The sequence below is a fragment of the Oncorhynchus gorbuscha genome, linkage group LG24 (assembly GCF_021184085.1).
Source record: "Oncorhynchus gorbuscha isolate QuinsamMale2020 ecotype Even-year linkage group LG24, OgorEven_v1.0, whole genome shotgun sequence".
Lineage (NCBI taxonomy): Eukaryota > Metazoa > Chordata > Actinopteri > Salmoniformes > Salmonidae > Oncorhynchus > Oncorhynchus gorbuscha.
The window spans coordinates 35,601,985-35,735,720 of record NC_060196.1 but is presented as its reverse complement, the minus strand read 5'-3'; the positions used below and the strand labels follow the sequence as shown (position 1 = coordinate 35,735,720).

The 133,736-nt window shown below is 43.2% G+C and overlaps 5 protein-coding genes and 2 pseudogenes across 6 annotated transcripts; all 7 read right to left on the bottom strand.

Moving 5' to 3' along the window:
* Positions 1-4,390: 4,390 nt before the first annotated feature.
* Positions 4,391-27,147, bottom strand: LOC124013206 (annotated as a pseudogene).
* Positions 27,148-30,266: 3,119 nt separating this feature from the next.
* On the bottom strand, positions 30,267-43,897 carry LOC124013004 (annotated as a pseudogene).
* A 4,564-nt stretch (positions 43,898-48,461) lies between these two features.
* LOC124013005 (thioredoxin-like protein 4A) lies at positions 48,462-50,085 on the bottom strand. The gene is made up of 4 exons (XM_046327109.1): positions 49,802-50,085; positions 49,318-49,499; positions 49,103-49,206; positions 48,462-48,866 (listed from the first exon to the last, which is right to left on the bottom strand). The coding sequence occupies exons 2-4, from the start codon at positions 49,468-49,470 to the stop codon at positions 48,695-48,697; spliced, it is 429 nt and encodes a 142-aa protein (XP_046183065.1). The 5' UTR covers positions 49,471-49,499; positions 49,802-50,085; the 3' UTR covers positions 48,462-48,694.
* A 5,846-nt stretch (positions 50,086-55,931) lies between these two features.
* Positions 55,932-62,908, bottom strand: LOC124012834 (activity-dependent neuroprotector homeobox protein 2-like). 2 transcript variants are annotated; one of them, XM_046326827.1, is made up of 4 exons: positions 62,532-62,908; positions 60,799-60,920; positions 60,398-60,496; positions 55,932-60,044 (listed from the first exon to the last, which is right to left on the bottom strand). In XM_046326827.1, exons 2-4 carry the CDS (start codon positions 60,904-60,906, stop codon positions 57,381-57,383), a joined length of 2,871 nt encoding a protein of 956 aa, XP_046182783.1. In that variant the 5' UTR covers positions 60,907-60,920; positions 62,532-62,908; the 3' UTR covers positions 55,932-57,380. The 2 variants fall into 2 exon arrangements, with proteins under 2 accessions (XP_046182783.1, XP_046182784.1); XM_046326828.1 differs by lacking the exon at positions 62,532-62,908 and adding an exon at positions 62,093-62,468.
* Positions 62,909-67,405: 4,497 nt separating this feature from the next.
* LOC124012821 (nuclear transport factor 2-like) lies at positions 67,406-72,122 on the bottom strand. Its single transcript, XM_046326807.1, has 5 exons — positions 72,028-72,122; positions 71,493-71,607; positions 70,653-70,724; positions 70,452-70,550; positions 67,406-67,644 (listed from the first exon to the last, which is right to left on the bottom strand). Exons 2-5 carry the CDS (start codon positions 71,589-71,591, stop codon positions 67,528-67,530), a joined length of 387 nt encoding a protein of 128 aa, XP_046182763.1. The 5' UTR covers positions 71,592-71,607; positions 72,028-72,122; the 3' UTR covers positions 67,406-67,527.
* Positions 72,123-72,507: 385 nt separating this feature from the next.
* Positions 72,508-76,692, bottom strand: LOC124012822 (biogenesis of lysosome-related organelles complex 1 subunit 4-like). Its single transcript, XM_046326808.1, has 5 exons — positions 76,344-76,692; positions 76,112-76,183; positions 75,171-75,272; positions 74,881-75,015; positions 72,508-73,549 (listed from the first exon to the last, which is right to left on the bottom strand). Exons 1-5 carry the CDS (start codon positions 76,641-76,643, stop codon positions 73,460-73,462), a joined length of 699 nt encoding a protein of 232 aa, XP_046182764.1. The 5' UTR covers positions 76,644-76,692; the 3' UTR covers positions 72,508-73,459.
* A 196-nt stretch (positions 76,693-76,888) lies between these two features.
* Positions 76,889-123,048, bottom strand: LOC124013017 (partitioning defective 6 homolog gamma-like). Its single transcript, XM_046327122.1, has 3 exons — positions 122,711-123,048; positions 117,918-118,140; positions 76,889-79,870 (listed from the first exon to the last, which is right to left on the bottom strand). Exons 1-3 carry the CDS (start codon positions 122,783-122,785, stop codon positions 78,828-78,830), a joined length of 1,341 nt encoding a protein of 446 aa, XP_046183078.1. The 5' UTR covers positions 122,786-123,048; the 3' UTR covers positions 76,889-78,827.
* Between the last annotated feature and the right edge of the window lie 10,688 nt (positions 123,049-133,736).

Genomic DNA, 133,736 nt, shown 5'->3' with positions numbered 1-133,736 from the left:
TACAGATGTAGGATCTTAATTTGAGCCAGTTTGCTACAGCAGGAAAATTATAATCCTGTAGCAACAGGAATGGATTTATGTGGATTACAATTAATGGAAATGTTTGTAAGGGTTTATACAATTTCTTAAGAGAAAATCAAATCCTAGATTAAAATAATAATAATAATCAGATCAAGTGTTAACAGACGATAGCAGACACCCGCATAGCAGATGCTTTGGTGGTGGAAATGCATTGGAGCTGTCAAATCGGTGAGCAGCTGTCCTGGCAATCATTGTGACACGAATCGACGAGTTGCGCGTTCCGTGGTGCCGTTCTGCTCTGCTATTTGCAGCTCGCCTGGTAGCTTGCACGATTCTCGCCATTCTCCTTCGACCTCTCATCAATGAGCTGTTTATGCCCAAAGGACTGCAGCAAACTGGATGTTTTGTTTGTCGCACCATTCTCGGTAAACCCTAAACACTCTCGTGCGTGGGAAAGCCCAGGAGACCAACATTTTTTGAGATACTAGAACCAGTGCGCCTGGCACCGTCGATCATAGTCGCTTAAGTCAATCATTTTGCCCATTCTGTTAAATCTAACAGTTACTGAATGCCTGTCTGCCTACCTTATATAGCAAGCCATGGCCATGTGACTCACTGACTGTAGGAGCAAACCATTGTCGTGAACGGGGTGGTGTACTTAATTCAATTGGCACCCGAGTGCGTTTATCCTGTCTTGAATGAAAAGGTCATTTTGCAATCTATGACAAGAGACAGGCATTACAAACACTACACTTGTCCATTCAGTAGCGGGACAAGACTCCCAACTTGGATGACCATTCAAAAAATGTTTCCCAATCTGAAATATCTAAATGGAAATTAAACTTCAGGAGCTTTTTTAAGTCTCAAATACACTACAAGTTTAAAATGTCCTGCAACAAGGTGATCAAATTAAGATCCAACATCTGTAAGTCATCACAGGTCTGTGGAGAGCTTCACAATTGCGGTAATAATCTGTGCAGAATCTCAAATGGCATTGATCACTTGCACCATGTACTTTTAATGTAATCTCAACTGCAATCCAGTTAATTTGGTTCTGCTATTAGATGAAGCACAGTGAGATCACATTAGTATGCTGTATAAATAAACAAAATATCACATTGTATTCCCATTTGAACTTTGGTTGTGCTTTTAGATGGTTGAAAGTGCAGTGATAACACATAGGAAATTCAACAAACTTCTGGCTGTCTTTTTGAGCGGGTGATTTATAGGTTCTAATTTCGTTGATCTGTTTCAACAAAATATTACCCAATTATCCATGTTGAACTGACCCAGTGGGTTCTGTACACTAATTGAAATCCTCCTCCTCCCCTCAAAAAAAGTTTATATAATTTGTATGTTTACTAGAATTTACAATGCTGCGTTTATAACCAAGTGGGAAGGTGGTAATTACCAGTTGTTTAGTTGTAAATACGAGTTGGGTGCATTTACATTTGAATACCATCAAACATGGAGGTCATTAGAAGGCTTGTGATTGTCTTGCTCTTTTTTGCCCTTAAAGTATATCCAGAGAAGATCTTCCTTTTGATTTAGAAAGTGAACAAGACAATTTTCTATCAACAATAAGTATTTTGTTCTTATCATAAACAACAACTGCTGAAGTTGCCGCCATGCTTGCCCTCTTTTTTTTGTAGACAAATGACGTCAGCGGTGCGTTCAAGCGGATTTTTCCTAATCGTATGCTGATATTTATGAATTTACAAGACGTGATCGCATCATTAGTCCATTCGCCCTGTGATCAGATTGGACTAATGCTACGATCACATCTGTTAATTTAGTAAATACCAGGATACGACTGGGAAAAATGTCCCACTTGCACCGTTGACGTCATGCCTACAAAAGAGAGAGAGAAAAAGGACAAGCATGGCGGCATCTTCAGCAGCTCTTTTGTTCCTCCCAGTTTTCCAAAAGGGGACACCTTATCCTATACAGTGCACTACTTATGATCAGGGCCCATAGGACTTTGCTCAAAGGTAGTATACTACTACTGTATGTAGGTAATAGGGTGCCATTTGGAACTGACACCCAGTATAATTTCCCCTGGACTAGTTCTGCTGCGGCTGGCCTGCACATTCCTGTTTGTTTAGAATACGCTCTATGGAAATCATTTTGACTAATGTTGGTATGGTGTGGTCAACACAGTGCTTGTTGTGAAGACACAGTGAAGGTGCATTACCATGTACGTTGTTGATAGCCGTGGAGGCCACATGCCTGGAGCCCAAACATGGGCCGTGGTTGGTGAGCCAGTAGTTCCTCTGACAGAAGATACTAACCAGGTCTCCATTGTTGATGGAATAGTATTATCAGGACAGTGCTAATAGACCTGCGTCGGAAATTGTACCCTATTCCCTGTATTGCACACTCTAGTACAAATGAGTGTACCATTTAGGGAATAGGGTGTCATTTCAGATACACCCTTCATGCAAACGTCACCAGCATAATACATTTACACAAATAACAGTAGGATACACGTTTTTACATTGGTCTTTAATGACAGCACCACAGAGCTTTCATGAATATTGGCTTTTTAACATTATTACCCCATATGGGCTAACGACAACAAGTAACAGTATAAGACGGACCATAGTAAGGTTGATTTACAGTGTATTCGGAAAGTACCGGAAAGTACCCCTTGCCATTTTTCCCCATTTTGTTACATTCCAGCCTTATTCTAAAATGAATTAAATAAATGTTTTTCCCTCATCAATCTACACACAATACTCCATAATGACAAAGCGATAACAGGCTTTAAATGTCTTTTTGCAAATAAACAGAAATAGCTTTTTTACATAAGTATTCAGAACATTTGCTATGAAAACTCAAAATTGAGCTCAGTTGCATCCGGTTTTCATTGATCAATCTTTTATTATTATAATATATATTTTTTTTATTTGTACCCCCTTTTCTCCCCCATTTTGTGGTATCCAATTAGTAGTTACAGTCTTGTCTCATCGCTGCAACTCCAATACGGGAGGCAAAGGTCGAGAGCCGTGTGTCCTCCAAAACACAACCCAACAAAGCCTCACTCTGCCTCTTCACAATGCCCACTTAACCCGGAAGCCAGCTGGACCAATGTGTTGGAGGAAACACCGTGCACCTGGTGACTGTGTCAACATGCACTGCGCCCGGCACGCCACAGGAGTCGCTAGTCCGCGAAGGGACAAGGACATCCCTGCCGGCCAAACCCTCCCCTATCCCGGATGACGTTGGGCCAATTGTACGCCACCCCATGGGTCTCCCGGTCGTGGCCGGCTGTGACAGAGCCTGGAATCGAACCCAGAAACTCTAGTGACACAGTTAGCACTGTGATGCCTTTGATCAAAGACCTGAGTGGCGCAGTGGTCGATCTTGAGATGTTTCTTCAACTTGATTGGACATGGTTTGGAAAGGTACACCTGTCTATATAAGGTCCCATAGTTGACAGTGGATGTCAGAGAAAAACCAAGCCATGATTTCGAAGGAATGGTCTGTATAGCTCTGAGACAGGATTTATGTCAAGGCACAGATTTGGGGAAGGGTACCAAAAAATGTTTGGAACCACCAAGTTTCTTCCTAGAGCTGGCCGCCCGGTCAAACTGAGGAATCAGGGGAGAAGGGCCTTGGTCAGGGAGGTGACCAAGAACCTGATGGTCACTGACAGAGCTCCAGAGTTCCTCTGTGGATATGGGAGAACCTTCCAGAAGGACAACCATCTCTGCATCATTCCACCAATTAGGCCTTTATGGTAGAGTGGCCAGACTGAAGCCACTCCTCAGTAAAAAGGCACATGATAGCCCGCTTGGAGTTTACCAAAAGGTACCGAAAGGACTTTCAGACCATGAGAAACCACATGCTCTGGTCTTTTGAAACCAAGATTGAACTATTTGGCCTGAATGCCAAGTGTCAGATTTGGAGGAAACCTGGCACCATCCCTACAGTGACGCATGTTGGTGGCAGCATCATGCTGTGGGGATGTTTTTTAGCGACACTGACTGGGAGACTAGTCAGGATTGAAGGAAGGATAAACGAAGCAAAGTACAGAGAGATCCTTGATGAAGAGCGCTCAGGACCTCAGACTGGGGAGAAGGTTCACCTTCCAACAGGACAACGACCCTAAGCACACAGCCAAAACAATGCAGGAGTGGCTTCGAGGCAAGTCTCAATGCCCTTGAGTGGCCCAGCCAAAGCCCAGACTTGAACCCTGATCGAACATCTCTGGAGAGACCTGAAAATAGCTGTACTGCTACACACCATCTGACTTGACAGAGCTTGAGAGGATTTGCAAAGAGTGGGAGAAACTCCCCAAATACAGGTGTGCCAAGCTTGTAGCGTCATACCCAAGAAGACCAATCGCTGCCAAAGGTGCTTCAACAAAGTACTGACTAAAGGGTCTGAATACTTGTGTAAATGTGCAAAAATGTCTAAAAACCTGTTTTTGCTTTGTCATTATGGGGTATTGTGAGAGGGGTTGAGGCCATTTTTGCCTTGTTGATAAGACACAGCCAGAGGTCACTAAGTGCACAACTTCTTCATACAATTACAACAACTATCACCATTTGACATGCACCGCAGCATGCACCCATCATCACCATGAAAAAGGGCTTGACAAAAGGGCAAGTGTACAAGGTTTGTGATTATATTGGCATTTCAGGACTATAAAAAGATCGATAACAAAACAAATATGAATCACCAGTGATTAAAAGAAAGTTTACCAGCTAGAGTTTACCATCCAGGCTGTGCACATTCGGCCGCGATTGGGAGTCCCAGAGGGCGTCATCCAGGTTTGGCTGGGGTAAATAGGAATTTGTTCTTAACTGACTTGCCTAGTTAAATAAAAGGTTAAATAAAAATAAATATAATATCCAGCGTGAAACTCAATCTGCGTCTGAAATGGCACCCTATTCCCTTTACACTGCACTACTTGGTCCAAAAGTAGAGCAATAAACAAGGAATAGGACGTCATTTTGGACACAACCACCAACTACGTTTTAGCCAGCAGTCCAGAGGTGAGTATAACAGCTGTAGTGCTGGTATAGTCTTGGTTACACCCAGAGAGATTCTACTTACCTTATGGTCAAACATACCAAGTGGTCTGGACACACTTACTGCTTGGCTAGAACAAAACCCTGCACCCACACCAGCCCTCGGCAGGGTAAGATTTGTGGCCACCCTTGACTGATTCCTGATTCAGCCACTGTTCCCACCCAAAGCAGATATCGAAAACACTTAACAGCTGAATAAATAAATAAATAAATGAATTAAAAAGATCACATTTAAACAAATGAAAGGTTTCTAGAGGTGCTTGAGGCTGAGAGGAGCAGGGAGTGGAGGAGACTAAAGATGAAGTGTCCACAGACCAGCAAACAGTCCTCAGAAGCCTTGTTTATACCTGGTGCTAACACACATCCACACACACCTGTCTGGTAAGACCAGGACAAAGGACTCATGTTAGAACCAGGTATAAATGGTGCTCGAGGCAGAAGGTTTATACTTAATGTCCTTCCTGATGCTTTGTTGTTTCCATAACAGAAAGGGCCTCCAGTTCCCTGGCCTAGCAACGTGGTTGCTAGTCATTGAAATTAAAACAGTAGCATAACAAACGTAATATAGATTTGTTTCACACAATTTCCTCAAGTTGAGACTTCCCTCCCTCCCTCCACTGACTCCCTTACTGTCAGTAATACCAGCAACATAGCGGTCCACTGAACCACTGAGTCTTCAACCTTTTCCTAGGAGTCATCTGAAGGAAACATGTTGGGCTCCCAGGAACCTGGCTCCTGGCCCTGACAGCCTTCGCGGTTTTACCAAAGATGAAGTTTTAATTGCTTTTAGCTGAATTCATCTTGTGAATTTTCCTACAAGCAGCAGGTCATCTTCCAACCAGACCAGATCAGAAGAGGCCCGAGTCAGACAGACCAGACCAGTGGAGAACTGACCAGCATCAATCCACTGAGACCGAAGAAATAGCTATCTAAATGAAATGTAGATTCTAAATGTCGATTTTAAATTCCCCAAAAAGTATAATTCCATTGTACATTCATTGAGGTTTCTGTTAGTTATTTTGATGATGGGTTGTACATTGTTATCACTGGCTGGGTAACCAGCCCTTTGGGAGTCTGAAGGTTTTTCATGCAGGTCCATGGACATGAAAGCTGGTCCACATGTCCTTGAGCGTTCATCCATACACACACTGTGCATGATTGCAATGTAGATTTTGTATGTATGCTTAGGTATATTCGCATACAGGGATACATTCTTAGGGATATATTTGTATAACCATCTGCACCACATACACATAACTGGACATTCCATCTGTTTTGAAAAAAAAAACGTAGTAAGTGTCATTCAGCAGGAATTCTTCAGGCAAAGTTACACTGAAACTGTGTGCTACATGACCGACTGATGACGATGTGTGTGTTAGGGGTGTCAGAGTGCCTTGGTGCTGGTTTGTGTGTGACGCACTGTGTGAGACGGGTTTCTGCGGGTAGCGGCTGTCGTAGTACACCTGGAAGAGAATGGTAATGTCCACTCACACCTGCAGCAGACCACAGGTCCAGAACTGGACAGGAGCCTCGGTCAGCAGGAAGTAACTTGTCTTAAAGGTGTCCCCACTCGTCCACATCATCACCACCTTTATACTGCAGGGAGCGAGGGAGGCGAGAGAACAGAGGGGGTGATAAACAGAATTTCAATGTTGGCAGAGCCAGCGACAGTGGCAGTGTACAAAACATGTCTTGCTTAAAACATACTAAAACTACATACTGTGTACTAATCATACTACATACTATTTATTACAAATGCATGCAGTAAGCAACAAATTAACATGCTCATCTATACTGAGAAGGCGTCACCGAATGCACAATTGCGTTGTTTCCCGCCATTCATTCGTTCGTTTTGCTACAGCCTGTCCTCTTATCTGGTTTAGAGGTCAACCGATTCATCGGAATGGCAGATTAATTAGGGCCGATTTCAAGTTTTCATAACAATCGGAAATCGGTATTTTTTGGACAGCGATTAAAAATTTTTTTTTTACACCTTTAATTAATTAAGCAAGTTATAAAAAAAAAATTACGTTTAAAAGGTAAGTTGCTAGGCAAGTCAGTTAAGAACACATTCTTATTTTCAATGACGGCCTAGGAACGGTGGGTTAACTGCCTTGTTCAGGGGCAGAACGACAGATTTATATCTTGTCAGAACGGGATTCGTTTTTGCCATCTTCCGGTTACTAGTCCAACGCTCTAACCACCTGCCTTAAATTGCACTCCACGAGGAGCCTGCATGGCAGGCTGACTACCTGTTACGCGAGGGCAGCAAGAAGCCAAGGTAAGTTGCTAGCTAGCATTAAACTTATCTTATAAAAACAATCAATCTTAACATAATCACTAGTTAAACTAGTAATATCATCAACCGTGTGTGGTTATCTAGCGTGTCCTGCGTTGCATCTAATTGATGCGGTGCCTGTTAATTTATCATCGAATCACGGCCTACTTCGCCAAACGGGTGATGATTTAGCACTGTCGTTGCACCAAAGCTAACCATAAACATCAATACCTTTCTTTAAAATCAATACACAATTATATATTTTTTAAACCTGCATATTTAGTTAATATTGCCTGCTAACATGAATTTCTTATAATTAGGGAAATTATGTCACTTCTCTTGCGTTCCGTGCAAGCAGTCATGGTATATGCAGCAGTTTTGGCCGCCTGGCTCGTTGCGAACTGTGTGAAGTCCATTTATTTGCCAGAATTGTACATAATTATGACATAACATTGAAGGTTGTACAATGTAACAGTAATATTTAGACTTAGGGATCCCAACCCGTTAGATAAAATACGGAACGGTTCCATATTTCACTGAAAGAATAAACGTTTTGTTTTGTAAATTATAGTTTCCAGATTCGACCATATCAATGACCAAAGGCTCGTATTTCTGTGTGTTATTATGTTATAATTAAGTCTATGATTTGATATTTGACAGAGCAGTCTGATTGAGCGGTGGTAGGCAGCAGCATGCTCATAAGCATTCATTCAAACAGCACTTTAGTGCGTTTGCCAGCAGCTCATCGCAATGCTTCAAGCATTGAGCTGTTTATGACTTCAAGCCTATCAACTCCCAAGATTAGGCTGGTGTAAACTATGTGAAATGGCTAGCTAGTTAGCGGGGTGAGCGCTAATAGCGTTTCAATAGGTGACGTCACTCGCTCTGAGACTTGGAGTAGTTGTTCTCCTTGCTCTGCAAGGGCCGCAGCTTTTGTGGAGCGATGGGTAACAATGCTTCGAGGGTGACTGTTGTTGATGTGTTCCTGGTTCGAGCCCAGGTAGGGGCGAGGAGAGGGACGGAAGCTATACTGTTACACTGGCAATACTGAAGTGCCTATAAGAACATTCAATAGTCAAAGGTATATGAAATACAAATGGTAGAGAGAGAAATAGTCCTATAATTCCTATAATAACTACAACTTAAAAATTCTTACCTGGGAATATTGAAGACTCATGTTAAAAGGAACCACCAGCTTTCATATGTTCTCATGTTCTGAGCAAGGAACTTAAACGTTAGCTTTTTACATGGCACATATTGCACTTTTACTTTCTTCTCCAACACTTTGTTTTTGCATTATTTAAAACAAATTCAACGTTTCATTATTTATTTGAGGCTAAATTGATTTTATATTAAGGTAAAGGAAGTGTTCATTCAGTATTGTTGTAATTGTCATTATTACAAATTTTAAAAACTAAAATAATAATATTTTTTTTTTTTTTATCAACAAAAACAAAATTGTCCGATTAATTGGTATCGCCTTTTTATGGTCCTTCAATAATTGGTATCGGTGTTGAAAAATCATAATCGGTCGACCTCTAATCTAGTTATCAACTGATTATCAGCTGTTGTCAAACACACGTGGGTCTGAAAACATGTTTTTTCTTCCTTAGTGTGCAGTGATTTCTACTAGATGAAAAGTCAAAACGAGTATGACATCCTGGAATTTAAAGCATACTACATTCTCAAAATGTCACACTATAAAACGTTCTATTTTCGCATACCAAAAAAGCTTACTATTTAGAATGCAACTAGAGGCATTCGGACACTGCCTTAATCCTGACAGAAAGAGACATCATGGGAATCATGGGAAAAGATTAACACAATAACAGACCAAACCGTTTCAGATGGGGATACTGACCCACTATTTCCAAAACAAACTTTTAAAAAGGAAAGATTACTGGAATTCCTTCAAGTTCATTTGCCACCTCAACGCTTCTGGACTTTAGTTTGTGACGAGTGTTTCTTTAGGGCATCATCAACCCTGTTCCTGGAGAGCTACCTTCCTGTAGGTTCTCTCTCCAACCCTGTTCCTGGAGAGCTACCTTCCTGTAGGTTCTCTCTCCAACCCTGTTCCTGGAGAGCTACCTTCCTGTAGGTTTTCACTCCAACCCCAGCTGTAACTAACTGATTCAGTTTATCAACCAGCTAAATATTAGAATCACGTACGCTAGGTTGGGGTTGGAGCGAAAACCTACAGGAAGGTAGCTCTCCAGGAACAGTGATGGAGAGCCCTACTTTAGGGTGAGATGTGGTCACTCCTCTCGGTGTCACTGAGCGGATAGGGAAGTAAAACACTAACAGTTACAGTAGAAGGGTGGTACAGCAGGAGGCCTCTCTGTGCATGTTGTCTACTGTGCAAACACAGCTTTGACAACCCCCTTCTTAGATGAAGAAAGCAGCATTGCTTATTATAATGTGTAAACATAAAGTTTCATGGCAAGCTGGGTTCCCAGGAACTCTGCTCTACTCAGTTTGTTTTTAAAACGAGAAAAGCCTTGACAGAGTGTTGGTGATTATGGATGAAGCATTATAGACTGACAGTAGCCCCAGCTACTCCTCTTCCACCCACCCTCTCTCCTCTTTGTTTGTCACCCCAGGCTTCGTACTGAAGACAAGGACGGAAGGTAAACGCTGACAAGGTTAGGACTGAGGCACAAACACAGTTAGCTAACAGCACTCAGCCTTCAGAAGTGTTTACAATAACTGCCTACCGCAACAACAGTCTTTTCTGAAAGCAGAGGCATCCTTCATCTGCTCTTCTTAATACAACCCGCCTTGTGTCGTGACATTTTGGAGTAGGGCCCTCTGCTCTGAGTGCCAGAGTCAAACCTGACACGTCAGGACTTTCGCTAATCTGAATAGAAACCCATTCATTAAAAGGTGAGGGAGATGGAGAGGCTGAGGGGGGGCCTAATCTAATTGGTGTCAAGGGAAAACTTGGGTAGGGTGTTGTATGGTTGCGGTGTACGTTTAAAATTAAAAATAATTATTCAGACAAAACATTTCTAGGCGTTACAGGGAATGGGTTTCTGCCCTAAGCAAATACACTGATGCCATATTCAATCATGGTATGCAGTACTAGGCCTAATAAATGAATCCATAATAAATCCAATATACATCCTATGAATATTATACTGTATCTGTGAGGTTATAATGATTGGGTCATAACCATACATGAATGTCTAGTATTGAATAGGCCTGGGCGGTATACCGTGTAGGGTAATCTTACCGCTACAGTATACAATGACATTCTAGACAATTCTCTGCTTTCTGTGGCAAGAGTTTGGGGAAGGCTTTCCTGTTTCAGCATGACAATGCCCCCGTGCACAAAGCATCCATACAGAAATTGTTTGTCGAGATCGGAGTGTAAGAACTTGACTGGCCTGCACGGAGGCCTGACCTCAACTCCATCGAACACGTTTGGGATGAATTGGAACTCAGACTGCGAGCCAGGCCTAATTGTTCAACATCACTGCCCGACCTCACTAATCCTCGTGGCTGAATGGAAGCAAGTCCCCACAGCAATGTTCCAACATCTAGTGGAAAGCCTTCCCAGAATAGTCTAATCTGTTTTTCCCCCTTTTGTATCCCAAAGTGTAATGGATTTATACTATAGTTTAGTTGGGAGCTGTAATGCAAAATTTTATGCCAGACGATGACGATGATGAAGAACACGAAGACCGGAGCCGTGTGAGTGACCTACTGTTGTACAGCATGCACCAGGTGACCTAGTTACAGTATGGAATTCACAACTACACATTTACCAGTTAGATATCTTATAACTATCAATTTAATTGTCTAAAAATGTGCTTTTGTTTTCTAATTTACAAGCTAGTTAGCTATCTAGCTAAGTGGTTAGCTTCTTCCAAAATCCAGCATTCGGTTGGTAACAGCAGAAGATCCCCTCCTGTTTTGTGCGTGCAGCAAACCGCGAGTAGCATTTTTGAGTTACTTACATAGTTTAGGTCAGAAACTGTATAAAATGTTTGCAATGTGCTCGTTAGCATTTAGTTAGCATTCTCTATGGGATTTTACATGTACTTGTTAGCATTCCAGGAAACGTCCAGTATTATACGGAGCCATGAGTGCATGGAGCTCTATTCCATCTTATATAGCGCAAGTGAACAGCAAACGTTTTTTTTTTTACAAATAAAAAAACACATTGTGGCACAACATCTCTCCCCCATGTGCCCTACTTGTTGTGTGTATGTACTGACATGTATGTGTAACTGATAGATGCACACACACATTTAAAAACATTATCATGTAGTGAATGTAAATTGGAGTCTTTGTGTCAGACCCCAGTAAGGCTAGCTGTCTCCATTGGCGTCAGCTAATAGGGATCCTTTAAATCAAAATCATTGTTAACCTTCGGATTTAAGATGGGTTTGAAAACAGCTCCCCTTGTGTTCAGTGCTAGTATTACCGAATATCCCTGTATGGCACAAGGTCGGTATGAAGGTATGACAATCTGGATACCGCCTAAGCCTAGTATTGACTACAATGCCAATACTTCTAATATGGTATCACTCTCATAATGTAATTAGTCTGACACTTTATCAATGTTATTGGCAAGGTAACATGTTCAATGATCCATACAAATGAAATTCATGTTTTTTATTGTATTTCTTTTTTCCCTTTATTTAACCAGGCAAGACAGTTAAGAACAAATTCTTATTTTCAATGACGGCCTAGGAACAGTGGGTTAACTGCCTGTTCAGAACGACAGATTTGCACCTTGTCAGCTCAGGGATTTGAACTTGCAACCTTCCGGTTAATAGTCCAACGCTCTAACCACTACGCCACCCTGCCGCCCCATTGATGAAGATTTGATGCATCGAGGCCACAATGGTGGCTTCAAAGTAAGAAGACAATTCTCTAGCAGAAGCTACTTAGCAGATATTCAGAAGGGTTTGGAGGTAATTATCATCAGGCTCATTAAAGGGTAACAGGTTCACCCCTCAACCCAAACACAGCCCCCATCGCAGTCTGTCTAATAGCTCGCACCCACAGGATGAGGGGAGAAGGAGGAGTGGGACCTGTCAAATCTTCTACATTATTCATGTCTCCATCTTCACCTCCCACCACCTAGCTCCCATTTAGCCCTTTCAGTTGTAACAAACTTTTTAATAACCTTACCCTGCATCTACTCATACTCCCCCTCCCCCTTGCATCTTTCTCTCCCTCCATCCTCCCCCTCCAAGGTACGAAACATGTTAGTCCTGGGGAAGAGGAGCAACATTTCTTTATTTTCTCTCAGAGTGCTGACATACAGTTTGGGCCAGCCCAGTGTGTAATGATGTGAAAGCTGGTTTGAGGGTTTTATCAGTCCTCCTGCTGCTGACTGTCTACGTCCCAAAGGGCACCCTATGTAGTGCACTACTTTTGACCAAAGCCCATCTATATAGGGAATGGGCCATTTGGGACACGCACTCAGAGAGAATGCCGGGAGGTCGGGGACGGAGTCAGAACATACCTGGGAGATGATTCTAGAAGTCCCCAGCCACTTACAGAAGACTGACTAGGAGGTTAAATAAAAAGTATATATATCGGATGTGGTGGAGGATGAAAGATGCTCTGCATTTCATCAGGTAATCAGCAGCTCCAAAGCCGGGGGGGGGGGGGGGTATGTTTCTGCTTAGACAAGTTGTCGCAGACTAGTCTGACAAGGTAGTGATGTAGTGTTGTTGAATGCAGACAGAGACTTGTATACTGAATTGATTTATTGGTCAAACAGTCAGACGGCAGGCTAAATAAGGAAGTCTCCCAGAGTGCTATCTGTCCTTGTGAAACAGCATATACAGAGAGGACTTATAAGGGCAGTCAGTCAGTAGGTGGTCTGCAGAACCTGTCCCTCCATGTTTCATTACCTGAATCTCAGGCCAGGGGCCCAGACACCAGCACCCCAGTCTCCCAGACACCAGCACCCCAGTCTCCCTGCCTCGCTCCCCCCACACCCCGCACCCCCCCCCACCCACCCACCCCAGTCTCCCCTGCCTCGCCACCCCCCACCCCAGTCTCCCCCGCCTCGCCACCCCCACCCCAGTCTCCCTCGCCTCGCCACCCCCACCCCAGTCTCCCCCGCCTCGCCACCCCCCGCCTCGCCACCCCCACCCCAGTCTCCCCCGCCTCGCCACCCCCCACCCCAGTCTTCCCGGTCTCGCCACCCCCCACCCCAGTCTCCCCCACCCCAGTCTCCCCTGCCTCGCCCCCCCCACACCCGCATCCCCCCCACCCACCCCAGTCTCCCTGCCTCGCCTCGCACCCCCACCCCCACCCCAGTCTCCCACGCCTCGCTCCCCCCACCCCAGTCTCCCCCGCCTCGCCACCCCCCCACCCCAGTCTCCCCGCCTCGCCACCCCCCACCCCAGTCTCCCTCGCCTCGCCATCCCCAACCCCAGTCTCCCCCGCCTCGCCACCCCCGCCACCCCACACCCCAGTCTCCCCCGCCTCGCCACCCCCACCCCAGTCTCCCCCGCCTCGCCACCCCCCACCCCAGTCTCCCTCGCCTCGCCACCCCCAACCCCAGTCTCCCCCGCCTCGCCACCCCCCGCCACCCCCCACCCCAGTCTCCCCCGCCTCGCCACCCCCCACCCCAGTCTCCCCCGCCTTGCCACCCCCCACCCCAGTCTCCCCTGCCTCGCTCCCCCCACACCCGCATCCCCCCCACCCACCCCAGTCTCCCCTGCCTCGCCTCGCACCCCCACCCCCCACCCCAGTCTCCCACGCCTCGCTCCCCCCACCCCAGTCTCCCACGCCTCGCCACCCCCCACCTCGCCACCCCCACCCCAGTCTCCCCCGCCTCGCCACCCCCCACCCCAGTCTCCCCCGCCTCGCCACCCCCACCCCAGTCTCCCTCGCCTTGCTTTCCCCACCCCAGTCTGGACCAGTCTCTGAACATAACATCAAAACACACTCTGTTCTACTCATAGACATTAACGTCATTGGTTCGACTTCTCCTGTCGTTTTGTGTTCATTGCTGCCCTGCTACACACAGACGCATGCACACCCACACACCGCTGGAGACTGGTGTTATGCCAAAGTGCCATCATTTCTACACACAGAGAGGCTGAGAGGGGCAGCCACACACACACACACACTACATACAGCAGTCTCCAAAACCACTGGTCAAACCAACCTCACGCTAAATCACCACACCAGGAAATATTCACAACATAATTCCTCTCATCTAAAGTGGCCACAGGGGATACATGCAGCAGGATTATTATTATGTGTTTTGTAATTTACTATGGAACAGAGTTTCATCTTCAAACATTTCACACAGCCCTGTAGTTAAGCCTCAAATTCAAATTCATTCATTGTCTTTGACCATGGAGCTTGTTTTGACCTTGGAGCTTAGTTTGACAATGGAGCTTTAGAACAAACATTTTCTCCTCAAGGTCATTCAGCTAATCAGAACTCTCATTCATCCCCTTAAAACAAATACAGGATCGAGTGCAGAGGTAAAGTAACCTAGCAACAGCCTACCATAAACCCCAGTCCAAAAACTGCCTGAACAGGTACAAAACAGTGGGAGAGAGAGGGGGCGGACGAAGTACAGACACCTAACAGAGCAGAGCAGGCAGAGAGAGAGAGAGAGCAGGACAGAACAGGCAGAGCCACTGCTGAGCAGATAACGCCACACTGAGATCTGCTCTTCACGGAGTCTGTTTGTACTGGGGACAGGACACGGGGCCAGGCACAGACACAGAGCCAGGCACAGAGCCAGGCACAGACACAGAGCCAGGCACAGACAAAGAGCCAGGCACAGACAAAGAGCCAGGCACAGACAAAGAGCCAGGCACAGGTGTGTGCACACAGCAGACATGGGGTTGACTTGGCAGCCTTGAAGTAAATACATGATTTGAAGCTGTACTGTAGCAATAGAAATGGAGGACTATATTCACATCAACTTTCAACTTAATTTCCCATCAAACCATGACAAGACAGATCAGCATTCACTTCCTGTAGACCAGCCTCCCCTATAATCTCTTCCCCCAGCCAACATCCACCATTATAGCAGCCATGTTGGGTCACCTATGGTCCCCAGTCGCCTTCCTCTTTGTGTTGTAGTTATGATCTGTTTGGTAACTGTCTGCTAGAGGGGTCTTGCGCCTAGCTCTGACTGGTAGTGATGGAAAAGCAGAAGCATGCCTATAGCATCATTTGTCACAAATGGCACCCTTTTCCCTAATGGGCCATGGTCAAAAGTAGTGCACTATATAGTGTCATGACTTTGGCCTGTGGGTAAGGTTTATGACCACCCCATAAATACCATTCTCCCCTCTCCCTCTCTTGACTCTACTGAAGGACTCTTGAATAGCCTTTGTTAAACAGAGAGCCTGGAAACATCAAACAAGTGAGGGGAAAGGAACCATATTTCGGTAATAGAAACGGTTGAAAATATGCGTTGGTACTTAATGAATATGATGTCAGTACGGTTGTCATCTGAGACATTATGACTGATGACAGGACGACATAACTAGAATGTGTAGACTTTCACAGATATAGGGAGGTAATTTAGAATGCATAAGATACTGTATTTACCATAGCATGGCTTCTTCCTTTGTTCCTCAGTCTTCCCGCTCTTTCACTCACACCCAACCCCCTTTCCTTTGTGTAACCAGAAATTGTCGGCTCCGTCCAAACGATTAATATTGACTGCTATTGGTGTAAAATATTACTAGGTCTTTCAGAGTTTATTCGGAAAATAACAGCTCTTGTGGTGCCCCGTCTTTCTAGTTAATTACATTTACATGATTAGCTCAATCAGGTAAAATTAATTAAAGAGAAAGGATTTTATAGAATTGCATGTCATAGCACTTAATACGTCATAGCCAAAGACACGAGAATAGGGAATAGGGTGCAATTTGGGATGCAGTTCTGTTGTCATTAATCATCTCTGGACCTGACTGGCATGGCATGTTCTGAGGTTTGGCTTAACCAATTGATTATTTTATTTAAAAAAAGGTATATTTGTTATTATGTGTCATTGATAATCAATATGGTAATGAGCTACTCAATCTTTCTATTTTTAGCGATATATTATTTCGCGCATATTAGTCTGATGCGTGGTCATTCAGAGACTATTTCAATTGTGTGTGTACATGTCTGTGTGTGTGTGTGTTGGTCATGGCTAGTCACTACAGCATGACTCACAATAAGAACACGGAGAACAGAGCCACAAAACTAAATGATGACAGCAACGGCACTAAAGCTTGCATTATTGAACATCTCCATAATCATTATGATGATGATGATGATAACAGCATTAGAATGGAGCATTAACAATGAAGGTTCATGTTTTAAATGGATTTAATTGTCTCAGTGTGAATCCGGCCTAAGGATTTAATCGCTGGGGCAATGAAGGCAGTAAAAAGCCAATTAATTCAACAACTTAAGACAAAATCTAAGGAGGCTTCCTGTTCAAAACAAAGTCATCCGTTTAAATCATATAAACCAAACAATATCTTCACTTCTAGTAGAAAATCCTTTCACTGAATGAACTAAATTCAGTCCCAGGCGGGTCTGTGAATTACATACCCAAGTGTTTAAGTGTTCCATAAATGAGAGAGAATTTATACACAGGTCTGCAGATTAAAATTAAAAGACCAGTTTGAAGTAACAGATCTCATATTATAAACTGGGTGGTTCGAGCCCTGAATGCGGTATACCACGGGTATGACAAAACATTTATTTTTACTGCTCTAATTACGTTGGTAACCAGTTTATTTAAGCAATAAGGCACCTCGGGGGTTTGTGATAAATGGTCAATGTACCACGGCTAAGGGCTGAGCCTAGGCACTCCGCGTTGCACTTAAGAACAGCCCTTAGCCGTGGTATATTGGCCATATACCACACATCCTCGGGCCTTATTGCTTAAATTAACCACTGAAGCTCAGCAGCTGGGATATGAAGAGTAAGGAAGCAAGAGATGGGATGAAAGAGAGTGAATATCAAGTGAGAGAAAGGGAAGACAACTGAATGGCGGCTGTAGTGTGCGTTTCGTCCTCACCTCATCCCCTCAGTACTCTTGTTCTGGTAGTTACAGTAGAGCTGCGGCGTCCCCAGCATGGCCTCAGCGAAGACAGCCAGGAAGCCCAGGGTCTCTACGAACACAGAGGAGTCCAGCAGCAGGTACGTGATGTTCACGCTGCTGGCGGCCTACACCACCACACACTGCATGTAGTCCACGAAACGACTCCACGACCAGAAGTGGCTCCATTCAAAGTCTGAGGCAGACAGACACATGCAAAGATCGTGTCTTTACTTGTCTCCTACAAACAGTGATAAAACTAACAGTTCTTAACCTTTTCAGCTCGATTTATCTCCATAATAATACACTGGCTTTTGAGAAGATCATAATAAAAGCATCGCGTGTGACGCGAGACAAGGACACATAGCTGCATGGAAAATGCATTTGGAAAACCCTGAATGATTTACTGTAAAATGTTTCTGCCTCACCAAATGTTCCCTTAAGTTAGTTTTTGCTTTGTTCCCTTTTCATCAGGGGAATAAACGACAAAAAATAAACAACAAAGTTGAGTTTAAGTCATGAATTCAACATGAAGATTATAACAAACTGCAGGACTGCAATACAATCTATAGTGACGTCTCAGCTCGGAGACTGGCACTGCCACAACACATTGTTCTGCCTCAACCTTTAACCTATACAGGTACCCAAAAACAAATCGTAAACACAATCAGCGAACGGATAAGAAGGTTAGCGAGGAGGTTGCATCCTTGTTTGGAGTGCTGAGGATAATGTTATGTCAAAATGTCAAATGTTTATTGTCTTCATTGATGCCTTCCCTGCTGTCAACACTGAGCTGCACGTAACGTATTTGAATACTTCTCGGAGCCTGACCCTGCTCTAAACAACGTTAAGGTGTCGCTGAACGGAGGGGGGAGAAGAGGTGGCGAGAGAGGGGGGGGGGTCCACTGTGCAGTATCTTCAATAGGATTTTTACAACCCTCTACCTCCATGATGAAATTAGAGATTCTACTGATCTAAAAGACAAGCTCCTTGATATTCCGACTTCAACACACCTAAACTAAATAAAAGTGAGCAATTTGAACAAACTCATGCAGTTTGCACCTTTCTGATTCAGAGGGGTTGGATTAAATGCGGGAGACATTTCAGAATGTATGCACACATCACTGTAAGTCGCTTTGGATAAAAGCGTCTGCTAAATGGCATATATTATTATTATTATTAGGTGAACGCGTTCAGTTGTACAAGTGACTAGATATCCCCCTTTCATCTAAAATGACATGGTGGATTTGGTTTCCTACCCTTTTCCATAATCACATTGCCTTCTGATACACACGAAGAGGTACGACACCTTACATTACCCGTCCTGCTGACTTACTGAGACTGATTGCATTCTAGAGTGGAACAACTAATAGGTTTGACATGTCAATTTAATGTATTTTATTGAAATACTGATGTTAAACTGGTCTGAGATTTACATGGGATTTCTGACTAATACGCATTGCAGACAGGTGTATATGTGAGAGTCAGGGTGTGCATGATCGATCATCATGTCTATGGTCTGCAACTCAAAAAGCACCCAATCAGGGTCCTGCTAGCAGTCTGAGCTGTATACAGGATCTAAAGGAAATGTACGCCCAGAGATGAGTGTATTGGGGATAACAACATAAAGGAGTACTAAAACCCATCCTCCGCAGACACACCACAGAATAGAAATGTTACTTCCTGGTTCCCAACGTGAAAGAAATTAGAGGGAAATTGCTTTTTGTAGTGATAGAAGAGAATTGTTTCAGGTGTTAACAGCAGTACCTTAGCGTGCGACACCCAACTGTGCCACTCACCTACCCTGGGGTGCTCTCACTCCCCTCCTCCTCTCCTCTTTCATTCCTCTGTTTACTCTGACACGGTGCCACTGTGTGTGTGTGTGTGTGTGTGTGTGTGTGTGTGTGTGTGTGTGTGTGTGTGTGTGTGTGTGTGTGTGTGTGTGTGTGTGTGTGTGTGTGTGTGTGTCCACCACGGGGACAATGTGGGGGAGAGTGCTGGCTTCATGTCAAAACGTACCCGCTGTTGCCCGTGCACAACACGCACACACGCTTTCTGCTCACTGAGCAATGGTAAATGTGTAAGCAGGCAGGCATGTGCCAGAGCTAGATATTGTTTTGCAGTAGTTTATCTCCCCAGGACATTAGTTAGAGGGTGTCGTTTAGCCTGCCAGGTCTACACTTCCCATAATCACATGTTGTCAATCATGTAATTCATAGTCCATAATCATGCAGAGAAAACAGCTACCTAAAAAATGGTCTAGAAAAAAAAAAGAACCTGCTTTTTGGGGCTAAGTCAAAGCAAGGTGTGTGAGGAGAGTAGGATGTGAATCGGAAGGGTACCAATGAATCACACCTTACAGGAGAGAGTGATGACTAATAAGCAACAAAAGATTATATAAGTAGACTATTCTCAATGCACCTGTTCGCTGCCCCTGTCCTCCCTGACTGTCCCTGTCCTCCCTGACTGTTCCTGTCCTCCCTGACTGTCCTCCCCGACTGTCCCTGTCCTCCCTGACTGTTACTGTCCTCCCTGACTGTCCCTGTCCTCCCCGACTGTCCCTGTCCTCCCCGACTGTCCCGGTCCTCCCCGACTGTCCCGGTCCTCCCCGACTGTCCCGGTCCTCCCCGACTGTCCCGGTCCTCCCCGACTGTCCCGGTCCTCCCCGACTGTCCCGGTCCTCCCCGACTGTCCCTGTCCTCCCTGACTGTCCCTGTCCTCCCTGACTGTCCCTGACCTCCCTGACTGTCCCTGACCTCCCTGACTGTCCCTGTCCTCCCCGACTGTCTCTTTACCAGTACACAGGCCTAATAACCAACTCCCCTCACATCTCTGGTAGTGCCAAATACTCCTCAACGCTCCTATTCGCTGGTCCAACTGTCAACAAACATCCTAAAAAGGGAACAGAATAGAAGACAAACAATAGCATGTGATTTGAATTAGAATTTTGATGCAGAGTGAAACTAAATGTATCCCTGGATCTGTAGAACACTACCACAAAGCTGAGAAAGATGATCCAAACTAGACCGCCGTTTGAGCAGCTCAATACATTTGACTTCCACCTGGGGTAGGTAATCCGTAGGTTTACTCATACACCTAAACGTCGTACTCTCTTAACCTGAACGACCTCTTTAAAGTCAACCTTCCCGTCGGCCTGACAGCCGTCTCATAAACCAGATTAAGATCCTATCATAACCAGTCACTAACTTCATAATACCAGAACTACCTTGAGGATCTTTAACAAACAGATATGCTGAGATCCAGGGTACAGTCTCCATGCTTGCACGCACAATACACAAACACACATTACCAATTGACAGGGGCGGAGGCAGAGACATAATGGTCTTGTGAAGTCGTTACCCTAAATTCACAGCCAATTTAACCCAGAACATGTTCCAAAGAAACAGTCCACTGACGCAGGGAGGGAGGAAAGAGTTTGCTCTCGGTTTGAACTCACAAGGAGGAAGCTTAATGCACATCTCCAGAGTGATTGGGACATAATTGTTTTTGATTGGACAACCTGCCGCGATAATGGAGCCTGGAGAGAGAGCCTCAGAGGGGAGCCAGCTCTGTTCGTACTGTGATGTACAAACAGTTCAATACAAGCACAAAACACACACAACAACGTTTGGAATATACAGAAATATTCTGGTTCCACGGGTCCGTATTACACTTCAGTGGTAATGTGTCAGAATACTGATTCGTTAGTCTCAGTTTGACACTCACATTTACAGCTTCAGTGAAAGCAGGTGAAATGTTATTGAAATACTCAATTGTAGCCAAACTCAAAGCCCGAAACTCCAACAAAGATAAGGAGACGTCAGAACTATCTGTTACTCCCAAACTACATTGAGACAATCGCCTTTTAGGAAGTTCGCCAGAGAGTTGTTGGCTGAGGAATTCCTCTTTCCTCTCTCATCAATAGTGAATTACAACATGCCTCTCCTTCATATCTCTTCCTGGATTAATCAATAGATGAACAGACCCATACGTGTATAGCAGACAGACGAGCAAAGGTTCTGTCAATGATAATCAAGGTTGGCAGAGAGAGGTGATGGATTGCCAGAGAGACTGCGAGAGGCCGGCCAGGAAGACTGCTGAGAGGCCGCACAGGCCAAGGAGGTAGAGGCAGGGGCAAAGAGAGAGGCAGAACCAGAGAAGAGGAAGGAGGTCTGGGAGACAGAGATCCCGGAAAGCAGAGAGGCTGAGCTCCAGATCCAGCCCAAAGCCAGGCAGAGGCCAAGGAGAACACAGCCTGGCTCTGGTTCCAGCTCCACTGCCAAGAAATGTGCCAACTGAACTCTGGTTCCACTGCCAAGTGCCAACTGTTTCATGTACAGTCCAGAACCATGATCGTACATGTGGCACACAAAACGGCAGCTTTTAAAATGTGTTTATTTATTTAACTAGGAAAGTCAGTTAAGAACTAGTTCTTATTTACAATGGAAGGCCAAGCCCTCCCCTAACCTGGATAACGCTGGGCCAATTGTGGGCCACCATATGGGACTCCCGATCACGGCCGGTTGTGATACAGCTCGGGATCGAACCAGGGTCTGAAGTGACGCCTCTAGGACTGTGATGCAGTGCCTTAGACCGCTGCACACTCGGGAGCCCCTTTTGACGAGGTAAGTTGAAGTCAGAATTAAGCTTTTTCTCCTGTGATGAGAAGAAAGCCAGCTTACCATACCACTGGAGTTGTGCTGTAGAACAACATCATGCTGGGTGAAAAACAATTTGATAAGTTGTAAGAAGTTGGCAACAACTCCACCAGTTAACTCCTAGTTCCCAATCACAAACACACAACTCCAAACACAGAGGCTGAATAAAGGGTGAAAATGTATTTTTGATTTCTGAAACAAATATCTCAGACAGTCTGCACCTTTCTCTGCAACTATCATTGGATTCTACAATGCATAATCAATCAAAGAGAGAAGACAAGTGAACCTAATAAAGCGTGATGGATAGCCGTTCTGAGAAGGCAAATTACATCACAGTCAGTGAGGACTATGGCCAATATACAACACAGAGCATTTACTGCATCTTCACAGGCACTGTGGGCATTTGTTATTTCCCAGCACCACCTACTGTTCACATAGAGGATAGCAACTGCTCTCCAAGTACAAAGCAGCAGTGTCAACTTGAACTTAACACGACATTGAGATCCATTGTTAGTAAATCCATATTTATGATGGGCATCACACGCTACTCACACAAACAAAGTTCTCAGCACAATGAAACGGGTACAATTGAGCGACTGAAAGGTTGCGAGACTCCGTTCTCTCAACATTATAGCAGCTGGTCCTCAGCCCCTCTCAGCTGCTATAATGTAACAAGAGGGAGTTGAAACAAAGGGCAAAGATAGAGGTAGAATAACAAAGAGAGAGCTAGGAAGACCACAGTCTCTAACGGTCCCATCTGAGTTGTCTGTGCCTCTTCAGCAAGCTGGTGTGAATCCAAGTCATCATTGTTGTTTTACCAGACAGGACCACAGAGGAGAGGCCATGGGTAGTGCACATTAGCTTTCACATGCAGCATTTAATACAATTCTTGTCGTCACGCTATCGAAAACAACAAAAAACACTGAGCATAGTTAATTTCAAACCAAGAAACAGTCAAATCATGACTTTTCTAGCCACAAAATAGCCGAGCAGTTAAGTCTCACGGTCAATAACATTAAGTAAACAGCAACAATCAGTCTCAATACATATGGTTAGTCAATATATAGGAGTCTAGAATGCATGCATTTTAATGTTCTGAGTAAGAATCTGAGTCATCACAATCAGACATCGCAACGAACTGAAGCTAAATTCAATTTCCATGAACAATCACTGCAATACATATGCATGCTATAGTAAACTAATATCAGAAGCATAAAAAGTGTTTCACACACCAACACACTTCAAGCTATTGACTATAGCTAACATGCATTGTGAACTTCCATGTGAACACTATAACAACTATATTGGTTCTTCATGAATCACAAATATGATGAGGAAGGATCACATGCGATGCAGGAGGATGCATGCCATGTTAGTGCAGGAGGATGCATGCCAGGTTAGTGCAGGAGGATGCATGCCAGGTTAGTGCAGGAGGATGCATGCCAGGTTAGTGCAGGAGGATGCATGCCAGGTTAGTGCAGGAGGATGCATGCCAGGTTAGTGCAGGAGGATGCATGCCAGGTTAGTGCAGGAGGATGCATGCCAGGTTAGTGCAGGAGGATGCATGCCAGGTTAATGCAGGAGGATGCATGCCAGGTTAATGCAGGAGGATGCATGCCAGGTTAATGCAGGAGGATGCATGCCAGGTTAATGCAGGAGGATGCTGATGAGTTAGTGGCAGTTAGTACTCTAAATGGAGCAATAACAGAGGGAGTGCCACATAAGTCCATGTAGTAAGGACAGAAAGAGCGAGTTTAAGGGAGGAAGGAAGATGAATGACTGGATGGCAGAGAGAGACAGATGGCACCTACCCAGAAAGAACTTCTCAGGGACTGTTACAAAATAAGAGGAAAGGGCGAAAAGAGAGCTTGGTTTCCCTAAAGAGAGGTAGGTTTCCCTAAATAGAGCTTGGTTTCACCTTGTGCTACAGACCAGAACTGACCCACAGTGTCAAGTGAGGAGAGGTTTATTCTTGACCATACGGTTAGTGATTTCAAAACGACGACCCCCATAACTAATTCCCTGTAGGAATTAACAGAGTTGAAATCTCAATGTTTGTTTTAAGTCAGAGTTGAAACCTCAACGTTTGGGGTCGGACAAAGTAGAAACCTCAAATGTTGACCAGAGTTGAAACTTCAACATTTGTTTTACGTCTGACAGAGTTGAAACCTCCACGTTCGTTTAAAAGTTTGACTGATCTCAAACCAACTGACCCACCTCCCATGATCCTGCCAATTTGATTGGTTACCAAACTCTGGATTGAGGCCCCATGAGTGCAGCACCGAGAGTTTAATGTTCTAATATTGCTTTGGCAGAGGAACACAGGTGTAGATCAGTCAGTCAGTGTATATAGCCAACAGGCTGAGGAAGGGCATTATGAGCCAGATACAGCAGCCACCTCTAGTTCCGCAACAGATCAAATCTAATTCTATTGATAATCCACATCCTGTTATTATGGCAATATTTAATATGAAGAATGTTCATGTTTAGCATTTTATATTTTCCCTTTCTGTAATACACATGAATCTATCAGTCTTCTGTTTGTGCAAAGGTGCGGGTGAATTTTATTTTTCACCAGATTAGTCTCATTGAGATTAACAATATATTTTACAAGCGAGACCTGGCCGAAAATAGCAGCACACAAAGTTGCAGACACATTTACAACATAAAACACACAGCAATACCATTTTAAAAAACAAAACATCCATTTACACATTGAACAGCAAGATGGTTTGGGAAAGTGTGGTGCAGCTCGGGGTCAAAGCATTGACAGCCCCCTGCATCATCAGTGTGAATATTCTGAATTGTTTTCATATCTCTGTTGATAGTATTTGACACCAGACTGGAGGTGCAAGGCCCGAGAACACACTGATTATTACTGTATTTTGTGACAATGATTCTGCAGCAGCTAACAAATCAATGCCTTTTTGTTTTTCTACAAGCCTCTCGGGCTGGTGTTTACAGAACATGTGGTGTTGTCTGATTAGGACATTAAGGGCCTGTCTCCAAGAGGCCAGTTACATACTTCTCTGCTCCTGTGTGGGATATTGTTCTCCATTTTGTAATAAACTGGATAGATTTATTTTAATTGAGTTTATCTGTGACTCCTCTTCTCTTTCGTTCACCTGGAAATTCCTATTACAAAGACGAACTAGAGGTGTACAGTACAAGGCCGCGTTCAGTAGGCAAATGGTTTCAAACATTGCAGATAGAAAATGTCATGAAGAGCCAACATGTGACATAATATGATTTACTGCTAAAACCACTTAAATCTAACCGCACACACTCACAGAGATAAACCCCCCAGCTTATGCTACATGTCAAAGGCATGTTTGATCTACAGGTTGGTGATAAAACCAAGCATTATCAGTAGCTCACGCCACGATGCGAACAGAGGCTATGAACTGATTATAAAGCCACAAAGAGGAGCTAGGAACCGGGAGGTTAAAGACACGTGTGAAGAGGTGAGTAAGGACAGGCCAGGGAGGAGGATACTGACCTGTGAATGAACGTTTCTGGAGTTCAGTGTTTCTGGAGTCTGGAGTTCGGTGGCCACACGGACGTTGGTACACAGGTCGAGCCTGCTCAACATGGTGGCGATCACGACCATGCTCTGCCACAGGAGTGGTGTCTCAAAGTAGCGCCCAAACCTGGACAGAGAAGACCGGGAGGGAGGGACTAGTCAGGCTCAAGGGCAGTAATAAAGTTCCCGCGCTGGAGACAATAGGGATTTGTTGAAACCAAGCCAGAACTGTGCTATCCAAACTCATATGACTATTCAGTGAGAGGCCGTGTCATTTTCAAACACTGTAAATTCTGAAGGGCCAAATAGTTGACGTCTGTCTGTTCTTTAAAATGCACTCCGTCTACAGCCTTCACATGCATCAATGCACATTTGGAATAATATGCAACAAGTGTACCACACCTGTGGCAAAACTTACCTGAACAGTATACGTAGGATGTTGGCCACCAGTAGGACGAGGCAGACATAGGTGGAGAATCCCTCTGCGTTCTGTGTCTGTCTGATGTCCCTGTACTGGGGGATGTAAAGGCACCACTCCACCAAACACCATAGCCCCCGCAGCAGTCCATGCCACCAGTTGGTTCAGGACATACATGAGCTGCTCAAACATCTCATCGTCCATGTTCTCTCTCTGTTCTCTAGTCTACCAGAGCACAGCAAAACACGGGAAGTGCCAAAGGGCTGTGCAAAGTTCTAGTGAACTGCACTTGCCTTTCGATAAAGCGGTGAAGCCTAGTCAGAGAATGTGGATAGAGTGGTGCCTTTGGATGCTTATTTACAGTCAACTACCGGATCAATAACTATTGAAGGGGACATAATGATGCCTTCCTGACATTGAAAAAAAAAGTCCCTTCTTTCAACTTGGATGTAATGCAGGAAGAACTGTGTCCATCAATTATGTTCTATTGAACAGTTTAGCGTAAAATCCAGAGGGTCTACTTTAGCAGAAATCCAGAGGGTCTACTTTAGCAGAAATCCAGAGGGTCTACTTTAGCAGAAATCCAGAGGGTCTACTTTAGCAGAAATCCAGAGGGTCTACTTTAGCAGAAATCCAGAGGGTCTACTTTAGCAGAAATCCAGAGGGTCTACTTTAGCAGAAATCCAGAGGGTCTACTTTAGCAGAAATCCAGAGTTGAAATGACGAATTGATCGTGTATCAATAAACATTCACGTGGCGCTACTGATACTAATGTAAATATATGAGAGGTTAGAATAGCACAATCTAACAAGTTGAATGTTACAATTGAGCACATCGTTGGCCAGAAAACTCAAACTTGCAGCAGGTCGGTCGACCAATCAAATGAATGCAATATTATTTAAAAGCAGCTTCGATTTACTGGCTTGATCGCGATTTGTATAGAAAACTAAAAGTCGACGCTCGACATTTCCTTTACAGTTGTCCCTAGGCTAGTCGAAGCGACTCAAATCCCCAGTGCGCTAGATGGGTTTGCAGTTTTAACTGGACGGCAGCAGGAATCCATGCAGCACATAACTATTATTTACAAAATCCCTTTTATCTGGAAAATATAATTCCAGCTAAAATCGAGAGAGCATGAACTGACCCGAAAGTACTAAAACACCTGCGTCCACCGCCTCTCTCCCCGCCCTAAAAACCAAAAGATTAAAAAACAAATTATACGAAAGATCGAGCAGCGCTACCGTGGACGTTAAAATCGTCACTCCCTATTTTGCCAAGATCTGTGTCTGGTTTCATGGTCCGAGACAGAATTAATTTGGAAGGGGACATCTACCACTTCTTAGTATATGTATAGCCTATTGTACTTGTCCTATTTTGAGGTGTTGGACATAGGCCTATATTTGTGTATTTGTACTTTTCTTACATCATTATCATGTTTAGAATAAGGGATGATTGCAGTGTGCCCAGATTAAGAAACTTTGCTGAGTTTACATAATGGTGGATGACTGTCATCTGTCAGAGAATAACATTCTAAATGGATGGTCTCTTATATATAAAAAAACTGTCATGGGGTCCCAAAGGATCTGAAATATCCATTGCGATCAGATCAACACAGAGAGGTGCATCTAAGGGTTTTAACTTGGTGTCCTGAGAGAAATGCCTGAAGGTCATCAATCATCACAAAGCTGGAACATGTTGGTAAAAGTCAGAAAAGTCAGCAACAGAAAGGAATTGGTGTTTAAAACGAGACTGAAACAAAAAAGTTGAGCCTACCGTTCTGTAGTCCATTCCTCTTAAATGTTGTTTCAGTTTGACTACCAACCATTCTGTGCTGTATAACCACGCCTAGTAGGCCACAATGCATTAGCTATACTGAACAGAAATACAAATACAACAATTTCAACGGTTTTACTGAGTTACAGTTCATAGGAAATCAGTCAATTGAAATAAATAAATTAGGCCAGGTGCAGTCATGGTGAAGTAGCAGGTGAAGATGTGGAGGTCCTGGACTGGCGTGATTACATGTGGTCTCTGGCAACAGCTCTGGTGGACATTTCTGCGGTCAGCATGTCAATTCCAAGCTCCCTTAGACATCTGTGGCATTGTGTTGTGTCACAAAACGGCACATTTTAGAGTGGCCTTTCATTGTCCCCAGCACAAGGTGCACCTGTGTAATGATCATGCTGTTTCATCCGCTTCTTGATATGCCACACCTGTCAGGTGGATGGATTATCTTGGCAAAGGAGAAATGCTCAATAACAGGGATGTAAACACATTTGTGCACAACATTTGAGAGAAATACGATTTTTGTGCGTATGAAACATTTCTATATTTTATTTCTCTGTATATATCAATGATGTTGCTCTTGCTGCGGGCGATTCCCTGATCCACCTCTACGCAGACGACACCATTCTATATACTTTCGGCTGTGCTATCTAACCTCCAAACGAGCTTCAATGCCATACAACACTCCTTCCGTGGCCTCCAACTGCTCTTAAACGCTAGTAAAACCAAATGCATGCTTTTCAACCGATCGCTGCCTGCACCCGCATGCCCGACTAGCATCACCACCCTGGATGGTTCCGACCTTGAATATGTGGACATCTATAAATACCTAGGTGTCTGGCTAGACTGCAAACTCTCCTTCCAGACTCATATCAAACATCTCCAATCGAAAATCAAATCAAGAGTCGGCTTTCTATTCCGCAACAAAGCCTCCTTCACTCACGCCGCCAAGCTTATCCTAGTAAAACTGACTATCCTACCGATCCTCGACTTCGGCGATGTCATCTACAAAATTGCTTCCAACACTCTACTCAGCAAACTGGATGCAGTTTATCACAGTGCCATCCGTTTTGTCACTAAAGCACCTTATTCCACCCACCACTGCGACTTGTATGCTCTAGTCGGCTGGCCCTCGCTACATATTCGTCGCCAGACCCACTGGCTCCAGGTCATCTACAAGTCCATGCTAGGTAAAACTCCGCCTTATCTCAGTTCACTGGTCACGATGGCAACACCCACCCGTAGCACGCGCTCCAGCAGGTGTATCTCACTGATCATCCCTAAAGCCAACACCTCATTTGGCCGCCTTTCGTTCCAGTACTCTGCTGCCTGTGACTGGAATGAATTGCAAAAATCGCTGAAGTTGGAGACTTTCATCTCCCTCACCAACTTCAAACATCAGCTATCTGAGCAGCTAACCGATCGCTGCAGCTGTACATAGTGTATTGGTAAATAGCCCACCCATTTTCACCTACCTCATCCCCACACTGTTTTTATTTATTTACTTTTCTGCTCTTTTGCACACCAATATCTCCACCTGTACGTGACCATCTGATCATTTATCACTCCAGTGTTAATCTGCTAAATTGTAATTATTCGCCTACCTCCTCATGCCTTTTGCACACATTGTATATTGTATATAGACTCCCCTTTTTTTCTACTGTGTTATTGACTTTGTTTACTCCATGTGTAACTCTGTGTTGTCTGTTCACACTGCTATGCTTTATCTTGGCCAGGTCGCAGTTGCAAATGAGAACTTGTTCTCAACTAGCCTACCTGGTTAAATAAAGGTGAAATAAAAAAATATTTTTTTTTTAAAAAAATTCAGCTCATGAAACATGGGACCAACACTTTACATGTTGCTGCATTTGCGTAACAGGCAGGCTCCTCGTGAGGCAGGTGGTTAGAGCGTTGGACTAGTTAACTGTAAGGTTGCAAGATTGGATCTCCCGAGCTGACAAGGTACAAATCTGTCGTTTTGCCTCGTTCCTAGGCCGTCATTGAAAATAAGAATAGTTGAATAAATATTAAATAAAGGTGTAAAAAAAATATATATATACCGATTTCCGATTGTTATGAAATCGGCCCTAATTAATTAGCCATTCCGATTAATCGGTCGACCTCTAATAGATTGTATACACACTCTTTAGTAAAGGTCTCCCAAAGTAATGTTTAACTCCCGCCTGTGCGTTTCAGTTGAAACCTTGTTGCCAAGAATGACACGCAGGGACAGGGACGCACAACTTCATAGACAAATCCCATCGACTTTGAAACCACGGCTGAATCAGGATGTCCGATTCCAACTCAAAAGCTGCAAATGAATTGACAGCAATGGTAAGTTTCTTATCTGTATAGCGTTTTGGTGGTAACATTTGTATCTAAGAAATTATTGTTTGTGTGGTCTCTCCCAAAGATGGAAGCGACGATGCAGAACCTTCACAATAAATTTCAAATAATCTCCGACCAGATTGTTTCTAAAAAAATATCCTTTTAATCATACCCTACTACTAGCAACTGTTGTATAGAATGACTCTCTGCTATTGAAGAACAGCATCTCAAAGCTGCTGTTGAGTTTATAGTGCATACAAATAATAGGATATTCAAGCAATAGACCTAATCTCTAAATTGCAGCTGTTTTTTAAATCAGAGATTTAAAAAAGGGTTTATGAAAATCCAGTGGTTTTTCAGAGAATAAAATATGCATTTATTTTCTGTAAAAAAAAAAATCCTGTTTCATGTACAACCTAACTATGCACAGTGTATTATAATAATAATGTAATTACATATATTGCGAGACTGCCCTTAACCAACCCATTGGATGAAGTGGGGATTCAAATTGATGACCTGGAGAAGAACGTTGCTGACCTGATGACCCAGGCTGGTTTGGAGGAGCAGCAGACTTAAGTGACCAAGCCCTCGGGTTAACACATATCAGATCAGCGAACTTCACCCGATTTCTGGGACAGAAGATATGCCATGACGAAGGGCTACACAGAGTCTAGTTATTACTGATCTATTGTTGTGTTACATCAGCCTATGGCATTTGCTATATAATTTAATGGGATATCACTTAGCTGGATTTTACCATGTAAACTATTGTTACATGGACACAATACATATTTTTTTCTATAATGCAATACATGTGTATTCACATTTTTTAAACAATATGATGGGGTTGGATCATTCCAAATCTTCCTGTCATCACGGCACTACCCATAACATTTCAGGAGAAACAGGTCACATAAGATTAAACATAAGGGCCAATTTTCCAGGCCCAGATTAAGTCTAGTCCTGAGATTCTTCATTGAAAGTGACAACTATCAATATGAACATGGCATTTATTACATAAAGAAGAAACCAAATGATGTCTTTTATACCAGCTGTTGAAAAAAAAGGTGACTTCATTATAACAAAGAAAGAGAGCAGGGCCCCTAGATTAGAGCCTGTCTGTAATCCAGTTGTCCAGAATATCTCATATTGAAGGACACAGATTTGCTGCCATCGGGCTCCACACAAAGTACTGGAAAGCGAAGAACCAATCAGTATCTGTATTTTGTGGAGTAATCTTTAGGAGATACGACCAGCCTTCGTCCCTTTCCCGCCCCTCGGTAAACGGTCTCAACAATGTCAATCATCTCCTGCTTGTCCTCCATGGTCCAGTTGATCTTGTTGTTGTTACCCGTCCCCAGATCTATCATGATGTGCTTGTTCCTGGAAGAGTGCAGTGAAGGAATATTTCAGTTTCACAGAGTCATGCAGGACAACAACATTTACATTTACATTTAAGTCATTTAGCAGACGTGGTGCGCTCAGTTAATTGAAGCAGCTTGGGTCTGTTGTACTAAAGGAGAATTGTTCTATTTCTGAAGTAAATCTCTATTTCTGATGTAAATGGAATGTTATGGAAAGGTCCAGATACTTTTTTTTGTGATTTATACTGCACAATGAGCAATGACGAAGTGAATCGCGGCTGGGGTACGTTTCTCAAAAACAAGCCAAATCACAAAAAAAGTGTCTGGAGCCTTCTACAACATGCCATTTACAAAAATAAATTAATATTTGTCAATGTGTAGTTCAGACATGTATAATCTATGAACAAACAACAGTTTTACCACAATTAGCCATGAAATTCCTAGTTTGAAAGCAACTGTTTACTGGAAGATTACCATTTCCCCAAAATTTTCCCACATGTGGGCCAGCCAACTAGCAACTCCAGTGAGCTTCAGCTCCTCATCTTTCGAGTGACACCTAGCAAGATGCACACACAGCAGAGCGAGAGAAAGCAATGACGTGGTGGACATACGCGACTTAGTATGCAATGTTTGGGAATCACTTTTGGCTCGAGGGCTACTTTCAGAACTACTGGCTAAAAAGTATACACAAATACCAGAGAATCTCTAAGACTGAGCATCCCTTTGCTGTCCTCAGCTAGCCTACATAGCACGAGGGCCTGTGTTCTCTAAACCCATTTGCGGAGCCTAGTGAATGTTTGCATCAATTTAGTATGTCAAAACTAGAGATTGCTTTGCAGGGCTCTGAAGTGAAGGCGGACATGATAACTTGAAACTCACCTGAAGAAGAACATGACAGTGCAAGGGTCATACAGCTCGTACATCTTGTTGAAGTCCGGCACCTCTGTGATGTCCACCAACTAGATGACTGCAACATTTTTCACCTGTAGTGAGGAATAGTGATGTTGGTACTGTAAAAATAGCAACCTTCAATGAAACGTATTCAAATGTGAAATACAAACATCAACATTGGTACAATAACGTACATCTTACCTTTTCAGCTATGCTGTACAACACCTCGTCCATTTTCATACATGTTGGGTCCCAATCGTGTCCAAACCTAATAACCAGGGCTCTGTCCTCCTCGGATTGGATGGCTTGGTCGACCTGCCAGCCGTTGTGGAGATGAGGTAGCATGTACAACATCTTGATGCTGCAACACGTAACCTGGGAGAGTAAATATTGGGAAGTAACATGTTTAGTTAATTAGGCGAAAGACTTGATAGATGTGGGAGAGGTCAATGGAAAGCAGACTGTGGGGGATAGAAGAACTCCAGATTGGCGCACATGACGCATCTGATATTAGGGGATACTTGTCAAATCCATCAAGATTGATGTATTGTAACAGGCCCACAATGTGGTTACAAAAAGTCAAATTGACACATTTAGAAGTAGTTCCTTTTCAGGTTTAGAAGAAATGACTGCTAAATGCTAACTCCCGTTCATATAAACTGGTAGCATAGCTAGCATAGAGAAATTGGTAGTCAGTCGTTTTTAATTTTAATGCAGTCGATTGGTGACGATGACATGTACTGGGGTTGACATTAAGGCTGACCACATTTAGTCGACTGGTCACCCACTCATTCAAGGGTTTTTCTTTATTTTTAATATTTTCTGCATTGTAGTGAAGACATTGCAACTTTGTAATAACACGTGGAATCATGTAAAAAAATATATTAAAAAATTAAATTGCCTTGATGACAGCTTTGCACACTCTTGGCATTCTCTCAACCAGCTTAACCTGGAATGCTTTTCCAACAGTCTTGAAGAAGTTCCCATATATGCTGAGCACTTGTTCCATGATTTTCCTTCGCTCTGTAGTCCAAAGCATTCCAAACCATCTCAATTGGGTAGAGGTTGGGTGATTGTGGAGGCCAGGTCATATGATGCAGCACTCCATCACTTTCCTTCTTGGTCAAATAGCCCTTACACAGCCTGGAGGTATGTTAGGTCATTGTCCTGTTGAAAAACAAATGATAATCCCCCTAAGCCCAAACCAGATGGGATTGCGTATTGCTGCAGAATACTGTGGTAGCCATGCTGGTTAAGTGTGCCTTGAACTCTATATAAGTCACTGACATTTTCACCAGCAAAGCACCCCCAAAACCATCACATCGCCTCCTCCATGCTTCACGGTGGGAAACACACATGACGAGATCATTGTTCATATTTCTTAAAGTAATGATACTGTTGTTTCTCTTTGCTTATTTGAGCTGTTCTTGCCATAATGTGGATTTGGTCTTTTACCAAATAAAGCTATCTTCTGTATACCACCCTTCATTGACACAACAAAACTGCTTGGCTCAAATGCATTAAGATGAAAAGAAATTCCACAAGTTAACTTTTAACAAGGCACACCTGTTAATGAAACCGCATTCCAGGTGACTACCTCATGAAGCTGGTTGAGAGAATGCCAAGACTACTTTGAAGAATCTCAAATATATTTTGATTTGTTTAAAACAGTTTTTTGGTTACTACATGATTCCATATGTATTATTACATAGTTTTGATGTCGTCACTATTACTCTACAAACTTTTGACTGGTAGTTTACATATTGAATGTGTTGCATGAATGGTGATCACAGCCCTACTGACAATACATTTAAAATACATTGTGTTTTAATGCTATTTTTTTCCACCCTGCTGCATGTATTCAATGTATTCCAATTAAAATTTGGCTCCCAGTGTGGCTTTACTTCCAGGCTATTATGACGCATCTGACAATTCCTTCTCTGTATGTTATTTTTATTTTTTTACACTTTATTTCACTAGGCAAGTCACTTAAGAACACATTCTTATTTCCAATGGCGGCCTGGGAACGGTGGGTTAACTGCCTTGTTCAGGGGCAGAAAGACAGATTTTTAGCTTGTCAGCTCGGGGATTAGTTTTTTTTGGTCAATTCTCTTGCATTCCGTGCAAGCAGTCAGAGTATATGCAGCAGTTTTGGCCGCCTGGCTCATTGTGAACTGTGTGAAGTCCATTTACTCCTAACAAAGACCGTAATTAATTTGTCAGAATTGTACATAATTATGACATTACATTGAAGGTTGTACAATGTAACAGTAATATTTAGAGTTAGGGATGCCACCCGTTAGATGAAATATGGTACGGTTCCGTATTTCACTGAAAGAATAAAACATTTTGCTTTCGAAATGATAGTTTCCGGATGCGACCATATTAATGACCAAAGTCTCATATTTCTGTGTGTTATTGTTATAATTAAGTCTATGATTTGATATTTGATAGAGCAGTCTGACTGAGCGATGGTAGGCAGCAGCAAGCTCGTAAGCATTCATTCAAACAGCACTTCCGTTCGTTTACCAGCAGCTCTTCGCAATGCTTAAAGTGTTGAACTGGCTGGTGTAACCGATGTGAAATGGCTAGCTATTTAGCAGGGTGCGCGCTAAAAGCGTTTCAATCGGTGATGTCACTCGCTCTGAGACTTGGAGTAGTTGTTCCCCTTGTTCCCCGCTGCTTTTGTGGAGCGATGGGTAATGATACTTCGAGGGTGGCTGTTGTCGATGTGTTCCTGGTTCGAGCCCAGGTAGGGGCGAGGAGAGGGACGGAAGCTATACTGTTACACTGGCAATAATAAAGTGCCTATAAGAACATCCAATAGTCAAAGGTCTATGAAATACAAATGGTATAGAGAGAAATAGTCCTATAATTCCTATAATAACTACAACCTAAAACCTCTTACCTGGGAATATAGAAGACTTATGTTAAAAGGAACCACCAGCTTTCATATGTTCTCATGTTCTGAGCAAGGAACTGAAACGTTAGCTTTCTTACATAGCACATATTGCACTTTTACTTTCTTCTCCAACACTTTGTTTTTGCATTATTTAAACCAAATTGAACATGTTTCATTATTTATTTGAGGCTAAATTGATTTTATTGATGTATTATATTAAGTTAAAATAAGTGTTCATTCAGTATTGTTGTAATATATAATAATATATGCCATTTAGCAGACGCTTTTATCCAAAGCGACTTACAGTCATGTGTGCATACATTCTACGTATGGGTGGTCCCGGGAATTGAACCCACTACCCTGGCGTTACAAGCGCCATGCTCTACCAACTGAGCTACAGAAGGACTCAATAAAGACTATTAAATTCTATGATGAATCCAGTGCTATTTGACCCTGATACAGGGCTTACTCACAGCACCTCATTGAGACAGATAAAATAAGCACTGTTAGTGTCAAAAGAGATTTAATTTAATTTTATGAATGTACTCTGTTTGCTCTCCAGCAGTGTTTACCTTCTCCGTAGTCATTATGACACAGATACTGGTGTGGTGCAGAGTTGAAGTCTGTTTAGACAAGGCCGGGCTATAAAAATAACTAATGTGGGCTGGGAGGGCAGGAGGACGACAGTAAGATGGAAACTAGTGACATGGAGGGAGAGCCGTTATCCTGCCTTCTGTATAGGTGTGTTTGATAAGGCAGAGATGGGAAGTCCAGATCTGAGGAAACTCTTGAGACTGTATGCTTTTAGCTCGTCGTCGTGGTGTGTGTGTGTGATGCCTGGCCTGGACAGTCAGAACCTTGGCAGTCAGTCAACACAGAAACCATGTTTAGCCTTTTAAGGGCAACAGGCCTGAGCTCTCCTCCACACTGCCCTTCTCAGGCTTGGAGACTGTCTGAGACTGAGAGCAGAGAAACCCTTGATACAAACACATCCTCATTTCCAGGTGTGGTTGGACAAGACCCCTCCGTGCGATAGTGTCAATCCCACTCAGGGGAGTTCTGGAGGGAGGTTCCTGAAACCAGCACAGAGTGGGAAGAAACTCTGAGCCTTGAGGGGCTTTCACAACCAAGGCAAGCTGAGGTTTTTAGATTAAAGACAAATTAAAGAATGATCTTGTCGCTTGGCTGGTAATCCTGTTGGAGTCACTGAGTCACACGGCTGAATTAGACTCATTAACGGTGGAATTAGCAGGAGTGTAGTCTGCTGGGAAGGAGAGGGAGTAAACAGGGAGAGAAGGGAGAAATCTGATTTCAGGCAGTACTGTGGACGCCCCACAGGGTCCTCAAAGTCAAAACGCGCTCACTCACTCACCCGGTTTCTTCATGGAGAGCTTTCCAGTTGCGTGCAGCATTAGACTTAACATAACAGCAGAAGTGAAATCCACTAAACCTGCCAGTCAGATCGGCCGCCAGTAAGACTAGCTGTCGCCGTTGGTGTCACTCCCCCCTTAAGTTAAATCAGGTAGAACATATGCATCGCATTGTAAGTCCTTAGCTTCTCTGGTGAGGACAATGTCACAAGTGTCAATGTCTCTGTTTACTCATATCTGGTTAACCTACAGTACCAGGTGCCCAGGGTTACACAAAGACCTAGACTCGCAAACCTAGAAACTGTTTTAAACCGAGTCTGGTCCCAGTCTGTGCGATATTCTCCAGTTGTTACTGTGTGTGAGAAACTACGTCAGAAATCCAGCAAGGATTTGTTAACCTAGCCGTGGAAGCTCAAAAAGCCCATGTGTCCCAGTTCATGTGAGTTACTAATCATCAGGGTCTCCTCACTCTGGTGCTATAAATCAAATGTTATTTGTCACATGCTTCATAAACAACAGGTGTAGACTAACAGTGCAATGCTTACTTACAGGCCCTTCCCATAAATGCAGAGAGAAAAAATGTTGAAAAAATGTGTAAAACAAGGAATACACAATGATTAACAATAACATGGCTATATACACAGGGTACCAGTCCCGAGTCCATGTGCAGGGGTCCGATGTAATTTTGGTAGATATGTACATATAGGTAGGGGTAAAGTGACTAGGCAACAGTATAGATAATAAACGGTAGCAGAAGCTTATGATGCATCAAAAGATTTTGTTCGGGGGGGGGTCAGTGGAGATGGTCCAGATAGCTATTTAGTTAACTATTTCGTAGTCTTCTGGCTTGGGGGTAGAAGCTGTTAGGGTACTGTTGGTTCCAAACCTGGTGCATCGGTACCGCTTGTCGTGCGGTAGCAGAAGGAGCAGTTTATGACTAGGGTGGCTGGAGTCTTTGACCATTTTTAGGGTCTTCCTCTTACACAGCCTGGTATAGAGGCCCTGGATGGCAGGAAGCTTGGCCCCAGTGATGTACTGGGCCGTATGTACTACCCTCTGTAGCACCTTATGGTCGGATGCCAAGCAGTTTCCATAAGCGGTGATGCAGCCAGTCAAGATGCTCTCAATGGTGCAGCTGTAGAAACTTTTGAGGATCTGAGGGCCCATGTCAAATCTTTTCAGCCTCCTGAGGGGGAAGAGGTGTTGTCGTGCCTTCTTGACTGTGTTAGTGTGTGAGGACCATGTTACTTCCTTAGTGACGTGGACACAGAGGAGCTTGACTCTCAACCCACTCCATTACAGCCCTGTGGATGGGGGTGTGCTTGGCCCTCCCTTTCCTGTAGTTCACGATCCTGGCACCATTGTTGTAGGTGATCAGGCCTACCACTGTCTGCTACCATTTTGGCTCTTACAAATGTGGCCCATATTCCCAGGCAATTACAGAACAGTTGTAGATAGTAGCCAAAGAACCTGACCATGAATTCAATCTATGTTGATCCATTGTACAGAGAGCACATACAAGACATTTGGATTCATTCCCTGAAGTGCACCCTATTGCCTATATAGTGCACTTTATTTGACCAGAGCCACATGTGCTCTGGCAGGGCAGAAGAGGATCTGTGATGAGTGTGCTAACCAGACCTGTATCTGCTGAGCTTTTCACCACCAGCAGCATCTGCTAGCAATCGATGGGCTCTCCTCCAGCATTTCTGCCTGATTAGACAAGACAGGCCTCCAGCACCTTGTACTCCTGCCAGGCAAGCCCCCAGCCCAGCCTCTGTGGAATGATGCCCAACTGACGGCACTGATGTGTGGCTCTATGACAAGGTTTCCCCTATGAATGCATAGGCGGGACGCCCACCCCCCTTCCCTAGCTCTGTTGCACACCCCTGCCTAAACAGCCTCAAATATTTTGGTCTATGCAGTCTGGGTATTTAGTTTCCTTCCTTTCTTTTGATGCAACCTAGGAGAAACACTGGCCTGCAGGGGAAGTTTACCTACTTGATCAGAGCAGACATCATTAAGCTAGCAGGATGTCCTTGATGTAACCTAGGAGAAACACTGGCCTGCAGGGGAAGTTTACCTACTTGATCAGAGCAGACATCATTAAGCTAGCAGGATGTCCTTGATGTAACCTAGGAGAAACACTGGCCTGCAGGGGAAGTTTACCTACTTGATCAGAGCAGACATCATTAAGCTAGCAGGATGTCCTCATCCTTCTGCTCCTACTCATCATCATCATAACACACAGTAATGTGCCTTCCAGTCAAGCTGATGACTAACCCTTCTGCCATGTCTATATCCTTACAGTCCAACTAAATAAGCAAACCTTTTTCTTTAGGAAACCTGGTTTGTGTGTTTCATTGAGCAAGTCCCAGAGTGATACTTTAATTACTTTACTTTGTAATTGTCATTATTACAAAAATAATAATAATTGGCCGATTTAATCGGTATCGACCTTTTTTGGTCATCCAATAATCGGTATCGGTGTTGAAAAATCATACTCGGTCGACCTCTAATCTTTACTTTTACTCAAGTATGACAATTGGGTACTTTTTTCACCACTGGATTCCATTGATTATCCTTGAGATGTTTCTACAACTTGATTGGAGTCCACCTGTGGTAAATTCAATTGATTGGACATGATTTGGATATAGACAGTCCTGTCTATATTAAAGGGTACCAAAAAATATCTGCAGCTTTGAAGGTCCCCAAGAACACAGCGGTCTCCATCATTCTTATATGGAAGAAGTTTGGGACCAAGTTTCTTCCTAGAGCTAGCCACCCGACCAAACTGAGCATTCGGGGGAGAAGGGCCTTGGTTAGGGAGGTGACCAAGAACCTGATGGTCACTCTGACAGAGCTCCAGAGTTCCTCTGTAGAGATGGGAGAACCTTCCTGACGGACAACCATCTCAACAGCACTCCACCAATCAGGCCTTTATGGTAGAGTGGCCAGACAGAAGTCACTCCTCAGTAAAAGGCACATGACAGCCAGCTTGGTATTTGCCAAAGGGCACCTACAGGACTCTCAAACCATGAAAAACACGATAGAAACCAGATTCTCTGGTCTGATGAAACCAAGATTGAACTCTTTGACCTGAATGCCAAGCCTCACTTCTGGAAAAAACCTGGCACCATCCTGGCCTCCTCCCTATGTTTTTTTCTATTCACCGCTATAGCACACTCCGCCAACCCTGATGTCCTAGCCGTGTCTGAATCCTGGCTTAGGAAGGCCACCAAAAATTCTGAAATTTCCAGGCCTTTCTAAATGACCTGGCCCGGGTGTCCTGGAAGGATATTGACCTCATTCCATCAGTAGAGGATGCCTGGTTATTCTTTAAAAGTGCTTTCCTCACCATCTTAAATAAGCATCCCTAAAGATTGGAAAGCTGCCGCGGTCATCCCCATCTTCAAAGGGGGAAGACACCCAAGACCCAAACTGTTACAGACCTATATCTATCCTACCCTGCCTTTCTAAAGTCTTCGAAAGCCAAGTTAACAAACAGATCACTGACCATTTTGAATCCCACCGTACCTTCCCTGCTATGCAATCTGGTTTCTGAGCTGGTCATGGGTGTACCTCAAGGCACGCTCAAGGTCCTAAACGATATCATAACACCATCGATAAAATACTGTGCAGCCGTTTTCGTTGACCTGGCATCCGCAACGACTCTGTCAATCACCACATTCTTATCGGCATACTCAACAGCCTTGGTTTCTCAAATGACTGCCTCGCCTGGTTCACCAACTACTTCTCAGACAGAGTTCAGTGTGTCAAATTGTAGGGCCTGTTATCCGGATCTCTGGCAGTCTCTATGGGGGTGCCACAGGGTTCAATTCTCGGGCTGACTCTATTCAACAAATCTCCAGACGAGCTTCAATGCCATACAACTCTCCTTCCGTGGCCTCCAACTGCTCTTAAATGCAAGTAAAGCTAAATGCCCAACCGTCTTACATCACTACTCTGGACAGGTCTGACTTGAAATATGTGGACAACTACAAATACAGTGGGGCAAAAAAAGTATTTAGTCAGCCACCAATTGTGCAAGTTCTCCCACTTAAAAAGATGAGAGGCCTGTAATTTTCATCATAGGTACACTTCAACTATGACAGAAAAAATTAGATTTTTTTTCTCCAGATAATCACATTGTAGGATTTTTAATGAATTTATTTGCAAATTATGGTGGAAAATAAGTATTTGGTCACCTACAAACAAGCAAGATTTCTGACTCTCACAGACCTGTAACTTCTTCTTTAAGAGGCTCCTCTATCCTCCACTCGTTACCTGTATTAATGGCACCTGTTTGAACTTGTTATCAGTATTAAAGACACCTGTCCAGAACCTCAAACAGTCACACTCCAAACTCCACTATGGCCAAGACCAAAGCGCTGTCAAAGGACACCAGAAACAAAATTGTAGACCTGCACCAGGCTGGGAAGACTGCATCTGCAATAAGTAAGCAGCTTGGTTTGAAGAAATCAACTATGGGAGCAATTATTAGGAAATGGAAGACATACAAGACCACTGATAATCTTCCTCGATCTGGGGCTCCTCGCAAGATTTCACACTGTCGGGTCGAAATGATCACAAAAATGGTGAGCAAAAATCCCAGAACCACACAGGGGGACCTAGTGAATGACCTGCAGAGAGCTGGGACCAAAGTAACAAAGCCTACCGTCAGTAACACACTACGCAGCCGGGGACTCAAATCCTGCAGTGCCAGACGTGTCCCCCTGCTTAAGCCAGTACATGTCTAGGCCCGTCTGAAGTTTGCTAGAGAGCATTTGGATGATCCAGAAGAAGATTGGGAGAATGTCATATGGTCAGATGAAACCAAAATATAACGTCTTGGTAAAATCTCAAGTCGTCGTGTTTGGAGGACAAAGAATGCTGAGTCGCATCCAAAGAACACCATACCTACTGTGAAGCATGGGGGTGGAAACATCATCAGGGCTGTTCTTCTGCAAAGGGACCAGGGCGACTGATCCGTGTAAAGGAAATAATGAATGGGGCCATGTATTGTGAGATTTCAAGTGAAAACCTCCTTCCATCAGCAAGGTCATTGAAGATTAAACGTGGCTGGGTCTTTTAGCATGACAATGATCCCAAACACACCGCCCGGGCAACGAAGGAGTGGCTTCGTAAGAAGCATTTCAAGGTCCTGGAGTGGCCTAGCCAGTCTCCAAATCTCAACCCCATAGAAAATCTTTGGAGGGAGTTGGAAGTCTGTGTTGCCCAGCAACAGCCCCAAAACATCACTGCTCTAGAGGAGATCTGCATGGAGGAATGGGCCAAAATACCAGCAACAGTGTGTGAAAACTTACAGAAGACTTGTGAAGACTTACAGAAAATGTTTAACCTCTGTCATTGCCAACAAAGGAAGGGTATATAACAAAGTATTGAGATAAACTTTTGTTATTGACCAACTACTTATTTTCCACCATAATTTGCAAATAAATTCATTAAACATCCTACAATGTGATTTTCTGTATTTTTCTTCTTCTCATTTTGTCTGTCATAGTTGAAGTGTACCTATGATGAAAATTACAGGCCTCTCTTATCTTTTTAAGTGGGAGAACTTGCACAATTGGTGGCTGACTAAATACTTTTTTGCCCCACTGTACCTAGATGTCTGGTTAGACTGTAAACTCTCCATCTAGACTCACATCAAGCATCTCCAATCAAAAATGTAATCTAGAATTGGCTTCCTATTTCGCAACAAAGTATCCTTCACTCATGCACCCAAACATACCTTCGTAAAACGGACTATCCTACCGATCCTTGACTTCGGCAATGTCATTTACAAAATAGCCTCCAACACTATACTCAACAATCTGGATGCAGTCTATCACAGTGCCATCCTGTTTTGTCACCAAAGCCCCATATACTACCCACTACTGCAACCTGTATGCTCTCATTGGCTGGCCCTCGCTTCATATTCGTCACCAAAACCACTGGCTCCAGGTCATCTATAGGTCTTTGCTAAAAGTAAAGCCCCGCCTTATCTCAGCTCACTGATCACCATAGCAGCACCTACCCATAACACATGCTCCAGCAGGTATATTTCACTGGTCACCCCCAAAGCCAACTCCTATTTTGGCAGCCTTTCCTTCCAGTCCTCTGCTGCCAATGACTGGAACGAATTGCAAAAAATCACTGAAGCTGGAGACTCATATATCCCTCACTAACTTTAAGCATCAGCTGTCAGAGCAGCTTACAGATCATTGCACATGTACATAGCCCATCCAACTACCTCATCCCCATATTGTTATTTATTTTTTTGCTTCTTTGCACCCCAGTATCTCTACTTGCACATTCATCTTCTGCTCATCTATTACTCCAGTATTCAATTGCTAAATTGTTATTATTTTGCCACTATGGCCTATTTATTGCCTTAGCTCCCTAATCTTACTTCATTTGCACACACTGTATATAGACTTTTCTATTGTCTTATTAACCGCACGTTTGTTGATTCCATGTGTAACTCTATGCTGTTGTTTGTGTCGCAATGCTTTGCTTTATCTTGGCCAGGTCGCAGTTATAAATGAGAACTTGTTCTCAACTGGCCTATCTGGTTAAATAAAGGTGAAATAAAAAATAAAATAAATAAGATGAAGCACGGTGGTGGCAGCATCATGCTGTGGGGGTGTTTTTTAGCGGCAGGGACTGGGAGACTTGTCAGGATCGAGGGAAAGATGAACGGAACAAAGCACATAGAGATCCTTGATGAAAACCTGCTCCAGAGCGCCCAGGACCTCAGACTGGGGTGAAAGTTAACCTTCCAACAGGACAATGACCCTAAGCAATCAGCCAAGACAACGCAGGAGTGGCTTCGGGACAGGAAGCTTGGCCCCAGTGATGTACAGTTGAAGTTGGAAGTTTACATACACTTAGGTTGGAGTCATTAAAACTCGTTTTTCAACCTCTCCACAAATTTCTTGTAAACAAACTAAAGTTTTGGCAAGTCGGTTAGGACATCTACTTCGTTCATGACACAAGTAATTTTCCCAACAATTGTTTACAGACAGATTATTTCACTTATATTTCAATGTATCACAATTCCAGTGGGTCAGAAGTTTACATACACTAAGTTGACAGTGCCTTTAACAGCTTGGAAAATTCCAGAAAATGTCATGGCTTTAGAAGCTTCCGATTGACTCAAATTATGTCAATTAGCCTATTGGAGGTGTACCTGTGGATGTATTTCAAGGCCTACCTTCAAACTCAGTGCCTCTTTGCTTGACATCATGGGAAATCAAAAGAAATCAGCCAAGAAATCAGACCTCCACAAGTCTGGTTCATCCTTGGGAGCAATTTCCAAATGCCTGAAGGTACCACGTACATCTGTAAAAACAATAATACGCAAGTATAAACACCATGGGACCATGCAGCCATCATACCGCTCAGGAAGGAGGCACGTCCTGTCTCCTAGAGATGAACATCCTTTGGTGCGAAAGGTGCAAATCAATCCCAGAACAACAGCAATGGACCTTGTGAAGATGCTGGAGGAAACCAGTACAAAAGTATCTATATCCACAGTAAAACGAGTCCTATATCGACATAACCTGAAAGGCCACTCAGCAAGGAAGAAGCCACTGCTCCAAAACCTCAATTTAAAAAAGCCAGACTACAGTTTGCAACTGCACATGGGGACAAAGATCGTACTTTTTGGAGAAATGTCCTCTGGTCTGATGAAACAAAAATAGAACTGTTTGGCCATAATGACTATTGTTATGTTTGGAGGAAAAGGGGGATGCTTGCAAGCCGAAGAACACCATCCCAACCGTGAAGCACGGGGGTGGCAGCATCATGTTGTGGGGGTGCTTTGCTGCAGGAGGTGTCAGGGGAAGGCCCTAAAAATTGTCACTAGCCACGCTAATAAACTGTTCTCTCTACTACCACATGGCAAGCGTTACCAGAGTGCAAAGTCTAGGATAAAAAGGCTTCTCAACTGTTTATCATATATGCATAGTCACTTTAACTATACATTATGTACATACTAGCTCAATTGGGCGGACCAACCAGTGCTTCCGCATATTGGCAAACCGGGCGATTTGCATTGTGTGCCGCCACCCGCCAACCCCTCTTTTATGCTACTGCTAGTCTTTGTTCATCATATATGCATAGTCACTTTAACCATTTCTACATGTACATACTACCTCAATCAGCCTGACGAAACCGGTGTCTGTATGTAGCCCGCTACTTTTATAGCCTCACAGTTTAGCCTGTCTTTTTACTGTTGTTTTATTTCTTTACTTACCTATTGTTCACCTAACACCCTTTGTGCACTATAAGTAAGCATTTCACTGTAAAATCTACACCTGTTGTATTCAGCGCACGTGACAAATAAACTTTGATTTGATTTGAGGGACTAGTGCACTTCACAAAATAGATGGCATCACAAGGAGGGGAAATTATGTGGATACATTGAAGCAACATATGAAGACATCAGTCGGGAAGTTAAAGCTTGGTCGCAAATGGGTCTTCCAAAAGGACAATGACCCCAAGCATACTTCCAAAGTTGTAGCAAAATGGCTTTAAGGACAACAAAGTCTAGGTATTGGAGTGACCATCACAAAGCCCTGATCTCATCCTATAGAACATTTGTGGGCAGAACTGAAAAGGCGTGTGCGAGCAAGGAGGCCTACAAACCTGACTCGGTTACACCAGCTCTGTCAGGAGGAATGGGCCAAAATTCATCCAACTTATTTTGGGAAGCTGAAACGTTTGACCCAAGTTAAACAATTTAAAGGCAATGCTACCAAATACTAATTGAGTGTATGTCAACTTCTGACTCACTGGGAATGTGATGAAAGCAATAAGAGCTGAAATAAATCATTCTTTCTGCTATTATTCTGACATTTCACATTCTTAAAATAAAGTGGTGATCCTAACTGACCTAAGAGAGAATTTTTTACAAGGATTAAATGTCAGGATTTGTGACAAACTGAGTTTAAATGTATTTGGCCAAGATGTACATTTCTGACTTCAACTGTACATATTACCTAAATTACTTCAACTAACCGGTGCCCCCACACATTGACTCTGTATCGATACTCGCTGTATGTAGCCATGCTTGTTATTGAACTGCTGCTGTTAAATTATTTGTCACTTTTATTTTCTATTTTTTACTTAACACTTTTTAAATGTATTTTTCTTAACTTTTTAAAGCATTGTTGGTTAAGGGCTTGTAAGTCAGCATTTCACTGTAAGGTCTACCTATACCTGTTGTATTAACCTAAGCGCATGTGACAAACAAAACTTGATTTGATTTGCCAAGTGTCTGAATGTCCTTGAGTGGCCCAGTCAGAGCCCAGGCTTGAACCCGATTGAACATCTCTGGAGAGACCTGAAAACAGCTGTGCAGCAACGATACCCATCCAACCTGACAGAACTTGAGAGGATCTCAAATCAAATTGTATTTGTCCCATGCGCTAAATACAACAGGTAGACCTTATAGTGAAATGCTTACTTACAAGCCCTTAACACGTATTTTTCTTAAATGCATTGTTGGTTAAGTATAAAAAATAGATAAGTAAAAGATATAGATAACATAATTAAAGTAAAATAACAGTAGCGAGGATAGTCGAGGTAATTCGTACATGTCGGTAGAGTTAAAGTGACTCTGCAGAGAAGAATGGGCGAAATAGCCCAAATACAAGGTGACAAGTTTATAGCATCATACCCAAGAAGACTGGCTGACTCAAGGCTGTAATCGCGGCCAATTGTGCTTCAACAAAGTACTATACTGAGTAATAGGTCTGAATATTTCTGTAAATGATATTTCAGTTTTATATTTTTGATAAATTATTAAACATTTCTAAAAAACTGTTTTTGCTTTGTCATTATCGGGTATTGTGTGTAGATTGCCGTTCTTATATTTCTTAATTCCATTCCTTGACTTTTTAGATTCGTGTGTATTGCTAGATATTATTACTACACTGTTGGAGCTAGGAACACAAGCATTTCGCTACACCCGCAATAACAGCCAAATATGTGTATGCGAATGCAACCCATAACATTTGATTTAATAAACTAAGATATTGTCGATAATGAAAAACAAAAAAATATTCGAAGCCTAACTAGATAACACCGTGTCTAACGGTAGCTACGTTATAGTAGCTAGCCTGGCTGGCTTGGAAATCACCAGAAAGTCGGAGTTGAAAGGTCTCAAATAATATTTAAACATTGAAAATTTAAAAGTAAGGTTTCAAAAACGCTTACCTTTATAAAATGATCACAAGCCCTGAACCAAACTGGTTGCCTGGGTCTATTGGTGAAAACACGAATTCTGTTATTTACGCTTGCGCATTACGTCACTAAAAAGTAACAACGGCATATAAAAGCCATACAATTTGTTTCATTATATGGCGTATTTGTGTAGGCACTAACTCCGCCGTGGTTCATTGGACAAAGCCTATGGAGAAAATAGTGTTTTTGGATAAACCCCGAAAAGGGTATTTGGTAAATCCAGGCTTAGGAGATATTATACCTTTTGTTCTATGAGATAATCTTCATCAACCAAGGTCACTGTTTGTGAATTTATGTAAGCACATAAAGGCTTCATAATTCATAAAAGTCAGGTTAACTGACAGTTATGATCTTATAGAACAAAACGTATAAGATCTCGTAAGCCTGTGTTAACCTCAGACCTTATTTTCTGAGTTTGTTCCATTTTTCCAATGGCCTTGTTAAATAAAAAAAATGACTTAACACACCAGAGGTAACTCATATCCGGATTTTAGGAATACAAACTGGCAAACTATATGGCGCTTTCAATGCCGCATTTACATATGAATCGGAACTTGGAAGTTTCCGACTTGCTGATTCTTTGAACGTGGCACGTGTATGTATGACTACAACCAGTTAGCAAGTCGAAAATATCAGAATTTCGTAGTTCCTACTAGCAAGGGAATGAGGCTCAAGACAACTGGGACTCGGAAAAAGATGAGATCAAATCATGACGTCAGTGGTCTTCAGGTCGAAAGTCAGAGCTCAAGAAAGAGTTCTCAAATTGGAATTCCGAGTTGGATGACCTGTCAAATAGACGTTTCGATCTCACAGGCCCATCCTCATCAACGGGGCTGCTGTGGAGGCGGTGAAAAAAAGTCAGGGGTGCCAGGGGTGTGTTCAGTTCACTTGAACACATCCTACATTTCGGAATGGTTTGTACTGACCAACACATTTTCCCAAAATGTTATTGTACAGACTTTGAGAGAAGTTTGCTCCGTTAAGTGTGTCTTGGTATGGCTTCAAGCAATGAATGATGTATTTAAAGCGCAGTGCTTTAAATGCAGTGCTTCCTACTCAGATGGGCCTGGTAGCTCTCCACCATGACACACTTCTCACTTAAGGGGCAGTCGGTCCGCGTCGTTTTACTGGGGTTCTAACACACTTCCTGTTTACAACCAGGCTGCATCTTAAGGAAGATCAGGTCCAGAGAGTTGGTAACCACAGCCAGTTTCAGCTCTGCGTCTCCTAGGATCTCTTTGGGGGCCGTGGTGTTAATGTCAAAGTTTGGGAACCGAAGGTCACTGCTGTCATTTGTGTAGTCTATACTCCCGCCTCATGAAGTCACAGTTGGCCTTCTGTGTGTGTTCAACCAGTTGTTGGGTGGAGTAGAACATCCCAGGACAGTAGAGACAGTTGAGCCCGTGCAGCAGGTTTTCGGATAGGCCCTTCTCAGACAGGAGGATCTCACAACACATGATAGGCTTGTCAGTCATCTTCCTGAGGAAGGGAGCGCGAGGCAGCCAGGCACATCACATATACACCACATATTAAACATATGCGCCAATTTTCCAGATTAAGCCACCCTGAACTGAAACACTTTCAATTGAGATTAATTGTGAATGATTTATTCATTTTTAAAATCAAGGACTAGCCTTATTCTGGGTCTGAGAATACAGGCTGTGATAACTGGTTAACTGGTTTTAATAACTGCGATGGAAAAAAGGTGACTTGTCAGTAACATAAAAAGAGAGCCTGTCTGTAGTCCAGCTGTTCATAAAGTCTAATATTGAAAAGACAGATTCGCTCCCATTGGGCATCACACAAAGCAATGGGAAGAACCAATCAGTATCTGTATTTTGTTGAGTAGTCCTTCGGAGATACGACCAGACCTCGTCCCTTTCTCGCTCCTCGGTAAACGGTCTCAACAATGTCAATCATCTCCTGCTTGTCCTCCATGGTCCAGTTGATCTTGTTGTTGTTACCGGTCCCCAGATCTATCATGATGTGCTTGTTCCTGGAACAGTGCAGAGGTCAAGAGAAGGAATATTTTAGTTTCAGTCATGCAGGACTAAAACAGCAGCGTGGGGCTGTTTAAAGCTGAGCATCCCTTTGCTTTTCACAACTTGCCTATATGGCCTGTGTTCACAATACCCATTTTTGTTGAACATTTGCATTAATTTAGCAAGTCAAAACTAGAGATTACTTTGCAGGGCTCTGAAGTGAAGGCGGACATGATAACTTGAAACTCACCTGAAGAAGAACATGACAGTGCAAGGGTCATACAGCTCGTACATCTTGTTGAAGTCCGGCACCTCTGTGATGTCCACCAAATAGATGACTGCAAAATTTTTCACCTATAGTGAGGAATAGTGATGTTGGTACTGTAAAAATAGCAACGTTCAATGAAACGTAGTCACAGATGTGAAATACAAACATCAACATTGGTACAATAACATATATCTTACCTTTTCAGCTATGCTGTACAACACCTCGTCCATTTTCATACATGTTGGGTCCCAATCGTGTCCAAACCTAATAACCAGGGCTCTGTCCTCCTCGGATAGAATGGCTTGGTCGACCTGCCAGCCGTTGTGGAGATGAGGTAGCATGTACGACATCTTGATGCTGCAGTGTTAGCGCGTATCTCCTGGGAGAGACATGTTGGAAAGTAACACGTTTAACGTTAAAACGACCTGGTACACCTTAGTTTTGCGGAGAAATATCAAAATGTTGTTATTAACGATATTTCACAGCGGAACACCCGTTTATTTAGATATAAATGAGCTAACTGAGGCTAAACGCGAGAAAGCACTATTGCCACTGTTGGAAGACTAGCTAGATAGCATAGCACTGGCTTGGAAATTCCCAGAAAGTCAAAGTTGAAAGAACTGAAGTATAATTACAGCATTGAAAATATAGAAGTAGCTAAGGTTTCAAAAACACGCTTACCGTATGAAATTATTCAAGCCCCAAAGCGTGAATTGAAACAAATCGGTAGCCTCGGTCTGTCAGTGAAAAGACAAACAAGAAAGTGGCTTCTATTTTGGTCGTATAGTTATAACAGCCACAGTCATAAACCCCGCCTATTTCTACTATTTATCTTTTTAACGTTTGATTTTAACCCTCACCTTAACCACACTGCTAAGCCCAACCTTAAATTAAAACCAAAAGCGACATTATTTTTTTCATGAATTTTTTACGATATAGAAAATTTTGACTTTGTAACTAGTGGAAATCCTGTTGGTCACGTCACTAATACACGACAATATGAATGGACGGCGCATACCAGACGAGTCAGTACATGCATAAAACAATGAGACATATATTTCACCGGATCTGCTGGTGTCACTGCAATGAAAAATACCTTTAGTGGTAATATTCTACACTCGGAATGTGACCCTTTTGGTCACTTTATTTGTCTTGTGATCAGTTACAATAACATTACACTCATTACTGTAAACTTCTATGGGTACAACACCAAACATGAGAATGATGAGTTGCTTGAATCTATAGAGAAACATATACTTCATTGGTTATCTAAATTTCCCAATTCGTTATTATTGATAGGAGGGGACTTTAACATTACAATAGATAATTCAACTGATAGATGGCCCCCAGGTAGGCCAACCAATCAGAATTTGGGTTTAATACTTTTTATGGAAAAGTTTGATCTTACTGATATATGGAGAGAGAGGTTTCCGGCCGAAAGATAATTCACTTGGAGTAACAAAACAGGCTCCAGACAATCCAGAATAGATTTTTGGCTTATATCCAAATGTATTGATAGTGAGTGTGTTACTACAAATATTTGTACTACTCCCCTCACAGACCATAAGGCTATTTACATTGATATCAAAATATTTACCCCTGATACGAACCTTGGTAGAGCATCCTACTGGAAGCTAAATAGCTCATTATTAAATAATGATATAGTTACATTTGAGGTTAAAGATCTGCTCTCACACTTTTGGGAAAGGGCTTGTGAAGAAAAATCTTATTGCAAGAACTGGGAGCTCTTTAAATCTGAGGTGTCCAAATATCTTAGAGAATATGGTAGTAATCTTGCTAAGACCAGAAGAGCTGAGGAGGAAAAGGTGATCATTAAGATAACTTCCATTTCCCAGAGGTCCCCAGCTGACCTCTTGGGGGAGGAGAAGATGGAACTAATTGAGTTACAAAATAAACTGGATAATATATATAAATTAAAAGCAGAAGGAGCCTTTATTAGATCTAGGAAAAAATGGATTGAGGAGGGAGAACAGAATTCATCCTATTTCTTTAGACTTGAGAAATTTCACTCTAAAAATAACACTATCCATAAGTTAAACATTGATGGTGTTATTACAGATGACCAAAAATTAATCGCTAAATACTGCAGCAATTTTTACAGACAATGGTATAGCTCTATGTACTGTCAGGAATCCACAGATATGTTTTTTAACTCACTGAATAATGTTCACTCTATCAGTGATATAGAATCTAAACAGTGTGATGAACCCATCAAAATTGAAGAGATTATAGAGTCTTTCAAACATCTAAAGAACAATAAATCACCAGGTGTTGATGGAATTACATCAGAATTTTACAAATTATTTTCTGAACAAGTAGCTCCCTTCCTATTTGAAGTCTTTTTTTAGAGAGTATTAAAAACAATGGTCTCCCTCCTACAATGAGTCAGGGGTTAATAACACTGATGCCTAACCCTAAAAAATAAGTGCTGCTCATCGATAACTGGCGTCCAATTTGTCTTCTTAACAATGACTATAAGATATTAGCCTCACTACTTGCAAAAATAATTAAATAAGTCCTGGATGCAATCATTGATGAAACACAGTCTAGCTTCATGAGGAACAGACATATTTCTAACAATATCAGACTAGTATTAGACGTACTTGACTACTCAGACCTAATAACTGAGGATAGCTTCATATTATTTTTAGATTTTTATAAAGCATTTGACACAGTAGAGAATCAGTTTCTCTTCCACTCCCTTGAGAGACTTGGTTTTGGGGATTTTTTTCTGTAAGACTATTAAGACTCTCTATGCAAATGGTAACAGCTCTATCAAATTGAAATATGGCACCTCACCTAGATTTGAGTTAAAGAGAGGAATTAGGCAGGGTTGTCCTATCTCTCCGTACCTGTTTTTATTAATCACCCAACTTCTTGCAAATTCTTTAAATAATAGTCCTGTACAAGGTATTTCCATAGCTGGTAAAGAAATTATTATAAGCCAGCTGGCTGATGATACTACACTTTTTCTGAAAGACGCTAACCAAATTCCCATATCGATCAATGTGATACAATCCTTTTCCAAAGCGTCTGGTCTATATCTTTACATTAATAAATGTGAACTCATAGCTGTCAAATATTGTGTGACACCTTCATATTATGGTATTCCAGTAAAAGAAGAACTTACATATTTAGGCATAACCATTACAAAGGATCAAAAGTCTAGAGGTTTACTAAATTTTAACCCTATTATTAAAAATACCCAGAAGAAGGTAAATCAATGGCTACAGAGGGACTTATCTTTATAAGGTAGAGTCCTAATAACCAAGTCCGAAGGTATCTCTAGACTAACATGGCGCTCTATCTTTATATCTTCACAGTAAAATAAGCAAGGAGATAGACCAGATGCTTTTCAAATTTCTTTGGAGAAACCGTACCCATTACATTAGGAAAACTGTTGTATTGAACACATGATAATGGTGGACTGAATTTTCTGGACATTACTACTTTAAATAATACTTTTAATATCAATTGGATAAAACAATTCCTAAGGAGACCCACTTCAGTCTGGAAATGTAATCCTCTTCATGTCTTCTCAACTTTTGGTGGCCTTAACTTCATGTTGTTTTGCAATTATAATATTCACAAAATTCCAGTGAAACTTTCTGCTTTTCATCGGCAGGTTTTCTTGTCATGGTCCTTCATTTATAAACACAATTTTTCTCCACACAGATATTATATATGGAATAATCGGGATATATCGTATACAAATACTTCTTTGTTTTTAGAATAATGGTTCCGAAATAATATCCTTTTGGTGAGCCAACTGGTAAATGCAGAGGGTCTTTCCCTCAGTTATAAGGAATTCTTATCACTTAGACACCATTCCCTCAGCTGTTGCTCTGTTATTCAGGAACGTGTCAAGCCCTGACCCCCCAGAGCCTACCTTCTATTGACCCTGTTGACTCATCAGTAGGAAAGATTTGTTTCTCTTTTGGTCCATTCAACAACAGAGCGATACGATCCTTGTTTCAGCAGGATGTTGTATCTATACCTTATGTCATGCCTTATTGGAATGGATTTATTGATAATATCTGTTGCCAAAAAAGTTTGGATGTTGCCACACACATACCTACTTGTTAACAAAATTGAGGAAGTTTCATTTAAAATTATTCATAAATATTATCCTGCCAACCACTATATAAAGAAGGTTAAGGAAAACATCAACTCAAATTGCTCCTTTTGTAATCACCACCCCGAAACAGTGTTGCATCTTTTTTGGCATTAAATTCATGAAAACTGTGGCAAGACATCAGTAGATTTATAATTGAACACATTTTGTGGAGAGATGTACTGCTTTGATTCTTTACATACGATAGAAATAAGCTGAAACATTTTTATGTAATTAATTTCATTATTCTTTTGGACAAATTTCATATACACAAATGTACATTCACAAACAAAAAAAACATTTTCTTATCCTACAAAAATAAATTGTACTCTTAACAAAAAAAGCTGTTAGAATTGTAAGTGTATGCATGTCCCTTAAGGTCCTTGTGTAAAATTGTAATGTGATATTGTACCCCCTAGCTCGATTGTCCATTGTTTATAATCTACAGTGCCTTGCGAAAGTATTCGGCCCCCTTGAACTTTGAGACCTTTTGCCACATTTCAGGCTTCAAACATAAAGATATAAAACTGTATTTTTTTGTGAAGAATCAACAACAAGTGGGACACAATCATGAAGTGGAACGACATTTATTGTATATTTCAAACTTTTTTAACAAATCAAAAACTGAAAAATTGGGTGTGCAAAATTATTCAGCCCCCTTAAGTTAATACTTTGTAGCGCCACCTTTTGCTGCGATTACAGCTGTAAGTCGCTTGGGGTATGTCTCTATCAGTTTTGCACATCGAGAGACTGAAATTTTTTCCCATTCCTCCTTGCAAAACAGCTCGAGCTCAGTGAGGTTGGATGGAGAGCATTTGTGAACAGCAGTTTTCAGTTCTTTCCACAGATTCTCGATTGGATTCAGGTCTGGACATTGACTTGGCCATTCTAACACCTGGATATGTTTATTTTTGAACCATTCCATTGTAGATTTTGCTTTATGTTTTGGATCATTGTCTTTTTGGAAGACAAATCTCCGTCCCAGTCTCAGGTCTTTTGCAGACTCCATCAGGTTCTTCCAGAATGGTCCTGTATTTGGCTCCATCCATCTTCCCATCAATTTTAACCATCCTCCCTGTCCCTGCTGAAGAAAAGCAGGCCCAAACCATGATGCTGCCACCACCACGTTTGACAGTGGGGATGGTGTGTTAAGGGTGATGAGCTGTGTTGCTTTTACGCCAAACATAACGTTTTGCATTGCCAAAAAGTTCAATTTTGGTTTCATCTGACCAGAGCACCTTCTTCCACATGTTTGGTGTGTCTCCCAGGTGGCTTGTGACAAACTTTAAAAACACTTTTTATGGATATCTTTAAGAAATGGCTTTCTTCTTGCCACTCTTCCATAAAGGCCAGATTTGTGCAATATACGACTGATTGTTGTCCTATGGACAGAGTCTCCCACCTCAGCTGTAGATCTCTGCAGTTCATCCAGAGTGATCATGGGCCTCTTGGCTGCATCTCTGATCAGTCTTCTCCTTGTATGAGCTGAAAGTTTAGGGGGACGGCCAGGTCTGGGTAGATTTGCAGTGGTCTGATACTCCTTCCATTTCAATATTATCGCTTGCAGTGCTCCTTGGGATGTTTAAAGCTTGGGAAACGTTTTGTATCCAAATCTGGCTTTAAACTTCTTCACAACAGTATCTCAGACCTGCCTGGTGTGTTCCTTGATCTTCATGATGCTCTCTGCGCTTTTAATGGACCTCTGAGACTATCACAGTGCAGGTGCATTTATACGGAGACTTGATTACACACAGGTGGATTGTATTTATCATCATTAGTCATTTAGGTCAACATTGGATCATTCAGAGATCCTCACTGAACTTCTGGAGAGAGTTTGCTGCACTGAAAGTAAAGGGGCTGAATAATTTTGCACGCCCAATTTTTCAGTTTTTGATTTGTTAAAAGTTTGAAATATCCAATAAATGTCGTTCCACTTCATGATTGTGTCCCACTTGTTGTTGATTCTTCACAAAAAAATACAGTTTTATATCTTTGTTTGAAGCCTGAAATGTGGCAAAAGGTCGCAAAGTTCAAGGGGGCCGAATACTTTCGCAAGGCACTGTATATATACTTGTGTTCCCTCATGTACTTTCTGTATTGATTTGTTGTTAATAAAAATAATAGATATATTTCACCGGATGTATAGATGTGAAGCATCCGCTTGGCGTGTCCGGCAGTGGGAGAGATTCTGCAAATGTTCTCATTAAATCCACATTTGATCTCAATACAGGTTTATGTTCCCGAAACTGCAATCGGTTAGAACAGATTGGACTACATTGTGTAGACTTTACTCTTTGCCAAGGTTGTTGCGTTATTTCGGAGCGCAAAGGCAAATTGCGATATTGCACACGCGCACTTCAGCTACTCTGAACGAATAAATGCAAATATAGGCTAGAACGCGCCAATAGGATCTCACTAGCTCGTGCTTGGCTCTATCCAGCTCCCTGCTTGCTCTGCCCACAATGACTCGTATGTTCCCATTTGAAACGACGGGCTGTGGTGTATCTTGGTTAAATTATCCTTTGTACTTGTCAGACAATTAATTGCTACACAGATAGAAACATAATTAGGATCTCTACAGATAGAAATAAAAGCTAGCCATTATTTGATTTGACAATATCCCACTTTTGATAGAGACCAACTTTCTCAGATGGACAGCCATTCATGAGAAATACGTTGCAGGAGTAAAATATTTATTTATTGGAAAAAGTTTTTAATTCTGCACAATTCTGCCACAATGCATCAGCAGGCTCAAACCTTGAAGACTAAATACATTTTTTGCTTCTCAAGGACTGAAACCATAGAAAACCCAACAGGTATACAGTATATACACCTAACAATCAATTGCAAATGAGACAGGAAGAAGTAGAAACGAAGACAAAAAAAGAACAAACTCATATCACACTAGTCAAACTTCTTCCAAGGAGGGCGGAGTGTATGCAGGTTTTCGCTCCGCCTTGTACTCGACTGATGAATTAAAGTCACTAATTAGTAAGGAGCCCCCCCCCCTCACCTGGTTGTCTAGGTCCTAATTGAAAATAAAAAAAACAGCAGACTCTAGTCTAGGCCCTCCATGGAGCGAGTTTGACATCCTTGCCATAAATGAATTAACATGTGAAAATAATGGTAAAAACACCAGGTGAGGTATTCTGTTATCCAAAAATATTAACATTCAACAAAGTGAGTGGACAAAACAAAACAGCAAATTAACATGGGTGAGGAAAGCAAAGTTTAAAGTGATGGAGGCTATGGAAAAATTCAGTATCTGAGCGTACTCATAACGATCCAATACGTAGTTTCAATAAAGGGAAAGAATAGCACAGCTGTTGGTACACATTCTGAAAAGAAAAACGCTAGACAGAATCTTACAGTTATGATTATACTGGTCATCATCTGGTCAATGGACTCAAACACATAATAGATTTGAGTTTCTATTGAGAACGGTGGCCAGTAACTATCATACAAAATGACATCACTAACAAGAAAAAAAGGTATTCTGATAAACATTTACACATACTGTTCATTATGTTTTGAACAGGATAGGATAGTAACAGGATAGTTAATAGTTTCTTAAAAAGTCAGTAATCAATTATCCCAGTTTGTATAGTATGAGTATTCCATAATACAGGTGTACTTTATAGCTTTAACAGTTAAGACCGTATTTCAAAACAAGCAGCAAGTAAAATATCCTTCAAACTGAATCATGGTCAATGGGCTGAAAAACATCTCTAAAAGATGCCCCCTGAAAGAAATGGCGGATTTAACCATGTGTTGGTTGTATGTAACACAGCTCTCGTAACCAACCCCTGAAAACGGAGTGTCACTCAGAATCAATTCCCTTCGTTGAACTAATAAACTCCTGGCTTTATATATATATTTTTTTACACTTATACAGAGGTTTGTTCTAACATGTAGCCTGTGAGAATGTCAACATTTGAATTACAGTTCTACGAAAAGGAGAATAATAAGTAAACACCTAAAATTAAGTTGACATTTAATCTTGACAACACTAGCAGGCAAGCTCAACATCAATATAAAAGTATACATTTCAGGGCACTGCAATCTGCTGCAGTCAGCCAGGTAAAGGGATCTATATACACTGTACATGTACTCTGAAGTGACAACTCAGACAGCCATCGGCTCTGGTTCTAAAGGATCCATCTCTGGAACATCCTGATGTGGTTCTAAAGGATCTTCTTCTGGAAGAGACATTTCTGGTTCTGCTGGTTCCGCTTCTGGAGAATCTGCCTGTTCTGGTTCCACTTCAGCCATCTTCTCAGGTTCTGCAGGTTCCACGTCTGGGATGATGAGGTCGTGCTTAAGTTTCTTCAGCTCAGTCATGTTGAAGCCCATGAAGATGGTAGGGCTGTTCCTCTGGATCGCCTTCATGCACTTGGTGCGCTTCATCCCAAACAGGGTGGACACCTCAGTCCGGGTCAGCCACAGTCTCTTGGAGAGCTCCTCAGACTCCTTCTTTGTGGGATACGGCTTGGTGTGAAAGTATCTTGTGAGGAAGTCTTTCCGCTCCTCAGAGGGGCGTTTCTCCATCCCACTGGGGTCCAGGGCTAGCTGAATAGAGGGGTCGGTCAGCGGTGCCTGCTCTCGTTTCTCCTTCTCTCGTTGCTTGCGGAAGGCTGCCCGCGCATCCCTCTCCTTCTTGTTGGCCTCCATGGCCTCCCTGAAGGCCGCCTCCAGCCTCAGCTTGCTCTGCAGCTCAGCAGGTGACTCAGAGGGGTGGGGGATGGGGACGGAGGGCTGCGCTGCCATGGGGACGGGAGGGAGCTGGGTAGAGTACAGACCTGGCACCTGGACCCTCTGGTTAAAGGCCATGACCTGCTGCTGGCGTCCGTTGGTGGGGGCGGACTGGAGACTGTCTGCATCTTTTGGAGTCTTGGGTGCACGGCGGCACCGCTGTAGATGGATGATTATTGCTTTCTGCGTGGTCTTGCCTGTGTAAACGCCGTTGCAGTAGATGCATTTGAACGCTGCAGTCTTGAGGATGGCATGGACAGTGGGCGCAATGCAGTGCTTCCCACTCAGATGGGCACGGTAGTTCTCCAGTGTGACACACTTCTCTTCACAGAAGGGGCAGTCGGTATGCATCCTTTTACTGGGGTTCCGACACACTTCCTGTTTACCACCAGGCTGCATCTTGAGGAAGATCAGGTCCAGGGAGTTCGTGACCAGAGCTAGTTTCAGTTCTGCATCTCCTAGGATCTCTTTGGGGGCCGTGGTGTTAATGTCAAAGTAGGGGAACAGAAGGTTACCGCTGTCGTCTGTGTACAGTCTATACTCCCGCCTCATGAAGTCACAGTTGGCCTTCTGTGTGGGGTTGTGTTGTGTGTTTGTGTGTTCAACCAGTTGTTGGATGGAGTAGAACATCCCAGGACAGTAGAGACAGTTGAGCCCGTGCAGCAGGTGTTCAAAGAGGCCCTTCTCAGACAGGAGGATCTTACACTTCAAACACTTGACCGTCTTGTCAGGCATCTTCCTGAGGAAGGGAGCGCGGGCAGCCAGGCCCTGCTGCTTGGCTGTTCTGGGCTGGGCCTTGTGGGCAGCCTGTTGGTGAGCCTCATAGACATTGGAGGGGAGCAGTTCATTACAGATGGGACAGGTGATCCACTTCTTGGCTTTGGCGTTGAGAGCGGGGTTACCTGCTGGTTTGATGGGTTGAGGAGCCTTGCTCATCAGCTGGACGTTGCTCGTCTGGCCGGGCATGCCCACTGGCGTGGCGAAAGTGTAGGTGGGCATGCCGTTGACTTTGTTGCCTGTGGGGATGAGGTGGCTGAGGAGGGACTGAGAGGTCAGCATGGTGCCCTGAGGGGTGCTCTGGAGAATGGTACCCTGGGGGGTCCCATGGTTCAGGGGGAGGCGCTGAGTCATCATGAGGGACTGGGACATACCTGGAATGCTGATCTGCACCCTCGGGGGCAGGAAGACCTGCTGGGGCTGCTGCTGACCTTGGACCCCTATGGTGAAAGGCACCTGGTTGTGAGGAACACCAGGTAGTGAGGTGCCAGAGGGCAGTCTGACCATGGTCTGGCCGATGGGCATGGTGGCTGAGATGGCCCTCTGTGGCATAGCACTCTGCAGGTTGACAGTAGCACCAGGCTGGAGGAGGCCTTTAGCATTAGCACCAGCCATATGAACCAGGGTTGAAGCCTGTGGGGGGAGGAAGCTCTGTTTGGCCCCGGACAGCTGCTCAGGACTGGATACCTGTGGCAGCTGGTTTTTAGGGGCCAGTGTTTGGTAATTTGAAGGCTTGGTGTACTGAGTGTTCTCTAAGATCCAGGTCCTTATCTGAGCGCAGGCCCACTGGTGAGTGGGAGAGGACAGGATGTGGTGCAGCATGTGCTCTGTGCTTTCGATGACCATCTTACACACCTTACAGAACTGCCTGGAGGCTGTATGAGGGAACTTAGTGTCTGGTATCCGTCCTGAGAAGTGGTGCCACAGCTTCTCCAGGTGGTTAAGCAGGATGTGCTTCTTCATTGAGAACAGGTTTGAGTCCACATATTGGCACTTACGACACTTAAACCGGTCCCCTTTCTTGGTAGTTGAATGCAGAGAATCTGCATCTTGGTCCACGTTCGGAGAGCCATGGAAGAGGAGGAGGTGCTTCTTGAGGATTCGGGGGTGGGCGACAAAGGGGCAGATCTGGCAGGGAGCCAGGACAGACAGTTTCCTCTCATACTCATGGTTCCGCTGCAGATGACTCTTGTAGGAGTACCAGTTCCGTGTAGAGTACTTACAGAGGGTGCAGCACAACAGCCGCGTGCGGTATGGCCACTGGGGAAGAAAATGCACAGACAACAAGAGTGATTAGCAAAATAAGATTATTTACCACACTCTAAGGAATGAATGTTCAGGTTTTTTTTTGTCTGAAAGGGTATGCCCTACATAGTGCACCACTTTTGTCAGAACCCTATGGGGATAGGGTGGGAATTTGGGGAATAGGCATCCATTTCAGTTGATTCAGTAAGAACTGAGTCAACATGTTTTTTTAAACACACACAGCTATTCATTTTGACAGACCCCAGAAATATCAGTTGAATTATAAACTATTCTGTTTCAAATTAAACACTTGCTTGGTTTGTTGACATCCCCATCAGACTAGCTAATCTTTCCAGGTGCTATTGTACCTTTTTCTTTCTCTTGCCTGGAAAGGGCTCACTGAAGTCCACCCACTCGGTCTCCTGGAACGCCTCATCAGAATCAGAGTTTTTTTCCTTCTCCAGCTCCTGGAAGATGGTGACAGACAACATACAGCTAAGTATCACAGGAAGAAACCAACACTGATCAATGATCTCTGATCACTCACTGTCATGCATCCCAAATGGCATCTTATCCCCTTTAAAGTACACTACTATATAGCCCATAGGGAACAAGGTGCCACATGGGACACAGAGTCTTCAACAGTTATGGGAAAAGTACAATCATGACTCTAAACAATCAGTAAAATGGCAATAACTAGGCATTCAACTAGCCGACAACTGCTACACTGATGTGAGTTAAGCGTAAAAATAGCACAACAAATACCTACTTCCAGAAGGACTTTACAATTCTCCAGTCCAAAATCACTCAAAATATGTTTAACTTTTCTCCTAGTTTTTCTGATGTTTTCCAAGTTTCCAACAGGGACTTGATACATTGTTCCTCAGCTTCCTAAAAGAGAGAGGCATCTTGTTAGGCCAGGTAATATAACCTACAATACACCTTACACGTATTAACTAAGTTATCCCAGATCTGTTAGCTTATCATAAAACTGTGCATAAAAGTACCATAACAATAAGACTGGGAACATGGTTAGTATAACAACCTGGGTCCATTTCAAATTGTTAACATGGATAGGCCTAAATGAAGATACACTACCCATGAATGTAGCCTATGGATTCATGTGTTTATGGCCCATATAACCTAGTGACATAATTTTAAGAATTGTAAATGCATTCATGAAGCTAGATAACGTTACACTCACCCAGCATCATCCTTGAGCTAATATAGCTACACCCACCCAGCATCATCCTTGAGCTAATATAGCTACACCCACCCAGCATCATCCTTGAGCTAATATAGCTACACCCACCCAGCATCATCCTTGAGCTAATATAGCTACACTCACCCAGCATCATCCTTGAGCTAATATAGCTACACCCACCCAGCATAATCCTTTAGCTAATATAGCAACTCTCCAAATCAAAACACACAACCCACTGCAAGATAACATGAACAATTGGGTAGTTGCCATATGGCCAAACAAAGGTGAAAAAATAATGTCTAAACAACTGGCCACCTTAAATGTTTAGTTTATACAATTTAATATACAATTTAATGTATTGGTGCCTTGAATGTGTCATCTGGTGTGACATTACAATGCATGTTAATATAAAAAGGTCGAATGATTCCCAAATTGACAAGAAAATAATTGTTATTATTTAGTTACTTCGGTAATCATAATCTGGCATTTCAATTGAAAAACACAAATTCCTTGTATTCTCGCTATTACATTTTGAATAAGGTTCATAGTAATTTAACTAAACCGCGATAAATGACTTAAATGTAAATAAAAAGTTACCTGCCTCATACTTAAATAAGAAATAAATGAACTCGTTGTTTTCATTTATTAACGTGAACCAATTTGGACATTGTCACACGGATACGCAACTGGCAGTCAAATGTTACTTTCAAAACATACATGTACATTTCTGACCACTAAAAAAATGACTCTGAACATCAGTTCTAAAAATCTGTAATGGATCCTCATTCAAGTATTTTGTGTGTACAAAAGGTCCAGTATTGCTTTTTTCATCACTAGCTGGCTAACGAAAGTTACTTGCCTCCCTGACTCGGGAGTTGATCATTTGTGTTCCTGGTGCTTTCCCTGGACGTGGTTGATGTTTTCCAGAATCCCTCTTCGGAATTAAATCCTGATTCGCAATTACCCGTGGTCACCATTTAGGTAGGCACAGAAACTACCATGGAAGTTGAAAGGGCAACTACCATTCGAATGGGACGTCTGTGCCATTAACGGTAATCAAAAGCGGCCGGAGAACTAACTAAACCCATCGAATTGTACGCCTTGGCGGGAATAAAAGCACATTAGCTAAAATGCTAGCTAGTTGTGTTGAACGCAATGATAAATCATTGGTTGAACTGCATACACACATGCCTGGTTGGCTGATTTGTGACAGCGCATCTGCGCAACTGTTGACAATGGCTACAATGGGTGTAGATTTGTGATGAACTGTTGAGGATGCTCACATGACATAAAATTACCTTTGCTTTGGCGTCTCCGGTTATAAAAGGATGGCTGTCGCGTCTTTTTTTTCCCAATCTGGATAGTTTCACCAATCCGCAAGCGCTTCAGTCTCGGTGTCACGGAAGTGTGCAATCAATCCACCTGGACAATGCTCTGCCACTTACCTCTCCAAACAACATGCAGCCGCCAAAGTTAATTCAGGAAAAAATGATTTACATTAAAGTGAAATAATTGGTGTATTATGCTGTTTCACCCTCCTCCTGAAGTATAAAAAAAAAAATGGCGCTGTGTTCAGGACATGACGTTTGGGTCCTAATTAGCATATACTGAAGGTGACCAATGAGATTGAAGTTAGCTGTGGACTAAATTGAGAAATGTTCCAAACATAGTTGGAAGTTTCGTAGAGATTTAAATCCATTTCACGCTTAATTGATTAGTTAATTGGGCTAATAAACATTTATATAAGAGCACTAAAGAGATGTGGGAGTGGCTACAGACAAAATGAAGTCTATGGAAAAAAGCTAGCTAGTCACATGGTACAATTCAAAACAACCAATAGGCTGTCCGGAAATTGAGGCAAAGGGGAGGGCCAAAGAGAGTATGGTGACATCATATCATGCCACTGTTCATCAGCCAATAGTAGACGACTCTTCCAGTCCATTATTCGAAGAAATGTTTTTGTAAGAACGTGAGTATGTAGCTATCTTTATGATAATGAATCAATGTTTTATTAAAGGCAAAAAAAAAATTGCAATGGTATTTCAAAGGTAAAAGTCAAGAATAACAATTTGTATCGTTATATTTTGAATGTCACGCAAAAAATGATAAATCCAAAGGTCTTGCCCCAGTGAAATTTGGCTCGCCATGTAAAGCTATTCAATCACCACCATTCGGTAAAACTATCTTCGGTAACAAGACATAAACACAGATTTACAAATTGTTAATTGGTTCATCATATATGCTTGTAAATGTCTTGATTGGTGCCCTAATGCCGTAGTCACTCACCAGTCACTAGGCGACCATCTCTTGAAGGCCCTTAAAACAACCTTATCAACTATTTTTTCGCATATGCCTTTCATTTGCACAAATCAAACAATTCAATCCAATTGGTTAACATGTTGCTGATACATTTCGTAAAGTTGGACTTTCCTCAACTTTCACTCCTATAGTCAGGGTTCTATTGTCAACAGTTGCATCATCACCTTCAGTTGAAAATAAATAACTTCTGGCCAACTGTGATCGCCCCCTGGAGGCCAACACTAATATTGCTGACCTAGCCCAAAATTGTTACAGGCTACTGTTATCTCCTCAAAGAAAAACTCAGCATTCTTTACGTATTATTGTATTCCGCATGATGGAAATGTATTTTCAAGAGCAATACTCAATGGCATTGAGTGTGAAATTACTTAATATGCGTCATATGTGAACAAGGGGCCAGTTATGGTAGCGAGATGACAGTGTACATTGTGTCAAACTCATTCCACGGTGGGCCGAGTGTCTGGGGGTTTTCGCTTCTCCCTTGTACTTGATTGATGACCAGGTGAGGAACTCCCCTCACCTGGTTGTCTAGGTTTTAATTGAAAGGAAAACACTAAAATGTGCAGACACTATGCCCTCCGCGGAATGAGTTGGACACCCCTGGTGTACATAGTTTCAGAAGTGACAAACTAAGTACTGTAGCAGAATGCATTCACAAAGTTTTGCTCATCTTCCTGTCAGGGGATTTGGTGTCTGGGTTGCATTTACTACCAGGGTCAATAGGTCATCTGGGCCTATGTCTTGATCTTAAGCTAGAGCCTGCCGTCATAATTTGTTTGACTGCATCTGAAATGGCACCCTATTCCCTATATAGGGCACTACTTGCCCTGGTCAAAAATATTGCACCATATAGGAAGTATATACGGTGCCATTTCAGAAGCAGACATTTGTTTTGTGTTGCAGGACAACATATGCATAGCCTGGTCAACTTATAGGAGTTTACATGATGGTTGACATGCATTACTATAAAAGTGTATAAGGTTGTGGGTCAAGGGATCTTAATAACACAAAAAGGAAACTGAAAACAGTGAGGATGAAGCTGGCTAGCCTTCATTTGAGCATGTGCTTCACATGATCAGCATCAAACCCGAGTGGCGTAGCGGACTTAAGGCACTGCATTTCAGTGCAAGAGGCGTCACTACAGTTCCTGGTTTGAATCCAGGCTGTTTCACATCCGGCCGTGATTGGGAGTACCATAGGGTGGCGCACAATTGGCCCAGCGTCGTCCATGTTTGGCCGGGGTAGGCAGTCATTATAAATAAGAATTTGTTCTTAACTGAGGGTTCGCACCCAGGCTCTGTCTCAGCCGGCCACGACCGGCCTAGCGTCATCCGGGTTAGGGAGGGTTTGGCCGGTAGGGATATCTTTGTCAAATCTCGCACTAGCGACTCCTGTGGTGGGCCGGGCGCAGTGCACGCTAACCAGGTCGCCAGGTCCTAACCCCGACACATTGGTGTGACTGGCTTCCGGGTTGGATGCGCGCTGTGTTAAGAAGCAGTGCGGCTTGGCTTGGTTGGGTTGTGTTTTGGAGGACGTATGGCTTTCGACCTTCGCCTCTCCCAAGCCCGTACGGGAAGTTGTAGCGATGAGACAAGATAGTAACTCCTAACAATTGGATACCACAAAATTGGAGAGAAAAGCAGGTAAAATTAAAAAAATATATATATATTTCACCTTTATTTAACCAGGTAGGCCAGTTGAGAACAAGTTCTCATTTACAACTGCGACCTGTCCAAGAAAGCAAAGCAGTACAACAAACAGAGTTACACATGGGATAAACAATCATAGTCAATAACACAATAGAAAAATCTGTATACAGTGTGTGCGAATGAAGTAAGGAGGTAAGGCAATAAATAGGCCAATAGTGGCGAGGTAATTAAAATTTGAGTAATTTACACTGGAGTGATGTATGTGCAGATGAGGATGTGCAAGTAGAAATACTGGTGTGCAAAAGAGCAGAAAAACAAAAACAAATATGGGGATGAGGTAGGTAGGTAGTTGGTTGGGCTATTTAAAGATGGGCTGTGTACAGCTGCAGCGATCGGTACACTGCAGCTGGCTGCACGTAGGAGGCAGTTTATACCTTTGCAGGAAACTATGGGAAGATCAATTGCATAATCCTCACATCCTCCACTTATCTCCTACTCAACCCATTGGAGGTCAGAGGGGAGGGATCTCTGGCTTTCTCATCTAATTGGTTTTGAGGAGATGAGAGGGCGCGAGGAGTATCCAATTGAGATCTTCCCTAGTTATCTGCGTCTGAAATGGTACCCTATACTTTATAGAAGGGATACTCAACTCTTACCCTACGAGGCCCGGCGCCTCCTGGTTTTCTGTTCTACCTGAATTACTCATGCCTGGTGTCCCAGGTCTAAATCAGTCCCTTATTTATAAAGGAACAATGAAAAAAATGCTGTGAAACTGGCTTCGCGGTCCAAAGTTGAGTTTCAGGGTTTTATAGGGTGCCATTTCCTAATAACAAGGCATGCATGGATTAAATGTTATCCAATATTGGGAACTAATACGTACAGTTTGAATAACAGAATAAGGCAAATCGTACCAGAAAGGTATTTGGGAATGAATTTCGAGGTGATAGTTTCCAGATTTGACCTAAGGCGCGTATTTCTATGTGTTTATTATAGTTAAATCTATGATTTGAGATTTGATAGAGCAGTCTGAGGGGTGGTAGGCAGCAGCAGGCTCGTAATAATCAAATGTATATGGTTTAGAGAGAAATAGTTGACGCGTTGTAATACCTGTAATAACTTGCGGCTGAACTTGAAAGGGGTTCCTTCGTTATTTTACCGTTCCTGTCTTCCATAGAGAATGTCTTGATCTACTTCAAATAATGTCTGTGTTTCGTGCAGGCTTAAACAGCCTCTGCGTTTCGATACCCGTGTAAATCTCACTAGGGTAAGGTTACGTTTGTCAACATATTTTCAGAAATCAACTCTACAACAAAAAAAATGATCGTCGCTTATATTTAGCCAATATTGATCAGTTACCTTGCCCTATGGATATCTAGTTATAAAATTGGCAAGGTGGTGTAAACTTACACGAAACACAGACCTTATTTTAAACTAATCCTATGGATTAAAATAATATCCTATGGAATAAATGAAGGAACCGCTTTTCAGATTTTGCTAGGTGTCATGGGAATTATGACTCGCACTTTGGTAGTCAATTCTTACCATGTCCATTATTAAAATGGGATTTCCTGCATATAGAAATTACAGTTTTTGTTTTCAACATTCATCACAGGTAACTTAAACTCTATTTTTATTCAAACAGATGAGTATTTATTTGTCTCCTAAGCACTCTTCAGTATCATTGTCACTTCAGAGCTGTGTGTTTTACAGATGGCAGAGAAAAGCAAAGCACCAGTGTGGGACTATTACATGGAATTGGCACCAGGGAAAGCAAGGTGTCTCATTTGTGATAAAGATGTAAGCATGGGGTCAGCAACGGCTAAATACCACCAACCTGTGGAATCACCTTAGGAACGAACACCCATCCAAAAGCCCATATGTATTATATTAGTAAGTGTTCATCCAGTATTGTTGCAATTGTCATTATTACAAAAATGTGTGTGTATATACATAGCTTATAACTGTAGATATCCATAGGACAAGGTAACTGATCAATATATATATATATATATATATATACACACACACATATACACACACACACACACATAAAAAAATGTAAAAAAAGGCAGATTCATCGGTATCGGTCTTGAAAAATCATAATCGGTTGACCTCTAGTCTGGACATCACAATTCACCATCACTGTAACAGTATGCAGTTAACTGTGCAGAACACATTTGTCTCAATTTACTCCTAATACAGAATAACTGGTTAATGAGTTTATTGAAGACAAGAATCTGACAATCATTCTCTCACACACACGTAAAGTTGAAAAGTAATATAAAAAGCTAACTCTGTGGAAGGTACATGATCCTTCCATTTCCTCCTATGCTCCAAAGTTATGTAGTGCCAATCTGAACATGTCATTTGTGCAGATCCATTTGTTGTCCACGTTCTTCAGCAGGAACGTTTGTTGAAAACCCATCACCTGGTCCGTGTCAGCCTTTTAAAGAAAAGAGAACAGATGAGCATCATCCTCTACCAATATAATTTACTAATCTATCATTATTAGGGTTGCAAAGGGTCTGAAACTTTCTGGAAAATTTCCATGTGAAGTTATGACTGGGAATTTTGCTTAAATTCACCGAAACGTTAGCTTATAAAGGTGAACCTTTATTGTATTATACATGTAAGGAAATTCTAAGTCTTGTGGCATATTTTGGTTAAACTGTCCCCAATACAATGGAACTGTAACCCTCTGCATGCACAGTGCATTCATCCATCGCATGTACAGCTGATTCTCAAGATCTTGCACACTAATGAGATGCTATGGAGTCTACACTACTACACTGTCTGAGCCAAATGCTTTCTGGTAAGTTATTACAATACTGGGTGGGATGAATATATTTTATGACATACATTATTTTTTGTTAACTAGTAGTCATCAAGTTATGGCAGCAATCTACCTCACCAAGCAAAGTGTGAAGAATAAGAGCAACACATTGAAGTTGTCCTGCAACACCCATTGGGGTGGTGTTGTCATCATGTTTCACAGTCTCCTGGAGGGGAAGGAGTCTCCCAGAATCGGCCATATCACAGTCTACCGATATAAACAGCCCCATCAAGAGGATCCTCATGGATGATGTATTTTGGGAAAGAGTGATAAGCAGCCTGAAACTCCTGAAACCTATAGCAATAGCCATTGCACAGATTGAGAGAGACAATGCCATCCTGTCTGATGTTCAGACTCTGCTTGCAGATGTAAGAGAAGAAATTCATACAGCCCTGCCCACTTCACTGTTGCTCCAAGCAGAGGAATCTGCAGTTCTGAAATACATCAAAAAGCCAATACACACCGCAGTGTACATGTTGGTATGCTGGCAAGAGCATCCTGTCTGGTGCAGCGATCAACAAGGCCTATGGTGTCATTACTACCGTGTCTCGCCACCTTGGCTTGGATAAGGCCAAGGTTCTTGGCAGTCTGGCAAAGTTTTTATTTCACCTTTATTTAACCAAGTAGGCCAGTTGAGAACATGTTCTCATTTACAACTGCGACGTGACCAAAATAAAGCAAAGCAGTGCGACAAAAACAGCAGTTACACAAAGTCAATAAGTCAATAACACAATAGAAATATATGTACACTGTGTGCAAATGTAGAAGAGTAGGGAGGTAAGGCAATAAATAGGCCATGGATGCGAAATAATTACAATTTAACATCAACACTGGCGTGATTGATGTGCAGATGATGGGCAAGTAGAGATACTGGGTGAGAAAGAGATCAGTAACAATATGGGGATAAGGTAGTTGGGTGTGCTATTTACAGTTTGGCTATGTACAGGTACGGTGATCGGTAAGCTGCCGATCACTGAAGTACACTTCCAAGCAAGGGCTTTGGGATGGAGATGCAATATGGTACTCGTGCCAACATATCTCATCAGCCACCTGGTGGAAGGGTCTTTGTGGATCTGAGGCTCTTTCCTCTGTTGCCTCCATCATCCTCTAAATCCCACCACCTCAGAGCGCAACTGGTCCTTGTATGGGAACACACGCAACAGGCTGAACAATACAAGGGTTGAAAAATTGGTGGCCATCCGGGCAAATTTGAGGCTTTTTGAGCCTGACAATGAGCCATTCTCAACAAGGTTGGAAATTGACAGTGAAGATGAGGCCTCAGAGTCTGATATTCAAGAGGTGGACATTGATGAGGTCCAGGGAGAACTCATGGAAGCTTGAGAGGAAGACAACCATAGCTTTAGTTTCTGGACTATCATTTTACAGATTTATGTTGAAAGCGTTTTTGGGAGATGCGATGGATCATTGAGGATCATTCAATATTCCTTTTCTTTTGTTGTTCAGTAAAATCCTCCCATTTGAAGAGTCAACTCATTTAATTAAAGTTAAATTCATAACTAAATTGTTTTTCTATTGGAAGGATTTAATCATTTGCAATTATGTCTACTCAAGGTAAAATTATGTCTCCATATGACACGGTAAATATCCAATGCAAAAAAACATTACATTTAAAAAGGTATTAATATTCATTTGCATATATATTTCCGTTAATTCCCATGGAAAGTTTCCCTCTGAATATTCCCCAAAATGTGCAACCCTAATCATTACATACAGTAGAAATGAACCACAATAAGAACCATCGATTTGATTCTAAAATTGATTACATTTAAGCTCAAGTGTCTTTAAGTGGTATTAAAATGAAAACAGGAGCAGCTCCTTCCATGTTCCCATGTTCAGCGGTGAAACAAAGACACCGATGAATGTTCCTGCAAATTATTGTGCAACGTTTCAGCCCAAGTGTGCAGATATCCAACTTTATTTCGTGACATTTTTTGTACCCACGTTCACCGGTGTCACTATGCTAGCTTAGCAGCTTCATTCCTTTCCTCAACTTGTCTTTGACTGGGCTTAAAGTAGGGTCATTTCAAGCAGTTGGTGAGTTTCTGGTTCGATGTCACTCAGTTACTCTCGCCCCTCTAAACTTGCACTACATTGACCCCAGCGGTTGATCTATGCTTAACTGTGAATCCAGGTCACGGCACCACTGTAACCCGCGTCACTGTGTTAGCTTATTCTCTCAACTCGCCTCTGACTTGACTTGGCTTGACTACAATCCTCTGCTACAAACAGTTAACACACATGACTGTCAACTTGACTATATATACACATCAGTTGTGCCACTGAAAAGGATGCAAATCACTGGCGCCACCTCAAGCCGTGGGTGAGTTTCTGGTACGATCTCCCTGTTACACCAGCAAGTCACTCAACGTGTGTCCACTACTTTTGAAATTACCTACCTTGAGCTGTCCCATCACCATGCTCATTACACAGCTGTCTGGCGTGGGCTGGTGGTCCTGTGCGGTGATGCTGTGCTGAATTGACTGGAACGGTAAGCTCTGCAGTAAGGGAGAGAAGAGGTATTTTATGTCTGTACCATGTTAAAATAATTAGGCTATACATCATAATTACTTTGAAGTTTAAATGAAGATGTCACTTACAGTGATCTTCTCCATAATGGCTTTATGCCCCTGGAACCCAACTCCTTCCCATGTTAAACATGACGCATCAGTCTGGACACACAAACATCAATAATTTATTAAGACAGCGAGCTCTCACATCAGTTACACACTGAACAACATGAGTAGCTGTGTACTCATTAGTTAGATTCCGTTGCAAGACGCTTTGCAGAATGGGAGGGACCTACCTGAATTGGACCAATAGAAATTATTGTTTTCATTGTAAAATGTTTTCCGCTTGGAGTAAACGGTTACCAACCCAAATGTTTTGCAACGGAATCTGACCAATGAATACACCCCATGGGTCCATCTCAAAAGTTTTCCTCGATTCCTTCTATCCTCTCATCCATGCCACTTTCTCAAAGCACTTCAGAGGATAGCCCTTGAACATGACTCAATTCCAATCCATTACACATAAGTCATTGGACTAAGGCGTCTTCTGTACAGTGGAGTTAAGAGTCCTGACACTCAATCTGAACATTAACACGCATCACTTGCAGTACCCATAGCTGTATGGATCTTGAAAAATTGCAACAGTAAGTATCTTTATTTTAATGCTTTTTTTTCTCGATGATGAAAGGGCCATATGTTTCAGAAGCCATATTGTAAGCAATGATTGACGTTTCTAAACGTTAAAACACAGCATTGGGATTGTGGTTCACATGAGCAAAGCTGAAAACTGTAGGGTTATTTGAAGGAGAGAGTCCAAGTGAAGTAGGCAAGGAATTAAGAGAAGAGAGTCACCCCAGGTTTTCAGATGACAAGGTTGGTCCATGAAACACCATTACACATCTCTAACTGTATTGAAATGTAAATACTCACATAAAGATCGGCGAGTTTGGTTCTATCAGAATCAAACTGTTGGTAATAATGTTGCACAAAGCCTGCACCTATCTGCTCCCAAACCGGTTTGCTTGCCATGATTCAAAGTTGGAATCTGGAGAGGAAAATGCGACTTGAATATGACGTAGCCAACAGCGCATCTCTGATGAGCACATTCCACGTGTTGCAGAATCATTCTGAATTATAATGAATGGAAAAGATCAAACTTCACAGTTTGTCATCATGTATTTATCCACTTATCAAGAGAACATGAGCACGAGAATGGCTAACTAGCTAGCTAGATCTCAAAACTGGAAACACTAGCTAACGTCAGTTAACGGAATGAATACTGCGTTACATAACGAACTAGTTATATACAGTAGCAAGCTAGCTCGCTAACTAGTTTAATGTCAGTACATTATTCCACTCAGAAAAAGACAGCTAAACTTTTACTTTGTGTTGCAAAGAATAATTTCCCCTATAAGCTACATGTTTTGTTGTTGAATAGTTGTGTAAAACTTCATATGGAACTTACCTTAATATGCAATTTACTAGTAATCCAGTGTGGATGCACAACAGGTCTCTCCCGCTTCATCCGGAGAAAAAAACATGTGTTGTCATATACTGGGGCCTAACAACCAATAGATGCGCTCTTCGGCTTGATTGACCGGTACCTACGAGCGGGAATGGCACCCAAATGGGCGTTTCCATCAAAATGATATGGGAGAAATACCAAAGTGCAACCAACCTTGGTAGCTCAATTATTTTCAGCCCATTGATAATGAGATGTATATTAAATGTTACGTTTAATGACAATGTATACTTTTGTATAACATTGAGAATATTTTTTTTAACCAGGCAAGTCAATTAAGAACAAATTCCTACATGGACAACTGTGAGTTAATGGATATGACAATGTATATTTTTTATATAACATTGAGAATCAATGTTTTTAATTTAGCCTTTATTTAACTAGGCAAGTCAGTTAAGAACACATTTTTATTTAGTTATTAGTTACTTTACACATGAGCTCTTTGTAGCCAAGAGAAAGTGACATAAAATAGTTTAGTTTTCAACAAGTGCTTTATGTAGCAGCTAGCTGTGTATTCCTCTGATATATTTTGATATCTGTGGTGGTGTGAAACTCAGTAACAGCTTTCCAGATAGTTTACTGATAAAGTCAATAAGAAAGAAACCACTTTGTTGATAATTATTTAGTATGATGATCATGAGTGACAAAAGTATCAAATAATATACAACTATGACAAAATATGTTCAACAAATAAATGTTGCTTGGTGCAGTGCGTTGAGAATGACTAAGTGCCAATTCCACTCCAGTATTAGGCCATACAAACAGGAAACAATAGCATTATAAAAATGTCATGTTAAGGTTTACTCAAGCTTGAACATCATATACTTCAAATCATACGATTGGTGAGAGTACAAGTGTGATGATTAATAACATTTTCCTTATAGCAATTTAATTCAACAGGTGACCACACAATACAATAAAGGGAAACACTCAGAGGCACTTGAAAAACGGAATCTTGAAGAAGAAGTCTTCAGATCAATAACACAATTTTCCATTTTCAGGTGTCCGCATCGTCTGATTTCTTCAGCGTCTTCACAGCCACTTAATAGTGAGAGAGCCAACACTATATTGCTTGTTGAAACTGTTGTACTGTCAGATCCTCCAGTCCAGAGGACACTAGTATTATTGTCTATAGTCAGGTCCAGAGCCGTATCCATCTATGGCTCTGGTCCAGTTAAGACAGCCATGCAGACTGAGGTCACCTGACCTAGAAGTCAGGCAGACCATTGCATGTGCGATATGTGGGAGCTGCAGGCATCTGTTTCAAGTAGCCTCCTAAAATGGCACCCTATTCCCTATATAGTGCACTATTGTTGACCAGAAAACAATGGGTAATACTATATGTAAGGAATAGGGTGCTATTTGAGACAAGCTTTCAGTGTCCTGGGTGTGGGATGAAATAATCATCTGTTCTCAACACTGGGGGAAGCTCCTGATGCTGCTGCCTACTGGGGCTGGCTGGTTTCTGTAGAGACAAAAGTTATGGATTTAAATTAAATTAAGTCACATGTGCCGAATACAACAGTTGTAGACCTTACCGTGAAATGCTTACTTACAAGCCCTTAACCAACAATGCAGTTCTGAAAATACAAATATATCCACTGAGAGCAATGGACAACTAACATTTAATAATAATAATATAGAGCCTCCCGAGTGGCACAGGCGTCACTACACACTCGGGTTCAACCCCAGGCTATGTCGCAGCCAGCCACGACCGGGAGATCCATGAGGTGGCGCACAGGTTAGGGGAGGGTTTGGCCGGTCTGTATGTCCTTGTCCCATTGCGCTCTAGCGATTACTTGTGGCGGGCCAGGTGCATGCACGCTGACTTCAGTCACCAGTTGTATAGTGTTCCCTTTGACACATTGGTCCGACTGGCTTCCGGGCTAAGCAAGCAGTGTGTCAAGAAGCAGTGTCGCTTGGCAGGGTCGTGTTTCACAGTAAGGTCTACAACTGTTGTATTCAGCATTTCATGCATTTTTTAAACTTTTATTTAACTAGGCAAGTCAGTTAAGAACAAATTATTATTTTCAATGACTGCCTAGGAACAGTGGGTTAACTGCCTTGTCAGCTTGGGGATTCGATCTTGCAACCTTTCGGTTACTAGTCCAACACTCTAACCACTAGGCTACCTGCTGCCCCCCATATGACAAGAAACATTTGATTTTGATGTACTAACGTTATGACATTTTTTATAAACAACTGAAAAATGCCTCTTCGGCACCTCCAATGTTTTGAGCTGTTATAGACTTCCGACCTGTGCATGGCAATAATGAGTGATTGGAGGGGCCAAATAGGCTTTTTTTTCCAGATGCTTGTACATTCTTATTTATACCTTTTTTTGGAAGTACATACCAGCCGTAACTGGAGAAAATGAAGATAGTTGCTCAGCGAAACTCCACAATTGGTGATCAGCAAGCGTACTTTGACATTATAACACTTGCAGAGCTGGTGAATGACAGTTTGAGTTGGAACTTCTTGGGTGTTACAGAAGACTTTGCTAGAGGCATCACTACAGACCCTGGTTCTATTCCAGGCTGTAACACACCCAGTCATGATTGGGAGTCCCATAGGGCGGCGCACAATTGGCCAGGCATTGTGCGGGTTAGGCCAGGTTAAGCAGTCATTGTACATAATAATTTGTTCAGAACTGACTTGTCTAGTTAAATAAAATAAAAAACAAGAGATACTGGTTCAGGGGGATAGTGATTAAGTATAGGAATACAGCATTTACACTCCAAATGGATATTGCCTTAATGGTTGACTGAGATGTGCATTGATTGATTGACTCCTCACATTTAGAAAACTCGGGACACTAATGGTACGGAAGATCTTTCTGAAGGCACCCGGCAGGGTTCCTTGTTCCTTCTCTGCCTGAGTGACATGCTCCTCCATGACATTCACATTGGAACCCACCATCTTCACAAACACCTGGACACAACACCAGGGAACAGAGTCAGATACAGAACTACCATATCTGTGCCCCAAATATAGAGAATAGGGTGTCATTTGGTACACTGAACATGTCAGGATTTCAATGACATCATCCTGGTCATTAACAATTACGTTAAGTAAAACACACTTACATCCAACTTGTCAATCTTTCTGTATATTTGTCTCATCTCTTCTGATTTTCTATGGATTTGAGGTAGGTTCTCGTTGACAATCTGTGATGTGTCGTTGCGGATCTATAACCAGAACAAGAAAATGTAATTTCTCACCCACTTTCACAGACAAAGACATGAGCAGCACATACAGGGATGCGCACAAATGGCAATTTACCATAAAAAGCTATGTATCAAACTACAAAATACAGAAATACATGTCCAAGTAGTCAGCCCGAACAGCAACAACATTCTCAATAAGTAACGGTTACAGAAACTATAATTGTAATATGTTGTTTATCTACTTTAGTTGAATGCACTGACTGTTAGTCACTTTGGATAAGCGTCAGTTAAATGACCAAAATGTGAAAATGAACATACCAAAATGAACTGCAAAGCACACTGGGTATTATTAGCGTTGTGTCAGTCAGAACTCATTACAATAATACTCAGCATGTTTTGCAAATGTCAATTTTTACATATACAATTATATTTAGTTACTTTGGCACAGGGGTGTCCAACCCTGTTCCTGGAGAGGTATCTTTTCGTTGTAACTAACCTGGTTCAGTTTATCAACCAGCTAATTATTACAAATCTGGTGTGCTAGATTAGGGTTGGAGTGAAAACCCACAGGATGGCAGCTCTCCAGGATCAGGGTTGGACAGCCCTGATTTCGCAGATTATTTTATCACACCATAGTGCCACCAGACTTCTGATACCAATGCAGGGTGAGGGGCATACAAAACTGAAGCGCATAAAAAAATAAAATTGTATAGAAAAGGATTCTAGTATTTTGAAAATACAAATTACAGCTCCTGAAAGTATCTTAAAAAAATCAAGAGTGCAGTTCAGCCTTGTGTAATACACATTACTCAAGTAAACGAAATACATATTTCAAATACTGTCGATCTTTGAGCACGTACCATGTCAAGCATTCCAACAAATTCGTCCACCCTAGTAAGCATTTCCTCCAGACTTTTCTCCAAACCCAGGATCTGTGGGGTATAGAAAGCAGGACATGGTTATACCAGTCGAGTGACATTTCTCTTGTCACGCGTATCCAGTTATAGCTAGCTTTGGCCAGCGCTATTGCACCTCCCAGCATAGACAGTATAATATATTTTACATCCATCAGAAAGGTTGTTTAATTCTAACCTCGTCTCCAGCAGTATCTCTGATGTAAGAGGAGTAACTTAGGGTAGTGTGTCTCAGGATATCATCCTCCTCGTTGTGGTCTGGGTCCGTTTCGGGTTCCTCGGAGTTGAAGCTCGGACTCCGCAAGAATGCTGCGTCGAAGCTGGTGCTTTGCGACACCGTACCATTGCTTAGGGCCTCGCTCAACATGGATAAACTGCTCACACTCTGCGACACGATGCCACTGTCCCGACTCACCTCGGCACTGGACTCCTCCAGTGGGGAGAGAACATCTACCCTATTTTCCATCCTAGGCTCCATCTTTCCCCCTTTTGTTTATTTATGTTTTCCGCTACCGCGTTATGATTGTCAGCTGATTAAATCACGTGGTTGAATATGTTGATGGCGGCTTACAAGGATCAAGTAGAACTAAGCGAAAAGGCGCAATGTTAAATCAGGGCTCTTTCTCACTAATTTCCTCTTAAGTTGAATACTGAAATCTGATGACTCAATCGCCATTAGAAATTTCCACAGTAGAAAATGGGAATGAAAAACTGGACAGCAAGTGCATTTTAAACCTTTATTTCAAAATGTATCTCCCAAAACGTACAAAACAGTAAGAAAATATAAACACAATATTCACAATACAATTCAAATTAATTGCATTAAGGGTTTGAATTTCAACTGTGGAAATTAGTTGAAGTGATACTTACGGTTTACTATGTTGAAAGAGAAACTAGGCCTACTAAATATTGATTGAGCAATTACAGATCAAGCCCTAATATCCATTCAATTGTTGTTTACATTTGAGTGCTCAGTACATATCTGGACTAAAATGAATTAAAAAGGCACAAAGTGTTTTACAAACCTTTTCTCCAATAAGTGTGGAGAATGTATAGCAATGTCTGTACAGCATCATCATCATCATCCCATAGAATAAAAACAGTCCAGTTTACATGATATGCTGAAATATTCCCCATCAGAATCATCCTCGTACCATAACACCTCATGGAATTATTTGTTCATACGTCATTGTTTTTCCCTTGTAAAAATCTATTATAAAATCCATATGTACATTAAAACAATAGACATTTATTCCAGAAAAATCTAGATGTTTCTGTAATAAATATAAAACCTGTAATATTTCCTAGGTGTGAATATGTTGGCTCACACAGTCGATGGTACAGGGTATTACCAGAAGGGGGAAGTGACCAACACATTATAGCACTACTCAACAGGGTGGAACTGACTGTGCATAGTAAAGATATGCATGGAATAACCACACTATGGTCATAAGAACAGTGTCAAGGTAATCACAGCAGCCTATGGGGAGAGGAAAAGGAAAGAGCAACACAAATGACATATTTGTGAACCAAAATAGGGTGATAATCCAATGTTAATCCTGGAGATTTAAAGAGTTGAAACAACAATAAGACTGTTAAAAAAAAATTACTTTGCAAACCTTGACAGCTTAAAAGCCTTGAACTACAATGTGAATAATGGTGAGAAGAATCCCATACAAAAATCAAACCACCAATGGATGAAGGCTTAGTGTCCCACAGAATCCATGTACTCTCTGAAAGTTAACCATATCATGGATGGATAGATGACGTTTGTTAACCAAAGTACCACTGGATCCATACATGGGTCTCAATGTGTGTGCCCAACACAGTGTAGGAAAGTGAATGAGTGAGGTTAAGCAGATGCAGATTCAGGTGTTATCACCTTCACCTCTTAGCAGTCCTGCCTGCTGTAACAGGGTTCACATCCCCCTGCCTGCTGTAACTAACAGGGTTCACAGCCAAGTAGGTGAGTAAACAGTAAAGATAAGGATTTATTAGCGGTGAAGTGAGAGGGGTGCTACTCAGATAGTGGCTTTTTTTCCAGAGAGCATGTTGCATTCCTGGAGCTCCAAAAACAGACAACCAGTGGAGAAGACGAAACAGGATATAGACTATGTTCAGTGTAGGAAGTATTGCTTGATAGCAGTTGAAAATGTACCAGGTATAAATGACTGCTGGTAAGGGAAGTAAGAGTTTTAGTACATGTGATGATCCAACACTTCTCCTTATTAAAGCTTAGAATCATTTATTGGAGAAGATAAATCACCTGTGAATACACAGGTAAAATACAGATATAGAGAATCAGTAGACAGGCAGCATTGTACAGAAACATAGAATTGTTCTTAAAAACAAAAGCTCAAAGTTGGTCCCAAAAAGGAGATCGAGGTTCAGATTAAAAGTGGCCAATGAAGGATAGCAGGTGAACCCCATCAGGCCTACACATTAGTGGCCTAAAATGCTCATTTACAAGACATTGAAAACCTTAAAACTCAAACAATACAGAATAAACTGTCCTTATTTGTTTTATAAAAAAATGTAACAAAATTAGTAGGAGGTTTGAGGAACAACGTTCATTCTCATGGTGGGTATACCGGGCAGGGGATGCTCCAGCTCACGTCCAATGTGTGTGTGTAAGTGTGTATTATTAGTGTAGGTGTGTGTATTATAGGGTGATGACTGTGCCATCCTCTTCCACCCCTCCCCGGGGCAGAGCCAGGCTGTGTCGAGGGTCCGTCCTCATGGTGCTGAGGATTTTGTGCAGGCTGCTGTTGCTCTCCCGGAGGGCTGGGTTGCTGCTGTGGTGCTGGGTTTGGTGATGCTGCGGGTTCTGTAACTGGGGCTGCTGGAGGTTCAGGTCCCTGTGCAGCATGTAGCTGAGGCTGCCGTGGTGAGAAAGGCCATTGAGGCTGGGCTGGGAGTGGGAGGAGGAGGTAGAAACCACAGAGAGGGGTCGGATCGGGGGGTTGGTGGGTTCCACGGGGGCCTGGGGAGGGGCTTGGGTATGGGAGCGTGACGTTCTTGAAGCCACGGACACCATTGATGCGCTGGAGCGCCTCGACGGCCGCTTGAGGGTGCTCTCGATAACGATGTCTGACTCCTCATCGCTTTCCAGCTCGTCGGGGTAGCCATGGGCACCGGTCGCCATTGCTGCGGTGGACAGGCTGGGGTAGCCGGTGGAACCGCTGCTGTCTGACGACTGACCGGAGCTGCCAGATATCCGGCTGGCTCGCACCACATTGTTCCGCTGGTTCACCGGCTTCACTGTGACAATCAGGTTGTGACTGTTGGCGATCATCATGTCCGTTACCTGGTCTAGCGTCTTCCCAGTCACCTCAATGCCGTTGACCTCCAGGACCTCGTCATTGACGGCCAGCAGGCCCGTGCTCTCAGCCAGGCCCCCAGGCACCATGCGGGAGATAAAAATCCCAGGCACTTTCTCCAGGCCATGGGGCGTCACCCGTACGCTTGTCCCATCCCGGATGTAGAACCCCAGGGGTTTGTCAGAACCATGGCGGTAGAGACGAACGCGGCGGTGGGACTCTGGCAAGATGTCCACATCGATGATGGAGGAGACTGGCCGGAAGTCCTGCGGCATGCCAATACGGATGTGAGGTCGCTTCCTGTTGACGTCGTTCCGCAGCGCCACCACAGCCTTCTTCTTTCGGGTCAGAGAGTGAGTCCCATAGTTGCTGTAGTCGACCTCCTCTGAAACACAACAGGAGAAATAGAACTGGTTAGAGCCTTTTCTGAAACCCAGAACAGAACTGCTAAGAACTGAAACACAGAAAATATAGAACCCGTTAATTAAGGCCTCTGGAAGACAGGAGAAAACAACTGCTCAGAACTATGTCTGAAACACGGAACAGAACTACTTAGAACAGCTTAGCTCTCAGGAACACTTCACTTGAAGCATATGAGCCTCAAATGGTGAGCAGATGTTTTCCTTTGAAAGAACACAATACATAAAGGTTTTATTTGTAGCAAGAAATGTACGCAGTGCTCATTACCATACACGTCAACAGGTCTTAGTCCAAACTCCTCTAACTCTACCCCTGGGTAAAGCAAGCATCAACCCTTCATGTTTTTAAAAATGGATAAACGACCAAAACACACATAAAACTGCAAGATGACAACATGAACACAGATTAACTTTATTCCAGACTTGGGACATCAGAACAACAGAATAGTGAAGCTGCCAATACATTCCAGATTGCAGTCCTAGAGTCATTAATAAAACGCTGAGAGGGCAGAGCAGAGCTGACAGCGTGGGGGTGTGTGTGTGTGTGGGGCGTTCCTGTCTGTGCTGACAGTGCTGACAGAGCTGTCCCGCTTTACCGGTACTGCTTAGACAGCTGCTGTTGGGGAGGCCCTGCCTGCCTGCCAAGCCAAACCATGGCCAAAATGGGACCAGAGTCACAGCGTACTGACTGTTTACCAGTCCCACTCTAAAGAAACACCCACACAAGGAGTTGAGGACAAAGGGAAGTTTATCATTAAAACTCCACAGCTTGTTTACTGTGAAATCCTTTCCCTCCACTTCCCTCAACTTCAGAACTGGGCTGAACTTGTGGCAGACCCTGTTGCACTCTGGGCCGTAGAGAAAGCCTGACGAGTGTTGCTCTGGTGTAGCTCTGCAGTCAGTGGGATGGAACAGAACCACAGGAAGAACAGTTGGAATCAAACACCAGGATGGGATTACAGTTGGAATACCGATCATTCTGAGCTTCAGTTGTACACGACTCGCTGTCTGCAAGCAAGGGCAATGGAGTGTGTTCAAGCAAAACTATTTTCACAGTTCAAAAAATATATAAAAACATTTCAACCAACCCAATGTCTAGGCTTAGGCGGTATACGATATACTGGGGTATTTGGGGAAAAAACAGGATGGTTTTTCAATACCGTCAAAACTACTTCTTTGAAGTTCAATACATTTGAATATTTATAGCAACTTTTTAAGTTAATACCTACAGTCAACTTGTGCAATACGCTCGGAGACAAAGCAGATTGCCCTTTTCATTCCACCCCTCACATTATGAACAGTTGAGCCAGTCACATGTTTGTTTGTAAATAGCATAACATGAGAAAGCGGGAGCTGGTGAGTCCAAAGCATTGTATATCTATCGGTAAGTCTCTGTTGTGCAGCGCACATGAGGTGATGAAGTTACACCTGTATGCAATTCACTACTACATTTTTGCCATCAAATATCTTACGTCTTTCTGCCGTGTTTGAGAAGTCAAAAAGCTCTAGATCAGTTCTGTACGGATGCCATTTTTTCCCTGTGCTTCCTACTAGCATTTTTCCCCCTCCTCCTTTCTTCTCCCCTCTGCTCCTTGTACACATAATGCTCTTCCTTCAGAAAAGCATTCATCACAACTTTGTTCATTTGCACAATTTCTCTCATTCACTTCCGCTTGTATAATGTAAACACTCACTGAAAATGACATTAGGTAGCTACTATCTATCCAGCTTGACAATGACAGGAAGAGAAATAAAGAGAGACAGAGAATGCCAGAAACAGAGATACAGTATGATAGTGAGAGGACTGCTCAGGCATAATAAACTCATCCTGTGATCTTCCTCTCAGGACATGTCTGTACTGCTAGCTGTGTTGATCCAGATCCAAGGAGGAAGTTTGTCCGGACAGTGTGAAGCAGGAACAGGAACTAGAGGTCCTACGGGGGGATGGGGGAAGGGACGGGACATCCACCACTTCCATGGCAATGGGCCACGAGTCATAGTCCCTCCTGGGGTGGACACTTGCCTGGGTGTATGTGTTTGACGTTATAGCATATGCAAGTGGGATAACCATATGATCACGTGGTATAGATGTGTTCCCTCTGCTGGAAAAGTGTGTTAGTTCCTATGCTAAAGTATTTTTTGGGGGGCCAATTCTCTGTGCTAATAGTTTCAGTGGGAGTATTTTGTGCACCACTGTACTGACCCAACCTCCCAGGCCGACTAATGACTTTCTGCATCTCCTCCCCACCAATGACAGAATCTAATGACAGGACACAACACACTGTTTTAATAACGCTGTTCTGAAAGCAAACTGCTGCACTCCTTGCTACATACACAGATGGCCACAGCTAGGTTTGCAAAGGGTCGGAAACTTTCCGGTAAATTTCCATACATTTCCCATAAATTTTCCATGGGAAGTTAAGTCTGGGAATTTGGGGAATTTTGCTTAAATTCATTTAAAAGAAATTCATTTAAAAGAAAAAGATTTCTGCCTGAAGCCCATACATGCCACAGCGTACATGTTGGACCCCAAGTATGCTGGCAAGAGCATCCTGTCTGGTGCAGAGATCAACAAGGCCTACAGTGTCATCACTACCATGTCTCGCTACCTTGACCTGGGTGAGGACAAGATTCTTAGTAGTCTGGCAAAATACACTTCCAAGCAAGGGCTTTGGGATGGAGATGCAATATGGAAGTCGTGCCAACATATCTCATCAGCCACCTGGTGGGACTTTGGCTCTTTCCCATTTCCTCCAAATCCCACAAATATCAGCTGCCTCAGAGCGCAACTGGTCCTTGTTTGGGAACACACACACCAAATCTGACCAATACAAGGGTTGAAAAATTGGTGGCCATCCGTGCAAATTTGAGGCTTGTTGAGCCTGACAACAAGCCATCCTGAACAAGGTTGGAAAGTGACAGGGAAGACGAGGCCTCAGAGTCTGATGTTCAAGAGGCGGACATTGAGGAGGTCTAGTGAGAAGACATGGAAGCCTGAGAGGAGGACAACCAAAGCTTTAGTTCAATCATTTTACAGATGTATGTTGAAAATGTTTTTGGGAGATGCAATGGATAATTGGGGATCATTCAATATTCACTTTCTTTCGTTGTTCAGTGAAATTATCCCATGTGAAGTGTCAACTCATTGAATTAAAGTTCAATTCGTAACTAAATTGCTTTTAAAAATGTAAATTGGGAGAATTTAATCATTTTCAATTATGTTTACTTATGATTAGGTAAAAGGTTTATGTTTGTCTCTATATGATATGGTAAATATACCCAATGCAAAAAACATCTATATTTAAATTATATATGAATTTTCATATATTTCCATTAATACCCATATATTCTCACAGAAAGTTTCAACCTCTGAATATTCCACAAAATGTGCAACTCTAGCCACAGCTATAGAAGGTACAGAACCACAAGCCACAGAACCTAGTCTGGCCAGCTCTACTGTGGATTTTCATATAGAAGCCACTCTGCTGGCTCCAGCTCCTGCCCTGCCCTGCCGGCTCCAGCTCCTGCCCTGCCGGCTCCTGCCCTGCCCTGCCGGCTCCAGCTCCTGCCCTGCCGGCTCCAGCTCCTGCCCTGCCCTGCCGGCTCCAGCTCCTGCCCTGCCGGCTCCAGCTCCTGCCCTGCCGGCTCCAGCTCCTGCCCTGCCCTGACGGCTCCAGCTTCTGCCCTGCCCTGACGGCTCCAGCTCCTGCCCTGACGGCTCCAGCTCCTGCCCTGCCCTGCCGGCTCCAGCTCCTGCCTTGCCGGCTCCAGCTCCTGCCCTGCCCTGACGGCTCCAGCTCCTGCCCTGACGGCTCCTGCCCTGCCGGCTCCGGCTCTTGCCCTGCCGGCTCCAGCTCCTGCCCTGCCCTGCCGGCTCCAGCTCCTGCCCTGCTGCCTCCAGCTCCTGCCCTGCCGGCTCCAGCTCCTGCCCTGCTGGCTCCAGCTCCTGCCCTGCCCTGCCGGCTCCAGCTCCTGCCCTGCTGGCTCCAGCTCCTGCCCTGCCGGCTCCAGCTCCTGCCCTGCCCTGCCGGCTCCAGCTCCTGCCCTGCCCACCCTGTCAGAGAGAGGCTGGAAAATACCCGTAGACACCCTTTTCTGTTTCACTGCTGCTTTCAACTCTTGTTTTTAAGAAAGCTTCCCAAAGCTTCTGAATATCATCAAAGTAGGGTGCAGAAATTATTCTTAGTTGTCGGGTCGAGGCAGCAGGAAGTATAATTATTTAGATTGAAGCCAGACAGGCTTTTATTATGGGGAGGAATTTATGCCACAAGTGCAAGTCTGCTGATGGGAAACACATTGAGGCTGTACTGCTCCATCTCATTACCGAGGTGGACTGGTGCACCAACACTTCCCTCCACCGTCCCGCCTTTAGTCCCAAAACCCCAGGCACACCTTGTCCCAAAACCCCAGGCACTGATGAAACTGAACACATTCCCCCCACTGAATCCCAAAGTCCTTTCCAAACTAACAAAGTTGAGGGTCAAGAAAGAGTCTCTGAACTATCTGAGAAACACAAGCGAGAGAGAGAGAGCGAAAAGGGTGGTATCTCACCAAGATCCAGGCCACATGAACAGACTGCTGACTAGAATGGAAAGACAATTTATACAAACACAAATAATTGGATGGTAAGATGGCAGGACAATTAGCCCAGTAATGTAAGAGCTGCAGCCTTGTTGGATAAAAGAGAATGATCATCAGAGCATGTGGCTTCTAGAGCATCGGGGGGGGAAATGGAATTTAGAAAAAGTCTGAATGCGTTGAGTCAATACCTTCGCCTGATGTTGACTGACGCAGCACAAAACAAGACATGTAATAAAGGTACTAATGTGGAGGGAATACAGCTAAATAGTTTGGCATGGAACTGAAAACACTGACATGAACCAAATAAACATCTTCCCCAAGAGAACTCATCTGAAAACTAACGAGGTGGCACCCGAAATGGCATCCCCATAGGCTCTGGTCAAAAGTACTGTACCATTTAGGGAAGAGGGTGGCACTTAAGTTCTAAGGTACAACAACAGCCTCAACCAAGCCATGTGATGCTGCCAGTCACCTGACCTGGCTCTCCCATCCCAGTATGGGTCAGGGTTTAGGGGTTAAAGGTGAAGTGTCTAAATTCCTCTGTTTGTAAGAGGGCCGAGAGGGCCTCCCACCCACAATCCGGTCAGACTGCCAGGCTTGCTCTGTAGGGTTTCACCAGTCAGGAATGTGGCGCTTGATGGATATGGAGATATCTCTGGACAGGTTTAACTTAACTCAGTTTCTGTAGCTGTGGCTACTCTAGCCTTGCCTAGTCCTAATCCTGCATCCCCTTTAGGCTGGGCTAGGTCTGAAATGTTATCCTATTCCCTACATAGTACTCTCCTCTCCTCCTTGTTAACTGGACCTGTGAAAAAGAGCCTATTTTCAAGTCCAATAAAGGGTTTTATGATCAGTTATTAGGCCTCCCCATGTGCTTTGTTCTCAAACACCTTGTTGTACGTTTAGTGCTGAATGTATGTATTCGCCAGCAAGCGGAATGTGTTGTCCAGAATGTAGCCTACTGGCCACAGCACAGAGTACAACGATAAACACAAAGTAGAAAAATACATGTTAGATTTTGAGCCCATTTGTTCAGTTCAAATCTAAGAACAGTGCATATTGTTGTGATGTAGTGTTGTCGTGATAATAGGTTCACGTTGATGGAAAAACTAACATACATTAGTCTAGACTAATCTGTATAATGTTGTGGCAGGTAGACTAGCGGTTAGAGCGTTGGGCCAGTAACCGAAAGGTTGCTAGATCAAAACCCCGAGCTGACAAGGTAAAAATATGTCGTTCTGCCCCTGAATAAGAATTTGTTCTTAATTGACTTGCCTAGTTAAATAAAGGTTAACAAAAAATAATATAAAAAATGAACTCTGCATAACAAAGACTGGCAAATAATGGTAACATTCTACACCTCTGTGACAAACCAATCGTAAGCCTGGCTTTACAAAACGTTAATAAACACCAAACACTAGCTTTACAGAACATTCATAAGCAACATAACTCACATGTTGACGTGAGCCTAACGATCTGAGAGAACATTCAGGGTCTTAGTTGGTGTTTGTGGACGACAACACGTGGCATATTACACCTCCGTTACGCAACAGTTATGATGCAGAGATGTTTGGGAATCTCAGTACCTCTCTGTTCACCAGGTATACTGTAGGCATCTAGGATCCCCTCTGTTCACCAGGTATACTGTAGGCATCTAGGATCCCCTCTGTTCACCAGGTATACTGTAGGCATCTCGGATCCCCTCTGTTCACCAGGTATACTGTAGGCATCTAGGATCCCCTCTGTTCACCAGGTATACTGTAGGCATCTAGGATCCCCTCTGCTCACCAGGTATACTGTAGGCATCTAGGATCCCCTCTGCTCACCAGGTATACTGTAGGCATCTAGGATACCCTCTGTTCACCAGGTATACTGTAGGCATCTCGGATCCCCTCTGTTCACCAGGTATACTGTAGGCATCTAGGATCCCCTCTGTTCACCAGGTATACTGTAGGCATCTAGGATCTCCTCTGTTCACCAGGTATACTGTAGGCATCTAGGATCCCCTCTGTTCACCAGGTATACTGTAGGCATCTAGGATCCCCTCTGCTCACCAGGTATACTGTAGGCATCTAGGATCCCCTCTGTTCACCAGGTATACTGTAGGCATCTAGGATACCCTCTGCTCACCAGGTATACTGTAGGCATCTAGGATCCCCTCTGTTCACCAGGTATACTGTAGGCATCTAGGATCCCCCTCTGCTCACCAGGTGTCGCCTACGGGAACTAGACCCTGAATGTTCCTTCAGTTTGAGTACATTACTAAACAGACTCCTCAGAACCATGTTGGTCAGCGAGCAGTAGCCAGAGAGGAACAAACCAGCTGGTTTCTGCCAGTCTGGTGTGAGAGATTGGAGGTTAGAGGTCAGGGAGAGAGAGGGGTGAGAACATCCACCCCCAGGCCAGGCTTGGGCTAGCCACTGGGAGTGACCACTGGAAGAGATGTTAGTATGTAGACGTGACCCTGCTACAGACCCCTGCTAGGCCTGATCAGCCAGCTCACTGAAGAACACATGACCTCAAAGATCAAGAGCCTCCTTTAAAAACAGCATGGGTAACCAATACTCTGGGCCAACAAACTACTCTGGCTTACGCAAACACCACTCACACAGCTAGGCTATCTATCTTCCATAGAGACAATAAAAAGAGTCTTTCCTCCACCACCACAGGAACAAAGTGACTACCCACGGACTAAACAGTGACTAACTGCTCTTACTACCAGCATGGACCAGGGGTGTCAAACTCATTCCATGGACCTAGACAACCAGGTGAGGGGAGTTCTTCAGTGAACTTAATTCAATCAATCAAGTGCAAGGGAGGAGCGAAAACCCGACATGGAATGAGTTTGACATGAGGTAAAGACCATAACCACCACAGAGAGGTGTATAGAGGGTATGCAGGGCACGGGACACGGCTGCCTTTCCCATTATGTCACTGGTTGCCGTGGCTAGCCTGGCCAGAGATTACTAGAGAAATTCCCCATCCACTCATCTCCACACCAGCCACCAGAGGTGTTGCATCACCTGCACGGAAAGGGTCAGTTAGAGGTTCTAAAAACCTGTGTGATCCCGTCTGTCCGTCCAGCATCAGGGAGGTCTGAGTTGCAGCAGTAAGACTGCTGCCAAGGCATTCCTTTAACACTAACATGGAAAAAGGGAATCGCCTAGAATTTAAAATAAGCAAAGATGTTTGCCACGGTAGCAGGGTAAGGGGGGAATGTTTAGGGGCCTAAGAACATCCACATAGTAGATGACAGCTAGAGTGGCCGATGAGGGAGGACATTATTTAAGTTCCAGCTCTACCATAACAACAGAAATATCCTGTCGTCTCGCTCGTCACACACGAAGTTCAAAGAAAAAGCAAGACCTATTAGACTGACCCCTTCCAACCACTGCTCCTCCAGAACTGGGAGCAGAGCTAGAGGCTGGAGACAGGGGAAGACAGAGGAAAGCCTCTGGAGATTTGACTTTACTCAAATACTCTCAAGAGACAGACGGGCGAGGGAGGAGCTCGTGCTCCCTGAGAGTGCACAGTCAGCAGCACGGCCCTCCCCGTCCTCCTCTCCCCCCTGCCTGTTACCACCAGACATCTGGGACCAGTTAGGGGGCTGCTGCTGAAGAGATCAGGGTGGAGAACAGGAACGGCAGCACTACGGTGGAGGATTAGTCTTCTCTCCTCCTCTTTTTCAGACGCATCATATTTTTTAACACAGGTCATGGTTGCCGACTTGTCTAGTGGTTGGCGGGGGGGGGGTTAAATGATAAATGGTCTCCACACAGAGAAGTCAGAACACGTGTTGGCGGTTAATGTTGAGCGTTGTCTTACCGCTGTCCATGAGTTCCACAAGCCTTCCAGGCTTTTAGCAGTAAATTGGGAGTTCAGGACCCATATTTGACATTGGAGTTTGCCATTTAAATCTAAATGAATAGGGGGGGGGGACACACACGACAGCGATGACGACTCATCCTAGATCTCAGATGATCTGTGAATACAGGCTAATAGCATTGCAATTTTGTCCACTTCACATTTAAAGTAGCAGCCAAGCACAGCAGAATTTAGAAACAGAGGAGGTTGTGGGACAGATTTTGGCAGCGTATCGGAGCAGGGTGACTTAAATCACAGTGGCATGCTGGGAGTCAGGGCCACCCGTCTGTTTACAAACAAGAGAGAGACTGGAAGGAGAGACGGAGAACACGAAGGAATACATCTCTCCTAATAGACATCGGAGTCTGGACCTCGCCAGGGAGGGAGTTCATCTGAGGGAGCGAGTCCAACGGCCTTCTACTTTCCAAAAAAATGGGGAAAAAAGGGATTTCTCAAAGCTTCCACAAAGGATGTCCAAAAATCTTCTTTATAAAAAATGACATATTTAGAGCTCATGGCCATCTTAGTCCACTAGAGCGTGAGAGTGAGGGGAGAGATGGTGCATTGGGGACAGATGTTATTTGAACCACAACAGCAGGAGACTGCTGCCGTTTCTAGCCTGCTACAATAGAGCTTTAAGCTTTAGGAAGAGAGACAGCGCTATAGAGTAGGAAGGGACAGATAGAGACAGCACTACAGAGTAGGAGTCAGACAAAGCACGCCGACAGAGGACAGCTACATTAGCGAGAGCTTCAGACTCTTTAGTCCTTTAATAATGTTTAACCTGCTCCGGATTGAAAGATTAGATTCCTATTCGATCTGGTTCACACTGTTCATTACGAGAGAACATGTATGTGTCCTTAGTGGATACATTAGAAGTAATTTACACTGATCCAGGCTGAAGAGGAGTAACCTAATAAAGTAGACTCACAGAACTGTATTAGTCATAGACAGCCTCATTTAGACTGTAAATCAAGGGCATCATTGGATGTTGGATGTTCCAGTAATGATATCAGAATGGTTTATTAGTTCAGGGGAGGGGTGAGAGGGCGTGCCATCTGATTAAATTGCCCAATAATGGAGTTTCCTAAACTCCAAAGAGAAGTCTTTCCACCACTGTCCCAGTGAGACATCTACCTGGGCAGCATGGGAGGGGAAGGAAGAGGGCCCACTGATAAACTCAGTGTGGGGGTCAATGAGGGTGTACCGATGATCCCATCCCTGCCTCAACACTAGATACAGCCTCTCCCTGGCCTGGTCTGGTCTGGCCTAGCCTGACCTCTCTCCAACCCCTCACCAGCCTGGCTGTCTCTGTCAGTGAGCAGAGCCAGACCTCCTAAACCTAACCTCCTCATAACCTTCTCTCTAATCTCCCCAGGTTCTGGGTAACAACTAACAGGTCCTGAGAGAAGTTAGGATAAGGACTGTACCCCCACCGAGAGACACCCCCATCTCTCTCTATCCCCATCCAACATCTCCTGTGACCCCACTTCTCCCCCTCATCAGAGAGGATCTGGGGAGTCTGACTACCATGCCACATGGTGCTCTATACCCAGTAGGGATTAATCATTGCCCGAAAATTTACCATGTTTTAATACCGGGAATAATTCATATTTATCCCGAGAGTCCCGGGAAATTTAAAGGGTTTAAAACCAAAATATGGTCACAATTCTAGGGTTCTCCCAAAGTAAGGATTGGCTGTGCCACTATGTGAAGATTTCAACGTAAATTAAACTGATATTTAGTAATGAGATTAACTACCTTTGAACAACAATGACATTGTTGTGAATTGCCAAACAGGTCTTTCATAAATTCAGAGCTTTATCATGTTCCTCAATTAATTCAGCAGTCGGTTATCTCGACACAGAGAGTACTCCGGGTGCACCAAGAGTACTCCTATAGCGTTACAGAATCTCTCACACACTTTGTCAAATTACCAAACTTGCTAAACTTGCTAGAGAACCTCCTTCAAATGAATGAGCTCATTAATAAACAGTGAGACCAAGGGTGGAAATCGTTTAAATAGCAAGCTCTTAACGGTGACCAACTCCGTTTTAAAAATATTCAGAACTACTCTCATACGGTTTGTTGATCACATGCATGGGTGAGAGACATGCGTTGATAATGCAACCTATGGATTACAGAATAAAGTTAGGAATTTTCATGCGAGACAGGAGTCATGATTTTGGGTTTCAGTGGCATTGGGACTGAATAGAAAAATAGTCTAGGCTCTAGGGCAATAGAATTTTCCTTCATGTCTCTCTGAATTGTTAACGGTAGTGTATTGTGCATAGGCCGATCACATTTGTGACTGTCTGAAGTCGCAATGACAGATCAGAGGCAAACATTTTATTGGCTATTACTGTAGAGGTTTCTTGTGGGGTTTATTAACTGCATTTGGGTCACGTGTGTAGTCGGCAGTGTCCATTAAGCGTGCGCTTTGAATTTATGGCGACTTTGTGGCTTCCATGCTACAACCGGTTTGGATAATGTGCCCTTTTATTGTTTTGCTAATCTGCTACTGCACATGTGTATTTTGGGGAATTGCATTAGTGTGACATAGGAGGAAAATGATTCCCGGGTCTTGTAATGTCATTTTTTTCTGAAAATGTGGAGTGTTACCGGGACAGGATCCTGGTTACCGATGTTAATCCTAATACCCAACCTGTCCAAGCACAACAATCCAGGTTGACATTCAAATACCAGCTCTTCCAATGTACACTGGCAAACACACACAACTCATACTGGCAAACAAAAACTCACGTACTAGTGAGAATCACACCAGCGGCCAAGTGGAGTTGGGACTTCACCGCGGCCTATTAACTTGTGGTTTTCATGTCAGGCACAGGGAGAAGTGAACTAGTACGTATCATTAAAACGATGGTAGGGGAGGAGGAACGGGAAAGAAGAGATTTGGACGGGTAATTGCAGTCTAATGGTGGCAAAGATTCATGTTTCATCCACCATTAAAGAAAGACAACACACACACACACACACACACACACACACACACACACACACACACACACACACACACACACACACACACACACACACACACACACACACACACACACAGCTGATTAGGGTTTAATTAGGGTTTGCTTAGGGTTTGCTTTCACTATGATTCCCTCAGAGATGCATCTTATTTGGTGGTTGACAAGAATATGAAATTAAATTTACTGTATGTAAATCACATCTCCATAACAACGCGAGATAATCTGATAATATCCTGCGTATGTAAAGTCCTACTGTGCAAAGCATATGGTTCATTATGTTCCTTAGCCATAATACTGTATCACATTGTGAAATTCCCCTGTTTACATTGTGTAAGACACAGAGGATGGTTCTGTCCACACGGGGCAGTGTCAGCCTCTCCTCCCCAGTTGAGGCTCACCGTCCCTGGGTGTTGTTGGGTAACCGTTAGGCAGGCTGCATGCTGGGACAGGCCCGGGCTAGAACTACACCTGAAACAACAACAGGACTGGTCTGGAGCTCTGCTGCTACACCTGAACCATCCACACCTTTGTACACAACCAGACTGCTTCCTGTGTGCTTCTCAAGTGTCAGGTTCTCCACTCCTGCATGCCTCCTGCCAGGCTCCACTGACTCTGTTTGTAGACGATGACACACACTAACGAGATCCTACCCTGCCCAGATCTCAATTTCTCCAACAAAGCAAAAAAAGTTCAATATAACCATTTTCCTACAATGGGCCCCCTGAGATAATATCACGGGTCCACCTGTACCTGAATACCTAAGACCTGATTTTGGACCAGTGAAGGCCTCTACTTTAAAAGTCAGGACTGCTAACAACAGCGATAAGACAGGAACACAAATTGTAGTCAATAAATGGATGTATTATAATGTAGCATTAGAGCTTCCCCAGATTGCTGAGCCAAACTTCTGTATGATCAACTGAAGTGCTTCCATTCGAGCTGTCAGTATCTATCGTCTACAAATCCAAACGATTCATATTGTCTACAGGTCTAGTCTCCACAAGTCATCTGAGAAGAGTTGGAGCTCATTTCTCCTCCCGCCATCCCACTGCCCTGAACGGTTGAACTGCTGATCTGGCCTGATTGGCCAAAAGCCCAGATGTTTGTAAAGGGGCCGTCTCCTCCATCCATCCTTCTCTCCCGTTCTCCCTCTGTGTGTCTGTCTGCTGTCAGTTATTGGGGTGCAGTCACACAGACAGTAAGAGAGGGCTTAAATCACAGACCTCCTGTGAGCAAAGGACCACAGAGAAGGATAGGGATGTTTATATTAGGTACACAAGGGATGGGATTATGCTTAAACAACTGAAATTGTTATCCTCTAAAATATATTTTCTGCAATATGACTGAAGAGGTTGGGCGTCATTGTTTTATTTCAAAAGTTAATGTGCAGGTCTGTCACCTGCCTGCATGTCCCAGCTCAGCCAATACATTTGTGATTGACAGCTCTCCTGATCCACTGCAGCCAATCAAACATTGAACAAGTGCCTCCCTGGTCCTTGTGGGGTGGGGGAGGTTAGAGTGAAGGGGGCGGGGGGGGGGTGTGGCACAGCAGGCTGTCTCATTGTTTTACAGCACGATGACCTATATATGCCTCTTCTTTGAACACATTCTAAAAACTCGGCTTAATTGTTCCTTTACTTCCCCTTCAGCGGATTCAGCACCCCCCCAACCACCAACCGTGGACTAGAAGCCCAAACTAAAGTCCGAAGAGTGTCGTTTAAGCCTGCTCATACTTAATCTATTCATAACACCATTTGGAGATCAGCGAATCAGAATTTAACATGCTATCGCCAAGGCGATCCAGAATAAAGCAGATGAACAATCACACCCTGTAGAACACCCCATCTGACTGCAAGTCACAACTGAGCCTTTCTAGGAAAAACAGATATTTGACTTGTGCCCAATGAATCGCTGCATCAGGGCTAATCACGTTAGTTCACTGAGAAGGGGTGGAGGGGGAGAGGCTGTAGCGGGGGAGAGGCTGTAGCGAGAGAGCCCCCCCCCCCCCACACAGCAGGGCTTGATCAGGCAAAGTGAATTTGGGGCCATGCAGATATGTTTTTCTGTCTTCCATTGCTTCATAGACTAGATATTGACTGCTGTCAACATGTACACAGGGCGGCTGGTCTTGTGGCTGAAGACGTGATGGCTTTCAGGTGACGGGATATGCGGATCCCTACATGCTAGGTATCGGGCAATACTGCAACAAATACATGTGGACGTCCCTAAATAACAAAATCTAAGCTTCGTAGAGCAATTCTGTTTTTCTAATTCCGTGTTTCATGGTCCATACCATACTTCTGCTTCCCAGACAGACAGACCAGCGTATTGCTGGCTGTTTGGTGTTGTGAGTAGATGAGGAGGAGAGGCCCTCCTTAGTAATTATGTCCTCCAGAAATAAACAGTGGCACGGGAGGCAGTGGCGATGTATCGAACACAACAACTCTCCCTGCACCGCTCCGTTGACTCTCGCACTACTTTTTCCTCACAGCTCAAACCCATGACAAAGGCAGTCAACCCACTGTTCCCCGGTAGGCCGTCATTGTAAATAAGAATTTGTTCTTAACTGACTTGTCTAGTTAAGTAAAAGGTTACATTAAAAAAGTGTTTATTGTTTATGTTTTCAATAGCTGTTGGGACTGTTAAAGGCCCAGTAGTACATGTAGCTGTGCTGCCTGAGAGAGAAATGGGGCTGATTATATACTGCTACAGAACTCATCTCTCTGTTGCCCAGTCATCAAACACCACAGGATTCTACAGGGACAGAGATATGTTTCCAGCTTTCCAGAATGATTTAGAGAGAGACCGTTTTTGTGTGTGGGAAAGACAAGAAAAATGCTGAAAGCAAAAGTTAACCTTAATATAGTCTCACCACGATGTACGAGACAGTAAAACTAACAGAGATAGACTGGTTGGTTAAAGAAATGTGAGAACTAGAATAAAGGACGTCATCTCAGCACAGCACTCGACAGGAGACGAGGCATATCCGTGCCAATTTACAGTGAATGCAGCGAGACTTTAAAACAAGATAGAGAAGGAACTAGGTTAAGGGCACCATAATCTCCACGCACACACACACACACACACACACACACACACACACACACACACACACACACACTTGTCCTACCGTAGATCAGTAATTAGAGGAACTAGAGAGAGCTGGTCTCTGGTTTGCATAGATACACTGCCTGCTCCCATCCTAACCTCTCCTCTGCTCAAACAGCCCGCAGACAAAGTACACTAAATGCTTCCCTCCCCAACCAGCACCCACAATGAACCTCTTCCAGGGTTCGCCCAGCACAGGGATAGTTCTCTCCTAAACCACATGTGACTGGGTCGGGACCAGAATCCACTAAACACAGCCTGGCTGGGGCTATAAACAACGATAGCCTCGCTATAGGCTTAACCTCCCCTCCTTTACCCGGTCTAAAAACATACACTCATGGTTGAAGCTGCTGCAGGGTTGGAAGGAATAGGTAGACAGCTATTTACAGAGCTGATAGAATGGGTTTGGTGGTAGTTGTTAAACTGTTCGTCTCCGGAGAACTGCAGCCATATTAATCACAACAGGTCGTATAGGCTAACATGTATTGGTACAGAAACAGTCTCAGATTATGTGGGAGAGAAACTCACACAGGAATCATGGCGGTGTGTCTGGAAACATAGGTTGTGGGAGCTGACACAGCGATGCCTGACACAGCGAGGCCTGACACAGCGAGGCCTGACAACAGCGAGGCCTGACAACAGCGAGGCCTGACAACAGCGAGGCCTGACAACAGCGAGGCCTGACACAGCGAGGCCTGACACAGCGAGGCCTTTTCAAAGCAGGTCGTTAAACAAAACGAAGCAGGGAGAGAGAAGAAAAAAAACACCTCCAAGTTTGCCAAATACAACAGACGTTTAGAGTTGAATTAAAGTGAACTACCCTCCTCTCTAGTGTAGGGATCAGAGAGAGAGGATGGGAAGGAGTGTGTGTGATCTCAGGAGCAGACAGAGGAGAGAGGCGACCAAGAAGGAGGAATCCAAGGAGGGGGGAGATTAATAAAGGAAGGAGTGCAGATTCCTCCCACCAATCCTCCACACGTCTGCTCTCATCCCAACCATCCCTGCTCCCGTGAAACTCCTAAACAACAAGCAGCTGCTGTGTTGTTGCCATGAACGTATAATGACCAACTCCACAAAACAACCATTAAACTACAAAACAACAACAAACACCAAGACACAAACAGGGGAAGTCAGAGTAAAGTCATGGGGGGAGAAGAACTTGCCTGTGTAAACTAAACCAAACTATTTGTCCCCTGTTGATGGGAAGAGCAGGGGTGAAGGAGGGGAGGTGTGGCACGACTGAGACACTAACAGGTGGGTTGACTTAGGGTCCATCTAAACTGCCGATAATGGTCCTGCTTACAGAGCCGGAGGATACCTGCTCCTAGCAGCTCTCTCTCTCTCTCTCTCTCTCTCTCTCTCTCTCTCTCTCTCTCTCTCTCTCTCTCTCTCTCTCTCTCTCTCTCTCTCTCTCTCTCTCTCTCTCTCTCTCTCTCTCTCTCTCTCTCTCTCTCTCTCTCTCTCTCTCTCTCTCTCTCTCTCTCTCTCTCTCTCTCTCTCTCTCTCTCTCTCTCTCTCTCTCTCTCTCTCTCACTCTCTCTCTCTCTCTCTCTCTCACACACAGGAGCACAGGAGCACAGGAGCACAGGAGCACAGGAGCACAGGAGCACAGGAGCACAGGAGCACAGGAGCACAGGAGCACAGGAGCACAGGAGCACAGGAGCACAGGAGCACAGGAGCACAGGAGCACAGGAGCACAGGAGCACAGGAGCACAGGAGCAAAACGAACCCTCTTCCACACACACTAACCACTTTTTAACTGCTCTGGCCATGCAACCATACAAATCTTAGATGAGATAAACTAGACATGGTCCAGGAACACACAAAGGACAGCCTACTACCAGAAGCAGGCAGGATAACCAAATATACTGTAGAGGTAAGCCAAATACAGACCTGCTATGAAACCAATAGGAACAGCATGTTGGTCTGTTCATCTGCAGCTAGCCAGTGTCCCCCCTCTCTGGGAGTTATTTGTCCAGTATGGTGCTGTGATGCTCAGACTGTCTCCCCTCTGGATATGACTGGGATTACCAATGACCCAGACAGGGCTGTCTGATGTCTGAGAGCGGAGTAACAGAACCACAGCAGACGGGACTAGCCTAAACCTGCAGAGGCCATTCTCTCCCTTTCCACTCACCCTCTTTCTCTGAACGGTCATGCTGTCAGCTTCAGCACTTTCACCAAAGTGAGAGGAAAGAAACCTAACGCTGGGGAGTGGGGGAGGGGCACAGGGGTGGAGGGGCTACCGACAGCTGGTTCCTGCCTCCCCTTTCAAGAGCCTGTCTGTTTGTCCAGAGCAACATGGGTCCATATGTATGACCTGGTCCACATTTCAGAACCACTCTATCCCAAACAGAACCAGGCTTTTATCCCTGCAGAGCATTCAGACATCGGAAATGCATTAACTGTAGGGATGCACCATATTTTTATAATAATAATATACATTTTATTTTAAATATATATATTTTTTAATAAATCAATAAGTCAAAATAATAATAAAACTTAGCTAAAAATGCGAACATCAGTATCAGCCAGCTAGTTTAAAAACCGATGTAAAAGCTACTGTGCATATCTATATAACGTAGGTACATGACGTAATGACGCCACGTAAACTGGTGCGCTACACGTACAACAGAGCATTCCTAACCTAGTCCACAATGTCTGCTGTGTGGATCGAGCAGTCAACAAGTCCAGCAGTCATTTGAAAAAGTGTAAGAAAGTTTCAGCTTGACAACTCGAATGCGAAATCCATCAAAGCCAAGATAATGGAATTCATTACCCTTGACAACCAACCGTTCTCTGTTGTGGGTGATGTTGGCTTCCGATACCTGGTTGAGCACCGGTACACACTACCAAGTGTGCCATGTTTCAGATGTTGCCCAACCGGAGTTACACATCGTAATAGCGTCACTGCATACATACTATAAAACGCGGTTTGGGTCTTTGCGTGTCAAAAAATATACAGTAGCAATGTCAAAGCTGTACAAAAAAAGTCTGCAGACACCAGCCACGAACGATGTGTTTACAATACCGCGTTGGTAATAAAGCATAATTTGTTCGACCGCAACATCTAGGGTAGCTAGATTTAGCTTGGTACCTAGCTAGCACCAGTACAACCAGCCTGAAAACATTGACCAGTAGAAACTGCAGTCATTTTCATTATTCTTAGCAATGATTTAGGAATCCTTGTGAGTAAGTATTAGCTAGGTTGCCACTTGTTCGCCTATTGAAATTTAACTTCAATTCATAAAAAGACATAGCCATCTACTTAACCCTGTTGCCCAAAGCTAACATTATAAGCAGCCAGCTAGCTTCATCTGGCTAGTGAGGCTTGACCGGACTTGGTTATGAGTTGTGAAGCTAGCCTGAATCATAAAACACGGGACGAGATGTTAAAAACTGTCCATTGTGCCAATAGATGGAATGCACTCGCATGAGATTTGCCGTGATGTTGACATAGTGGCATGGGAGGTTTATTTCTTAGACTGGGGTAAGATGTCAATTTTTGGGACACATCCTCAGTAGTGTGCCTTCGAATCAGTGGATGTTTCGGCCTTTAATCACTAAACACCCTCATCAAAGGTGGCCAGCTAAAGGGTGATCAAGCCTTAGCTTGTGTCCCATGCCCAATTAAGATGTCCCACAGGACTGTGCAAGGCAGGGGCGTCCTCTTCCCTGAGCCAGCCATACAGCTGACCGCATACCTCATATGCCCTCCTCAAGTTGGAGGGATCTGAATTGAGTTCTCAGGTGGGGGTGAGGGGTCATGAAGTTATAGCCCAGCAAGGGTCCTTCCGTTTGATCCAGATCCACTGGCTGCCTCTTTCAGCTGCTTGAGAAACTGCTCTGACGGTCTGCCGCAGAGCCTGTCCATGGATTCCAAGTTCTTTCAGCAACCTGATGATGGAAGAAGCCACGAATCCTCTGCATCCCACTTCAACTGGCCAGACTTTTGCATTCCAGCCACGCTGAGTTGCGTCTGCTGCCAACTCTGTGTAACGCAGTTTCTTACGCTCGTAGGCCTCTTCAACAGAGTTTTCCCACAGGACTGTGAGCTCTATGATGTACACAGCCTTTCGTGAAGGGGACCAGAGTACCATGTCTGGCCTAAGGTTGGTAGAAGCAATTTGCTGGCCAATATCGACAAGCATCTTCCAGTCCCGGGCCATGGCTAGGTGTCCAGTTTCTGGCTTTGTAGGAGGATACTTGGGCCTTTTCTGTCCCTCCCGGATGAATGTTGTTGTTTTGACGGGATTGCTTGTTTTTGGAGGTAATGAATTGGTTGCACTCCTCTTGGTCTCAAGTGCTGCAGCCAGGCTCTTGAGGACCTGATTGTGCCTCCAGGTGTAGCGGCCTTGTGAGAGGCTGGTCTTGCAACCTGTCATTATATGCCTGAGAGTCGCTGGAGCTGGGCAGAGGGGGCAGGTCGAGTCCTCGCCATACCATTGATGTAGATTTTTTGGTGATGGAAGCACATCATAAACAGCTCTTATGATGAAGCTGATGTTGCTTGCCTCCATTTGCCAAAGCTCACTCCAGTTGATCTTTCTCCTCTCCAGGCCTTCCCACCGCGTCCATTGCCCTTGTTTAGCAAGAGAGACAGCCTTTGCACTTCTTGCAGTCTCCTCCTGTCTGCGCACCTCCACGACCACCAGCTTCCAGCCTTCAGATGTTGTTGCCTTATGGAACGTTGGTTTGCTTGCTGCCAGGCCAAAGCCTCCTCTTCCATGCTGGATATTCCCCACAATGTCTTGGTGTCTCAGGGCTGATGTTGCTTGCTGCACAGCCTTGGATGATGTCCATTTCCGTCCAGTTTGTAGGGGAGGTGCAGCCTTGCTAATGGTCTGGTCTTTGGAGTCCTTCAATGTCATCTGAAGTCTTACTTTAGAGCACTTGTACTCCTCCGTTAGACTTGTAAGAGGTAGTTCAAGGACCCCTTTGCCAGAGGCCGATGTTACTCAGGCATCGTGGGACACCCAGCCATTTCTTCACGTATGAGGTAATGGTTCGCTCCATCTTCTCCACTGTTGTTATTGGGACCTCATAGACGGTGAGTGGCCACATTACCCGGGGGAGAAGTCCAAACTGTAGGCACCAGAGCTTGAGCCTCCCAGGCAGTAGGGTCTTGTTGATGTTCTCAAGACCGTCGGCGATGTCCTGCCTTACTTGCTGCACTTGATCTTTATCCCGGAGGCTTTCGTTGTACCATCTACCCAGGCTCTTGATGGGTTGCTCAGACACCGTTGGTATCGGGTCATCTCCAATGCAGAACCTCACATCTTTAAGCTGTCCCTTGACTATGGAGATGCTTCGAGATTTGCTTGGCTTGATTTTCATCCGTGCCCACTTGATGTTATCCTGCAGTTTTGCAAGTAGCCGCCTGGTGCATGCTGCAGTGGTCAGTGTAGTCATGTCATCCATGTATGCTCGGATAGGTGGGAGACGGAGCCCTTCCTTAGTTCTCTCACCGCCGACCACCCATCTCGATGCCCTGATGATGACTTCCATGGCCATAGTGAAGGCCAGAGGAGAAATTGTACAGCCTGCCATTATGCCTACTTCCAAGCGCTGCCATGTTGTTGTGAAGTCAGGTGTTGTGAAACACAATTGCAGGTCTTGGAAATAGGCCTTTACCAGTGTAGTGATGGGTTCTGGTACGTGGAAAATGTTGAAGGATTCCCAGAGGAGTTCATGGGGAACTGAGCCAAAGGCATTGGCCAAGTCGAGGAAGATGACATAGAGGTCTCTCTTGTCCTTCTTAGCTGTTTGGATCTGGTGCCAAATCATACTAGTATGTTCCAGGCAACCAGAGAAACCAGGAATACCTGCTTTCTGTACAGATGTATCAATGTACTTGTTCCTTTCCAGATGAGTGGACAGCCTCTGTGCTATTATACTGAAAAAGATCTTCCCTTCGACGTTGAGAAGGGAGATTGGTCGGAATTGACTGATGTCTGTCGCATCCTTCTCTTTCGGGATTAGCACACCACCAGCCCTTCGCCATGCCTTTGGTATTATTTCCTTCTGCCACACTATCCTCATGAGCCTCCAAAGAAAGCGTAGAACATCCGGGGCGTTCTTGTAGAGCTTGTATGGTACTCCATTAGGCCCAGGAGCAGAGGCCGCTCTTGCTCTTCGGACAACGTTCTCTACTTCCCTCCATTTGAAATTGAACTTCAATTCATAAAAAGACATAGCCATCTACTTAACCCTGTTGCCCAAAGCTAATATTATAAGCAGCCAGCTAGCTTCATCTGGCTAGTGAGGCTTGACCGGACTTGGTTATGAGTTGTGAAGCTAGCCTCAATAAGGATTAGGCACAATAGTGGAATTTGTAGTTTGCCTTCAAAATAAAAGTATATCATTGACAGTGAATACAAATAGTAGAATTATGACATACTTTAATGTTGAAGACTAACAGCAAAGTCCACTATTGTGGTTAATCCTTATTGTGGCTAGCTTCACATAGATGGGTCCAACCACCATTAATCAAATAAGAACTGTCTTATAAATTAGGGTTATTTTAGATGACACCAAGCTATATATAGTTAGCTAAACAGCATTCCATAGAAATCCTGGTTGAGAATGAAACGACTGAACAACGAAACAGCACAGCAAGTAAGTGAAAGAAATAGGTTTTGATTATGCTTTACTGGTAATGGGGACATATGTAAAATGCCAACAAAATTTTTTTTTGGTCAGTGTGGTGTGTAAGTAACCTTTATTAAACTAGGCAAGAACAAATTCTAATTTACAATGACAGCCCGGACGACGCTGGGACAATTGTGCGCCACCCTATGGGACTCCCAATCACAGCCGGATGTGATACAGCCTGGATTTGAACCAGAGACTGTAGTGATGCCTCTTGTACTGAGATGCAGTGCCTTAGACTGCTGCGTCCGTGTGTGCGTGTGTGCATCCGTGTGTGTTAACTATTTAACTGTGCTAGAATGCTTAAAAAGGCTGCAAAAATGTAAAAATAAATCGTTATCGTTATTTTTGGCAAGGAAAATATTGGATAACGGTATCGGTCAAAAATGTCATATCGGTGCATCACTAATTAACTGTGCATTAGACCGGTCTCATTGTCCATCTCCTGCTCAGATTCTTTTTATTTCAAGTCAACGTGGCCCTGACAGCAGGCCTCTACTTCTTAATGCTGTAGCCGTTCTTTTGTCCTCTGGAAGGGAGCCATGGCAGATAATACAAGGGTTGCTGCAGTCCTCTCCTCTGGCCAGGCAGCATGTGAGTTGCATAATCCAGTAGCACACTTACATAAGGCCTGGAGAGGAGAAAGGCAGAACTCTTGCATGAATAAATACTACATTAAACTAATCAGACATCTAATCCGAGCTCAGCACAGGAGTGACATCCCTAACCCTGCTGTCACTGTTCTGTCTGGGGGGGGGGTAAAGGGCTAATGCTATATGACTCTACACCCTGGTTCAAAACGCTCAGAGGGCACAGCTTTGTTCACTACACTGGTGGAGAGGTGAAAACACGTCTGTCAGGTGTGCGTCTCGTCAGGAGGAGTCTCCAGTACAATGACGGTGGTAACAAATCGTGGTCCTGTTCCAGGGAGCGTTCTCTGAAGCCCCGTCGTCATGAAAGGTCTGGGTCTGGGCGGACCAGATGTTCAGACAGTACCCCGTGGTTGGCTGCTGTGGTAGACAGACACAAATAACACCCGGCCTTCATAAGAGGGATGCATTGACAGACTAATGGTGCAGTGAAGCTACAGGCAGGATGTTTTGTTTTTGGTGGGAGGGGGGGGCTACACCTGGGGGAAAGGAGACATGTTGCTAACAGACACGTGCTAAATGCCAAAAGGACACTCCTCCAACAATAACACATTATCATGATGAGAAGGAGAAACTTATGGATCTGAGAAAAACAATGTCACGGAAGATTAAAATTAAAATCTAAAATGGCAATAACAATTTTACTTCCATCTCGTTACGAGTTCGACCCAATTAGATCTCATCGGAGAGGTTATTTGTCAGTCTGGGCCATCTCTAGGTCTCGAGCTGGCCAATACTCAGTCTGCAGTCTTGGCTCTCCATCTCAGACATCTGTTGGGACTTCAGACACTGGTCTGGTCCTCTCTGGGGAATTAAATTATACTTACTGTAGAGGGATGTTTGTTGCGACACTTTGTAAAGCACCACCACACTTTGATTAGCAATTAGAGAAATATAACAAAGCAGCTGGTTCACTCAGTCCAGTTCACTGTCCCACAGCAGGATTCTGTTGCAGTGTGTATGACATTCCTCTATTCAGACCATGCCAAGTTACATTCCTCAACAACCGATTTATGCTTGAAATAGAGTCTATACACCGAGTATACATTCGTCAGGGCATGGACTCTACAAGGTGTCGAAAACGTTCCAAGGGATGCTGGCCCTCGTTGACTCTAATGTGTCCCACAGGTTTGTCAAGTTGGCTGGATGTCCTTTGAGTGGTGGACCATTCTTGACACACACAGGAAACTGTTGAGTGAAAAACCCAGTAGCGTTGCCGTTCTTGACACAAACCGGTGCGCCCGGGTCTCAATACCAGACCCCGTTCAAAAGGCACTTACATTTTTTGTCTATCCCATTCAAACTCTGAATGGCAGACGGACACAAGCCATGTCTCAAGGCTTAAACATCCTTCTTTAACCCGTCTCCTCCCCTTCATCTACACTGATTGAAGTGGATTTAACAAATGACATCAATAAGGGATCATAGCTTCCACCTGGATTCATCTGGTCAGTCATGGAAAGAGCGTTCTTAATGTTTGTATACTCAGTGTAATTACAATAATACTTTCCCTGAACATCTGCTGTGCAAACAACTCAATACACGTTTGAGTCTAAAAGCAGCAAAAAACAATAGTAACTATTGGTTCACTATGATGGACTGAATTTTAGTTCTCCTTGCCACATTAAAAGCTGCAATATCTAACTTTTTGGGCGACCTGACCAAACCCACATAGAAATGTGTTTGTGTTATAGATCTGTCACTCATTGAAAGCAAGTCTAAGAAGCTATGTTCTATGTTCTATGTGCGCTAGTTCTATGATTCCAGTTCCTAAGTTTAATTTTGTGTCTTTTACTTTCGGTTTTGTACACCAGCTTCAAAACAGATGAAAACACAATATTTTTGGTTATGGAGAATATATTTCACAGTGGTTTGGATGGCACAATGATTCTCTACAGTATCCATGCTTGCTTCGTCACAAACTGAAATTCGGAGAACTATTAGAATTTTTGCAACCAGGAAATGGCGAAGAGATTTCTACAATAGCTCAACCACACGCTTAAAGATGCACTAAGAGTTCAACTTAAAATGTTGCTAAAGCAGTTTCCTTCTGACAGCCAGTACTGTGCATTTGTACTAAAACAAGGGAGACACTGTGTCGCTAACACTATTATCAGTCTAGTGTCCCAGGCAGGTTTCCAGAAGGTTAATCAGGTTATGTACCCATAACACCACATGTTAAACAAGCTACACCGCCACCGAGACGACCTTGGCCTATATCACCCACCCCCTAGATCCCAACTTCCCAGTATTTATTTAAACTGTGGGTTTTGCGAAAGAGGTGCTCGTCTGTTTAAAGTTCAGTTTGTTCAGCACTGGCATTGTCTTTTTAACCCCCCCCAAAAAAAAACAAAGCAAAAACATATTTTGCTTAAAGGCAGGAATCCGCTACAGTAGTGTAGTTGTAGGTAGGATTATGACTGGCACACACTCAACATTAACTTTATAACTCTACATTAGTGTTCTTTTTCCAGTTTTGATTAATTCCTTGCACTGGAGGGGATTCCGGTATGTCAAACAAGCAGTGCTTTGAGCCAGAAGAAAAACACTGTACCTGACAATGGAGGTCAATAAGACCCTTAAAGAAAACTTATGTTGACTGTGTGCACCTCAGTAACATGTTAAGTGAAATGTCTATGGGCATTTCCATGGAAAAGGACCCACGAGCACCAACGTGTGAAGTCCATTGGAGCATTTCAAGTTGGGTGTCAAAAGGAAAGTGAAGTCTTTATTGAGAAATGAAGGCATAGATACATTTGAACCATTTTCCATCTTAAGAATTAAGCATAAGTTGTGTTGTTGTGTGTCAATAACATTAAGACCGTGTCACCCAGCAGGCTATGCGAGGGTGGGGGAGTTCAAGTATGCCTTGCATGGCTACACAAGGACATTTCTAGCTGAAGTATCTGTTTATTAAAAGTAGTTAAATCTAAGCTCTGGTTTGTCATCATACGAAGAACAGGGCTGAGTTGGAATATGTTGATGAGCAAGTTGATGAGCAACTTACCAAAAAGAAATTGAAACTGTACCTGTTACACGATCATGGATAGGCTTAGTCCTCCTACTCCCATGCAGTTAACAGGCAATCTAGCCGACAAATAGAAACGTTTCAAGCAGAAATCCAATATCTACATCGCAACCAGTGGAACAAGGGGAGATCAATTGAAAGCTTCCATTTTTTCAGCACGTTTTTGTTGGGGATGTATTGGACATTTACAATAGCTTTCAGCTAGACGAGGCAAACTTGACATTGACAATCCTCATGGCTAAATTTGAGGAGTACTTTGTATCAAGCCAGAACATCACGTTTGAGAGATGTTTCTCTAATGATCAGAAACAGGGAGTCAGTTGACCAGTACTTGGCAGAGCTGAACACACTGAGCATAACATGTGAGTCTTCAGATTTTCACTAGTGAAAGACAGGATTGTCTGTGGCATACTTGATAATTGACTCAAGGAGAGATTGCTGCGTGAGCAAGATGTAGCTTTGGATAAAGTAGTGAACGTGCCGAGCAGCTGAATCCACCAGAGCACAAGCTAAAGAGCTGCGCAGGGATGAGACATCAGTGCATGCAATACAAAGAGAGGAGCCACACACACACAAAACAAAAACAACCAAAAGAGAAAAATCTAAATACCACATGTGGAAAATGTAGAGTTATCCACAAGCCCAAAAATTGCCCTGCATATGGCAAATTATATAACAACAAAAGCTGAATGGATTGTGCCATTGTCTACGAATTAAACTAGAATACCATTCAAGCCCGATACTGGAGCTCAGGTAAACCTGTTGGCGCTAAATGACAACAAAACACTGAATGTAAAGAGCAAAATACACCCTATGAAAATCATGGTTACTAGTTAGAGTGAGGGAAAAAAAGTATTATTTGATCCCCTGCTGATTTTGTACTTTTGCCCACTGACAAAGAAATGATCCATCTAATTTTAATGGTAGGTTTATTTGAACAGTGAGAGACAGAATAACAACAACATTCAGAAAAACGTATGTCAAAAATGTTATAAATTGATTTGGATTTTAATGAGGGAAATAAGTATTTGACCCCTCTGCAAAACATGACTTACTACTTGGTGGCAAAACCCTTGTTGGCAATCACAGAGGTCAGACGTTTCTTGTAGTTGGCCACCAGGTTTGCACACATCTCAGGAGGGATTTTGTCCCACTCCTCTTTGCAGATCTTCTCAGAGTCATTAAGGTTGAGGCTGACGTTTGGCAACTCGAACCTTCAGCTCCCTCCACAGATTTTCTATGAGATTAAGGTCTGGAGACTGGCTAGGCCACTCCAGGACCTTAATGTGCTTCTTCTTGAGCCACTCTGTTACCTTGGCCGTGTGTTTGGGGTCATTGTCATGCTGGAGTACCCATCCTTGACCCATTTTCAATGCCCTGGCTGAGGGAAAGAGGTTCTCACCCAAGATTTGATGGTACATGGCCCGTCCATCGTCCCTTTGATGCAGTGAAGTTGTCCTGTCCCCTTAGCAGAAAAATAACCCCAAAGCATAATGTTTCCACCTCCATGTTTACCTCCATGTTTGACGGTGGGGATGGTGTTCTTGGGGTCATAGGCAGCATTCCTCCTCCTCCAAACACAGTGAGTTGAGTTGATGCCAAAGAGCTCCATTTTCGTCTCATCTGACCACAACACTTTCACCCAGTTGTCCTCTGAATCATTCAGATGTTCATTGGCAAACTTCAGATGGGCATGTATATGTGCTTTCTTGAGCAGGGGGACCTTGCGGGCGCTGCAGGATTTCAGTCCTTCACGGCGTAGTGTTTTACCAATTGTTTTCTTGGTGACTAAGGTCCCAGCTGCCTTGAGATCATTGACAAGATCCTCCCGTGTAGTTGTGGGCTGGATTCCTCACCGTTCTCATGATCATTGCAACTCCACGAGGTGAGAGGGAGATTGACAGTTCTTTTGTGTTTCTTCCATTTGCGAATAATCGCACCAACTGTTGTCACCTTCTCACCAAGCTGCTTGGCGGTGGTCTTGTAGCCCATTCCAGCTTTGTGTAGGTCTACAATCTTGTCCCTGACATCCTTGGAGAGCTCTTTGGTCTTGGCCATGGTGGAGAGTTTGGCATTTTATTGATTGATTGCTTCTGTGGACAGGTGTCTTTTATACAAGTAACAAACAGATTAGGAGCAGTCCCTTTAAGAATCTGATTGGGAGGGGGTCAAATACTTATTTCCCTCATTAAAATGCTAATCAATTTATAACATTTTTGACATGCGTTTTTCTGGATTGTTTTGTTGTTATTCTGTCTCTCACTGTTCAAATAAACCTACCATTAAAATTATAGACGGATAATTTCTTTGTCAGTGGGCAAACGTACAAAATCAGCAGGGGATCAAAAACTTTTTTCCCCCTCACTGTATACTGGGGAGAACATAGCAGTCAAATGAAGCTACATAGTAACTTTACAGCACAAAGGAAAAACATTTCAAAGCACAGCTGCTGAATGTGGAAAAGAGTGTACAGCTTATCCTAGGAATCAGTGCTTGTGAAAAGCTACATTTGGTGAAAAGAGTATGTAGTGACATCAGACTGAAAATGACCAAGAGTACGAGGATGTGTTTTAGGGTCTCGGATGTTAACCTGGAGAACACAAAATATGTATCGATGACAAAAATGACTCCAGTTGTGCATGTAAAAAGCTCAAGAAGGAACTCTGACGCATGGAAAAGATGGATGTGATCACAAACATGGATGAACCTACAGATTGGGTAAGATCACTGGTTATTGTGATGAAAAATAATTTGTCTCAGGATATGTTTAGACCGGAGAGATCTCAAAAAGCTATCAAGCGAGAGCATTTCAAGTTGCCAACCAGAGAAGACATCATTTTGCAGTTTGCTGGAGCAAAGTGGTTCAGTAAGCGTGATGCCTCATCAGGATTCTGGCAAATGAAGCTAGATGATGCAAGCTCAAGGGCTAGGCACATTCAACACACCTGAGGGCAGGTACAGATTTCTTGGTCTACCATATGGGATTTTCTCAGCGCCAGAGGTCTATCACAGGACAATCTATGAGCACATTCCAGGACTAGAGACCATGGACAATATCATTGTCTGGGGGTCCACAAAAGAAGAACATGACGTGAGAGTGAGACAAGTGCTGGACCTGACACAGAAAGTCAGCCTGAAAGGTCAAATGAGAGTGATGTTAAAACACAAAGCTTTGTGGGAGACATAATTTCAGAGGATCTAGTCAAACCAAACCCGAGGAACAATATCAGCCTTCAACAACATGGAGTACCCGAAGAACAAGGATGACTTCAGACGCTTCATGGGCACGAAGTGTCTGAAAAGTTTCTCTCTCAACTGTCCGCACCACTCCGATTTCGTCTGGAACAGATAAACAAATGGATATGGACTCATGAGCAGGAAAACTGCTTCAAAAACAACCTGAAGACAATCACAGAAGAGCCAGTGCTCAGGTTCTATGAACCAGAAAAAAGCACAAGGATTTCTGCATTCGTGTCCCAGTTTGGCCTGTGAGTAGTTCTTCTGCAAGTAGTTCTTCTGCATGATGACACATGGCAACCCGTTGCTTATGCGTCCAGAGCCTTGACAGGTGCAGAAACAAGTTATGCACGAATAGAGAAAGAACTACAGGCAAACGTGAGTTTGCAAAAGGTTTCACCAATAAGTCTACAGACAAGCCTTGAAGTAGAAACTGACTACAAACCATTGGTGTCAATCATCTCCAAGAAACTGAATGATTGTCCAATGAGAATCCAGAATGTTTATCATACTGCAAAAGTATGAAGTGAAGATGATCTACACCCCGGGAAAGCTAAGTTTGCCGCTGACACTCTTTCTTGAGTAGTTGACAAGAAAGAGGAGTGCCAACACACAGAAAATCAGATTCAGGCCTATGTCGTAATGATCGTAGCATCACTTCCTGTGTCTTCTGAGATAATGGAGCAGATCAAAAAGAGAGACAGCAGCTGATGAAACAATGACAGAGTTGAAAGAAACAATACTGAAAGGATGGCCCACACAGAAAAACAACTGTCCGAGGAGAATACAGGATTGCTGGATGTGCAGAGCAGAGCTCACCATTGTGGATGACAGTGTTCAAAGGCAACACGATTGTCATTGCCATGACACTACGCAAAGCAATGCTACAGAAAACACACACGGGCTACTTGGCTGAGGTAAAATGCAAACAACGAGCATGAGAAGTGGTGTACTGGCCAAGAATCAACCAGGAAATCAGCCAGACCACTGATTCATGTGAACTTTGTTTGACCTACAGGCCAAAGCAGCAAGCAGAACCACTAATGCCTCATCCAGCACCCAACCAACCCTACTACAAAGTTGGAGTTGACTTTTTTGACTGCAATAGCAAAAAATACATTGTTGTTACTGACTACTACCTAAAACTACCCTGAAGTAGCAACACTGCCAACTACCTCCAGCAAAGCTGTAATCACCTACCTGAAATCAGTCTTCGCAAGACTGAACTGTACTTCAACAACGGCCCGCAGTTCTCAAGTTCTGAATTCCAATCATTCGCTAACGACTGGGGATTCAGATAACACCTCAAGCACCAACGGCTTAGCAGTGAGTTCAGTCAAAATTGGCAATTTTGATTTCCTCAAAAGTGTAATGATCTACCGCAGCGCACTGCTGCAGAACAGACTTTCACCAGCACAAATGTTGATGGGACATCGCATCAGAACCAACCTACCCATCCATGAGGACTTGCTAACATCCAGAGATGTTCAAAGTCAAACTCGCAAATGAAAAAACAGAAAGACAAACAAAAACAGCAACACGAAAAAAGCGCAAGACACTAACCTGACCCGAAACTACCAAAAAGGTAACAGATTTTCACATTTTAAATCACTTAACCTCGTGAGTATAGGGGGCAGTATTTTGATGTTTGGATGAAAAACTAACCCAAATGAAACTGCCTATTTCTCAGGCCCAGAATCTAGAATATGCATATAATTGTCATATTAGGATAGAAAACACCAAGTCAAAAACGGTCAAAATATTGTTTGTGACAACAGACAGAACTGCTGTTGCAGGCGAAAACCTGAGGTAATTTCCAACCAGGAGTTGAAGGTTTTTCCCGAAAGCTCTCTGTTCCATTGCATGCCTTCCTTCCATTTAAAGGGATATCAACCAGATCACATCGAGCGAGAAAGATCACATCGCGTCATTGGATGGCTGGGTGCCAGCAGCTTTTTGCGTACGCCAACAGAGTGGAGCAGATATTTTCTCTCTCACCTATTGAAGCTACAGTCGGGTTGAAATATTATCAATTATATATTGTATAAACAACCTGAGGATTGATTATAAAAAAAGTTTCTACGAACTTTACAGATACTATTTGGAATTTCCGTCTGCCCCGTCGTGACCGCTCGAGCCTGTGGATTTCTGAACATGACGCGCCAACCAAATGGTGGTATTTGGATATAAAAATAATTTTTATGGAACAAAAGGAACTTTTATCGTGTAACTGGCAGGCTCGTGAGTGCAAACATCCGAAGATCATCAAAGGTAAGCGATTAATTTTATTGCTTTTCTGACTTTCGTGGCCAATCTACTTTGCTGCTAGCAGTTTGTAATGTTTTATCTGCTGAGAGAGATGTCCTTACATAAACGCTTGGTATGCTTTCGCCAAAAAGCTTTTTTGAAATCTGACATGCCAGGTGGATTATCAACAAGCTAAACTGTGTTTTGCTATATTGCACTTGTGATTTCATGAAAATTAAATATTTTTAGTAATTTAATTTTAATTTGGCGCTCTCCAATTCAGCGGATGTTGACAAAAATGATCCCGCTAAAGGTATGGGTGCGTCAAGAAGTTAATTCATAAACAAAATTGATAATAAAAACACTAAGTAATTGATATGTCTACCTTTACTTGTTACTTCTGCAAACTTTCATTATCCTCCATGAGGGAGGAGAATTAGAATTTATTAAAAATGAATGAGAATTTATTTAAAGATCTGTTTTTTTGGTAATGGAATTTCAAGGCACAAGGCAATATTTATTCAAATTAAAGAAGGCAGAATAATATCTCCAAAAACGAAATATAAGTGTTGATATTAGTTGGCAGGGGTCTTTACATCAACATCACCGAGCTTTGGATTTCTAATACCTTTTAAAGACTTTTTCTGGGAGATGTTTTTTTAAACATTTGACCAGAAAGCAAAGCATTTTGCTTAGTCCTAATTTTTAGGATGGAAATGGCTGAAAAGATGTATACATGCCTTTATTTCCCTGAAATATAGAGACTCTTAGCATTTATTTGACACCAAATTTGAAATGCTCCTATGAACTTCACATTTTGGTGTTCATGGGTCTTTTACATGGAAATGACCATTTAAGAAATACATCAAAACACAAATATGTTGATGTAAAAGAGCCATGCCGAATACTCTCAACACTTATTTAGTTTTGTAGAAGTTTTTTTAGCTTCTGTAAATGTAAGAAATATTTCCTTGTGCATTGTAATACCATTATCAAAATCCCACTCATCTTTAAGATATGTTATAGTTTCTCTCCCTCATGAGAGGATAATGAAAGTTCATAAGTAACAAGTAATGGTAGACCTACCAATGACTTGCAGTGATTTAACTGATTTCAATTTAGTTTATTAATTATTAAGTGATTAAAATTCAGAATAATAAAATACATTTTAAAACATTAGTAACACCAACTGACATTTACTCCTGAGGTACTGACCTGTTGCACCCTCTACAACCCTGTGATTATTATTTGACCCTGCTGGTCATCTAATGAACGTTGGAACATCTTGAAGAACAATCTGGCCTTAAGGCCATGTACTCTTATAATCTCCACCCAGCACAGCCAGAAGAGGACTGGACACCCCTCAGAGTCTGGTTCCTCTCTAGGTTTCTGCCTTTCTACTTTCTAGGGAGTTTTTCCTATCCACTGTGCTTCTACATCTGCATTGCTTGCTGTTTGGAGTTTTAGGTTGTGATCTGTATAGCACTTTGTGACATCTGCTGATGTAAAAAGGGCTTTTTAAATAAATCAGATTGAGTAACAGAATTACTACAAGTGAATTGGCTACAATGGGAAATTGGTCACAAACCACAGTTGGGTCACCTGCTACTGTCCTCCCTTCCACTGGCATACTATGTTCAGCTCATAGCAGTTCTCTTTGTCTTTCTGTTGTCCTTCGGTAAAACCAAGAGTATTAAGAGTCTGGAGAAGCCATTCCTTGCGCGCTCTCTCTCCAGTTAATGTCACCTCCCCCAGCTCTTACTGAAACCTACCCATGGGCCCCCTCTCTTTCCATTTACTGTAACCAGCATCCTCACCCACTGAGCACCGACCAACACCGGACGTCCATGGACATTGAAAAGTAGTTGAAATTTGGTCAGTTCACCCTGGCCTTGTTGTTAAAGTCCACAGACGGACTGGACCAATCATAGACGTATGTTTCACAAGTTTGGACAATACAGTAAGCAGAGCACAGCAGAGTACAGTCCAATACAGCAAAGAAAGAGTACAGTAAAGTATAGTATAATGTACTATACTCTACTCTGCTAGATTGTACTGCACGGAACCCTACTCTGCTCTGCTGCGCTGTCCAAACTTGTGAAACATGACTTTTGGAGAAACTCATTCATATCCATAATTATGCATTTCTGTGTACTACAGATCAGGGACCCGTGATGTAATTCCATTACCGTAATTCCGTTACTGGGTGTAAATCCACTTCACTTACTGTAGATCAATAACCAAAAACATTTTTTTCTATGTGTCATGTTAATTCAATGTGTCATGTTAATTCGGAGCAGATGCCTCCCGAGTTGCACAGTAGTCTAAGACACTGCATTGCAGTGCTAGCTGTGCCACTAGAGAACCTGATTAGAGTCCAGGCTCTGTCGCAGCCGGCCGTGACCTGGAGACCCGTGGAGCGGCGCACAATTGGCCCAGCGTCATCCGGGTTAGGGGAGGGTTTGGTTGGCAGGGATGTTCTTGTCCCATCGTGCTCTAGCGACTCCTGCGCAGGCCGGGCGCAATGCACGCTGACACGGTCGCCAGGTGTACGGTGTTTCCCACACATTTCCCACACATTGGTGCGGCTGGCTTCCGGGTTAAGCAGGCATGGTGTCAAGTAGCAGTGCGGCTGGGTTGGGTTGTATTTCAGAGGATGCAAGGCTCTCGACCTTTGCCTCTCCCGAGTCCGTATGGGAGTTGCAGCGATGAGACAAGAGTAACTACCAATTGGATACCACGAAATTGGGTAGAAAAGTAGGTAAAAATACATTTCAGAGCAGATATTTAACAGAGTTTTTGGCAAACGTGGTCGCATAAAAACCAGAGGGAGATTTTACCAAAATTCTGTTCCCAAAGTTTACATCACCACAGCTCTTCCACTGAATTCTTTTTGATACATTTTTCTGTGGAAATTGTTAATAGTAGTCCTTGTGCATAGAGTTGTATGGTTTGTTAAACGTTGAAATTCTGTTATTGTGGAACTGACCCAACGCAAAAAATTTAAACCAATCTATCTATGCACTGCATGTATACCAGTGGTGGCAACAGGTGGCCCGTGACGCAAAAATCAGCCAGCCAGTCATTTATTTTGGTCCCCCCCAAAGTTGTTTTGTGTGTGTAGAAAGTTAGGTAGGTAGATAGATCTAACTATCTAGAAAATCACCAGGAATTTAGCTTTAAAAAATGAGTTCAATTTAGGAAATCTTAAGTATTCCCATGAATAAAAAAAGAAAAAAAAAGACATGTGATCATGTCTGTATGTAATCAAGGTACATCGCCTTCAGAAAGTGCCAATACCCCTCACCTTTTTCCACATTTTGTTTGAATTTAAAAACGTTCGGTCACTGGCGTACACACAATACCCCATAATGTCAAAGTCAAATTGTTTTCAACATTTTTACAAATGATATAAACATTTATATCTGTAATTAATGTCTTCAGTCAATATGGCAAGCCTAAATAAGTTCAGGAGTACACATTTGCCTAACAAGTCACATAATAAGTTGTGTGGACTCACTCTGTGTGCAATAGTGTTGAACATGAGTTCTGAATGACTACCTCATCCTTATACCCCCACACATACAATTATCTTCTAAAAAGGTCCCTCAGTCAAGCAGTGAATTTCATACACAGATTCAATCACAAAGATCAGGGAGGTTTTCCAATGCCTTGCAAAGAAGGGCATCTATTGGTAGATTGGCCGACATTGAATATGCCTTTGAGCATGGTAAAGTTATTAATGACACTTTGGATGGTGTATCAATACACCCAGTCACTACAAAGATACATGCATCCTTGCAAAGCAATTCACTTTTTGTCCTGAATACAAAGTCGTGGTAATATTGGATTTACCCCCAAACATGTCTGAGTACCCCTCTCCATATTTTCAAGCATAGTGGTGGCTGCATCATGTTATGGGTATGATTGTATATATTTTTTAATGTTATTTAACTAGGCAAGTCAGTGAAGACGGCCTACCCCGGCCAAATTCTCCCCTAACCCGGACGACGCTGAGCCAATTGTGCATCGCCCTATGGGGCTCCCGATTACGGTCGGTTGTGATACAGCTCGGGCTCGAACTCAGGTCTGTAGTGACGCCTTTAGCATTGCAATGCAGTGCCTTAGACAGCTGTGCCAGTCGGTCCCTATTAAACTCCCCATTACTTAATGATACAAAATCAACGGAATGGAGCCAAGGGGCAAAATCCTAGAGGAAAACCTGGTTGTCCGTTTCCCAGCAGACACTGGGAGATGAATTCCCCTTTCAGCAGTATAATAACCTAAAGGACAAGCACAAATCTACACTGGAGATGTTTACCAAGACAGTGAATGTACCTGTGTGGCCGAGTTACAGACTATCTATATCTGCCTGAAAACGGTTGTCTAGCATTGATCAAAAACAAATGTGACAGAGCATGAAGAATTTTGAAAATAATAAATGGGCTTACCCTGAAAGACTCTCAGCTATAATCACTGTCAAAGGTGATTCTAATTTGCATTGACTGAGAGGGTCGAATACTTATCTATAGTGAGTGTTTCATTTTTCATGATTTTCTTTTTTTACAAAGGTTAGAATTTTTCTTCCACTTTGACATTGAGTATTTTGTCTATAACATTTACCAAAGAAATTACATTTTATTCCCACTTTGTAACACAGCAAAATGTGTGAAAAGGGTTGTGAATACTTTCTGAAGTCACTGTATGCAATTGTTCTTTTCAAATACAAGTTATTTTTGATCAATTTGCAGTGTACAAATTATTATAATTATGTTCCGGCCCCCACGACTTTTCACTCTGACAAAAATCATCCCACAGCTGAATCTATTTGCCTATCCCTGATACACACCATGAGTGCCAGCTATTTCATTCTGTATGTATAATGCAATTTGAATCCATTTGCATCGTGGCAAAGATTTTTATTAAAAAGTTACAACTCACAAGTTGAACCTTAACCCTATGCAGCAATTATCAGCTTGAGCTCCATTAGAAGTGGTCATGCCAGAGCTGGTCTAAAGAGGAGGCCAGACTAAGGCCGCTTCCACAATGACTCCCTATTCTCTATAGGGCTCTGGTCAAAAGTAGTGAATTATATGGTGAACAGGGTGACATTTCAGAGACAACCTAAAGCTCCACCACTGCAGAAGCAGGGAGGCCAGACAAAGCTCCACCCCTGCAGCTCTCTGACCCAGAGCTAATGTGAGTGACCAGCAGGCTCCACATGACTGGACAGCTACAATCACACCCACACCATCATCTCAGACAGGGAGCCTGAATACAGGCGCATGCTTTCCCACTACTCCTTTCCCCCTCTGTCCTCATACTCACACTGTATCTTCCAAAGCTCCCGAACTGTAACAGTTGTACACTAGAATAGACTGTTCCAGAGTTCGACTGTCTCTGCTCTATACATCTACAGGACAATCCTAATACTGTTGCCCCTCCGTAATCAGCTTACTAGTCGAGGCCACAGCATCCCCATCTCTGCACTTCATTAATCAGGATTTTGCAAACAGACGTGGCTCCAGTAACAGGATTAGTAAATTATGCAAAAGGAATCATTCCAATCTCCCTGGATCTCCCTGTTAAACAGGAAAATACTGCATACCAGCAGGTGGGGAACAATCCTTAATCCGCTCTTCCTCAGTCCGATGTTGATTGTCCTACAACCTCATAACTCACTGAACAACGGAGAGCACAGGAAGGATGGGTGAAAGCCAGATGCAATGATGCATGTGGCTACTGACCGAGCCCTCTAAACTGCCGACAGGCCTGGTTACCGGCCAGAGAGAAAGACAACCTTGTAAAAGCAGCAGCAAGGTCTCCACACTCACACGGGGGAGGGGGTTGGGGAAAGGGAGGCGGTGGGGAGGTGAGTTCAAATTAAACCAGGAGGAAGTGGACCCTTTGCAGGGCTCTTACAGGTTCAGTTCCCCCCTGGACTCAGATTAGTCATTAACCAGAGATCTGAGGGTCTTAGTGGGTCTCGGGCGGAGGGGAGAAGTGCACCTGTGCAGCAGCACATCAAATGGGTCCTTGTCATGGCAGTGGACCATGGAGGTGATCTAGTGACCACCCTACCCTGGCCCCAGGGGCCTCATCTGACTTTATGTCTCTACTCTGATTGGCTGGGTCCGAGGTCGTGTGGTGGGAGAGAGAAGACTAAATTGACAGACAGTGAAGAGTTCTGTGCTTGGGAACTCAATTGTCAGGGACATTTACCTGCTCTGTTCAGTCTTATAAACCCATTCCAGAGATTCATTTTTGCATAAGGAATTTCCTTTCCAGATTTTTCCCAAAACAGAGAGAGGGACAATGTTTAAGACTGTTGCTGTTATGAGCAGTATTGTCATCTCTGTGAGGTTAGGATCTAGTTAAGTGTTTGTTCAGTCAGTGGGTCCAGACGACCCATACTGCGTTAGAATAGGATCCGTGTGATCAGAGTGACAGAGTCGTGACGCTGAGTCAAACTAATGTCTCTATGTGAGGCCCTGAGAGAGGGCAGCAGTTCTAACTACTGACCGTCTCTGACAGAGGCCTGGATTGTTCTCCGGGTGGTCAGGAGATGCTTGGACAGCGTGACTGACGGGAAACCTGTGGTGCTTGTAGGTTGGTACTACCCAGCACTACTCATCACAGGGGATTACCCCAGATACACAGGCAGGAATAGGCCTCAGTATGAATAGACGTTAGAACAATGGCCTCCGGTAAAGTTCAATACACAGCTCCAGAATGCTGACTCATCTCCAAAGTAACTACAGCGCAAATTCCTGTAAATAGTACCCATGCTTACACCATGAGTTCCAATGCAATAAGTTCACCTTACCCTGCCGCACACACATGAATACTTCACTATCATTACTTAACTCTTCACAAAAAAAAAAAAAACACCTGATAAAACTAGCTCTTTGTTAGGAGAGGCATTGTATAATCTTCCTTCCTACTGGAGCCGCAGTCCTTTCAACAGACAAATCCTTTGTGTCAGCAATGTGCCATGATAACACCCCACTTTGTTCAGCCTCTTGCATTACAACCATTGGGAGTATTGTCATAACACGAACTGTAGCAGTACGTAGCGGGACAGTACACCAGGAAACACAACACAGCCAATGAGGGTGAACATTCCACATGAAAGGTGATGGATGCATTTGTATGCTGGGGCCGGCTGCAGTCGGATGCCCATGCCTGGTCCCATGCCTGGTACACAGGGGAAGAGGCCTCCGCAGGCCTTGTGTATATGGGGGGGGGGGGGGCTCCCATTCAGTGTTTAGGAGCGGTGCCTTTGGAATGGCAGCGCTCAGTTCAGCCCTACATAGTGAGGAGCATCTCATTCAAGCAGGGCTTTTGTTCAAAGTCATGTCTGGCATGAAAGAAGACGTTCCCATCGACCATTCTATTGGCTGCTTTCGCCTGCAAGCATTCCCCTTTTAGATAGCACACAGGACTGACTCATCACACACACCCACCCACGGCGGACCAGCAGTACAGGACAGTAAACCCCCCCCAGTGTGAGCGAAACGAAAAGGATCCTGACCGATAGGTGAGAAAACAGACCCTAATCATTGCAACCAATGACGACGCAGAAGAAAACGACAAGTCTGCTCGATCAGAAACAGCAACACTATATATTAGTCGAGCTCCTCCTCACCTTGTCTCTGTATGAAGACCCGGAGCAGAGGGTGGGCCGTAGACACCGCCTTGCAGAAGTTGTCGTCGTTGTTGATTGGCAGCAGGTCTCCGTGGATGTCAGCGTAGCCAATCATGACCTCCATGTTGGCGATGCGGTGAACGTGCATGACGAGCTTATAGAAGTCCTCGAACTTCCCCGGTTTGAACCGGTCCACGGAGAACCGCCGGAACTCTGCTCCGTACTGCAGGGACAACACACAGGGACAACACATAGGGACAACACATAGGGGTGAGTTAGCAAGACAGCTGCTTGGCGACCGAGCACAGCACTGAACACGATTTGAGCCGACCTTATACTTGAATCTCGATCGATATCGACCTGGCCGATAAACGTATAGTTAGACACAAGGGACCTCAGTGGGACAGAGACCTAAAATGCTAGGTAATCAGTGTCACAACTGTTTCACATTGTTCTCTAATCCACCACCAAGGCCAGATGATGTTCAGCCAAAACAGAATCGGCAGATAGACACAATATTCCTTCAGGATGTCTAAAGAAGATGATTTTTCGGAACTTCACAGACAGTCTAACCACAATAAAACTATTTACACAATGTAACACTCAAACAAGCCACGGCACAGGTAAAGAAAAGAGCCGTAATTGCTATGTCCATGTCTTCCATTTATCCCACTGAAGCAAGAGGGAAGTGGAGGTTTAGGCTTGTCCCAAATGCACCCTTTTCCCTAAATACACAGTGAGCTCCAAAAGAATTGGGACAGTGACAATTGTTTGTTCTTTGGGGCTCTGTACTCCCGAACTTTGGATTTGAAATTATAATGACTGTTAGCTTTTAGAAATTACAGCACTTTTTGTACATAGTCCCAACATTTTAGGGGATCAAAGTTATTGGGACAATTGTGTGTATTAAAGTAGTCAAAGGTTTAGTATTTGGTCCCGTATTCCTAGCACGTAATAATTACATCAAGCTTGTGACTCTACAAACTTGTTGGATGCACTTGCTGTTTATTTTGGTTGTGTTTTAGAATATTTTGTGTCCAATAGAAATGAATAGTAAATAATGTAGTGTCATTTTGGAGTCACTTTTATTGTAAATAAGAATAGAATGTTTCTAAACACCTCTACATTAACGTGGATGCTACGTAAGTACAAAAAGTATTTTCATTTTTAAACGGTTCACACGATAACGGATGAAAACACCCCTCAAACTAGAGCTGACAGTCTGCACTTTAACCTCATAGTCATTGTATCATTTCAAATCAAAAGAGCTGGAGTACAGATCCAAAACAACATTAACATTGTCACGGTCCCAATACTTTTGGAGCTCACTCTAGTCCAGTACAGTTGATCAAGGACCCGGGTCAAAAGTAGTGCACTACATAGGGAGTAGGGTGCCATTTGGGAAGGATTCTGAGACAAAGGAACAATGCAGGTGAATGAGTCAGCAGTAAACAAGCCTATCTGGATGAGATGACGCCAACAGACAAAACAGTTCGGGTCAGAACAACATTATATGGGGGTGGACAAACTGACTGAGCATGCACACACACACCAAGGTTTGCTCAAACAGAATGCCCAGAGGCGTGATTGTCTGTACTGGCGTGTCTGTGAGAGAGAGACACTGGACCACCATGGAGAGCAGCTGGGGTGACCCAGGGGTCACAGCTCTGGTCATGTAACTGACATAGCCAGTAGAAACCCTATCACTGTATGCGTGGGCACTGGGTCTGCATAACACAAGCTGGGCTTTGTCTCTAACAATTGCAGTCACATTACAACAGTAGACGCTTGTGGATGGTGGTGAACTGTGCTGCACTATGCTATGGTGCGGTAATTATCTGCTCAGAGAGGAAGGCCGGATGACAGTCTGTTCTAGAGGAAGGCCTAGGTTAGACTGCTGGGAGGTTTGTGTTAGACTGGGCCTGTCATGCAGTTTGTCATTACAACGTGAAATATCATCTGAATATGTTGGTGAGGCAGTGTGATGCCAGGAGTGTTATCCAACTCACACTGATGCCAAACTTGAATAAACACACACACACACACACACACACACACACACACACACACACACACACACACACACACACACACACACACACACACACACACACACACACCAAAATAAATCATCAAATGAAACCTACATTTAGCAATAAGTGATGGGTTTGTGACAGTCTGTTCTCTCTCAGCTTGTGGGCTAATGAAGTCTTGTGAAAACCACTGAGGCATGATATGATTTTATGAAGAAAAAACCCCTCAATAAAATAGAATAAAAAACAGAATCCTAAAAGTGCTAGATGTGTTAGTGGTTGAAAAGTAGAGGTCAGTGTTTCAGTACGTTACCATGTCATCCGTGAGACTGAGCTGTTAAACCAGCCTGTGTTTAAAACACAAACACAGCCTAAAGGGAGTCAGCCAGCTTCAAGTCTGGACAAGATCATGAGCTAAATTTGAATCAGAACCTGAAAATTATACATCACACTAACAAAGAGTACCTCCTCCTCTTTCACGGGGAGAATGTTAAAACGGGTCCAGACAGGTACAGACTGACAGGCTACGCTGCTCAAGCATTAGGCCCGACACACTGACACGGTTGGAGGCCAGACTAAGTTTGCTAATGGCTTCTCGGTCTTATCGTGCTTCTTCCCCGCGTGACAATCTAAACTACCCAGCCGACCTACAGACAGTTTTTGTATTGAGATGCAAATTCCAGTGGTTGAGAGATGAACCGTGATGGGTGAGGGAGGGTGAGGTAGATACTGTCGGGTGAATGAAGACATGCTACAGTACCGTCTAAAGACATCTCTACAGAGAACAGCTGGCGCTGAGACAAACCAGCCCGTTGCAACACAGCTCATCTTTGAGAAGCCACGTTGTTCCGAGTCTGGTGTTATCAGAACAATTCCCGAGAACAGGTTCTCCTCCTGGGTCAGTGAAAAACAGGAACTAAACTCCTTTATGACATCACTAAGAGGCTGATACCGATTCCCTCCCTCAGTGGGGAGAGATGGTGCCTGATTGAGGTCACACTCCAACAGGCCTGAATAGAGCGGTGATGGTGAGTTAGGTTGTCGTGTCACTAGAGGATGACACCGGTTGACTCACTACAACAGCCAATTAGTTCTGTGATGACACGTTTAGTCCTGCCCTACCTAGCCCAACCCAATATGGCTCTTGACACGTTTCTCCTAAAGTTGACAAGTTTCCTCTCCACCTGTCAGAGGTTGTTTTAAAACACAAACAAAACGTTAAACTGCTTGCTCCTTAAGGGGATCCCAGGAGAGATAAGCCAGAAGGGGGCCCTAACACTCTGATAGGGCTCCCGAAAGAGGACCTCCTTTCACCACAGACAGAGAGACAGACAATGGGTCAGCAGCATTCCAGCCCCGGTATGAATTAGCGAGACTGAATATTAACTCTGAATTAGAGCCGAATACTCACTCAGCCCTCTGAAACAATAGAGGTGGATCAGCTCTGCGGCGGGCAGGCAAGGTGCATTGATGCACTTCACCAACGAGAGCCTTGAAAACACTGCCAGCCACAACACTACACAAAGATTATACAACCCGCCTAAGAAATGTCCAGGCTGTGAAATCCACCTGAGGATAAACTAAACAACACCAGCACCATCCTAAACCTAAGAGAGGAGGAAAATAGAAGAATGATGGAGGAACATAACCTGAGCCACAGATATCATAGAAGTAGAAGAATATACTATCAGTACAATATATTGACATGTCAGGATGGAGGCAGGACACGACATGGGCCAGTAGAGGAGAGATCTAGTCGTCTGAACGGATCTATTCCACTAATGGTTTGAATGGCACATATTCGTCTTATCACCCACCAGTGTCTGTTGGTTGGTAGGCAACTGGCACACACTCCAGACTTAAGAGTGATGTTTACAGTATGAGGGGAGGAGGTAGTTTCACACACACACACACACACACACACACACACACACACACACACACACACACACACACACACACACACACACACACACACACACACACACACACACACACACACACACACAGCAGGTCAAGAGCTGCTTGACCGAATAACTCAAATACAACACGTCTCGGTTTCTAGCCCACATCGATAGACTATTACATTTTTGTTTTACAACAATGAGAGAGCATATTTGTGTTAAAATAACTAAATAAATCGGTTTTAGGTCTATTGGAATGTAATTTGGTTGAGAAAGCTCGGCTATGATCTTGTAAAGTCAGTCGGTGTATTGTTGTGTTGAAATCAACACGCTGTCAGTGTCAACTCGGTTAGTAGCAAAACAATCAAAGAGTAGTTGCAACAAATGTTGCAAAAAAAATCACCATATCTCGACCGCTACTCTTGGGAATTACCACGATACTTTCTGTAGAATAATTAACACATTTAATCGATCCTTCCTCAATGCAAAACCCGTTTTTCTAGAACATCTGCCATGGCATCAGGATTCGCATGAATAGTCCCTATATTCAGCGGGTTTTCCACTAGAAATTTGAAAAAGTTGCCTTGTGAAAATCACAGTAGTACAACCAATTCATCAACTAACCAACTGTGGCGTAATTGTTGAGAGTTTGTGAGTATTCCCATTGCATGTGGCAGGTCAAATCTAGACAAGTAGCAGTACAGTCTACTACCTCTTCCACCACAGCCGAGTCTATTTAGCCAGAAACCCCATTCCAGAGCATGTGAAGTAGCTTAGGCTAACTATTTAGCCTACTTCAAAGAAAATTGTCATGATGGTGTCTAAATATGTTCCAACGATTGGCTAGTCGGCTTACCTTGCTTTTCACTTCAACCGCGATGCAATCAAAATATTGCAGGGAAGATTGGGATTTATTTAAACTCCGATTCATTTTTGCGGTTCCAGTAAAAGTTCACGCGCTCGCCCACAGAAAAGGGGCTGTTCGGGTCTATGTCCAGTCGCTAAATCCCTTAAATCCCACGTCGTTTAGACAGCAAAGTTTAGTTATCTGACTTTCTCGGTTTGTGCTGCGGTCCGAGACGCATCGGAGAAACTTCAGGGGGGAAATGAAACGAAGACAACAAATCGGTGCCTCTGACTTGGGGGAGTGAGTTCGCAGATGACATCATCGAACTCCTGCATGAACGTTTTCAGCTTTCAACCCTCCCAAAACACACGTCCTCCAAGACGCCAGGGGACGCGATGCCATGGGTCATTATACCACGGCTAAGGACTGTTCTTGCTGAGTGCCTGGATACAGCCCTTTGCCGTGGTATATTGGCAATATACCACAAACCCGAGGTGTCATATTGCTAATATAAACTGGTTACCAAAGTAATTAGAGCAGCAAAAATACAGGAATTGTTCTACCTGTGGTATATGGTCTGATATACCACGGCTGTCACCCTATCAGCATTCAGGGCTCGAACCACCCAGTTTATAATGCTTAGGACCCGAACTATCTGGTTTAGAATAAGCATTATAAACTGTGTGGTTCGAGCCCTGAATGCTGATTGGGTGACAGCTGTAGTAAATCAGACCATATACCACGGGTATGAGAAAGCATGCATTTTTACTGCTCTAACCCTGTGTTGTTTCGTGCCTAAGAACCGCCCTTAGCCGTGGTATATTGACCATATACCACACCTCCCCTGGCCTTATTGCTTAAATATACCACACCCCCTCGGGCGTTATTGCTTTATAGCCTAAGCATTTTGAAACGATTCAATCTGACTGAGAGCAATAAACTAGTTTAAAAATCATGCGTGTGTGTGTGTGTGTGTGTGTGTGTGTGTGTGTGTGTGTGTGTGTGTGTGTGTGTGTGTGTGTGTGTGTGTGTGTGTGTGTGTGTGTGTGTGTGTGTGTGTGTGTGTGTGTGTGTGTGTGTGTGTGTGTGTGTGTGTGTGTGTGTGTGAAGCTGTGTCTGCATTCTGGCGGCATGGAGACGCCTGCAGAACGGAACAGCTGCAGCCCAGCCCTCTGCTCCAAGCTGCGGGGCTACAGGAGCATCTCTTGGCCTGCTGGATGTCTGTTGACTCTGTGTGTGAAGCTACCTCCTCCCCTCACACTGTAAACATCATTCTAAACACTCATGTTTTTCTACTCTAGGCCTGTTGTGTTATTGTGTGTACTATAAAGAAACAAAAAGTGAATATAATTTCATCCTGATTAAGGCCTCAAACAGAATGTGGGATTTAGGCCTGAAGTTGCATCTGAGAAATATCCATAACTTTAAGATATTACTATGTTATGTAGGATGTATAATAGTTGTATTATTTGAGATCATAACAGTTTGGTCGAGATCAGAAGTGTCACTTTGATAGTAACAAAGTTTGTCAAAGTAATATTTAAAACATTAATCATTGTTACAAATGGAGTATTATGGACTGACCAGAAATAAATATATCAGATGTTAGGTAATGTAGTTCATATTGGTCTGGCATTGAATCAATTGACATACTACTAAACTAGACTATGTGTCAAAAACTACCTGTCCCAAGCTTAGACTGCAGTCCAGTGGACTGTGGATGTCATTGCACATGTGCCCATATTTTTGGGATGTTGGCGCGGTCGGCATGACGACCCAGACAGACGTTGATAAAATAGCCTAACTAACAGTCTACAGATAGTATCAGTATGATACTACATATAGTATAAAGATTAATTTGCCGGAATATTTTATGACGTGTGTTTGTGACAGAGTAGATTATGTCCGTCTCTACAGTGGGCAGCAACCAGCAATCTTCTGGTCCCCCGCAGCAACACCTGCAGTCGGTCAGACTCTAATGTTGGCTTCCAAGGATTATTACTAACCCTGTCCATTTCTGTTCCCCATCGACTACCTGTGCCACACCCTTTATACATGTGTCTAAAGTAAAGTGAAAGAGCTAGAGAATATTGTTAGGAAGGAGCACTAGGCCACAGCTACCACCAGAGCTGGTATCTAGGTGCAATATTACATTTAAACTAAAGATGGAGGTGTGAGTATTTTGTTACATCATTTCTGCTGCGTTAGTCTACTTTGTTTATGAACGTGTTATTTGAAAGTGATACTGTAATGATATAACCTTGTCGGTCAGGACAGGACCCTTGTTACTAATTCAGAGGGGTTGGGTTCAATGTGGAAGACATATTTCAGTTGGATTCATTTAGTTGTAAAGCTAACTAGGTATCCCCCCCCTTTCCCTTTCAAAGAAAAAAACAAACCCCCCCCCTTTAAGATTTAGATGCACTATTGTAAAGTGACTGTTCCACTGGATGTCATAAGGTGAATGCACCAATTTGTAAGTCGCTCTGGATAAGAGCGTCTGCTAAATGACTTAAATGTAATGTAAATGTAAATTCAAAATGGATGATCAGGCCTGTAATCATCTGAACTGATAGTGTTTGTCTCTTTATCTCTTGGTCTGTCTATTCAATTTCCCTTCAGTTCTATTTCTGCTTGGTGTTTAGCTGACCCCTCCGCTTCAGTTTACCAGTTGATCAATCAAACAAGCAATCTGACGTATTGCTTGTCTGTCTGTGTATCTGAACATCCTTCCCAGGCGGAACAGTCTGGAACAGTTCCTGCATGTTTTATGACAACATTTTGTGACGTTTTTGTTAGTTTTGGTCTTCGCAAGTGTTATTTAAGCAACCACCCGAGCCACGGTCTGTTCACCCCGCTGTCATCCAAAAGGCGAGGTCAGTACATGTGCATCAAAGCTGGGACAGAGAGACTGGAAAACAGCTTCTATCTCAAGGCCTTCAGACTGTTAAATAGCCATCACTAGCCGGCTACCACCTGGCTACTCAACCCTGTCCCTTAGAGGCTGCTGCCCTATATACATACTGTAGACACGGAATCACTAGTCACTTTAATCATGTTTACATACTGCTTTACTCATCTCATATGTATATACTGTATTCTAGTCTACAATGCCACGCCGACATTGCTCGTCCTAATATTTATATATTTCTTAATTCCATTATTTTACTTTTAGATTTGTGTATTGTTGTGAATTGTTAGATAGTACTGCACTGTTGGAGCTAAGAAGACAAGCATTTCGCTACACCTACAATAACATCTGCTAAATATGTTTATGCAACCAATAACATTTGATTTGATTTATATGGCCAATATACCACGGCTAAGGGCTGGAGTGCCTGGACACAGCCCTTAGCCGTGGTATATTGGCCTTATATCACAAACCCCCGAGGGGCCTTATTGCTATTATGAACTGTTTATCAATGTAATTAAAGCAGTAAAAATAAGTGTTTTGTCATACCTGTGGTATACGGTCTGATATACAGGGTGGCAGCGTGGCCTAGTGGTTAGAGTGTTGGACTAGTAACTGAAAAGTTGCAAGATCAAATCCCTGAGCTGACAAGGTAAAAATATGTCGTTCTACCCCTGAACAGGCAGTTAACCCACTGTTCCTAGGCTGTCATTGAAAATAAGAATTTGTTCTTGTCTTGCCAAGTAAAATAAATATACCACAGCTGTCAGCCAATCAGGGTTCAAACCACCCAGTTTATAATTAAGCATTATACAACAGATGGGTTTAATCCTGAATGCCGATTGGTTAAAACTGCGGTGTCATTCCACAAGTTACCAACGGCTAAATCTATGACATTAAAATGCCTATTTACTCCGTTCCATCTGACTGAGCAAACCACTGTCTCATCAGCCAGGCAAGTTCTGGACTTGATCTCCACTATTTTAAAAAATCACTGGATCTGGAGACTCATATCTCCCTCTCTAACTTTAAGACGTGTCACATGTCTTTAGTTTTCAACACCAGAGATTTGTAGAAACCTTGATTTCTGTCTCTCTGACATTTGCAACATTGTTTCAATATTCAAAGACATGAACATGTCAGGATTAGACAGACAGACAGGCAGCGTTTCTCAGCCAGTCCAAATCATGAATCAGCTGGCATCATTTATATGGATTACATACAGTTTTTCCTGTTTTGTTGCAATACAACCTGTAATTTAAATGTATTTTTATTTAGATTTCATGTAATGGACATACTCAAAATAGTCCAAATTGGTGAAATGAAATGAAAAAAAGTACTTAAAAATATATATATTAAAAAAATTGAATGGAAAAGTGTTGTGTGCATATGTATTCACCCCTTTGCAATGAAGTCCCTAAATAAGATCTGGTGCAACCAATTACCTTTAGAAGTCACATAATTAGTTAAATAAAGTCCACCTGTGTGCAATCTAAGTGTCACATGATCTGTCACATGATCTCAGTATATATACACATGTTCTGAAAGGCACCAGAGTCTGCAACACCACCAAGCAAGGCTCATCACCAAGCAAGCGGCACCATGAAGATCAAGGAGCTCAACCCCAGGCAAGGAGGGCATTAATCAGAGAGGCAACAAATAGACCAAAGGTAACCATGAAGGAGCTGCAAAGCTCCACAGCGGAGATTGGAGTGTCTGTCCACTTTAAGCAGTACACTCCACAGAGCTGGGCTTTATGGAAGAGTGGCCAGAAAAAAGCAAACACGTTTGGTGTTCACCAAAAGGCATGTGAAAGAATCCACAAACATGTGGAAGAAGGTACTCTGGTCAGATGAGACTAAAATTGAGCTTTTTGGCCATCAAGGATAACTTTATGTTTGGCGCAAACCCAACACCTCTCATCACCCTAAGAATACCATCCCCACAGTGAAGCATGGTGGTGGCAGCATCATGCTGTGGGGATGTTCATGCTGTAGGGACTGGGAAACTGGTCAGAATTTAAGGAATGGTGGATGGTGTTTTTGATGGTGTTTTTAAGAAATGGTGGAGGGACATTTTTGAGGGAAACCTGTTTCAGTCTTCTAGAGATTTGAGACTGGGATGGAGCTTCACCTTCCAGCAGGACAATGCTGCTGAAGCAACACTCGAGTGGTTTAAGGGGAAACATTTAAATGTCTTAGAATGGCCTAGTAAAAGCCCAGACCTCAATCCAATTGAGAATCTGTGGTATGACTTAAAGATTGCTGTACACCAGCGGAACCCATCCAACTTGCAGGAGCTGGAGCAGTTTTGCATTGAAGAATGGGCAAAAATCCCAGTGGCTAGGTGTGCCAAGCTTATAGAGACATACCCCAAGAGACTTGTAGCTGTAATTGCTGCAAAAGGTGGCTCTACAAAGTATTGACTTTGGGGGGTGAATAGTTATGCATGCTCAAGGTCTCTTTTTGTCTTATTTCTTGTTTGTTTCACAATAAAAACACATTTTGCATTTTCAAAGTGGTAGGCATGTTGTGTAAATCAAATGATACAACCCCCCCCCCCAAAAAAATCCATTTTAATTCCAGGTTGTAAGGCAACAAAATAGGACAAATGCCAAGGGGGTGAATACTTTTGCATGCCACTGTACAAAGAAATGGCAATTGAAAAAAGGTTAAACAAAATGAAGCGCAGATGTTTGCAGTCTTTCCAGCTTCAGTTTCAAGTTGTTGTGTTCGCTGTGTTGTTGGCTAGCTCCCCTGAACAACAGTTTCCTGATGGGTGAGCAAATGTTCAATGCCAGGCAACATCAGGCATCATTAGCTCATTGTTATGGATGTAGCCAAATAATTATCACTAGAAAACAAATGTCACGCTTAAACAAATGCAGCTACTTCGCTGTTATTCCCGGCTGCACCTTTTGACTAAGTTGGCTGTAGTTGGCTAGATAGCAATGAAACATTTAGAACAAACAACTGGTTCGCATCCATAGAAACAGAACAAAAAGACTGAACTACTGGGTATCGTCTCCAGTGACCAAACCGATAGAATGAACGACCAGCCGGCTTAGGTAGCAACCCTAGATTTGTGTCAGGACTATATCTTGTGGAAGGATGAAATAGTATGAATAAACTCATCAAAATAAAGTTTTTAATGAAAATATGCGTAATCATTATTTGAACATGTGTAACCTGTTGTATAAAATTGCTCATTTTAGTTTGACTTTGTCTCGGGCCTAACAACACCTATGCCAATATATCCTCCAAACACTGGCTTCTCGGCATTATCATTTCAATAAGGCCACAGGGTGTGTGGTTATGGGCATTATACCAGGGCTAAGGGCTGTTCTAGACCTGCTCTGAACATCAGCTTGCTTCCAGAAAAAAATGGTGTGCCCGAACAGCCGTAAAAAAACGTACAAAAACAAACAAAAACGTCAATTTTTTTTGTCATAATTTATACACAAACTCTTCTGAACTGTTTTGGCGGGGAAGCATGTGGCCGTCTTTAGGTACCAAGCAATGTGAATGCTACCATGATTACGGATAGTCCTGAATGAATCGTGAATAATGATAAGTGAGAAAGTCAGACGCACAAATATCAGAGGTTAGAGGTTAGCATTTTTTTGCGGGGATGATATTTATTCACAATTTACTCAGGACTATCTGTAATCATGGTAGCATCCACATTCATGTAGAAGTGTTTAAAAACATATATTCTTATTAACAATAAAGGTGACTCCAAAATGAAACAACACGTTATTTATCATTAATTTCTACTGAGCACAAAATAATCGGTAACGCAACCAAAACAAACAGCAAATGCATCCAACAAGCTTGAGGTAATCATTGTCTGATAGGAATACGGGACCAAATACTAAACTTTTGACAACTTTAATGCACATATAAGTGAATTTGTCCCAATACTTTAGGTCCCCTAAAATGGTGAGACTGTGTATAAAAAGTGCTGTAATTTCTAAACGGTTCACCCGTCTGCACTTTAACCTTATAGTCATTGTATCATTTCAAATCCAGTGCTGGATTACAGAGACAAAACAACAAAACATGTGTCACCGTCCCAATACCTTTGGACCTCACTGTGCATGTGTATTGATTGTTGATGAATAATACCTACGCTGTTGTTGCAAAAAGGGTATTTTAAACAACCTAACTTGCATGGGGATGAGGTCAGATCAACTGAAAATATGTTTCCAGCTCTCCTTTGAGACCAGGCAAAACTCAAGGCTCAACATGTTTGCTCTGATGCATTCAACAATTAATAAAGAAATTGGACTTAAACTTTTCATTTTTTTTGTCTGTGTGTATTGTGCTTGTTGTTGTTGTTGTTGTTATTGCACCTTTAAAAATACAAATCATTTTCTGAAATAGAAACACAAACAATTGGATTTTACATAACTATAATATATCATATGGCCAGCAGAGGTCACTACAACCATGAGGGATGAAGGCTGGTCTCAACAGAACAGTCCAAGAAAATACACAGTTACAGTTTAGTCCAGCAACTTTTAATTGGTTAATCACAAAGCATGCTGGCTAATTCCTTATTAAGTTCTAATAACACGTAGGGTTGAAGAGGAGAAAAATTCAATCTTGTTTTCCAGTCCAGAAACAGAAACAGACTGAGGTCATCAGGGAGGTCAGACTCATTTACAGAGTTTCTGCCGCATGTCTCTGCCGGGCAAAACGGTCAAAACTCAAAGATTCTATTCTCTATGCTTGGAGAATGTTAGTGTGACTGCAGCAGTGAGAGTGTTCTACTGTCTGACAGGACAATATTACCGTAACAACATTTAAACTCAGCTTTTCACAATTCCTGACATTTACAAATGTAAAGATTCTCTGTCTTAGGTCAGTTAGGATCACCACTTTATTTTAAGAATGTGAAATGTCAGAATAATAGTAGAGAGAATGATTTATTTCAGCTTTTATTTCTTTCACCACATTCCCAGTGGGTCAGAAGTTTACATACACTCAATTAGTATTGGGAAGCGTTGCATTTAAATTGTTTAACTTAGGTCAAACGTTTCGGGTAGTGTTCCACAAGCTTCCCACAATAAGTTGGGTGAATTTTGGCCCATTCCTCCTAACAGAGCTGGTGTAATTGAGTCAGGTTTGTAGGCCTCCTTGCCCGCACAGGATTTTTCAGTAATGCCCACAAATGTTCTATAGGATTGAGGTCAAGGCTTTGTGAAGGCCACTCCAATACCTTGACTTTGTTGTCCTTAAGCCATTTTGCCACAACTTTGGAATTATGCTTGGGGGTCATTGGTCCATTTGGAAGACCCATTTGCGACCAATCTCAAACCTCCTGGCTGATGTCTTGAGATGTTGCTTCAATATAGCCACATAATTTTCCTGCCTCATGATGCCATCTAGTTTGTGAAGTGCACCAGTCCCTCCTGCAGCAAAGCACCCCCACAACATGATGCTGCCACCCCCGTGCTTCACGGTTGGGATGGTGTTCTTCGGCTTGCAAGCCTCCCCTTTATTCCTCCAAACATAATGATGGTCATTATGGCCAAACAGTTCTATTTTTGTTTCATCTGACCAGAGGACATTACTCCAAAAAGTATGATCTTTGTCCCCATGTGCAGTTGCAACCCGTAGTCTGGCTTTTTTTATGGCGCTTTTGGAGCAGTGAATTCTTCCTTGCTAAACGACCTTTCAGGTTACGTCGATATAGGATTTGTTTTACAGTGAATAAAAATATTTTATACCCGTTTCCTTCAGAATCTTCACAAGGTCCTTTGCTGTTGCTCTGGGATTGATTTGCTCTTTTCGCACCAAAGTACGTTCATCTCTAGGAGACAGAACGCTACTCCTTCGGTAGCCTTAGGATGGCTGCGTGGTCCCAAGGTGTTTATACTTGCGCACTATTGTTTGTACAGATGAACGTTGCACCTTCAGGCATTTGGAAATTGCTCTCAAGGATGAACCAGACTTGTGGAGGTCTACAATTTATTTTCAGAGGTCTTGGCTGATTTCTTTTGACTTGGGCGGGTTGGAAATATTTGAAGTTTGTCCTTAAAGACATGATCCAAAATGCTAATTTCAGACAGCGCTGATAGGGATATTAAAGACCAACCAAAAGCTGGTTTTAGCGGTAACACAGTTAGTTATGGTACAAATGTTGACAGTGGAAACGCAGCCTGTCCAGCCGCGACATACACTGCACATATGCTCATGGACCTAGAGTAGCCTAATGTGCTTTTGGTGCCCCTATACTTTGTATTTAGAAACATATTTTTTTCTTCCCCCATTCAGTTTAATTTGATTAAAAACCAAGCATAGCCTTCGCTCCTCTTAATGAAAGCTTTTTTTGTCTGCTCATTGCAATCCCAAAGTAGTCAAGGCTGTTAATAAAGGGATTGGCTCCTGAGACCGCTTGTAAATACATCTTTATCACCAAAGCATTATTCAAATCTGAGAGGAGGAAAAAAGTGAGCTGTCATTCCCTCTTTATCTATGCAAGGTATGCAGGCCCACATTATTTTAGCCATGCAGGACACGTTTTGGACGTGCTTAACGTCCCCTCGATGATATAGGCTACGTGTCCATTTTACAGATGCACAATCGAGAGCATCCTGTTGGGCTGTGTTAGAGGTTCACCTAGGGGTCACGATTGGGGCTGTACACATGTTTGATGTATTAGAATAATTTATTATGCTTATGTTGTATTAATTAAAGGGGAGGGGTTATAAGACCCCTCCCTCCTTACATTTATAGGGTCCTAGACTGCAGATTAAATATATATATATATTAATTATAGAGGTTTAGAATTGTTCCACAGTTGTTTTATAGTTCTCTCTCTCTCTCTCTCTTATAAAGAGACCCCTCTGAGAAAAGTGTGACTGAGACAGAACTCTGCAGGGGAGTGTAGGAGATTGGACTAGTCAGACATTCCACGATAAATCCACTTTGGGGAGTGGACATTTACTGCTAGGCTTTTAGATAACACTAAAAGCCTTGTTTATATAGCTTTGCAGGCATGGTTTTGGTCAGGAGTGAAATGTAATGACGTAGGCAGTGACATCACTAAAGGCTGGACTTCGAGTTTAATAAAATAACATGCAACCTTTTCTTTGATGCAGAACTTACTTGGAAACATGCGTGCTATGTTCCCGATTGTCATATTCTGTCTGCAATTGCATTAATACAGGTTTTTGAATGATTTAATTAAAGATATTGTCATAATGCTAATTTCACCCATGATTGACAAGGAACAAGGAGGAATGAACCCCAACAGCTGTATCACCGTCTGGTACAGCAACTGCAAGGCTCTTCAGAGGGTAGTACGGTCTGCACAACGCACCACTTGGGGCAAACTACCTGCCCTCCAGGCCACTTACAGCCCCCGATGTCACAGGAAGGCTAAAAAGATCATCAAGGACAACAACCACCCGAGCCACTGCCTGTTCACCCCACTATCATCCAGAAGGCGAGGTCAGTACAGGCGCATCAAAGCTGGTGACCGAGAGACTTAAAAACAGCTTCTATCTCAAGGCCATCAGACTGTCAAAGAGCCATCACTAACATAGAGAGGCTGCTGCCAACACACTGACTCAAATCTCTGCCCACATAAATAAATGGACTGAATACAAGTATCACTCGTCACTTAAAATAATGCCACTATAATAATGATTACATATCCTACATTACTCATCTCATATGTATATACTGTATTCTACACCATCTACTGCATCTTGCCTATGCCGCACGGCCATCGCTCATCCGTAAATTTATATGTACGTATTCTAATTCATCTCTTTACATTTGTGTGTGTATGTATATAAGGCAGTTGTTGTGAATTTGTTAGATTACTTGTTAGATATTACTGCATAGTCGGAACTAGAAGCACAAGCATTTCGCTACACTTGCATTAACATCTGCTAACCATGTGTATGTGACCAATAATGATTTGGTCTGCTCTGGGCTGGAGAGGTGGTGCGAGCCAGACCTGGGTTCAAATAGTATCGGAAACCTTTGCAATATTTCATTTGTGTTTATTTGAGCTTGCGTGGTGCAATGGAACCAATGGCAGAGTCCCGTAAGTACAAAAACCCCACTCAGGTGACAGTCCACGCAGGCTCAAGAAAACGCTCTTAGA

Excerpts from the sequence above, each read along its gene's own strand:
- LOC124013005 (XM_046327109.1), bottom strand. The coding sequence starts at position 49,470 with ATGTCGTACATGCTACCTCATCTCCACAACGGCTGGCAGGTCGACCAA. Across the intron at positions 49,207-49,317 it reads TGTACAGCATAGCTGAAAAG|GTGAAAAATTTTGCAGTCAT; the intron begins GTAAGATATATG and ends TCCTCACTATAG. Across the intron at positions 48,867-49,102 it reads ACTGTCATGTTCTTCTTCAG|GAACAAGCACATCATGATAG; the intron begins GTGAGTTTCAAG and ends GCACTGTTCCAG.
- LOC124012834 (XM_046326827.1), bottom strand. The coding sequence starts at position 60,906 with ATGTATCAAGTCCCTGTTGGAAACTTGGAAAACATCAGAAAAACTAGG. Across the intron at positions 60,497-60,798 it reads ATTGTAAAGTCCTTCTGGAA|GAGCTGGAGAAGGAAAAAAA; the intron begins GTAGGTATTTGT and ends ACCATCTTCCAG. Across the intron at positions 60,045-60,397 it reads CAGGCAAGAGAAAGAAAAAG|TGGCCATACCGCACGCGGCT; the intron begins GTACAATAGCAC and ends TTTCTTCCCCAG.
- LOC124012821 (XM_046326807.1), bottom strand. The coding sequence starts at position 71,591 with ATGGCAAGCAAACCGGTTTGGGAGCAGATAGGTGCAGGCTTTGTGCAA. Across the intron at positions 70,725-71,492 it reads CCAAACTCGCCGATCTTTAT|ACTGATGCGTCATGTTTAAC; the intron begins GTGAGTATTTAC and ends TTGTGTGTCCAG. Across the intron at positions 70,551-70,652 it reads CCATTATGGAGAAGATCACT|AGCTTACCGTTCCAGTCAAT; the intron begins GTAAGTGACATC and ends CCCTTACTGCAG.
- LOC124012822 (XM_046326808.1), bottom strand. The coding sequence starts at position 76,643 with ATGGAGCCTAGGATGGAAAATAGGGTAGATGTTCTCTCCCCACTGGAG. Across the intron at positions 76,184-76,343 it reads GAGATACTGCTGGAGACGAG|ATCCTGGGTTTGGAGAAAAG; the intron begins GTTAGAATTAAA and ends TATACCCCACAG. Across the intron at positions 75,016-75,170 it reads GAAAGATTGACAAGTTGGAT|GTGTTTGTGAAGATGGTGGG; the intron begins GTAAGTGTGTTT and ends TGTTGTGTCCAG.
- LOC124013017 (XM_046327122.1), bottom strand. The coding sequence starts at position 122,785 with ATGAATCGGAGTTTAAATAAATCCCAATCTTCCCTGCAATATTTTGAT. Across the intron at positions 118,141-122,710 it reads CGGTTGAAGTGAAAAGCAAG|TACGGAGCAGAGTTCCGGCG; the intron begins GTAAGCCGACTA and ends TTGTCCCTGCAG. Across the intron at positions 79,871-117,917 it reads GGTCTTCATACAGAGACAAG|AGGAGGTCGACTACAGCAAC; the intron begins GTGAGGAGGAGC and ends GTTGTGTTTCAG.